Source organism: Lepus europaeus, chromosome 13, assembly GCF_033115175.1.
Source record: "Lepus europaeus isolate LE1 chromosome 13, mLepTim1.pri, whole genome shotgun sequence".
NCBI classification, from domain to species: Eukaryota; Metazoa; Chordata; class Mammalia; order Lagomorpha; family Leporidae; genus Lepus; species Lepus europaeus.
In genome coordinates this window covers 76,891,126-77,035,304 of record NC_084839.1, presented here as the reverse complement: position 1 = coordinate 77,035,304, position 144,179 = coordinate 76,891,126, and the positions used below count along the sequence as shown (strand labels likewise).

Here is a 144,179-nt window from a genome sequence, read left to right as displayed (position 1 = left end):
TCCTGTGTATCCACATATGAAAACTGCACAAAAACTTATTGAAAATAATTTCACATGCAAACCAAAAGGTAGAAAATAGCATGAAAGAGAGAAAATTTGCAGTCAACCCTAATCTCTATTTTAGAAGCAAATAATCTAGAATAAGAACCCAATGTTACAAAAAATTCAAATAATTATAAGTAACGGCCTCCAGCTTTTCAAAAAGGGAAAACAATTTAGCAATATCCATTTGATATATTATTAAAATGAAAAGGCAAGAAACTTGGTGTACATTTGGTACAGCCTATTTTATATGTCTATCCTAGTTCTGAATTACAACAAAATTATAAAAATTTTAAAGCATTATTTCTGCTCTATAGATACTATATTTTTTGACAGTCTAGGCCTATGAAAGAAAAGAAAAGTATTGAGAAAAGAAGCTAGAAAATGCACCATTATTTTTAAAGTATTTTCTTTCCATTACCACCTGCTAATAGCCTTATGCATTTTAAACCATCTCAAATTTTTCTCTGATACTTTAGTTAAAAGCAAAATGCATGGTCCAGTAGAAAATATCAATTTCATTTTTAAAATATAAATACTTATAGAAATAGGGTTGCATATAATGGCCTCCTTAGTGAATATTTCTAAAGGATACCTTAACTTACAGAGTTATGAATAAAACTGGCATGATTCCTTCTTAAGTCTGGAAAAGCTGAAATTTAAGAACATCCTGGGGAGTATAAGGTAAATGTGGTCTTCATTGTCATCTAAACATATCAAGGGCCAAAATATAATATTCCCCACCTATAAATATCAGTTGCCCCACAGTTGAGATATACTCTGCCTCCTTGATTTGGAGGTAGACTTGTACAAAGGTCCTATGTAGATGTAGCTATAAACTGGTGAACCTGTACATGTAGCAGGCTGTATGTACCCTCAGATCACATCAATTTCCTAGCGCATGCAAGGAAAGACACATTAAAGAGAGTACCCTTCTTCTTTCCCTTACTTCAGACGCACAGCGTGGACACAGAGACCTTCCATGTGGGAGAAGATGGATGTGAGCACCAGACTTCACCTGAATCCCTGGCACTAGAACCCTCTCAGTAAAACCCAGTGTTTGGCAGGCCTCCACAGTCCAGACTGGACTAGCACCTGTGGACCATGACTCCAGACTCCAGGCTTGTCCTGGTGGCAGGCTGGACCCACAGATCAAGACATCAGACCTGCACTGTGGACTTGGTCTCCTGGCTGCCCACCACCAGATTGAACTCAACAGTCCCAGGCTCTGAACTGGCCCCGGTCTGTGCCTGCTCAAGCTGCCCCAGTGTGCAGGTCATTTCCACAGACTCAGGCGGCAAGGATATCTCACACCCAGGAAATCCAACTGCCCTGGGCCTGTAGACCATCATGGAAATCAGACCGGTGTGATGGGGAGGATGGGAGTGCCTAAGGTCATTTTCTGCATTTAGTGAATGAGAATGAATGCAGCTCAGGAAGATCTCTGCACACTGAGCTCTGAACCAGAGCATAGCTTCTTTTCATGCACTTTATTTGCAGTTATAATCTTATAATTGGTACTTCTAGGTCATAAATCTATGAAGCTGAAAGATAAGATAGGGATGTTTATTTATGTTCAGCAGATAAAGAAAATAAGGCTCAGAGGACTCAAGGAGCAAACTTAAAATTGTACAAAATGAGAACAGTGGAAAAACCATTGTAACTTCCAGGGCTTCCAGGCCTAGAGCTTTATCATTTGTCCTATCATGCCAATCTCCCGTGATACATCATACATATCTCTACATAACATCGTTTCAATGAGTTTTTTTTTAATTTTATTTGTTTATTTGAGAGATAGAGTCAGACAGTGAGAGAGAGAGACAAAGTTCTTCCTTCCGTTGGATCACCCCACAAATGGCTGCTTCGGCTGGAGCTACACTAGTAGCTATGCTGATCCAAAGCCAGGAGCCAGGTGCTTCCTCCTGGTCTCCCATGTGGGTGCAGGGCCCAAGCACCTGGGCCATCCTCCACTGCCCTCCCCGGCCACAGCAAAGAGCTGGACTGGAAGAGGAGCAACCAGGACTAGAACCCAGCGCCTATATGGGATGCTAGTGCCGCAGGCGGAGGATTGACCAAGTGAGCCACGGTGCCAGTCCCCGTTTCAATGAGTTTCAATGTTTCTATTTACCTTTCTCCCTGATTTAAGCCTGTTACGGTTTGAAGGTTTATTTATTTACTTTCATCTCTATGAAAGAGTGAGAGAAAGGATGGGGACAGGGTGTGGAGGACTGGATATAGGGCTTCCATCCACTGGCTCACCCCTCTGATGTCCTCGACAGTCTGGGGTCAGGTCACGTCCAAGAGAACTCCATCTGCATCTCCCACATGGGTTTCTGAGCCCCAAGCACTTGATCCATTACCTGCTGCCTCCCCAAATGTATTTGCAGAAACTTGGATTGGAAGTAGAGGAGCTTAGACTCAAACCAGCTCTCTGATACGGGATGTGGGATCCCAATCTGCTTGCCACAAAACCTCCCCTGAATAAGATTTTATTGCTAAACTCATGCAGACAGTAAAACCTTAAAAACATAAGTTTATAGGACTGAGAAGATAGAAACATAACTCAGTTATGGTGTTCAGGAGTTGGACCTCTTACGTCATCAATGACATACCCTTGAAAAGTAGAGGCTTTCTTTCAAAGGTGAGCTGTGACCAATCACTTCCTGGCTTGCCAGGAGATACTCTGAATTCACAGCTGTTGCCATCTGCCACCCGCACAGAGCCCAAACCAAAGGGTCAAATCTTGATCCACGACCCTCCAGAACTGTGAGCCACAATAAACTTCTTTGCTTCATAAATAGTTTTTCTAAGGTATTGTGTTGTGGCAATGCAAAGCTGACTAATCCAAAGCCAAAATACCATCTGTTAAAAAAAAAGTCACAAAATTCTATAACAAATCTAGTAATGAAAGGACTCATTCCTTGTGCTCAGGTAGACACACTGAGAAACATATTTAGTGAATACATAATGACCATTATGTTGGTGGAACATCAGGGGAATGTAGAAACTCAGAAAAGGACTGTTTGGTCTCTAGCTGAGAAGAGATGACACATGTAATTGCTCTCACAAGTGAAGTCAGTTTTCTATAGGAAGAGAATGCAGAGACTTTGAGTAAAGATGGAATGACTAAGATACAAAATCCTCACATGTGTGGCATATATATAAAGCAACAAATGTTACAGTTTGTCAGGAAAGAGTGCAGGAGTTTAAAGGGATTGTTTGAAAAATATGAAAGTAGGATGCCACTAGGATGTGATGATGTTGTTTTATTGGAGAAACTGAATGATTTGCTTTTTCTTTTATCGACACCTGAGTTATAGAATACATAAGCCTCTTTCAGGTGAGAAAATCCTCCAGTGTGCTTCAAAGTTATATTGAATTTTTATCAAAATCTTTATATACTACATATTGAAATTTGATAAAAATAGCAATTTTGAAGAAGGTTGGAAAATATAAAGGCAGCTATCAATGTGGAGATTTTCACATTTTATAATTTCAAAAGATTTGTGTTCAGTTATGTAATTGGTAAACATAACCCAAGAGATAGTTTTGAAAATAATCAGATTGGCAAAATATTCTATACATCATAAATAACTTCACTACAGTGTTGTATTTTATATGCATTTACTTGTTAACCAATCCTTTAAGAAAAATGATCAAATGGACTATCGAGAAAAGAGAGAATAAAAGGGAATGAGGGAGAAAAAAAATGTGGCTTTATTGGAAGAAAAAAATTGGAAACAACAAAATTGTCAAGTAGGCATGGCCTGTGCACTGTGCAGAACTAATATGAAATATTGGCATGCAATACAACATGTATTTTCCATATCTGGTTAAAGTGTTGCCTATAACAAACTGAAAAGGGACATCAATTTCTATTGCAAAAATGGAAAGTGACAACAAAATTACAAATAGAAACATTAGCCATTTAAATGAATTTTCCCTTTTGAAAAGGATCGATACTATGAAACAATAAAATAGCAGACTTTTTAAAGTCTCATTCCAACTACTACCACTACAGTGCCTCCTACTGCAGGTATTACCTGTTTCCAGGGAATTATGTGTATGTGTGTTTCTATTGCCTCTAGTTAGCAGTACTATTTAAATTCAGAAGTATGATATATTACTTAATAATTTACAGTCAATGTGGAAGACTGCATCATATATTATTTATGGTGGCAAATGCTTAGGGACACAATACAGAATATACTCATATTTCTCAAGCTCCCATTATTGCCTTTTAGGTTACTTCAGAGTAAAAACTATTTGAGTTCCTATTTAAGGAGTTCATACCAGACATCAAAAGAAACATTACTGATTCATTGTAATCTCTGGAATAAAGCAAAGAGCAAAAGTAGTGGGGTATGGGGCAGAGTGAAGACAGCCATTGATCTCATTAGCACTACTCTTGAGTCACTCAGATCTAAAAATACTTTTCAAGCATGGCTGAACATGAGGCATTATAAACATAAACCATCCATCTAGATGCCAAGAAGCCAAACTTCCCCCTCCATGAAAAAAACAAAAATAAAAACAAAACAAAACTCATTCACTAATGCTGTGAGGGAAGGTTCTACAAGCAGGTCTTCATTTGTTGGTTTATATATGTTGTGGGATGTTGTGAAGTACTGTAGAGATGCCACTCCCCACTTTAGAACTGAGATGCTCTTTCTCCAAGCATCTGCAAGTGTTGGCAACATAAAAATATCAACAAAGTCTTTGCTCAAATTGCCTTCTGCAGAAGAGAACTTGCCCAAAGTTTTGCCCCTTTTATGACATGCAGACTACATCTCCCGAAAGAACAATACAGGGTTGAAGGGCTTTGTCCCTTGCTTTAAGTGAATGATCAGGAAGCGTTCTACTCCAGAATTCCCATGGAAGTGGCTGAAGTCCTGGTGGTGATTGCATCCTAGTTCAACAATGCCTCTGTCCCTCCTTCAACCTTCTACTTTTGTTGATCCCAGAGGGGCTCCTCATTTACACTTCTGTCCTCAAATCTCAGCATCAGATCTCTATTGAGGACGTTGGCTTAGACAGTCTATGTTAACAATGGTTGGAGGAGCCTACTTGAAAGTGAAAATTTAAAGCTGGATCACACACCAGCCAGGTGACTATAACCACTGCGTGAATGGTAGAAGGAAGAGCATTGTCCTGCATGTTCTAGCAGTGCAATCATTGAGATCTTTATCATCGTAAATCAGAATTGGGTACATGTACTAGGGAGGGCATACAGCCGAAGTTCAAGGAGTTCTGTGGAAGTAATAATTACTAAGACTGTAAGATTTAATGATTCTTACTAGGAGTTATGATGAAAAGGACAAAGAAAATGAAAATATATGTATAATCCCTGACTGAAAATTGAGAGTGAAATCTCTAAGTTCCTGTTGGTAGCATACAGTGCTGTCTTCTTTCTGGAGCTACAGGGCAGAAAAACAGCATCAAGCATGTGATATCACTAAGAAGAATAGTAGTAGTGGCAAAACTACTGAGAACATTGAACTCTTAAACTAGAGTATCTGTTGTACTAAGGCCAGTGCCCTGATTAGGAGGAGTATGACTAAGTGGTGTGTAATAGTGGATGAATGTAATGTGAGTATTAAATGCTGAAATACTCCTTAAGGATCTGTGTCTTTATAAATGGACCACTACTTACTGTTAATTGCTAGAGTGCCTCCCTTGCTTGATATCACTTCAGGGTAACTGCTTTACAAGCTAACATGAAATCCAATCAGCATTTATCCACACCACACCAGAAACCAGAAGATATGGGGGTACTTTCCAATAATATAGGATTTCTCATCTTGGCAAACTGCTGGGGAAAACGATGCTGACATACTGCAAAGACAGGCTTCTGAAGCTTGGGAAAGGTGGTGGCCCACACTGAGTGACAGAAAAATGCCAAAATGGATATGACGAAAATGGAAACACTGCATGTAGCCATGCTGGCATGGATAAACAACATGACTGAAACTCACAAGCTGAGTACCTTCCAACGGAGGAACTAGAGAAGACTCACTTTACCCAAATGCTGGTGACAGGATACAACCACTGCTAAGAAATCAGTGGTCATCTTCTGCATACCAGTGCTTCTGTTAAAGATGTTGTTAAAGTATTTGGATTGGAGCTAACAATAAAGATAATTGCATGAGAATAGGAAACCAGTGACGTATAGAAGACACAGTGATTCTAATTGTATATATGCTGCCTGAAACCATTTAGAGTTACTATCTTCTCTGGATTTGGACACATGTCTCAATAAAAACATGTTTCAAAAAGGGAAAATAAACATGAAAAATAAAAATAATTATCTCTATTTGGCATCAACAGAACAACAAGTTTTGCCTCTCATTATTTATACTTTTTTGGATTTTGGATACCATCATGTCATAACAGCCTTACAGGTTGTTAAGAACTGTGGGGCCTGCACTGTGGTGCAGCGGGTTAAACCCTGGCCTGAAGCACCAGCATTCCATATGGGCGCAGGTTCTAGTCCTGGCTACTCCTCTTCAATCCAGCTCTCAACTATAGCCCGGGAAAGCAGTACAAGATGGCCCAAGTCCTTAGGCCCCTGCACCCATGTGGAGGACCCAGAAGAACCTCCTGGCTCTTGCCTTTGGATCAGCGCAGCTCCGGCTGTTGCAGCCAGTTGTGGAGTGAACCAGCGGATGGAAGGCCTCTCTCTCTCTCTCTCTCTCTCTCTCTCTCTGCCTCTGCCTCTCTGTAACTCTGTCTTTCAAATACATAAAATAAATCTTAAAAAAAAAAAAAGAACTGTGAGGTGCTGAGGATATGAACATACAAGCACACAAACTTATACATATCCTACTGTAAGGTTAAAAATTCAGAATTTAGGACCTGACATTATGGGGTAGCAAGTAAAATTGTCACCTGCCATGCAGACAATCCCATAAGGGCACTAGTTCATGTCCCGCATGCTTTACTTCCAGTTCAGCTCTCTGCTAATGGATTGGGAAAAGCACCATCCTTCCCTATACTGTCTCACTCTCCCAGGTTCCTGATATATGGAAGTTTTCAATTTATCTTGAATTTACTGTTTATTCCTTTCATTTCATTGACTACTAAATTTACCGGAAAAGTGATCAAACATCCTGTCTAGTTTTGCTTTCCTTCTCTTACCATTCTCAACCTTCCTTAGCTAAAATCACCCAAAATCAAAATTTGAAGTATCAACAATGGTTATTGCTCCAATAATTTTTTCTAGACATTTTATGTCATTGCTTCTGACCTTGATTATTTTCTTTAATGTTTCCTTTCTTCCACCTACAATCATTTAACCCTCTTCCTCCCACTGTGCCTAAAATTAATGTATTACTGAATGTCATGCTTTCCTGCTTGACAAAGTAGATGCAAACATCTCATTCAGTAACAAGTACAGCAGTACCTCCTTTGTAGAGGCCATGAGAGTACCTAGAATACATATTACTGAAACACAAAGGGCAAATAATTGGGAACGAATAATTCAATCAATAATTTAATCAATTTTCAACAAACTAGTTCACTTTGAAGAGAACTAGAGTGTGGATGATGCAGGATTAGCTTAAACAGCTCTTTCTCAACTATTGGAAACATTGTTTCTGACAATGCTCTGTTGTTAAGACATCCTAATATAAAGAGCCTAAACAAATTTGTGAGCCACTTGATTAACAAAATGGTGACAATCTCTTTCATCTGCTACTTGGGGACTGAGAAATCTCAATATCCAGTGGTAAGTGGTATCCTCTCAGGTTCAATGACCATTCTCAGCAAAGTGGAATGGGGATGAAATTGCCTCCACACTTTGGGAGGCAAAGGTATGGATAAATTTACCCTGAAAGTAGAAATATTGGAGAGACAATAGGTGACTTTACTATACTTTGAAACAGAAGGTAAATCTGTTCTATGGGACTTCTGTTATTAGCATTTGATGTAATCAGAGGCAATAAAAAGGGGATAGGATGGTTCATGTACCAAATCTATTGTTACCATTGCAGAAGATGTTATAAAGCACATCTGGAAATAATATCAGGTAAGCCTTTTTAAAATGTTCAATTATGTATCAATGTATTGTAATGCAGGAATTAAGATTTGGGGTTCTGATATCTGAGAGCTTACATTTAAATCTTTGATCCACTACTTTTATGTAGCTTTGAGCAAGTTACTTGACCCAAACTCAGCTTTCTTTGTTACAAAATTATAATCAAGAAAGAGTATTTCATACAGAGCTGAAGTGGGGATTGCCTGAACATGTAAAATTACTGGCACACAAAAAATGTGCAATAATTTTTCAATTATCTATAATTAGTTTACTCCCTTCTCCCTTGGCTTTTCCCTGAGGAGCTTAGATTTAGTCTTTAATGTAGAAGCTGTCAATGTGTTTGTTTCTGATGCTATTATGAAAAGTGGTAACTAAGGAGATTATCTTTAACTCTGCCACCAGAATGTGTTCTCTTATGGAAGTGGAAAGAGGACTAAATATGGGATGGTACCTAACACCACAGAAGAGGGGCCAACATTTGGCTTAGTGGTTAGGATACTAGTTGAGACACTGTGTACCACATCAGAGCGGCTGGGTTCAACAGTGCCCTCCAGTTTCTGAGGCCAGTTTCTTGGTAGTGCAGACCAAGGAAGGCCGTAATTATATTTCAGGTAGTTTTATCCCTGCTGCCCACGTGAGAAACATGCCTTAGTGGTGGCTCAGGCAGCTGTAGGCATTTAGGGAGTGAACCATGCGAGCACTCCCTCTGCTTTTCTCTCTCTCTCTCTCTCTTCCTCTCTCCCTATCTCTCTATGTGACTCTGTGTCTCTATATCTCTATCTCATTAACCTAGAAAGAGAGAGAGAGAGAGAGAGATAGAGAGAGAGAAAGGAAGGGATAGAGGGAGAGGGGAGGAAGAAAGAGATAGAGAAACCTGAGTAAACATCACTAAATTGAAACACTATGAGATTTAGGGGCTTTTTCGAAATGGTAAAAAGGGTTAAGTGTAGCATCCTTTCTAACACTAGAAATGCAGAATCATGAATATTGAGCAAATGTTTTAAAAGTAATAAAGCTGCATCATGTGATAACTAAACTGTTTAAACTATAACTCAATTTTTAATGCCAATGTCTCTGATCTAAATCTTAGTTTTTGTTTTAGTTAGCTAATCTCTTAAACCCTAGCTACATATTCAATATGAAATTGGAATCTTTAAATTAAAAAAAAAATGCAAGTAACAATCAATGCATGTGAACTGTATAGAGCTCTAAAGCTTTTTGTCATTTTTTTTTCTATTTTCAAACCTAATTTTAGCCTTGGCATGCAATATTTGTGAAAATAATGCTTACATTTTTATGTTAATATACAGCTGGAAGAGAGTACATAGCAATTATGTGATGACTAAAAGGCCCAAAAGCTTAATAGTGATGTTTTGAACAATTTAATCCATTAAAAGCTCAGTTAAGCGAATAAAGAAAATATTTTTAACATATGGTTGTAGTAAAGGAAAGACTGGTAAACATTTTAGCATAATGGGATATTTTGAGTAATTTCACCTCCTAAACCGCTATGTTTAGTAAATTGAATGAAAGGTTTTCTAATCATAATTAGTATTTTAACAAAATTTCATCTATTTTACATTATATAGTTTTTAAAATTGTCAACAGTCTTGCTTCCTCTGACCTTCATATGCATATTATCTTCTACTCTCTGAAGCAAACTATAAGGGCGTTATATCTATAACTTCCATTATTATCTTTTTTAAATTTATTTATTTGACAGAGCTAGACAGTGAGAGAGAAAGAGAGAAAGGTCTTCCTTCCATTGGTTCACCCCCAAAATGTCTACTATGGCTAGAGCTGCCCAATCCGAAGCCAGGAGCCAGGTGCTTCCTCCTGGTCTCCCATGCGGGTGCAGGGGCCCAAGGACTTGGGCCATCCTCCACTGCCTTTCCCGGGCCACAGCAGAGAGTTGAACTGGAAGAGGGGCAGCCGGGACTAGAACCCGGCACCCACATGGGATCCTGGCACTGCAAGGCGGAGGATTAACCAAGTGTTCCACAGCGCCGGCTCCCCATTATTTATTTATTTATTTATTTTTTCAAGATTGCCCACTGGATGCTACTTCTCTCTTCAAATCAAGCCTTCTTTCCACTAATCCAACTCCATCCTCGCTCACTTTTAATGCATATTTATTAACTTCTCTGTTTAATATAATACCAAATATATAAATCCATGACAAAGATGTTGAGATTAATCTCCTAATAATCTCGTAGGACACTATTTTAAATGAGTAATTGAAATAAATTATATTTGGAGATACATGCCTGTTAAAATATGTGTATAAAGAAAAGAATGATACACAAATGTTCACAGCAGGTAGGGTTAGGCCAGGGCAAAGAGAGGATCCCGGAACTAAGCCCAGGTCTCTCATGTTGATGATGGTGATCCAGGCACTTGAGCCATCCTCTGCTGTTTCTTGAGGTGTGCATCAGCAGCAGCTGAATCGGAAGTAGAGCAGCCAAGCTGTGAAGCCTGCACTGCAGTGTGGGATGTCAGAATCCCATCAGGCCATTATCCACTTCTTTGTGACACATGGGCATCCCAGCCAGGTGTGTCCTGACCTACTCCCCTACCTATTCAGGGTGTTTCTCTCACTCTCACTGTGTTGTCTACTATATTACTTTTTTCTTTCTTTTTTAGTTTAAAATATACTATATATTATTTTCTCCAATTAGAAAAATAATACATGATCAGAACAAATAACTTAGAAATACAAACATCCATTAAGGAAAACACAAACAAAATCCCCTGAATTACACCTCTAAAGGAGAACCTCTATTGATCTTCAGGCTCTGAAGACACTATAAGTCAAATTGCCAAAGACTTCCTGAGATGTTGAGTGAAGTTGCAAATGAGGAACATACAACAGTCATATACATCCTTACCATGGTTTTGGAGGATAAAGCCTTATTCATGTCCTTCAAAATCAAAAAGCTATTTTTCTCTTCCTTGGGGGAGCTCTTGGGATGGACTAAATGAGAGGTAGGAAAATGCCCATCATTGCAGCTCAAACAGCAATTCTTGTTTCTTTCTCAACCACCAACTTCAGCAGAGTGGCACAATTCACCAAGATGTTTGAAAATGCTTTTGAAAGCTACAGCCGATTTGTGATAATTCCCTTAATAATTTCAGTCATTATTTTCAGATTTGCTGTCTTGAGGTGAAAGAGTAAGGAGAAACAGGCTGTGGGAACTTCAGGGCACCTTGGGGACAAACGCCCATCAGAAGGGGCACTAGCACATGCCCTCGCTGTATCCACCTCAGTCACACAGGACTGATGGGACAATCTGCTGCACTTTTCTGCATCTCCTTGCACACAGATATGTATGATGCCTTTGAAGTACTGACAGAACACAAAAGAGCCCAGCACAGAAGGAAGATTGCAGTGTCTCAAACGAAAGGCTCCAAGAGATTTTGAACTTAAAAAATGACAACACTAAATTTTGCTGCATTTTTTTCTTCCTTAAATATGTTTAATGCTACAAAGCTCATGTCCTACTTGAGGACAATGTGAGGGATATGTCCGGATTCCCTTGGGATCCCACTGGCCTCTGCCTGAACTCAGATGCTCAGCAAAACTGGCTACAGTGTGCCCCATGCAATTTCGAATGCGGGCAGGGATTCCCAATTCCGTAGGTGCCCACCTGCTCAATTCAGAGGAGGCATTGCTTTGTGGTGTTGAGAGACATGGGCTTTGGAGCAGAAGTCTTAGCTCTGCTGCTGGATGCCTTTGGACCAGGCAATTCCTATGGGCCCCAGTTTCCCCATCTGTAAATGGGAAAAATATTTACCATCTGGGCTATGCAGGAGATTAAATAAAGCACAGGAAGCACATAAGGCAGAACCCAATGCACAATAAGGCTCACAAATGTCAAAGTATGCGACAGGAGGTTAGTGTGGCGGTCAATATACTGATTAAGGAGACTGCATGGCATACTAGAGTACCTGGATTAAAACAAGAACCCGACCCCTGGCCACACATACCATGGGACGCAGGGTGATGGCTCAAGTAGCTGGATTCCTGATACCCATCTGGAGACCTAGAGTGAGTTTCCAGCTCCTCCTTCAGCCTGCCCTGCCCTGGCCATTGTGGGCATTTGGGGAGTAAATCAACAGGTGGGGGTTCTCTATTTCTTTGCTTCTCAAATAAGAACCTAAAAATATATGTTAAAAATTCTGGCATGCCTTTTCATCAACCTATTTCATACAAACTCTTTTCTCTCATAAAAAATGCAATAAAAACTATCCTTCTGAACCTGGGCTGAGGTGGGGGACTGATCTCACCCAGAGGTTACCTCAGCCACAGTCTCAGGCCTGCATAGCCAGAGAAGATCAACAGATACCATATTCTGCACCTGGAGTGTAACCTGGTGAGGGCTATGGTGAGGACTCAGGTGACAAAGCTGACAAGGCTCAAACAACTGGCTGGCTGTGTGTGTAGCAACCCTATGGAGGGCACTAAGGTTATACAGTTAGCAAAGCTCAGGAGAAAGAAAACCCTTACACTGGCCACACTGGAATCATCCTTAAAAAGCAATGACAACCACAGCACTGTTTTGCCTTTAATCACATTTTAAAATGCTCGACACAGAGGCAGACAATGTCCTTTTATATTTCATCTTTACTCATCTGCTAGTCTCAAAATGAAAGTGCAGAACTTTCTGTACCAACTTTAAAGTCTGGTTGAACACTGGGTAGTGAGCAAAGCTGTTCAAACTCTCCTTTAATTTTTTTCTAAAACTTCATAGAAAGTATCATAAACATGGTCATTGTTAAGGAATTTCCAAATCAATGATGCTGAGACCTTTATCTTTTTGCTGTATTTCTCAGTAGCACAACTGTATAGGAATCATTTCCAAGCTAAAGGAAAACCCTGGGAGCAGTCAATCTCAGATCAAGTCTTGGATCCATATAACATAGCATACTGCCTTCCTTTTTTGGAAAAAAATCATTTTATTTATTTGAAAGGCAGGGTTACAGAGAGAGAGGGGGAGAGAGAGAGAGAGATCCTGGCCCACTCCCCAAGTGGTCACAACGGCCAGGGCTGGGAAAGGCCAAAGGCATGAGCCAGGAGCTTCTTCTGGGTCTCCCAGGTGGATGCAAGGTTCGAAGCACCTGAGCCATCATCCTCCACTGCTTCTCCCAGGCCATTAGCAGGGAGCTGGATTGGAAGTGGAACATCCGGGACTCGAACTGGCACCCACATGGGACACCAGCATTGTTGGCAGAGGCTTAACCAACTATGCCACAACACTGGCCTCAGCTTTCCTTTAATTATACTTAAATTGCTGCTTCTTCATGGTTGTCCTGATATTCTTCCTCAGGAAAGTTCACACCTGCCATCACAATGGCATTGTTAAACTGAAACTCTTAGAAACAAAAGAACTCTTAATAAAGAGTTTTATTGAGCCATTATAGATGCTAGCCAGAAAGAGAAAGGATGAGATCTTGAGACAAACTCTGCAACTAACAGAAGCAGACCTAGGTAACAGGTGCAAAATATTCACGAAACTAGAGTTAACACCAATTTTTATGAACTTTGGGGAAGGAAAGTACTGTGATATATGTTGGCCACAGGTCAGAGGTGAGGGATACCTCAAAGCAGGCAAAGGATTTGGGGTAAGGAAATAGTTTATAAGAAGCAGATGTTGCTTTGGATTGGCTGAAGCTCTGCTTTGATGGCTGCACTTCAGGAGTTTTGAGTTAAGGATTTTATCATACACTTAGGAAGGTGGAACAATTTCTTGTTATTAGTTAGCTTCTTTTTTATTGTAGGATTGGTCCAAAATTATTAACTGAATAACTTCTCTTATCTCTTTTCTCCTCCATCTTCTGGCATTGTAACTGAATTTAGATCAGCTCGGAATTTTTCTCTTACCAACATTGAAGATTTCCTGACTGCCAATCATGGGGCTACCCAGCCTGCCCCTGTCCCTTGGGGTTCATGCCACCCTGCAGACCCTCAGATATCATCCTGACCATGTACTCTTTTTATTCTCTAAGACAATGAAGTTATGTTATACAGTATTTGATTAGTCAAAAAGCCAACTTAAGACATCTAATGTAGATCCTGAATGATTCCACATCACTCATTTTTACTGATTTACTAACGCTGATCAAGTCTTTTTCTTACTATGCAGGTTTGGTGGGGGCAGTGCTGTGGCATAGTAGGATAAGCCTCTGCCTGCAACACAGGGATCCCTTTCACGTCCCAGCTGCTCCTCTTCCCATTCAGCTCTCTGCTCATGGACTTGGAAAACAGTGGAATATATAAGATACTTATATATTGATAAAAAATGTGAGTTTTGAGAATATAGATTTTTCTAACTTATTTTTAAGAAGTCAGGAGCAGCCCTATTATATTAGAAATTTAGTGTATGTTAAGGTAACTATCATTTCCAAATTTGAAGTATATTAACAGACTTTCTTAAAGTGTACTCATATTTTATTAAATTAATATTATACTAAATTACTTTTTATCTTTTCTGTATGATTTTATGTTTTAAATCATTGTTCAATAATTTTGTCAACTGTTTTTAATATTTGTCATTTTTCAAGATTTTTATTTAACTGAGAGAATCAGAGGGAGAGAAAGAATGAGATAAACAGAGAGAGAAAGGGAGAGCTCTTACCTACTCTTCCACTTTCCAAATGCCTCCAATGGTCAGAGCTACCCAGGCCAAGGCCAGGAGTCGGGGACTAAATTAAATTGTCCTATGTGAATGGACAAGGAGTTATTTCATTCACCACGACCGCCTTCCAGGTTTGTGATGCTGTGAGACTGGATTCAGGGGTCAGAGTCAAGAGCTGAAGCCAGGCATGCTGACTGAGTGCCAGTGCCTCACTGCGCATCATAACGGCTAGACCAAACCATATATATATATATATATATATATATATATATATATATATACATATACATATACATATATATATCTCCAAACGTAATATCAGATTAAAAATAGAAAAGTCCTGCCTCAGAAGGTAAATAGAGTATAAATTTTTGGTGTCTTAAAATTAATTTCAAGACTTACTTGGAGAAATGTCTGATTTTAGGAGTAGATCATGTACTATATCAGATGAGCCTGGAGAAAACTCTTAATGCCAGAAAGAAAGTAAATGCTTGAAAACTGAAGCAGGGGGGATGCTTTTAGAGGTGAAGGAACTTGGATCCATTGTTTATTACTATACTTCAGACTTAGGGGCAGGAGTCTGGTCAAGTTGTTCAGACAGCCACATACCAGACTGAAGGCCCTGGATCTGGGCTCAGCTTCCTCTCCTGACTCAGCTTCATGCTTACTTGTACCCGGGAGGCAGTGGTGATGGTTCAGGTGGTTGGATCTCTGCAGCCAGGTGAGAGACACCTGTATCTGAGTTCCTGGTTCCCAGCTTTGATCCTGGCCAGCAGCCATTACAGGCATCAGAGGAAGAATCAGCAGAGGGTAGCTTGCTCTCTCTCTCTCTCTCAAATAAATAATTTTTAAAAATTAGACTTAGTGAATTGAGGTCATCGAACTTGGCCTTTGATATGTTTACATTTAAAATGATATTGTTGGCTGGCGCCGCAGCTCAATAGGCTAATCCTCCGCCTTGCGGCGCCAGCACACCGGGTTCTAGTCCCGGTCGGGGCGCCGGATTCTATCCCGGTTGCCCCTCTTCCAGGCCAGCTCTCTGCTGTGGCCAGGGAGTGCAGTGGAGGATGGCCCAAGTCCTTGGGCCCTGCACCCCATGGGAGACCAGGATAAGTACCTGGCTCCTGGCTTCGGATCAGCGCGGTGCACCGGCCGCAGCATGCCAGCCGCGGCAGCCATTGGAGTGTGAACCAATGGCAAAATAAGACCTTTCTCTCTGTCTCTCTCTCTCACTGTCCACTCTGCCTGTCAAAAAAAAAAAAAAAAGATATTGTTCCCTTTGAGAATTCTTTATTTTCTGTAAATACTCAACTGTTTCATATTATATAATACTCTGTATTGAAGTTTTCTTAGAAGTCAAAGTTATACTTCTTAATTAGTTCACTGATACTTTGAAAGATGAAGCTTTTGAAACATTACAAAACAACCTGATATTTCAGTACTTTTGCAAAAATTTCTAGCTGAAGGAAATTAACAGTAAGTCCCTTTCCTTCTGGATATACATATTCACCACTGGTTTTATGCTTATTTTCCATATTAACTGTTTTCTCAGAGGTTTTTTTTCTCTTAATTGACTATAAAGGTAATGCTATTTGTAGGGTAATAAGTCCAAAATCACCATCCGCAGAGAATAAGCAGGGCCAGTTAACTTTCAGATTTCAAGAGATGTAGGGATAGCTGGTGGGCAGAAAATATATGAAAGGTCTTCAAGCAGGCCATGGAAATGCATATTATAAAAAACTATGCAAAGATTTCAAAATGTTTTCACACCATGGTAAACCTAGCTTTTATTTAATTTATCCACAAAATTTTTGTAGTCTTCTTACATATATGGAGTGATACAAGAATGTTACTCTCTTATTATGAGACCAAGTCTGAGCAGGCCAGGAGGTGACAGCTGAGCAAATTCATAATGGTTGTCATTACTTCAAACTGCTTCCATTTTTCTGTGTATTCCTGGGTGTCCTGGAAGGTCCCAGGGCTATAAATGATACTTCAAAGAGAATATAACTTCAGTTTGCTTAAAGTAGAATGCCTCTGCTTTTATAACTTTTGCAATTAACATACTTGGTATTATGAAATAAAGAGATCTTTGCGTCTACTCTCTGATAGTTTGGTAATTAGTTGCCTGAAAGAAATAGTTCAATAACAGAAAAGTCATACAAATTTATGAACTTGCAAGCTCATGGGAGTTACACAAATTATTAATCTCAAAGGACAGTGTAATGGTTGAAACTTAAATAACTTCTTCCTAGAGAAAAAGAAAGTGGAGTACTTAGGAAATTATAGATGAACAGTGTTTTTGGGGGAGATTAATGGTCCCAAAGAACAATCAAGAGCCTGAAACAAAGATTTTTCTAGGTTCTGGATGTGATGTTAATTCTGGATTTCTTTTTTTGCTAGTTCATCTTCCCTTCTTGATAGAATTATGATTGAGGGTGTTTCCAAGACAATTACATTCCTTCTGGGGGATCTTCCTTTGGTCAGATAATGGGACTTTAGAAATATACTCTCCTTGTACTTTAGGAGAGTATCTCGGGGCCAGCGCTGTGGCATAGTGGGTAAAGCTACAACCAGCAGTGCCAGCTTCCCATATGGGCACTAGTTCAAGTCTTGGCTGCTCCACTTTGATCCAGCTCTGTGCTATGGCCTGGAAAACCAGTAGAAGATGGCTGAAATGCTTGGACCCCTGGGGGAAAAGCAGAACAATCTCCTAGCTCCTGGCTTTAGATGAGCCCAGCTCTGGCTGCTGTGGCCATCTATGGAGTGAGCTAGCAGATGGAAGACCAATTCTCTCTCTCACTCTCTCTCTTCCAAAAAAAAAAAAAAAATCTATAAAAACAGATAGGGAGAGAAAAAAGAGTGTATCCATAGACAGATGCTTGAAGGAAGGTCAGCTGATTCTTTAAATATTCATCATGTCAAGTGCCATACTTTGAGGATTCATCTTCTGAGCCCCAACATCGCACTCTAAATGTGATATTGGAAATCGTAAGATCAATCTTACAGGTCTGGAAGGGCATTTGCATTTGTGTGTGGTATACATACATACATACCTGGGTGTTCTGGTAACAATTAATTCCATGTGGATCTTTATTTAGTTTTTTTTTTTCCATGTGCACATTCAAAAGGAGACCTGCCTACCTGCTCTCCTACATAAATTACTAAACTTTCACCTTACATTGTAATAGGTTTTAAAAGAAAAAAAAAGAGAAAATGGGAATATCAGCATATACAGGTTCTATCATTCTTGTTACTCTATTTTTTAAGCATACTTTTCTTTAGATGTTTATTATTTTATTTTGCCTCTATTGCTCAAAGTTAATCTTGAACTTTAGCAAGACTGGATTCTTCTCTTTGCCAACAAACTAATACAGAATCATCGCTAACATCTACTTAGTAGTCCTAATCCTTAAATGTAGAAAAAACAAACATAAGCTTGTATTAGTGAATTCCAAATCAAAATGAAATACTACAGAAATTTAACTTCACCCTAAGGGTTTGGCATCTCTTGTTCACAATAAAAATCTGAGAAGGAAGTCCCAAAGATAAACTTTTGAGCTTTTAAGTCATAGGCAAGGGATTGTCAAAACAGGAAAAGTAAACTATAAGGAAGAATTTGGGTATGGAGTCAGACTGAAAGCTAGAAGTCAGATGTGAGAAATATTTACAAAAGGAATATAGGACTTAGAGACTCAGCAGTTTCTAAAGTAACAATAGAGGCTGTCCAAAGATTGTTCATGACCTTAGAAGTGAATGGAAAGGCAACATTAGTTCATATAATAAAGTGAATCCTGTCTTTTTTCATAGCTGCTGAAAACTAAAACTGTATAGCCACATTAAACTTCTTTGTAAAACATTACTCAACTCGATCATAAATTCTGTAAAATAATGTGCAGTAAAGAGACAAAGACTTACAACTTTCAAGAACTCATCTGAAGAATAAAGCACCTTGGAGATTTCTTCCTGACTGCTCACCAGCAAAAATAAATACCTATAAAAAAGAAGATGCAGTGAGTCTCAAAGAAACTCCAATATAAGGCTTCAGAATATGGTCATAATTGTTTTCATTGAAATGCTGACTCAGGAAAATACGAACATAAATCTACATAATTTATAGAATGTGTGAAAATGATTCCCAGCGTTCAGTTGGCAAGCACTCACTTCCACAAACACTCTATTACCCCAGTCTTGGGAATACTACCTTCTAAATGTTTTTCCCCATTGCTATCACCATTACAGTCCAAATCACCACCATTTCTCCCAAGATTTTTGCAATACTCTCTAACTTGTCTTTTCGAGTCCTCGTTTGTTCCAGATACATCTTAAGAGTGAAGTCAGAATATAATAAATGTGACACCTTACTAACCTACTGAAACCTCTTCAATTACTTCGTGTTTTATTATCATGAAGTTTAATTTCTTGGATGTGCATGAGAAGGCTCTCCTTTATCTATCCCTAGTGTATATTTCTTGTGCCATTGTTAATTTCATCCATCCATTCTGCTTTTAGATCTTTGCTTATTTTTATTGAGTCCATTATTGTCTGCCAATAATTAATACAAGACTGATTTCTAAATAATTTATAGACAAGTGAAAGTAGCTTATATTCTGTTTGATGCATAGATACTTCATATTGATACTAACTATACTGATCGAGGTGAAAATTTTTCTTTTGTTTTTATTTGAAAGGTAAGGAGCAGAGAGAGTTCCTCTATCCTCTGGTACACTACCCAAATGCCAACAGGAGTCAGGACCGGGCCAAGCAAAAACCAGGAGCCAAGAACCTAATCCATATCAACCATACGTGCGCCAGGGAACATCCACAGTGGGAATTAACACAGGGATCTAGAATGGGAAATAGCACAGGGATTCGAACATAGGCACTCTAATACGGGATGCAGGCAGCTCAAGTATCATCTTAATTTCTGTGCTAAATGTCTGCCTTAAGATGAGAAGTTTTACTTAAGAGGCAAGTAGGATATCTGCAGGCAGACTTTTGTGAATTATTTGTGACTTGAGATCCAGAGATGGAAGCCTATGGCAAAAGAAAAGTGACTACATGCCACTCTTTGAAAATAATCTTGATGTTCAAGTAGGACTTGAAGGATAAAAGCTTTTCAGTACACATAACTCAAAACGTTATGAAAAGACACGCTCTGATGAGAAAGTATAAGACATTGGCTGTAGTTCAACAACTATGACAGGAGTCACGGTGGAGAGTAATTTGAAGAAAGGTTGCAGCCGTGCCATCAGAGATCCTGACTGGACAGTGATTACTGGAGTCTGGGGCAGGTAGATGAAGGTTGGATAGAGTCTGGGGGCTAGAGGAAGGTTGGATAACTGACACCAAAATATAGAAGAAGGGACAAGCTGTAGTGCTCCTTAGCACAATGGAGTGAATGTAAATCACAGTATCCTATTAAGTATTTTATAAATAAATAGAAGAGCCCAAACACTACAAACATAAAGTAATGACGAGCTGGAAATTTAATTATCCTGAGTGGATCAGTACATATTGAAATATCACACTGTATCCTATAAACACATGCAATTCTTATTTTAATCAAAAAATTTTTAAATGGTCAGAGATGAGTAGGCAACCAATTAGAGCTAAAGAAAGATAATGACTGATATGAAAGAATAGATTAGATTGCAATAGGATTATAATGTCTTAGAACTGATAAACAGTCTTACAGGGCTTTCTTATCAGCAGGTGTTAGCCACTGTAGTTCTCAGCACTCACCAGATAGCCACTCTTTCAGACCCCTCAACATATCTTGAGAAATCAACTTGCATGGTTTACTGCCAATGACAGTAGTCACATACTTACACATATTGAACAGAAAATCCATTTTATCAAAAAAATTGATAAAGACACATTAACCTGTTTCTAAATATATATATTTCTCATTTTAGATTGCAGCCACCAAGTTTATAATTTGATATAACATTAACATTTGTAGTGGAAGTCATTATTTTGAAGTTTAAACCTTTCTCAAAAAAAAAAAAAAACGCAGTGTTTGTCTCACTAAGTAGGATTCTTTTACAACTCTAACTCATTATAATCTGAAGTTTATGTAAATGTATAATCCTATACTTGAAGCATAACTAATAATAACAACAACTAACATTTACCATTCTAAGGGTTTTAAGTATGCTAATATATTTAGTCCTTGAAATAATCTTATAAGGGAGATTCTATTCTGATACTCACATCAAAGTTAAGAAAACTGAATCAGACAGGGGTGAGTAACCAGCTCAAAATGCACAGCTGCGGAGCCAGTGTGTGCATAGCAGACTAAGCCATCCCCTGTGATACCAGCTGCACCACTTCTAATCTAGCTCCCTGTTAATCAGCCTGGGAAAGCAGCAAAAGATGACGCAAGCACTTGGGTCCCTACACCCACATGGGATACCCTGATGAAGTTCCTGGCTCCTGGCTTCGGCCTGACCCAGCACTGGCCATTACAGCCATTTGGGAAGTGAACCAGCAGATAGAAGATAGTCTCTCTCGCTATTGCTCTCGCTCTCCCCTTCCCCCTCTCCCTCTCCCTCTTTTCCTCCCTCCTCTTTCTGTAACTCTTTCATATAAATAAATAGACCTTAAAAAAAAAAAACCCACAAAACTTCACACCTGGTGAATTGAAACCTTAAAAGTAAGGTTCCACAACTGAGACTCTTAAAGCTGTATGATTTTTTTTTTTTTTTTTGGACAGGCAGAATGGACAGTGAGAGAGAGAGAGAGACAGAGAGAAAGGTCTTCCTTTTCCGTTGGTTTACCCCCTCAATGGCCGCTGAGGCCGGTGCGCTGCGGCCAATGCACCGCACAGATCCGAAGCCAGGAGCCAGGTGCTTCCTCCTGGTCTCCCATGCGGGTGCAGGGCCCAAGGACTTGGGCCATCCTCCACTGCACTCCTGGGCCACAGCAGAGAGCTGGACAGGAAGAGGAGCAACCAGGACAGAATCTGGCGCCCCGACCAGGACTAAAAATCAGGGTGCCGATGCCACAGGCGGAGGATTAGCCTAAGGAGCCACAGCGCCAGCCGCTATATGACATTTTAGTCTTGTTATCTGCCTTTGCAACAAAGAAATTTCAAAGTTTTCATGTGGCTATTACTTACCCAAACATACAATTCATATATTGAAAAGATCTTAAAAATTCAGGACTTATGACACTGGGCTAGGGCTTTAGTTTATTTCTTTAGGTTCTTGTTGGTTATTTTTCCTTTTTTTTTTTTTTAAATTACCTAGTACCTTATTGCATCATAAGTTAAAATAAACTAGAGAGAAAAGCTGGGAGGTCAGAGCAGGTTGTTTATTCTCCATAAATTAATCAGCTGGTACCTCCTAATAAGCTGTACAAAGAATAAATAAGACAAACTTGACCTCTGCCTTGTGGAGCTTTACACCCAGGAGCAGTGTCAAATGACTGTATATGCAAAGTGTAGGCTAATGCCTTGCCATCTCCCTTCTCTTGGTCAGGAACTAGTTTTCTCCATTTGAGACTAGGCTGGTGAGAGAGGCTCAGTGACTCTCTTTCAAACAATAAAATTATGAAGTATAAATAGCAATCCCTCAAAATCTCAGCCTGGTAATCCCTACATTAGCCAAGAAATGCAGGGTATCATGAGCAGTCACAAACCCTAATACTCCATGCCTCCCAGTGCAGGGTGACAGGAGGGGACTTCACTTCAGTGGCAGTCTTCCCTCAAATCACCCTCACATCCAGTTTAACCATGAGAAAACACGAAGGCAAAAAAGCCAAATGACATGTAAAATTTGATCAGTTCTCCGAGAAATATCAAGGTTATGAAAAATAAAGACTGAGAAAAAAAATCACAAATTGGGGGAGACAAAGCAGCTATGATAACCAAATCCAATGTTTTGTTCTAGATTGGATCCTGGAACTGAGAAAAAGAAGTCAGAGGCAAACTACTCCATAGTGGATTGCAAATAAACTTTATAGTCTAGGAATCAATGCATTGCAGTGGGTTAAACTGCCACCTGTAGACATTAGCATCCCATATCAGAGCTCTGGTTCAAGTTCCTGGCTGCTCTCCTGATCCAACCCCCCACTAATGTACTTGGGGAAGCAGCAGAAGATGGCCCAAGTACTTGGGCTCCTGCCACCCACCTTGGAGACTGATATGGAGTTCCAGGCTCCTGGCTATGGACTGACCCAGCCCCAGCTATTTTGGGCATTTGGGGAATGAACCAATATATACTGTGCTCTCTTTTTCTCTCTCCCTCTTTCTCTCTCTCTGCTTCCTTCCCTCTCTCTATCCCTCTCTCCCTGTCTCTGCCTCTCTATCACTCTGCCCTTCAATATATAAAATGAATCTCTAAATAATTTTATAGTATAATTATTAATGTTGTGCCAATTTGAATTTCTTAGTCTTAATAAAGTATATAGAAGATGTTAACATAAGGAAAAAATAGTAGCATTTGCACTATCTTTACAACTCTTATGTAATATAAAATCACCGAAAACAGAAGGTTTTAAAAAATTCCAATGTTAATATGTACTTTTTTAGGGAAAGGGCAAGCTGCTCTTGAGAACACATTATGAAGTAGTGTTAATGGCACCTCAAACTATAGTCAAATCCTGCCCTGGCCAGATTTTGAATGTGTGAAAGTTAAGAATGCTTTTGGGACTTTTAAAGAGTTTTAGAAAAATAAAACAAAATGAAGATCATGTAACAGAAACCTGGCCTTCTACCGAAAAATACTGCTGCCCCCTCACTGGGGAGATCCGAAAACAGCACCTGAAAGGGACAACTATTAATCTACAAACTGAAGAGTGGGAAAAAGTCAGACAAGGGAAGTAGGGAAGAGGCAGAGAAGAAGGGAAAAAAAATGCTAAAGACAGGGAAACCTTCCAGTTCAGTAATGAAGGATGTGCAAAGGGTGGAAGGAATTTGAGATTCCAATTGGCTTAAAACTGGAAAAGGAGGTAATGGCCATGTGATTGCAGTGTATGGTGCACATGGGGGCAGTAGATGCTGGAGACTTACACAAGGGCTGTCATCTGCATGACAAAGAAGTGTATCATGAGTTTATTTAAAGTAACTAAATGACCCTAAACTTGTAGATGATATTAACCACCTTGTATTTTTTTTTCAAGATGTATTTATTTATTTGAAAGGCAGACTTACAGAGAGACAGAGGCAGAGACAGAGAGAGAGAAGTCTTCCATCTGCTGGTTCAGTCTCCAAATGGCCACAATGGCCAGAGTTGGGCCAATCTGAAGCCAGGAGCCAGGAACCTCTTCCAGGTCTCCCACATGGGTGCAGAGGCCCAAGAACTTGGGTCATCTTCTACTGCTTTCCCAGGCCATAGTAGAGAGCTGGATTGGAAATTTAGCAGCCAGGACATGAACCAGCACCCATATGGGACACTGGCCCTGCAGGCGGTTTTACCCGCTACCCACAGCACCAGTGCCACACCTCGTATTTCTTAACTGCAGAGAAAGGAAGAAAGAAAAAGACTGGAGACAGATCACTTAGGTGTTTGTAGGATTCCATTAAAAAAAACAAGACTATTTGTCCTGAGATAGTGACCATGAGCTGAAGCCAATTGAAAGAAATTCAATTTATGAGGTGGAATTGACAACGTTGGGTATCTACAGAAAAAGAGAGTTGACAAAAAAGGAGCACATGTTGCTCTCCTTCACCAGGAATATGAATATATGTGGGTGAGCACCTTTTGGAGAAAGAGGAGGAACAGGATTCAAAGACATTCGGTGCTGATAACCACTGGTGTCGTGAAGTTTAGGTTTTCAGTTGTATGGGCATTGAAACTTCAATGGGAAAACTGGCCCACGGTGCCCAAACTCCTCAAGTCACAAAAGCTGAGAGCAACTTGTAAATGTAAAAATTATCCAGTTAGATCTCAAGTCTACCAAAGAACCGTCCTCAAAATCTTAAATAACTCCCACCCTTACTCCAAATAAACAGAGTCCCCTGACTTCAAAATGAAAGTGCAACATGGTGGGAAGTTTAATCAGCAAAGGGTTCCTAATGGCTCTGTTACTTACAGCTCTGCTGCCCCAAGAATTATTGAAAGTAGGCTGCCTGCAGGCTCTGCCCCCAGCCTCACCCTGCAGTGTGGCTCCTTGCTGTGAGAATGATGACCAGCAACTGCCACGGGAGGCACACTCCTGGGTTATTGTGCTTTTCCCTGCCTCAAAATGCTCCTCCTAGACACAGGTCATAGCTATTACCCAGGACATCTATTTCAAAACATTGCATCCCTAACTCTGGACAACTTTTCACCTCCAAGCCCAAACTGCAATTCAAGAGCTTACTGGGAAGCAGAGGAGAGATGTTAGTTTAGTTCAACCATTCAACCTCATACTTCATTAAATTACACTGTTGGTTACTTTTCAGCGACATTATTTTTAGTACCTCATACAGGGGTATCTGAAGTATTGTTTCATATAAGAATACCCTATAGTTCCAACTAAAATAAAATATTCATGCAAGTATGTAACTTAAATTTTTCTTTTCTTTTGGACTTCATTCCTAATCTACCTCGTGAAAAAGCATGGTATATTTAACTCAGCTAATCAACTGCAAGAGGCCTCACTTTGCATTAAAAAGGCATAAACAAGTTGCTACCACTCACCTGATGACTTTTACTTTAAGCATCACGCTAACGACATGAGGACTCAATAGGCAGCATGAAACAGTCTCCGCGACTGGTGAGAGCTTGCCTTTCCACCTCATACTTAAAAACAAAAGCCAACACTAAAACTCGTAGCATGTGAAATGATTTGCACATGAAGTCATGCTTTTAAAATAAGTGGAAAATGTGAAAGGTTAAATAATTTACCTTGGTAATTTAGTCTATAAAGACAGTTCACTATAATTGGTCCAGTTTCCATTTTTTATTTACCTCAAAAGCAGATTTCATGTAACGTTATGTATAATGTATACATACATTTATATATACACATAGTTGAATCTTACATGTATGTTGTTAGCATATATTATAATAATACTAATATAATAATAATTATGAGATGATGAAATAGCCAACAAAATGAATTCTCTCGGCCATCAAGGGGTGACCAGAAAATAAGAAAATCAGACTTTATTATAGGAAATTTTTCTAATCCCATCAGAGGCAAATTAGAGACAGTTCTGTTATGAATCTCACCTACCAAACTTGAATCCAGCAAGATCTCTGTGTTAGCATTCTGAACACAAACTGTGAACACCCATTTACTGTAGAGTTAAGACGTAGCAAAAAGTTTTGAGAGATATTATTCTTAATAGGTCAAAATATTTTGTCTGAATTCACTAATTCACTGCCTTATTTTATTTATTTTTATCTATTTGAAAGGCAGAGCAAGATAGACAGAGAGAAAGACCCAATGGCTCCTAACCAAGTGCCCACAACAACCAGAGATGGGAAAAGCCAAAGCCAGGAGACAGGAACTGCATCCAGGTCTCCCCCTGGGAAGCAGTAGCCCAAGCACATTTTTGAGCCATCATCTGCTGCTTCCCAGAATACGTTAGGCGGAAGCTGGATTGGAAGCTGAAATGCCTGGACTCAAACCAGCATTCCAAATGTGGGGTATGCTACAATGCTGCACCAATATTCTTTAATGTGAGTTACTTTCAATCCAATGCTAATAAGCATTTATCAAGCATTACTATTCTGTAAAGGATTTATTGTTACAGAGAAAATATTATGTAGTTTGATAAATATCATTGACCCAGGTAGTTTCAATAGTATTTTTTGCTTACATGAGAATTTTTGATATATTTCATCTCTTGAAATTTGAGGTCTAAAATAAAGCTCCAAGACTAATACATTCATGATCTAGATATGACTGCACTCTTTTGAAGTTTATGGTGATAAAGGAACAGGAGGTTCAGCTATGTTTGATAAACTTTTGGAAAACATATTTTTTTCATATAATGTGTAGCTGAAATTCAATTACCAAAAATTTTCAGATAGGAATACAATGCACAATTAGTTGGCACACAAAGTCACAACACATGACCACAATGATCTAAAAAAAAAAAAATTAAATTACAGTCACTTAAAATGCATAGTAAGCAAGCCTAAAGATTCTGAATTTTGATACTTCCCTTTCCCTCCGTCTTTCCCTTCATCTCTCTCTTTCTCTCAGAGAGGCATAAAGACAAAGAGAGAAAGACTCTCCCATTCACTGATTCACTCCCTGAGTACCCCCAGTGATTCATACTGGGGCAAGACAGAGCCAGGAGCTGGGAACTCAACCCAGGTCTCCTACATCAGTGGTATGATTCAGTTACTGAGTTGTCAGCATTGCCTCCCAGAATTCACATTTGCAGGTGGCTGGAATTAGAAACCAGATCTAGTAAATGAACACGTGTACTCTGAGGTAGGACATGGACATCTTACATGTTACGTCAAACACCCACCTCTCTTTTTCTTTTTAAGAATAAGACGTTAGAAGATATATAAAAGGGAACCTTGCTTCTCTATAAGGCACATCTTCCAGGACCCCAAGCAGCTGCCTGAATTCTTGTACAGCACAGAATCCAATATATACTATGTTTTTCCTATACATATGTACCTTGTAAAGTTTAATATATATTAGGCACATTAAGAGCTTAATAACTAATAATAAAATGTAACAATATTATACTATAATAAAAGTTAGATACAGTCTTTCTCTCAAAATTTGCGACTGTGTTATACTCACCCTTGTTTTGATGATGTGAGATAAAATGCCTACGCAATGGGAAAAAATGAGATGAATGGCATAAGCATTGTAACCTCAGTACACTAATTTCTTTCTCTAGGCTGATAATAGGTACATTTTCACTAAAAAAAGGAATTTTACAGCTTCTCTTTGGCACATCCAAATTGCCAGCATCAGTACTCTTTCATTTTGGGATATAACTAAGTGAAATCAGGGTTAGTTGAATGTGTTCACACAATGGATCTGAATAATTCATATGGCTACTAAATGGCTAACACAATACAGGGTCTCTGGCATCAATAGATAGACAAAAGGAAAGCTCACATCCAGTGATGGATTATATGAGACAGCATAAGACTATATACTATTAAGAATGGTATCAGGTCAGCGCAGCTGCTCACTAGGCTAATCTTCCACCTGCAGCACCGGCACCCTGGTTCTAGTCCCGGTTGGGTGGCTGGTTCTGTCCCGGTTGTTCCTCTTCCAGTCCAGCTCTCTGCTGTGGCCCAGGAAGGCAGTGGAAGATGGCCCAAGTGCTTGGGCCCTGCACCTGCATGGGAGACCAGGAGGAAGCACCTGGCTCCTGGCTTCGGATAAGCACAGTGCACTGGCCGTGGAAGCCATTTGAGGGGTGAACCAACAGAAGGAAGACCTTTCTCTCTGTCTCTCTCTCTAACTCTGCCTGTCAAAAAAAAAAATAAAAAAGAATGGTATCCTATTTAAAATACATGTGTTGTTTATTTCTGGAAGTTCCCATTTAATATTTTTGGGCTGTGGTTGACTGCTAGTAACTGAAATCACAGGAAGGTGAAACAGAGTCCCTACCCTTAATGTCTTTGATATAAAATTCATTAGGCTTCAGTATCTCTCCTGCAGCTTGGCATTCCTCTGTATTCCTCTGAACAAATTCCTTGCTAAAGATGAAATAAAGAAGAAATTAGGAAACTAAAAAACAGTATTAGAGATTTATGGGATAGTATCAAACCACTCAACATACAGGTTTTGTGAGTTTCTGAAGGTGTATAATGAGAGAATGGATTTGAAGGCATTTTGAGGAAATAATAACAGAAAAGTTCCGGAATTTGTAGAAAGAAAAGGACGTCTGGTAGAGGAAGCACATAGAACTCCTAATAGATATAATCAGATCTTCACCATGACACATTGTAGTCAAGCTTTCTAAAGTAAAACAAAAAGAAGATTCTAAAATGTACAGGAAACACCAGATTACTTTCAGAGAATCTCTAATTAGACTAACAGCTGACTTCTCATCAGAAACTCTACAGGCTAAGAGAAAATGATGAGATATATTACAAGTCTTAAGAGAAAAAAAACTGTCAATCCAGAATACTGTACTCTGCAAAACTCTCATTTATGAATAAAGGTGAAATAAAGACCTTTCATAACAAACAGAAATTAAAAGAATTTGTCAGCGCCCGTCCAGTCTTAAAACAAGATGCTTCAGGATGTGCTACACACAGAAACACAGAAACATGGTCATCACTAAGAAAGAAAGTGAAAGCAGAAAATCTCCCAGTAAAAGTACAATGGAAATCCAAAGTAAACAATAGGAATATTTATGGAAAATTGGCAGGGCCAAGTCATTACTTATCAATAGTCACCTTGAATGTAAATGGCCTCAAGTATCCAGTTAAAATATACAGATTGGCTGAATGGATTAAAAAACAAAACCCATTTATTTGCTGCCTACGAGAAACATCTCACAATAAAGATATACACAGACTGAAAGTTTAAGCATGGAAAAAGATATTCCATGCTAACAGAAACCATAAAAGGGCTGGTGTGGTCTTCCTAACATTAGGTAAAATAGACTTTAACAAAAAAATTATTAAAAGAGACAAAAATGGCACTATGCAATGATTAAGGGATCAATTCAACAGAAAGATGTTTCAATAACAAATGTATATGTACCCAATTCCAGGGTTCCTGGCTATTTAAAAGAAATCTTACTGTATCTAAAGGGAGACATAGACTCCCATACAATAATAATGGGAGATTTTAATACCACACTTTCAGCAATGGACCTATCAACCAGACCGAAAATCAGCAAAAAGACAACAGCTAATCAACACTATAGTTAATCAATAAATGACCTAATGGATAGCAACAGAACTTTTTATCCTACACATTCTTCTCATCAGTCCATAGAACTTTTCTCTAGGATAGACCACAAGCCAGGCCATGAAGGAAGTCTCAGCAAATTCAAAAAAATTGAAATCATACCATGCATCTTCTTGGATCACAATGGAATGAAGCTGGAAATCAACAACTCAAAAATCTCTAGAACATATGCAAACACACGGAGACTGAACAACATGCTCCTGAATGAACAGTGGGTCATAGAAGAAATCAAAAGAGAAATCAAAAAAACTGTTCAGAAACAGTTTTTTTTATTTATTCTATTTGTTGAACTCTACTTAGTATACAGTTAATCTTCTCCGTATAAAGTTAACCAAAAATATATTTTAGTAAAAAATAAGAATGTGAATAGGAGAGGAAGGAGGAAGAAGGGTAGAGTGGGATAGTGGGTACAGTGAGAAGAATCACTCTCACTATGTTCATAAAATTGTATTTATGAAATGCATGGAGTTTGTATGCCTTAAATAAAAGGTTTCTTGGGAAAAAAGATGTCCCCAGCCATCAGACTTAAATCATAAAGAGTCACAATTATCCCCTCTATAGTTAATATCCTAATGCTAGACAATATTATGAGTGTTGCAAGATCTCTTAGGCCCTTATCAAACAGCCTGATACCAAATCAACATGTAGACTCCAGACAAACAGGAGCCCCACTTTGTCATTATAACAGAAACACACTGGCCTCCCTTACTGACCAAAGGCAACCATCAGAACTGTGGCCAAACCAGGGACCTGCACGTGAGATGATCAGGTACTGCTCAATTTCAAGTTTTGTTTTGCTTTGTATTTTTTTAAAGATTTGGTTATTTAAATGGTAAAATTGCCAAGAGAAAGGTAAAGAAAGAGAGAAAGAGGTCTTCTGTCTTCTGGTTCATTCCCCAAGTAGCCGCAACAGCCAGGGGTTTTGCCAGACTGAAGCCATCTGAGCCTCCCACATGAATAGAGAGGCCCAAGTATATGGGTCATGTTTCACTATTTTCTTAGGCATATTAGAAAGGACTACATCACCCATGGAGCAGCCAGGGCTCAAATCAGCGCTCCTATGAGATGTCAGCATTGTAAGCAGTGACTTAACAGGCTGAACCACAACACTGGTCCCAACTTCCAGTTTAAACTATAAGATGGACCACTCTTCATCTCTCAGAGATCTTGGATATTGAGTGAGGGATAGCTGCCTTCCTCTTTGCTGCATACACAAAAAAATAAACTATATACATTCCCGCCACTCCAGTGTCCATGACTGGCTTGCTACACCTTGGGCAAATGGATTCAGGTGTTGCGGGGCCTAGGACAAATTCTTCCAAAGATGATGTTCTATCACAACATGAAGCATCAAGTAAGGCAAGTGTACTTTACAGACTAAGAAGAATAAGAAAGAGTGACCCAACTGTAGAAGAATATTGTATGGATGACATGCACAAAGAATAGGCTGTGGTTCATAGGGTATTACATGTTAGGAAAGTGCTTCTCAAGCAATGTTTTCAGTGGGAAGATAAATGGTAAAGAAGATCAACTGCTCGAGGCACACAATATTATTTTACAGAAGTCAAAGAGAAATAAGCCTACCCCATAATAATTTTTCTTCTATTACTACCAGCAAGCAGAAAGCTTCTCCTTAATCTTAAGAGCAGGATAAAAAAATATAAAGGAATTAAATGCTTAAAACAGGTATTACAAACTTTAATGCCTTTAGGCACTAGACAGATAACATATATTAGAAATGCAGTTGAGATATAAAAAATAATGGGGAGAGTGTAGAATGAAGAAAATAAAAAGCACATCCTTAACTGAAAAAATTTATATTCCTTTAAAAATAATAGTTTCTTATGTGGAAAAAATGCTATTTAGCTACCTCTTCCTTTTCTGCTATTTGTTACACCAAAATACCTAAAATGTTTGTCTAGACTTTCACATTTTAAAAAATGCAAGATTCATATACTTGTTTGAAAGATAGAATTACAGAGAGAGGGAGAGACAGAGCAAGAGAGATTTTCTATTCACTGGTTCAGTCACCAAATGGCTGCAACGGCCAGGGCTATGCCTGGCCAATCCTAGGAGCTTCTTGTGGATCTTCCACATGGGTAGCAGGGGCCCAAGCACTAGGGCCATCTTTCAATGCCTTCCCAGGTGCATTAGCAGGGAGCTGGATCGGATGTGAAGCCAGGACTTGAACAGGCTCCCAAGAGGGATACTGATGCTGCAAACAGAGGTGTAACCCACTGTACCACAGTGTAGGCATCCTGCCTATTCTTTCAATTCTGGTATCAGAGCATACAAACTACTGCAGCAGAAGATCTTCTAAATATGCAATATCTATGAATTCTGAATGTATTAAGTCAATATCTGATTTTGTTGGCTGGTTAGTTATGGTTTATTGATTAGGATTGGCTTGGTTTTATATTAAATTGCTCCTCACTGCTCAAGAAAATAAGGGAAATCTCATTGTCACAGGTGAAAAAGGGAGAAACCTGAGAGAGGGGCTGGCATCGTGGCATAGCAGTGTAAGCTGCAACTTCCAATACTGGCGTCCGATCACAGAGCACCTCTTCAAGTTTTAGCAGCTCCGCTTCTAGTCCAGTTCCCCTGGCAAAGCAGCAGAATATGTCCCAGGTAGTTGGTCCCCTGCCAGTCATGTGGAGAAGGGGATAGACCTCTGGGCTTCTGGCTTTGGCTTGACCTAGAGCTGGCTATTGTGGACTTTTGGTGAGTGAACCAGCGAATGGAAGATCTCTCTTGCTCTGTCTCTCCCTTTCTTTGTGTCACTCTACTTTTCAAATAAGTAAGTAAATCTTTTTTAAATAAGAAAACTAGAGAAATGAACCAGTGTGGATTTTAAGAACTCTGGAATCCATGTTGATGCTTAGAAATTAATATTATTTAAGTGGCTGTTGGGGCATCAGGAAGTGTGGCTGTGTGTCCTGCAAAGGGAGAGTTGGGTGGGATACATACCTGAAACTGGAACCCATAATATGAAATCGTCAGGGAAAGAATAGGTGGGGAAGCCATTGTGTAGTCTAAGGAGACAATATTATTTTTTCTAAAATGAGTTTGATTTGCAAAAATTATCTTTTGAGAATTAAGAAGCACTTATCCATATTCAAATACAATTGAAGGTGTTCTTATCCTCTTTGTGTAGTCACAGATGATCCCAGTCAAATGCTAACTTGATGGAAACAACAAAAAGAACATGAAGATCACTAAAAGCTTGAATTGAAGTAACACAATAAAGATATTAGAAATAGACTCACATGATTTCCTCTGACATTAGGGACCATTGTAAGACTGATGAACTATGTAATAAATGTTGCTGGAACAATAACAAAATACATTCCACCACACATCCTAAAGAGATTTAATTACTGGTAAATGAATTATAATATATGGCAAAGAAATTTGAAATGTTGGAATAAAATATGAAGTAATATAGTCACAAATTCTGGAAAGAAAAGAATTTGTTGACATAAAATGCTGAAATTATAATTGGAATTATACTAATTATGTCAACAAATTCTTTTCTTTCCAGAATTTGTGACTATATTACTTCATATTGTATTCCAACATTTCAAATTTCCTTGCCATATATTATAATTCATTTACCAGTAATTAAGTTGGTTATATTTGAAATAAAAAATTTTAAATGGCAATACACTTAAAATACAACTACATGTTAAAAAAAGATACTATGTACTTAACCATCTTCTATTACTATAGACTGGATTGTTTTTACATGTATAGAAAAATTAAAAACCAGCAACACAGAGCCAAAAAACATAAGAAATATGTGCAAAATAACAATATACAAGACTTGAATTGCTAATAAACATCAGAAAAATTGATCAGTTTCATTGTTAAACAGGAGGTTGTCAATTATAGCACATAAAAAGGTAATCATCCATATCCTGCTAAAAGATTTTTTTTAAGTTCTAAAAATAACTGGGATTGTCAAAGTATGCAGGAAAACAACTACTGTACATTGCTAGGAGAAATGTTATTCAGTACAATCTATTTTATAATGAAAAATGTCTACAAAATGTGCGCATTTGTAAATCCTAGGACTCAACATTCCTAGATATATACCCTAGAGATAAATCTCATACATTTGCACATCTCTCTAGAAAACTTCTTTTATGATATTAAAACATTAGGAACAACAAACATATTAGTCAACAAGAGAATTGATAAGAATGTGGTAATTTATGTAGTGACATTTGTAAACTAGAGCTACAAATATCAACATTGGTACATTTCATGCTGATATATGATTTGAAAAATCCATCAGAAATATATAATATAAACTGTGAAAAGTCTAAAAGTATGCATAAAGAATCTCTTCCTAAAATTATGAGATGGATAGAGAATATTATATACCAATATACAGGAGTGGTTAATAAGTTAGGGTAGGAATTATACCTAGTGTGCAAAGAGGGACAAAAAGCAAGCAAGGAAGCATATTTAAAGGGCTATTCTTTCAAAATAACAAAAAATGTTGAAGATGAGCAGCAATATAATTGTTATATCCAGTTATTGGAAATGTAGATTCATATGCTGTGAAAACTGGTTACTTTATAGCTCTTTGCTAGCTGTTTTTCTCCAGATGGAGTCAGTCCCAGGCACGTACAACTCAATATTTAAAGGAAAAATCCAGCCAACCCCAAGTAGATTTCTGAAGACCTGACAATCTGCTTTGTAAAACTGATCCACTTCAACCTTTCTCAACTCTAATATCTGTCTCTTCCGTTTAGCAATTTCTCTTTTAAAAAAAAATATTTAATTATTTATTTGAGAGGTAGGGTTACAGACAGAGAGAGGGAGAGAAAGAGAAAGATCTTCCATTCGCTAGTTCACTCCCCAAATGGCTGCAATGGTCAGAGCTGCGCCGATCTGAAGCCATGAGCCAGGAGCTTCCTCCAGGTCTTCCACATGGGTGCAGGGGCCCAAGGACTTGCACCATCTTCCACTGCTTTCCCAGGCCATAAGCAGAGAGCAAGATCGGAAGAGGAGCAGGCAGGACGTGAACTGGCAGCCATATGGGATGTCAGACCACAGGCTTAGGCTGCTACATCACAGCGCTGGCCTGGGAAATTTCTCTGTACTTGCTTTTCCATGGCCTTCAAAGTAATGCCTAGTCAGTAACCAGTGTGATGACAGGGCTAACCCAATTTATTCACTTGCTCTCAGGAGACACAGTCTGTGCTGCCTGTTACCCAGAGACTAAATAATGATCTCATATGCTTTGAGGAACTACTGAGTTGTTTAGAATAGTGGGGCAAGTCCTGTAACTAGTATTCCAACATCATTTAAACACCTTTTTAATGAAAGGATGCTGTCCAAACAAAATAGACATTCAGAAATGGCTTAGTAATTAATGCAAATTACAGCTCTATTACCAATTGCATGAAAAGCATAGAGTAAAGCAAGAATAACTTTTCCAAAAGGAATGTTTAGGTAATTAGAAAGGATTAAATATTAATAAAGTATATTGTGTTGCTATATAATATGAAAATAGATACACTCTAAATCATAAGTATCAATGTATTTGTTGACCAAGCTTTTCTTAATTAAAAAGGGTTTGCGCCAGTGCCGTGGCTCAATAGGCTAATCCTCCGCCTTGCGGCACTGGCACACCGGGTTCTAGTCCTGGTCGGGGCATCGGATTCTGTCTCGGTTGCCCCTCTTCCAGGCCAGCTCTCTGCTATGGCCCAGGAGTGCAGCGGAGGATGGCCCAAGTCCTTGGGTCCTGCACCTGTACCTGCACTCCTGGGAGACCAGGAGAAGCACCTGGCTCCTGGGTTTGGATCAGCGCAATGCACCGGCTGCAGTGTGCCTGTCACGGCAGCCATTGGAGGGTGAACCAATGGCAAACGAAGACCTTTCTCTCTGTCTCTCTCTCTCTCTCTCACTGTCCACTCTGTAAAAAAAATGGGGGGGGGGGGGGTTGCTGCTTCTGAATCAAATAACTTTGTAAACCTCTTGAGCAAGGTTTTCATTTCATTTCACTCTGATTTGGATGGTTCTCAAATGAAAGGTACTGATACCATTGAGAAACCCCATATGACTTCAGCAAGTAATATGCACTATGAAGCTTACTTTTGAATTTTCATTGATAGTTTAAAGAATATTTAATTTTCTAAATTATTATTCAAAAATCTCATCACTAGGACTTGTTTTTTATCGTAAGACTTTGATATTATGAATTTAACTGGATAATACCAGAAGACCGGTGGTGAATAAGACAGTACAGATTCAGGTTCCAGCAGTGTGACACAGTTGGTTAAGCCACCCCCTTTGATGTTGGCATCCCCTATCAGAACTCCTGTTCAAGCCCTGGCTGCTGTGCTTCCATGCTGCTTCCTGCTAATGTGCCTGGGAAAGGAGCGGAAGGTGACCCAAGTACTTAGCCCCCTGCTACCCATGTGGGAGACCTGAATGAAGTTCTGGGCTCCTAGCTTCATCCTGGATATGTCTTGGCCACTGCAGCCATTTAGCGTAGTGAACCAGCAGATGGAAGTGCATGCTTTCTCTCTCTCTCTCACTCTCACTCTGCGTTTCAAATGAATAGAGAGTTAAATATCAAAAAGAAGAAAGTATATACTCAAATTTGAACAAGGCTATAAATGCACTTCTCTTTAATGATGATAATCACAACTAATGTTTATTATATCCCTGGATATGCCAGGAACTCTTCTCAGTCATTCACATGTTTGTGCTTTAATCCTTAAAACTTACCTTTGAAGCAGTGCCTATTTACAGATGTATTTTATTCATGATGGAAAGAGAAAGATGAATGATTTTTCCCAAATAGGTGAAAAATCAGGATTGAAACCCGATAAGTTTCAAATGAAATGTTTTTAATAAACTGATTATCATCCCTCAACCACCACAATAGGAAGTTTTTATGAAATTTACCTTGGTATCCTCTGCTTACATTTCCTATCAGTAAATGAAGCCTAGAGTAAACAGGGATGTCTACTCTTTTAGAAGCAAATGCACAATCCAGTGATCACATTTGGACTTCTTTTGTTTGGTTTCAAAGTGAAGTCTTACTGTATGACATGGATGACAATTTAGGAATTTGCACTAGTTGCCCAGTATACTTAGATTGTTTTTTGTGTACCTTAGAGGAAAAGGATATAATAAAGTCTTCAACTGTGGTGGCAGTAGATTATAGAAATTTAAATGCGTGTACTTTACTCATGCAAACAATTTGACAAAGTTTTTTTTTTTTTCTTTATTTGAAAGACAGAATGACAGAGAGAGGGAAAGAGACATACAGACAGAGACAAGAGAGAGGATCTTCCATCCACTGGTTCAATTATTTCCAAATGGCTCCAACAGTCAAGGGGCTGTGCCAAGCAGAAGCCAGGAGCAAGGAACTCCATCTGAGTGGCAGGGATCTATGTTCTTGGGCCATCTTCTGCTGCTTTCCCTTTTGTATTAGCAGGGAACTGACTCCCAACAAGCATTCCAAGACAATATGGGGGCTGCAGCTTAACTTGCTGTATCATAACATCAGCCCCTAAAGTGTTAAGAATTGATAATCTTTCCATTTGTAAGTATACTTTAAAGAGGGTATACAAAAATAAAATAAAATCATTCAAGATAAAAACATTTAACCATGATAGTGAGCATCTAGATGAGTGAAATGATAACTATCAAATAATATTATTTGTGTATTTGGCAAATATATGAGATCTTTTATCATTCTAAAATCATCCATGCTTATTCTGCTCATTACTGGAGGTTCTATCATCCTTAAACACATATTTTTGAAGGTAATATTCTTATATTTATATTCTTATATAAATATATAAATATTCTTATATATAAATATGTATATATAATTATATATAACTATATAAATATCTCATACAAATATTCTTATATTTATATTTAGTACACTAGCATCTTAACATTTAGTATATTAGCATTTTTTAATTGATTGATAAAAACAATCTGGCTCTAGAATACTCATTCTGGGAAGATATTTTTTATTTATTTATTTATTTATTTATTTATTTTTTTTTTTTTTTGACAGGCAGAGTGGACAGTGAGAGAGAGACAGAGAGAAAGGTCTTCCTTTTGCCGTTGGTTCACCCTCCAATGGCCGCCGCGGTTGGCGCGCTGCGGCCGGCGCACCGCGCTGATCCGATGGCAGGAGCCAGGTGCTTCTCCTGGTCTCCCATGGGGTGCAGGACCCAAGCACTTGGGCCATCCTCCACTGCACTCCCTAGCCACAGCAGAGAGCTGGCCTGGAAGAGGGGCAACCGGGACAGGATCGGTGCCCCGACCGGGACTAGAACCCGGTGTGCCGGCGCTGCAAGGTGGAGGATTAGCCTAGTGAGCCACAGCGCCGGCCTCTGGGAAGATATTTTATGACAACTTTTTGTTCTTCAATACATATAAAGTGTTCTCTTGCTCCCTCTCTTCCAGACAAGTCTGGTTAGAGTCTTACCAATATTTGCAAAGTACAAACCTTTGTCTGGTTAGCTTTTCTTTATCATTTGTATTTTATTAATTCATAGTCTGTTCTTCATTATTTAACTTCTCCTTATAATTTTATATTTAATTTCCTCCTTTTAAATTTATGCCAGTGGAAATTTAGGTCATAAGTTTGAGATTTTCTATGTTTATTCCAAAATAAGTTTTACAGCCATAGATTTTCCTCAAAGCACTGCTTTCCTTCCATGAATTTTTATATGTCTAGCCTTATTTGTACCTTATTTACAGTTATTTCTAGTTCTCTTTTAAAATCTTATTATTAGAAGCATGCTGTTTAGTTTCTAAATAGTTTGAATTTTTTAATACCTATTATTAATCTGTAATTTAATTTCAACCCCATATGATAATACTTAGGATATGATTTAATTCTTTTGAAGTTGTTGAGGATTACTTTACAGTTTAATTTAGTGGTTTTCATGTCTTCTTCAGTATAGTTACTAATATTCTCTCTACTTATATCAATTATTGATAATAAAATATAAGAAGCTTGGATAAAATTGTGGATTTGTGCATTTCCTCATTTACTTCCCTCAATCAACAAAATTTTTCTTTCATTTTTTTAAAAGATTTATTTAGTTATTTTGAAAGTCAAAGTTACAGAGAGAGAGAGAGAGAGAGAGAATGAGAGATCATAAATCTGCTGATTCACTCCTCAGTTGGCCATAACAGCCAGTGCTGGGCCAGGTTGAAACCAGGAGCCAGGAGATTCCTGAGGGTCTCCCACATGGGAAGCAGGGGCCCAAGCACTTAGGCCATCTTCCACTGCTTTTACCAGGCCAAAGCAGGGAACAAGAAGTAGAGCAGCTGGGTAATGCACGAACCCGCATTAGAGGAGGCAGGTTTATCCTCTACACTACAACACTAGCCCCATGCTTTACATATTTTTAAGTGATGATAGTGTATAAATAAACTTTTGGGATTACTATATCTTTTCAATGCTATGATTCTATTAATCAATTAGGAATATTCCTCAACCCCAGGTTTGCTTCAATAGTTCATGTAAAGTTAAATTAAAATAATTGTATTTGGCTGGCGCCATGGCTCACTAGGCTAATCCTCTGCCTGCGGCGCCGGCACCCTGGGTTCTAGTCCCGGATGGGGCGCCGGATTCTGTCCTGGTTGCTCCTTTTCAAATCCAGCTTTCTGCTGTGGCCTGGGAAGGCAGTGGAGGATGGCCCAAGTGCTTGGGCCCTGCACCCACATGGGAGACCAGGAGGAAGCACCTGGCTCCTGGCTTCAGATCGACGCAGCGCTCCCATCCTAGCTGCCATTTGGGGGGTGAATCAATGAAGGAAGACCTTTCTCTCTGTCTCTCTCTCTCTCTCTCTCTCTCTAACTCTGCCTGTCAAAAAAAAAAAAAAAAAAGAATTGTATTTTGGGCTTGGTGCTATGGTGCAGCAGGTTAAAGCCCTGCCCTGCATTGCCTGCATCACATATAAGCACCAGTTTGAGTGCCAGCTGCTCCACTTCTGATCCAGCTCCCTGCTAATGTGCCTGGGAAAGCAGCAGAGTATGGCCCCAAGTGCTTGGGACCCTGCACCTGCATGGAAGACTAGGAAGCAGCTCCTGACTCCTGGCTTCGGATCAGCTCACCTCTGGCCATTGCAGACATTTGGGAATGAACCAACAGACAGAAGACCTCTTTCTCTCTCTACTTCTCTATGTAACTTTGTCTTTCAAATAAATAACATAAATCCAAAAAAACCTGTATTTTGAGGCCAAAAATTCAAATCCATGCATGGGATTCCACATCATAGAAAATGTGCATTATGGCATAACTATCTATAGATTTCAAACTATAGTTTGCTATGAAAATATAATTGTCTGACATATTTTAAGGCACTCTGTCTACCTTTTTATTCGTATTTGTATGACATATATTTTTCCACCTATTTCTGTTCTAATTGTGATATTATAACTAAGTAGACTGAATTTAAAAAGAATCTTGCATTTTATTTAGTCTAGTTATGATTTTATCTGAGTGTTTGAAGACATCTATTGATATGAAGGGACTTCAAAACATTCAAGAAAAAAGAATTAGAAGATAAGGATTTAAAAATTATGAACTTAATTTCTCAACATAAGCTCTCTGAACTTCAACATACTTTTGGAAATATTGATACCGAACACTAGTTTACCTCTAAAGAACTGAGGGCACGGGGAATTTTGCAATGTGAATATAGTCTCTATTAAAGTATTAGCTGAAGAAAAATGAGTGCCTTTTAAATATTTTTTAATTTTTTTTAATTTTTAAATATTTTTTAAGTTTAGGAAACAAAATGAAGTCAGAAGGAGCCAAATGACTATCACAAAGTGAATGTCTAATATTTTCCCATCAAAACCCTTGCAAAGGTGCCCATGTTTGATGAGGGGAATGGAAAGGACCATGGGCATAGTGGAGAAAGTCTTTCTGGTGCAGGTTTACCAGGTTCTTTTTCAGTTCAAGCTTTGTCTCATTTTCTCAAGCACTCTCACCAGATCAGATGCTATTGTTCTTTGATCCTCCAGAAAACAAACAAGCAGAATGCCTTGAGCATCACCAAAAGCTTTTGTCATGAGCTTTGCTTTTGCTTTGACTGACACACTTCTATCTCCTGGTATTCATGGTTTTGATTGTGCTGTGTCCTCCAGATAGCACAGGTAAAGTCATGCTTCCGCTCTTGTCATAATTTTTCCAATAATGCTTGAGGTTTGGGATCCTACTTATTTAAAATTTCTATTGAAAGCTCTGAGGTTGGGGCCAGCGCTGTGGCACAGTGGGTAATGCCTTGGCCTGAAGCGCCGGCATCCCATATGGGCCCAGGTTCAAGACCCGGCTTTTCCACTTCCAATGCAGCTCTCTGCTATGACTTGGGAAAGCAGTAGAAGATGGCCAAAGTCCTTGGACCCCTGCACCTGCATGGAAGACCCAGAAGAAGCTCCTGGCTCCTGGCTTCGGATCGCCACAGCTCCCGCCATTGAGGCCAACTGGGGAGTGAACCATCGGATGGAAGACCTCTCTCTCTCTCTGCCTCTCCTCTCTGTAACTCTAACTTTGAAATAAATAAATAAATCTTTCAAAAATTAAAAAAAGAAAGTTCTGAGGTTGATCTGAGTTCAATAGTTTTATCATCCATCAAACAGAGAGTTTTCTCCACTGGCTATTATATTTTAGTCAGAATCATTTAAATTGAAACAGTTGAGATAAATGTGATGTTGCCTATTATTTTTGATGTTGTCAATTCTCCTCAATTAAAAAATGAAGAGTTTTTTTTTTCTTACAAGTTTATGTAGATGGCTTGCTGCAGCAGGTTACATCCTTAACATCATCTCATCTCTTGTTAAAATAGGGCTTTGTCCCCATAAACTTTTCATAGTGCATTAATTATTCTGCTATGCTTCCACTCAAGCTTCACTGTAAGTCTGATGTCCATTCTTTTTTTTTTTTTAAGATTTATTTTATTTATTTGAAAAAGAGCTACAGAAAGAGGTAGAGCCAGAGAGAAAGAAGTCTTCCATCCGCTGGTTTACTCCCCAAATGCTGCAAATGCAAGGCCAGAGTTGGGCTGATCTGAAGCCAGGAACCAGGAGCTTCTTCTACGTCTTCCACACAGGTGCAGGGGCTCAAGCACTTGGGCCATCTTCTACTGCTTTCCCAGGTGCATTAGTTGGGAGCTGGATTGGAAATGGAGCAGCTGGGACTAGAAACAGTACCCATATAGGATACTGGTACTGCAGGCTGGGGCTTTAACTCACTGCACCACACTGCCAGCTCCTGATGTCATTGTTGCTCAGTTTTAGCAAAAGTCATGTTGCTGTGCTAAGGACTCTTTCAAAATAATATGTTATGTTATCCTTCTTAGTGCTTCAAATTAGATACTACTTGAGCAGCCAGGACTCAAACCATCATTCATATGGGATGCTGGCATTGAAGGCACTGGCTTAACCCACTGCTCTACAACACCAACCCCTTTTTCAAGAATAATGACATACTATTGACATCTATTGGTTTCTTATGTTATTGCCTATTTTTTTTCTTTCTGCCATCAATAACTATATTTTATTTCCTTAGGAAATTTATAGCTGTAACTCATTTTATTAAATGGATACTTTACAATGTTTAGAATACACCTCTATGTTATCAGAGTCTACTTTTAAGTAATGATATACTATTTCATGAGCAATATAATCTCCCAGCATCAGTGCAATTCTCCTTTCTATCCCTTCATTTACTGTTGTTATGCACTTTATTGAAATTTACAATGCATTGTTACTTTTCTTGTTTTAAATAGTAATTTTAAAGACATTCGCAAACCAAGATCTAAGATATTTTATTTTGCGGGGGCTGTGGCTCACTTGGTTAGTCCTCCGCCTGCAGCACCGGCATCCCATATAGGTGTCAGGTTCTAGTTCCAGTTGCTCCTTTTCCAGTCCAGCTCTCTGCTGTGGCCCGGGAGGGCAGTGGAGGATGGCCCAAGTCCTTGGGCCCCTGCACCCGCATGGGAGACCAGGAGGAAGCACCTGGCTCCTGGCTTCTGATCAGTGCAGCGCCGGCCGTAGCGGCCATTTGGGGGGTGAACCAATGGTAGGGAGACCTTTCTCTCTGTCTCTCTCTCTCTCACTATCTGTCAAATAAAAAATTTTAAAAAGTTACTACATTTTATTTAGCACATCTTTAGCAGTTTTTTTGGGGGGGTACTCTAAACTTGTTCAGTTAGATGCAAATTTCCATTGGTTATATTTTTATTTTACTTGAAAGAGTTACTTTAGTATGTTTTTATTTAATTTGAGAAATTGAGAGAGAGAGAGAGAGAGAGAGAGACAGAGACAGAGACAGAAGAAGCAGATATACACACAGAGAGAGGGACAGAGAAAAAGAGGGACAGAGACAGTGAGACATGCACCAAACTTAGATCTTGTGGTTCAGTTTCCAAGGGTGAAAATACCGGCTAGTGTAACAGGTCGAAACCAGGATCCAGGAACTCAATTCAGGTCTCAGACATGGGTGTCAGGTATGCTATCACTTGAACTGTCATCTGCTGACTCCCGGGGTCAGAATCTGGTGGGAATCTGGAGTCAAAAGTGGAGCAAAACTTGAACAGAGGCATTCCAATGTGAGACACAGGAATTTCAAGTAGTGCCTTTACTGCAAGATCAAACACCTACTCCAGCTTTAAGTTTTTCGTACTACAGATTTGCTGGAGCCAAATTCTTTCAGCTTTATCATGTATAGAAAAGTCTTTATTGTGTTTGTTAGCTATGTCACTGTGGTAGACATTTTTGCCAAGTTGCCTTTCTTATATTTCATATTAAAAAGCTAGTGCTTCATTGTCTTCCAAGTGGTATTGTTTCTAACAGAACTCTGTGTCATTCTTATAGTTATTCTGTTGTATTTAAAACATACCTTTTGGCATTGTTTTTGGCATATTCTAAGTTATATTCTTTCAGGTTTTAAACAACTCAATATCATGTCCCTTCTTTGAGATTTTGTTTACAAGGCTAGTGAGAGGAAGAGACAGAGAGAAAGGTCTTCCGTCCGCTGGTTCACTCCCCAAATGCCCAAATGGCCGCAGTGACCATGGGGACAGGAACTGCTTTTTGTATTCAGATGGGCACTATATCCAGATCTTCAAATATCTAGGCCCTCCCATTGAGATTTTTAAATAGTTTTATTAATGTATTTGAGATGAGATAGAAATAGAAATAGAGATGGAGATGGCGGGGGGGGGGGGGGTGGGGAAGAGAGAGAATGAATATGATGCAATGATGCTCTGATCACTGAATCTCCTGACTCCAGCTTTCTAATCATGAAGACTTGGGAGGCAGCAGTGAGCTGGTGTGGGAGACTTAGAGTGTATTCCAAGTTCCCAGTTTTGGCCTCAGCCTAGCCTTAGCCATTGCAGGCATTTGGGGACTGGACCAGTGGGCACTAAGTAAGTACACTATGTTAGTTAGTACTATGTTAGTATACTATAAATCACTATTTTTACCTTGTAGGCTTTTGTGTCCTTTTTTAATTTACAAAACTTAATGATTTATCTTTGTTTAAAATTCATCTATTAGAACTAAGTATGTTTTCTTTTTCATCCACTACTATATGAGATTTTTTTTTTTTTTGACAGGCTGAGTTAGACAGAGAGAGAGAGAGAGAGAGAGAGAGAGAGAGAAAGGTCTTCCTTCTGTTGGCTCACCCCCAAAATGGCCACTATGGCCAGTGCTCTGCGCTGATCCAACACCAGGAGCCAGGCACTTCCTCCTGGTCTCCCATGCGGGTGCAGGGCCCAAGCATTGGGCCATCCTCCACTGCCTTCCTGAGCCACAGCAGAGAGCTGGACTGGAAGAGGAGCAACCGGGACAGAATCCGGTGCCCCATCCAGGACTAGAACCCAGGGTGCTGGCATCGCAGGCGGAGGATTAGCCTAGTGAGCCGCGGCACTGGCCTACTACATGAGATTTTGATGGTGAGGAAGAGAGAATAAAAATTGGCTGGCTGTTAGAGTCAGTAGACTTTATTTTTCTATTCTTTCCTTGTTTTACTCTTTATTCTTATTGTTGTCTATATAGCATTTACTTGAAGACTGCTTATGTAGATTGAGGACTTTTTTTTTTTTAATATTGAACAGGAGAATATGTAAAGTATAAGAAAACTCACTATTCTGAAATTTGTTAATATGCCTGACATGTTACAAAGATGGGTTAAAAGAATATGCAGAGAGATGTGAGCAGTTTCATAAAATGACTTTTGAAACAAAAAGTGGTTCTTTTGATAAACATTAAGTAGAGAGAGGAAGGAGAGAATAATTTAGGCACAGTGAAATCAGCAAAAGAAGTGAGATGGGAATAGGAAAGGATGTAAATGTGTGACAACAAACTCAGGTTGCTACAGTGGAGTACCCATACTCAGCACATGCAACTTGATGGAAAGGCAGAAAACCAAACACCATGAAATCAGATTATTCAGATTGCAAGTCCTTAAGGATCTGAAACCAGCTTAATTAGTGCATTTAAAGCAATAATAGCATTTTTATCCCAAGTGAGAAACAAAGCTAATGATGTTATTTTCTGTCTCTTGTTAGCAAGTCGGGTTTCATATCTTCAAACTGTCTATGAATATTACATGATTTTTTTAAAAAAAAGTCAGGGTAATTATAAAATAATTGGGCAAAGATAAATCTCTGAGAAAACAAATAATATGATGAAAAATTTGTTCAGGAACAAAAAGAATAGTAAAAAAAAACACTAACTGGAGCTAAACAAGATCAAATAAAATCTGCAATTGTGATGTACTCCACTTTATGTAGACTCTGTCCTGACGGTTAATTAACTGCATATGAACTGTCAATGTAATTATCTGCACTGCTTCATAAACAGACTTGGAATACTTACAGTTAATGTTTCATGTGCATAAGTACACACACACTTGAATATAAATTGCATGACCTAAAAGTAATTGTGTGCTTGTGATATGAAAAAGACTTTATACTTCCAATATGATAGTTCACATATCCATCTATTCAACATGCCACATTATGAACTATAAAAGATAAGGTTTTATTTAATATAAAAGCAAACACATTTATGATTGATTCAAGCCTCTACTGAGTGGATCCTTCTCTTTCTTTCTTCTTTTTTTCTTAAGATTCATTTATTTATCTGAAAGTCAGAGAGAGAGAGTTCTCCATCTGCTGGTTTACATCCTAAGTGGCCATAACGGTCAGGACAGAGCCAGGATAAAGCCAGGAGCCAGGAGTTTAATTTGGATCTTCCAAATGTGTAACAGGGGCCCAAGCACTTTGGCCATCTTTTTGCTACTTTTCCCAGGCTTTTAGCAGCCATCAGGATCAGAAATAGAATAGCGGGGCTCAAGCCAGCACTCATATAGAATGTCAGCATCACCGGTTGCAGCTTTACCACAACATCGACTGCTAATCCTTTTCATGATTTTCTATGAAACCTCAAATGTAAGAAATACTTAAATTCCATCATTCAATGCATGTGATAAAATGCAACTTGATTTCCCACAAATTCTAAATGGGTATTTTCTTTTTTTTTTTTTTTTTTTTTTTTTTGACAGGCAGAGTGGACAGTAGAGGGAAACAGAGAGAAAGGTCTTCCTTTTGCCGTTGGTTCACCCTCCAATGGCCGCCGCGGTAGGTGCGCTGCGGCCGGCGCACCGCGCTGTTCCGATGGCAGGAGCCAGGTGCTTCTCCTGGTCTCCCATGGGGTGCAGGGCCCAAGCACTTGGGCCATCCTCCACTGCACTCCCTGGCCACAGCAGAGAGCTGGCCTGGAAGAGGGGCAACCGGGACAGGATCGGTGCCCCGACCGGGACTAGAATCCGGTGTGCCGGCGACGCAAGGCAGAGGATTAGCCTACTGAGCCGCGGCGCTGGCCTTAAATGGGTATTTTCTCCAATATAAGCCAATCTATACCTTTTATCCTTGTTGCCTGTCTCGCAATGTGTTCAAAATTAAAACAACATCCATCTTTAATAGTTCAGCTTAAAGACTGCCTCTCTGCAGGAAGACCCAAACCACTCACATATACCCATCTCTTCTCTACCTACACTGCAAGGTTAGAGCACACAGTAAATCATTTACTAGCTATTTATTTCCATTACCTTTCTATTTAAGTTTTTAACCCCCAAGTAATTTGTAATTTTTTTGGAAACAACCATCATAGTTACTCTCTATTTTTCAAAGTGTGCAACAAAGGAACAAGCAAAGAGTAAATTTTCAAAATTTACTTGCTTTTTGATTGATGGATAATGTCAGCCCCTAAACAAAAGGCTGTCAGAAATTTTCTCTGTTTTTGTCCTCTATTTGTATGTTGAGGAGTTCTAAGCACCACTGGCCCACTCCATTCAGAGCCTCAGTGTAACTGAATACTCTAAGCATTTGATCCTTCCAAGGAACCAGCAGTTGTATTTTTAACCTTTGACCTTCTTTCCAGAGCATACTTGCCTGACAGTGAAGTTGTTCATTTTAACACCTTTTGCAATCTTGATAGACCAAATAGCAATTTTTCAAATCATCATGTCCTACTTCCTTTTTCCTTACTGATTTTTTTCCTTTATCTCTTGTAATCAACCATTTTAGTACAAGTAGGAAGCAAAATCCTTCTAACCTCTTTGGAAATCTCATCAGCTAATTATTGAAGTCCACTGTTTTAAGTTGTGCTTTCCATGTATTTGTAGGGGACAAATGAACTAAGTTTCTGTCTTTATTTTACAAGTATCTTTTTTTTTCTCCATATTGAATACATATGCTTCACTCTCCTTTTTAATGTCCATAAGACTAAAATTCTCTTTTAGTTGACTTACATGTTCTCTAGGCCAATGTAGATGTTCATATTGTGCTCCTCACTTTTTTATATCTTCACCAGCAGAACAATTAACATTCTTATTAATACTAATTATGTGCAAGAGGAACAAAGCAGCTCCAAGTGTACTCCTCACAATTCTTGCAGACTATTCTTGGTCCAGTCCCAATGCTTTGACTTTTGAGATATTTCAGAACAGAAGAACCCCATGTTCAATCACTAAAAATCCATGAATCTCCTAGAGTGGCTATAACAAATTAACCACAACACTAGAGGTGTAAAACAGTAAAGTTTTACTATCTTAAAATTTTGAAGGTTAGAAGTCCAAAATGTGTTGGAAAGATTGTGATTCTTCTGGGAGCTTAGGAAATAATGTTTCCTTGCCTCACATAACTTTGAGAGGGTGTTGCCTTCTTTGGTTTATGTTCCTGTGTTCCTTTACATCTGTTTCTGTATTCATATGGTCACATTAGCTTCTCTGCCTCTGACCTCACTCTCTCCCTTCTTGTGATTAAATTGATCCTATGCAAATGATTCAGGATAAATTCCCATTTGCAAGATCTTTAACCTAATAACATCTGCAAAGACCCCTTTGCCCTGAAAGGAAACATATTTACAATTTTGGGGAATTTAGACATGCATATGGGGGGCACTATTATTCAGTCTAACACCAAGTACTAGAAAATACTTAATCTAATATGGGTAGAGTTATTTAAGGAAGTAAAATTATGTTAACAATATGAGCTACTTAAAGAACACCTGGCCATTTTAGGTGCCTAATAAATAAAATCTGTTTATCTAAGTAATGATTAGTATAAAAATGGATTTGGGATGAAAGACACAGACTTGAATCTCAGCTCCGACACTTCGAATTAGATTATTTTGCCTCTTTGACTCATGATTTCCTGTCATTAAAGTCAAGGGGGTAACATTAAGTATCTCAAGAAGTTTTGTGAATATAATACAAGATAATTCATGTAAAGTGAATTGGCACAGTGTTTGCCAAATAGTAAGGGCTCAAGAAAGTTGAGGTATAATCATCAACATCACCACAAAATGAATCTTGTGTTTCCTTCTTCCAATTGAAATAAACACAGCATACCTTAAATGTTAAGATTCATCCAAAAGAGATCCAAAATAGTTGAATAGGGTATAATGACACTAACTGAAGCTGTCCTGGGATATGAAAAGAACAAAGGAAAGGCTACATTTCCAGGGGTCTGACTGATGGAAATTTTGGTGAAGAAAAGAAAAAAAAATGAAGATTTCATGGGACAAGAGGAGAGAAGATGGAGACACCACTGCAGCTAGCTGCTGGATGGGAGATACCATCTTACCACCTTGGGTAGGAAGAAATTGCTGTGTGCCCTATTACTGTAGTGTTAGCTGAGAAAGAATTCCTCAGCACTCATTGACTTTTACTTCAGCCTAGAGAGTGGACTGGGGTCTGAGCCACTCCTGGGCTCAGAGCAGAGAAGCCATGTTGCTTTTCTTTCCTCCCATCACCGACCCTCCCAGAGCACCATAGTTGGCAGCAGAAAGCCATGCATCATGCCTCTAAAAATCTGCTCCTACCATCATCGTAGTCAGAGCCTGGGCAACGTGTGGGGCCAAGGACAGATCCTCTGCATCCTGCAACTGTGGACGTTTTTGGGCATTGGCTCCAGAGCTACATTCACAAGTCAATGTGAGCAAGGAGGATTCACCCAACTTATTGGGTGCTAACACCAGAAGAGCCCATAAAAAACCACTCCCACCCTGGGAGACCTAGGCAGTGACCCCACTATACCCTGCAACACGAGGACTGTAACAATTCAGTCTAATACCTGGTGCCACTGGAATCTACCTGGTGGACGTGGAGAAGAACCTACCTGCATTCCACCTCCACAGTAAAATCTTCTGTATACTTTGTAATCACCCTGTAGGACCACTCTCCTAGCAGAACCTTAGGAAAAGCCCATCTGTATCACATAGTGCCAGAGCCACAGCAATTGATGTCATAAGCCCTAGTGTCACTCAGGCTTGCTAGCAGGACAAGGATGCAGCCAACCTTGTATCCCTTAGCACCAAGAACAAGACCCTGGCTATCATATTCACCATGGAGATTATGCTGAACTCTATAGGCCAAAGATACACACACAAGGACACTCTTACTTATCTCAAAGCCCTACACTGCTATCCCTATGAACTGCAGCAGACTAGTCCACTATGTCACTTAAAGACACAGTGGACATTAAGACAAAAGAAATTACTCAGAGACTGCATGCCTGGGCTCACCTTTAACCAAAGCCAAAACAACAATCCAAGTGATACCCTGCATTCCAGCTACACCATAAACTCTTTCCCAATAAAACCTACTCTATAAAGAAGAAAGGATGATGAGCCAGTGTTGTGGCATAGCAGGTCAAGCCTCCACCTGTGATGCTGGCATCCCATAGGAGTACCAGGTTTGAGACCAGGCAGCTCCACTTCCAATCCAGTTCCCTGCAAATACCCCTGCAAAATCAATGGAAGATGGCCCAAGTGCTTGGGCCTTGCACAGATGTAGGGTAAGTAGAATTCTTGGCTTCTGGCTTTGGCCTCGACCAGCCTGTATCATTATAGCCATTTGGGAATAAAATCTAGGTGTATATTTTTTAATGAATGTATTGATTTTATTTTTTGAAATGCAGAGAGAGCAGGAGAGACAGAAATATCCCCCATCTGCTGGACTGCGTGCCAAATGCCTGTAACAGCTAGGGCTTGTCTAGACTCAAGTCAGAAGTCTGGATCTCAATCCAGGTTCCCACATGGATGGTGAGGACCCAGCTACTTGAGCCATCACCTCCTGCCTCCCAGGGTGGACAGTCCCAAGAAACGTCAATCAGAAGTGGAGCCTGGACTCAAACACAGGCACTCACTGTAATATACAATGCAGTTGTTCCAAGTAAAGTCTTAACTGCTATTCCAAAGTCTAGGCGTCCCAATCAATTGGGACAGGAAAACTAATGCTTTAAATATGCCAAAAATTATGGTCTATAAATCCCTATATGTTTTATTCACTTCCCTCAAACATATCTTACTCTTACTCTTTGTTCGCTTCAATATAGAAAATATTATATTCCTTTAGATGTGGTGTAAAGGGTGTGGGCTTCTAGCTGGTGCTAAAAAAATGTTCCTTTTGTTCTTGACAATTTTTTTATAATCATTAGTATCCTCATCATAATTCATTGTATTTTTTCTTCATTCGAAATGTGGTTTGTTTTGTTTAAGGAATATTTCACATTTAAAGAGCCCTAAAAAGAGTGAAGAGCCCTAAAGACAACTGAAGTTTTACATTGAAAATGTTTCTCTGAACACCTGTGAATTGTTGAGTTTAATTGGGCTACAGCTGGAACAAGCTGTGGAGAGCAGGGAGCAGCCTGCCATTTCTAAACAGGCATACATTAGCATCATCCTCGCTCTCTTCTATCAGGCTCCAGGGCACGGTGGTCATGCATGCAGCACGCCACATGAGGCACACAGACTCTGGCATCCATGCTTTGATCTACATCTGTTTTCAAGATAGGGTCACTGAAATGTTTAAATGATTGGCCAGAGTGAATAGGTTACCTCTCTCAGCGGTGTGATCACTTTACTAGAGACACTGCCCTTATTTGAATTCATGAGAAAGAAATTGTGGAATTCCAGCAGGCTGTCTAGAGTTAGAAAGGCAGCATACCACAGAAAGCATACTCAGTACAGATGCCGGGCACATGTTAAGTGCTCACTAATTATGTGCCAGGACTCCGTGCGACTGGACTTTTTAAGACTGAGGTGTTTTATACAGTGTTACTGAAAATTGCTTCCATGGAGATTTCTGTGTCATAATTTGATGAGGAGGAAGAATGAGCAATAGACTAAAAAGAGAAATTTTTCAGAGAAAGAACCTTCCAGAACAAATCTTAGAATATGATCTGTGGACACAAATAAAGTTTTTGTTTTTAAAGAAAGGAGAGCAGTCAAGAGTCCTTTCCCCAGGATTCAGCTCTCACAGGCCAAACTCTTGGTTTTATACTCCTCATTTGAAAACTGGTAATAAAGAACTCTTCCATACTCTACTTCTTAACAGAGTTATAAGTATTAAATCAGATTTCGGAACTAACATCACAATATAATATCAGTTATAATGTGCAGGTTCTAGAGTTGTCGAAGTGGTAGTGTTGAACTCAGGGGATCCAAGGTGATCTCGGGACTAGTTCAGCCCCTCAGGGAATCACAAAAGTACTGACATTTTTTTTCACAGAAAGATGTTCTGACTTACTAAAAATAATTTACAATTTTTATGTCAGTTTATTTTATATGAAATATTTGCTCCAGCTGGGCTGGTCTTTCTGTACATCCTAAAAACTGCTTTGCTTCTTCCTTTTTCAGTTCATTTACCCTATTTTTCTTTTCCTAAATTATTTGTGTTCTTTATAATATGCTAAGCATTGGACTCAGAAAGAGCACTTATGTATTTGTTCATATAAATAAACAGGGAGGGAGAGAAGGAAAGATGAAAAGAGAGAGAAAGGGAGAGAGAGAGAGAGAAACTCCCATACTCTGATTCACTTTGAAGGCCCATAATGGCTTGGAACTGGGCTCAGTTAAAGGCAGGACCTGGGAGCTCAACCTAGCTTTCCAATAAGAATGGTAGGAACCCATTGACAAGAGCCATCACTGCTACCTCTCAGGGGCTGCGGTGGCAGAATGATGGAGTCAGGGGCCCGAGCCAGATGTTGGAACAAGGCACTCTGATATTGGATGTGGGTGTTTTAAGTGACATCTAAACTACTAGGCTAAATACCTGCCCCATGTTGTTTTTTTTTTTTTTAAATATGGATTAGTGCCTCGTTTTAAAATACATTTGAATATTTACTACCCTATATTATGTATATGAGTATTTTGTGTTTTAAGGTGCTAACTTTAGAGCAACTTGTCAAAATATTCCTTACCTAAATAAACCAGGATGCCAGTATAGAAGTGGTATGAAAACATGAAAGTCACCTCTGATACATTCTGAGAGACGATAGTGCCCTTACTGCTAACAGTTAGGCAGAATTCCCTGTGTTTTACCTAGGTTAAATAACCACAGCCATCATTACTTGTGAGCTACTTACTGCTGAGAACATCACCCCAGGTATGTTTCGCAATCTTAACCATTGAATAAATAGATTCCAGTGGAAACAAGAGGAGGTATTCCTGTAGTGGAGCAATAGATGGCAGACGGAATTATGCCAGATGTGCAATGCATATTCAGGGAAGTGGCATGAGGGCATTGACCTCATCACCAGAAAGGCAACAAGATTTTATTTTTACTTGGTGAAGGCATGGAGCTGGGAGCTTCATAACTTAGGAGTCACTTCAGTGAAACTACGTAAAGGATTCAGGAGCAATAGTGCTGAAATCTTCAGCTGTTTAGTGAAAACACGACAGACATTTCCACTAGGTAATCACGCCAGAGTGTTAACATCTCGGTACAAAGAACATCTGTCTTCATCTGTTTTATGTTGTTTCACAGACTCCCTGGGATAGGATAATTTATAAAGAACAGGAAGGAGTGAACTTATTCCCATTAAACCCAGTTCTGAGGAGAATTAATCCATTAAGCTCCTCCTCCAAACACTATTGCATTGGGAATTAAGTGTCCATGACAGGAATTTTGGAGGACAAAAGCATTCAGATCATAGAATCAACTGAAAAACTGTATGCATATGAATGGACAATTATGACAAAGGTATAATCATGAGAAAGGACAGAGATTATACATGTAAAATTCATAAGTAATATAATTACAGAAATGCTATTTTTAAAAGAAATATGCTAAATTATTCAATACTGTAAGCATTGCATCTGAAATAATGTCACTGAAAGGGTTGGAGAGAAAAGATTCTCACACAAGCGATTTTTGAAATTAGTTTGGAAAATAAGATTAAAGGCAAAACAGATTGTACATAAGCACTGAACTATAGTTAGAAAAGGCATTTTCCAGGGTAGGGCTTAACAAACTTGAACTTCAGTACCTAGAATTCAATAGATACTTAGCAGCAAGTGAGGTACATGTCAACACAATAAAAATATAATTAAAATTCCCTGAAATAAAGAAGAAACAAATTTGTGGGAATGATTATGGATGAAAATAATTCAGAAATATCTCCAATGGTACCTATTTTAAGATACTGATCTCAAAATTTGAGAAACTGCAACCGCATATAAAGAAATACACAAATTATATATTATATAATTTCAACTGTCCTTACTCTAGACTTCAGACTAGATATGAAATAACCTCACTGAACAAAGCAGGAATAAACTTTCTCATCTAAGAAATGTGTAAGCAAGATCGGACAGTAAGAATGAAGGCAAAAGGGCCTGTATCTAGGCAGTGTGCTACAGTTGGCAATGGTGTTTTCCAGCTCAGGGGTTAATAAATATGAAAACATTACGCAAGTAACTCATGTATAGAATTCAGTACTGAGTAAGTAGAATTGGTGGAGTGAGGGGAGGGGTTAGAACCTAATTTCTCTGTGTTGGAGTGAAAGTTTACAACCAAATATGATAGGAAGTCTAGAGTGATTTGTATGATACTAGAATGTTGGACACATCAGTATTGTCAGCAGCATGAGGATGTGGCCTGATATAGTACTGGTTTTGAAGAAAGGAATTTCTCTGATATTTCCCTCCTAATTAGCCTATAATAATGTGTTTCCAAAACTGTCATTTGCAATTCCCAAACACATATACTCCAATACTCCAATATCAATAGATATTTTGTGACAAATGAAACACATGATACACCATAAAAATCAAGTTTTAATTCCCTGTAAAAAGAAGGAAAGAAATCCTGGAGAGATTACAGATAAAAATAATAGAGAAAATTTTCAGTGAAAAAGGTGTGGGCGCGCGCACACACACACACACATGTAGGGTCTTCCAAAATTCATGGAGAGTGGAATTATTAAAAAAAAAAACTGCACATGAATGTCAAAAATTTTTGTGCCAAAATAAATATATCTTAACTTATGGAAACACAGAGACAGAGAGAGGTAGCTAGACACACCAATACACAAGGAGTGACACAAAGCTCCTTTCTGCTGGTTTACTCCCCAGATGCCTGCAACAGGCAGGGCTTGGCCAGAACAACATCTGGATAGAAAACTAACTCTATGGCATGTTCAATGAGGTGCTGGAAATGGGGAACGGTGCTGACTGACCTCACTTCCATGTTAAAAGCACATCGTCTATCGTTTCTCCTCTACTAGTCCTTCTTTGAAGGTTATTTCTTCTTATCCTGATGGAAAGAGAGTAAGTGCTTGACTGAAAATACCTAGTCCTCTTGTGGTCCACCGGGAATGAAGTCTCCTGATTCTATATTGTGCATTTCCGTGGATCACTGTATCTAGGGGTTGGAAGTAAACTTATGTGTTATTCTCTGCCATCAATGTCTTTTGTCTCAGGACTCTCTGGGGAGAGGTAAAAAGGCCAGATATATGACAAATAATGGAAGGTCAGAGGAATGCAGAATCAAAACCCAAAGAAAACAAAAGTATGTGATTTCAAAGAGAGGGCATAGTGCAGAATTTGTCTTACAATACGTTTGGGGCACAAAACATCATTCAGTCCAGAACCCTGAGAACCTCATCAACCAAGTGAGATTATATAGAAGGAATCCAGTGGTTGGAGCAGTGAATCGTTGTGGCCAAGATAAAACTTTCCACTTTCAAAACTGAAAATGCTCACTCCCTTCTCAATTTCCTCATGAAAGAAATATGAAGGCACTGTTTTTTTTTTTTTTTTTTGATGCAGTGGATTAAGCCACCACGTGCAACAGCGGGATCCCATATTGGAAAGCTGGTTCAGATCCAGCTGCTCTGATCCATGATCATGTAACTGGGAAAGCTTGGTAAAATGATGCTAGTGTTTGGGCCCTTGCGCACTCATGTGGAAGACCTGGATGGAATTCCAGGCTCCTGACTTTGGCTCATCCCAGGTCTAGCCATTGTGAAAATTCAGAGTGAACAAGCAGAAGATGGAACATCTCTCTCTCTCTCTCTCTGTCTCTCTCTCTCTCTCTCTCTCACACACACACACACAATCCTCTCTGTCACTACCTTTCAAATAAATTAAATGTAACTAAATAAAAGAAATATTAGGAAAAACCTAAGAGAATAAGTATGGAAGGAAGGAGGAAAGAAGGGGGAGAATACGCTATTCATTAAGAGGAGAAAGTCCCCAGATTCCTAAGAGGACAGCACATAGGACTGTCATGATGCAAAAGCAACCAACATCACCAACACTGAGAAGATATTCTGACGGGAAACAAGTTGAAAAGAGGTAAATTAGATAGAAACAAACTTGCAAAGCAATAGCTATGTTGATGTCACCAAATCAAACCCATAATCATTTCCTTGTATAAACCCATTATACGGATGAGATCTCTACACAAAAGCAGCTTGTGGCTCACTGTTGAAAGACAAATGGCTCATTGGGCATTCAACACAGCAGTTAAGATGCTACTAGGGACACCCATCTTCCTAACTCTGTTCAGGATTCTGTTTTCCTGCTGATGCATAGTCAGGGGAGCAGTAGGTGATGTTTCAAATAGTTGGGACCTTTTCAACCACATGGCAGACTTGCATAAAGTTGAGGGTTCCTGTCTTCTCCCTTATCCGTAGCTTCTGTTGTAGGTATTTGGGAAGAGGATGAGCAGATAAGTGATTCTCATTCTCTCTCTCTCTTTTAAAGACTTAACTATTATTGATACGCTCTAAAATGTGAACCAGATTTACTTACACTTAACATTTGTTTCCTCATTAGCACAGCTTCAATCTAATAGAAACCTTCAAGCTAGTCCTGTGCTTAAATGCAACAAGTCATGTTCTATGACAAATTATTTGAGGAACAGCAAGAGGCCTTGTTAAATAACTAATGACCAGAACCTGTGTTGTGGTACAGCAGGCTAAGCCACTGCTTGAAATTCTGGCATTCCATACCCATCTAATGGTTCAAGTCCTGGCTCCTTCAACCCCAATCCAACTTTCTGCTAATGTGCCTGGGAAAGCAGCCAATGATGGTACAATGATGGCACAATGATGGCACTCACATGGGAGACCTAAATAAAGTTCTAGGCTCCTTGCTTCAGCCTGGCCCACCCCTGGATATTGTAGTCATTTTGGGACTGAGTCAACAGATGGAAGAGACTTTTCTTTTTCTGCCTCTCCCTCTCTGCTGTTCTGCCTTTCAAATAAATAAATAAATTTTCTAAGAATAGCTGATTATTGCTAAAAATTTGAGGGCACTATTAACATTCCACATATATTGCCATTTTTAAGCTTTTAAAATTAAATAATACTATCTTCATTTTACAAAAAATGTAATTGAGGCAGATATATTAACTGTTATCCATGCCCCTATAGTAGTTAAGGCAGAACTGGGAGTTAAAAGGCATCTGACTCTAGAATTCATGGTATTCAAGTGACCTGGGCTAAAGCCAGACACTTCTATACAATGCTGGTTCCTTTCACTTTGCAAAAAACAAATATATTGATTGATTTACTTTTTCCCTGATTGTTTCACCATGCCAAGGATTCTGTGAACATTAAACTAATTCAGAGCACCTACTCTGAGCCAAGTTCTGAGTGACATGTGTGAAAACGTGGCAATGACACTGTTCCTCCTACCAAGGTGTCTACGCTCATCAGCACAAATCTCAGTGGTGTCCTGCGAGAAAAAGAGACAGATTGGAAGGTCTAAGTGATCTGTAACTAAAATGACATAATTTAGCAAAAAAAATTGCCAAGTCTCAGCTAGTAGTTGCAGTCTCAGTGCAGAATTTTAACTTCTCTTCTCTCAACTATTAATGAGATTGTTTCTCACCCCATAAAATATTTGTTTTCTATATGTTTAAGTTATTTACCTGAAAATCTGATTACAAAATAAAATATGAAAGCATAAATCTTTTCTTCTCACAGAGAAATGCTTACCTTTCATAAAAGAATGTTTCATGGCCCAAAGTTAAGAGCAAATAATGCAGAACCAAATAAGGCAAGATGAAGCAAATCAGGACAAGTTTAATAATAAAGAAATATCTCTAAAGCCTTATGAACCAGAACAGTTTTTAATTTACTCAGTGCTTATTACGTACAGCTGGTCATCTTTTATTGAGTATTTATTATGTTCCCTCGAGTGTGGCTAAGGTCAGTGGAATGTACAAAAAGAAGGTACTTCCTTCAAGGAATTTATGATATGTAAGCATATACTCATACATAAGAAACAAGCATAAAATATTCACTGGAAGAGTGAGGATCTGCATTAATAAAAAAGTAATGCAATCATAAACTTCTAAAACTCTTTTATCTGAAATTCTACTGAGATCAGTTTATATTAGAGCCTCTCTAAGGGCATGCCAGCTCTAGCAATACAACAGCAATCTGATCATGAATGCAAGTGGTAAGGAGTGAAGAAGAAAAGGGAAAGATTAGCTTTTTGCAGTGCTCACTCATTTCTTTCCTCCATCCTTCTCCTTAGAGACCAAAGCCTATGGATCTCCCCCAATGATCTGTAAAGCCTTGGCATCTTAGAAAGTGTCGTTTTTCCCTCTTGCCTAAAAATGGAACCTGAAGAAAAGGGATACTCATCTCTCCACATTTTAGATGAAGGCAATTACCAGCAAGGAGAGAAATCTTTTGCACGGTTTGGTGTTTACCAATTGTTGCCATGTCACCCCATTATTCCTCAGTTTACATAAAAATGTTATTGAGAAAGAAGCCAAATATTTTTGCACAGGTGTGTGGATTCCCAAAGCATATTCCCTCTAAAATGTCTCCATTTGCAAATAAAATGGCAGGGTTCTTCCTCCTCAACAGGAAGGCAGAATCACTGGCTCTGTGTGTTTAGGGTAACAAATCAGGGATTTTTCAGAGTTCTTCTCTGAACACCATCATCACTGCTGTAGCCCTGTGTCTTCACATGCCTGAGGCTCCCAAGGCACAGAGAGAGAGAAGAGGTGACAAAGTGTACACTAGTGGGGGAAGTGCAATTGCTCTTTAAAGAGCTTTAAATATGGTTTCAATATGGATTTTCCCCATAGACAACTGTACACTGTTGGAAGTAGACAGACTTGAGTTACCTTCTTCTAATTTACAAAGAAAACTACACGTTGAATGAAAGAGACAAATGAAAAGAAGTTGAGCTATGTCTTCTTTGCTCACTTCTGTAGACACCCTTTGATTCTTTGCTCTGTGAAATGACATGCTTCCTTGTACAGGCTCTCTTCTCCTCTGGGGTCCAGTTGCATTCCCCTCAGGAGAAACATCTACAGGTCATATGAAATTGGGATGAGAAAAAAAAAGGGTTGTTTATTCCCCCAGTGCCATGTCTGCCACACCTGAATTGGCATTGATCTTGATCCCCTACCTATGTCACAGTTACTCTTCAGGAGCCTCTGCCCAACAACTAAATCACAGCCCCTCCAGACAATCCCACCTCTCAGTACCTCTGTTTCCTCATCTTGTTCTTCAACATTAGAGTGGTAATGGTTTTCAGACATTACTATTCCCTGGTTAGGTCATCAACCTTTGTTGGTTCACTGACCCAACACACAACTGTGCAAATAATGTGCTCATTACATTTCTATAGTATTTCCTTAGAGCCTGTATACTCTATTCTGGGAACTGAATTGGTACAGATGTTTGCCTTTGTGGATTGGATTTATATTTAGTGCATGGGCCAAGAAAAACAAGAGGAGAATGAAATAGCCAAACAGATAGAATCATAAGGCCCTTGAAACAATCACCAAGTACCCTTCCTTTATACAGTATATTTATATAGTTCTTTTAAGACATGGAAAGCATGTGAATAGTATTTAGAATTCTTTTTCACTATATCTTCTTTGTTGCTAATAGCTGAGAAGCAGCAAGTAAATAGACTAGGTCAAGGCAGTCTTGCCCAACTTGACCGCATATTAGACTGAAAGCTGCTAAAGCCACATAGGTCTAGCCTGTGGAATCTAAGGAAGGGAGGAGGGGTGTTTTACATGTGAACTGCAAATGGACAGGATTGTATCACTGGATCTTTTTGTGAAGAATTATTTATTTATTTGAAAGGCAGAGTCATAGAAAGAAAGGGGGGAGGGAGAGGGAGAGGGAGAGGGAGAGGGAGGAGAGAGAGAGAGAGAGAGAGAGAGAGAGAGAGTGAGTGAGTTAGTTCATCTATTTGCTGGTTCATTCTCCAAATGGACACAACAGCTGGAACTGGACCTGTCTGAAGCCAGGAACCAGGAGTTTCATCTGGGTCTCAAGCTCTTTGGCCATCTTCCACTGCTTTCCTAGGCCATTAGATGAGAGCTGGATCAAAAGTGGAACAGCCGGAACACAAACCAGTACCCATATGCGATGCCAGTGCCAAGGCCTCAGCTTTACCCACAACACCACAATGCCAGCCCAAGTGCCTGTAATGGCTAGGACTGGGCCAATCTGAAGTTGGAAGTGTGGACTTCAATCCAGGTTTCCCATGGGTGTGGTAGAAATTTGGTCATTTCAGCCATGATTGTTGCTTCCCAGGTTCTGCATTAGCGGAAAACCCAAGTCAGCAACCAGAGCTGGAAATCTAAACCACATACTCCAATGTGGAAGCCAGGTGTCCTCACTGACATCTTAACAGCTAGACCAAACACTGGCACCAAAAATAGTTTTAATACATTAAGTTTAGTCATGTACGTTTGGGATTCTCTCTGAATTTTATAGATATTTAAACTCTTTCTCCCTCTTCTGTGTATATGTGACTGCTATGTTCATGCATTCTTCAGAAAAATATTCTAATATATTGTTGCACTTTTCTTGGGATGAGCAGATTCATATTTATACAGGATAGTTGTTTAAAGCTTGTCCCAAGTTCCAGGTGAGGAGCAGGATAAGCCCAATCCAAATCTCCAAATTTTTACCATTTTCTATTCTAAATCTTAATATGGCAAAGAGGATTCACAGGCACAAATTCTTGAATCTCCTTTGAATATTTTTCTGAATCTCAGCAGGAAACTGTATTTGCATGGTGTGGTGACTGAAGAATTTGACTTTGAAGGTTGAAGGGAGAACCCTCAGCGCCACACTCTCCCATACCAACTAATTGTATAAACAAGAAAACCTTCAGTGTCTTTGCTCCTACAAACTAATGAGTTTCACATTTCACATGAGCTTTACTGAACATGGGTATTTTTCTATTTTTATTTTTGATCAATACGTATTAGTTAGACAAATTTATGGGGTACAATCTGATGTTTTGATACATGTATATATTGTATAATGATCAAATTGAAAAATTAGCATATCCATCACCTTAAACATTTATTATTTCTTTGTGATAGCAACATTCAAAATCCTCTTTTCTAGCTGTTTGGAGATATATAGTGCGTTATTGTTAACTACATACACCCGCTGTGTAACAGACACCAGAACTTCTTCCTCCAATCTAACTGTATTGATTGTACATCTGTGGGGGGGGGGGGCAGAGAGGCATTGTGGAACTGTGTGCACTCCCTCCTTTGATATTTTTCTCATGTACCTTTTGTTTTCTGTGTTTTCTGCCAAGGGATTGGGAATAGTTTTCGAAACTCAGATTTAGCCTTTTATGGCTACTTGCCATGCTAAAAATTAATCTAACCCAAATCTCTAGGTAAGAAGATGTTATAAACTCAGGTTGTTGAATCCAGTGTACCTTGATTATCACCTGGCAGTGTGGCAGGTAGCTACAGGAATAACAGAAACCCTCAGCTGGAGTGGGAGAAGGGCAAATGTCAATTGATCCAAATAACCAGTTTGACTGAATTGATTAGCCATTGATGAATAGTAAAGTAAGTTTACAAATAAGTTTGTGGTTGAATTGACCTGTGATCAAACTGGTCAGATGAGTCTGATCTGCAGGGAATATGGGTGGAGGTGGTGCATGTGCATATGTGTGTGTGTGTGTGTGTGAATGAAAGAGAAAGAGAGCGAGAAAGAGAGAGAATGTGAGTGTGTGTTAGGGAAAAGCAAATCAGTGGAATGTCCAGGTCAGAATAGAGAAGAAGCATGCACATTTTTCTGTGAACTTTGATGCATTTTATGTTGCTTAATGCTTGTCTCACTATACACTGTCCATAAAATTAAAATAAATAGTCATGTTTTTCTCTCTGCTCAAGTGCTAGAGTATGCTTAATATTTTTGCATATTTGAGCTACAGACTAGACCAAGAAAAGATAGACACTGGGTATTTTTTCATCTTTGTAGCCTTGGTTCCATTATAAAATATCCAATCCCTGATATGAATTCAATCTAAGTTTTTTAAAAGGAAACATGGATTAAATTCATTCATATTAGGACTGTTGGTGTTTTAGAGACCATCCAAATTCATAATAATTACAAAGTAAATTGCTTAATGTTAAGCCAATGGCATGTATGAAAAAAAGTCAACTCATATGGCTCTTAACTCCTTTCATGATCAAGACTCTTTTGAAGTATAGCCAACACCTTGCTCACCTCCTACTCTCTCACTTTCAGTAGAGATGAAAGGTAAAGAAAATAGTTACAGCAATTCTTCAGGTGCAAGGTAAAAAGGCAGCAGGTCTGCAGCCAAGAAGGCAGTGACTGCCTAATGATTACCAAGGAATTGAGTGTAAGACAAGGGGGCTTTGAAGATAAAAATGTCACTGGGCAGGGGAAAATAGCAGATGATGGTAGTCAGAATTTAGAAATAAACCAGTCCAATAAGAGAGAACTGGAAGTACCTGCTCAACAGAAATTACTGGGGACAAAAAGACCTAAAGTTATGTTTTTTTTCTCAGTTAGTTGTAATTTGATATTTTAGCAATATCTTGAAAGTGTTAGCCCTGAGGGGTAAAGGTGAGGTTGAAAACCACATCCTTCCACTAAAAACCTTATTTTAAACAATCTGTTTAGCATTTGTGGTGGTAGAGGACCAGAGATTTCCCAAGAAAACAGTGTAAGCTGGCCATAGGACAGGACAAATGTGTGATGTAGAGGAAATCATCTCCTCTCTCGTCCTTATTTGCATTGATTTTAAAATGGAGAGAATTGTGTGTAATGATCTGGGACCTTCTTTTGGTTCTCAAATTGGATCCTAGTTTTTCTCTCTCCTGTTGTATCAGTACATTCATCCAGTTTAGAATCGCCACATACTGGGGCCGGCACCGTGGTGCAGTACGTTAATCCTCCACCTATGGCTCCAGCATCCCATATGGGTGCTGGATCTAGTCTGCTACTCCTCTTTCAGTCCAGCTCTCTGTTGTGGCCTGGGAAAGCAGTGGAAGATGGCCCAAGTCCTTGGGCCCCTACAACCACATGGGAGACCCAGAAGAAGCTCCTGGCTCCTGGCTTTGGATTGCACTTCCGGCTCTTGCAGCCATTGGAGAGTGAACCAAGGGAAGGAAGACCTTTCTCTCTGTCTCTCCCTCTCACTGTCTGTAACTCTACCTGTCAAATAAATAAATAAAATCTTTTTTAAAAAAGAGTTGCCACATACTGATGACAATAGTAAACTCACAACAATTAAGAAATAATTATCATTTTATTTCAAAATAAGATTCCACCGAAGATAGCAAAAAAATAGAAAATGCTGGTGGTTTGATTTCTCAAACTACAGCAAAGAAGTTTTATTTATATGTGAATGCATTGTGAATGCATGTACTTGGAGGAGTCTTTCCTTACATCCGTCAAACTGTACGATATAGACAGCTCCAACCAGGTACATTTGAAGACCTCATCAAGAAGCAAATGGTATCCAAGTATTGTTTAGTTCCACAGAGAATGAAATCAGTTTTCCTATTGTGAAATGCTTAAGCAATCTATTTTCTGAGGAGTTGTAAGGGGCTATATATAAATACCAGTAGCATCAGAAATAAAATATATTCAGCTATGGCAAATGGGGAAAACAAACATCAGTAAAGAATAAAATAATTCCCATATTTTCAAACTAAGTATACAATCAATTGAGAATAGAGATACAGGAGCCTTTATTATTTGCTTTATGTCAGTTTGTTTTACAGTTTTTCATAGCTAACTAGAGTGACACACAGCACAGAGGAGGATCATGCAAGAAAAATTAAAGATTTCAAGAATCAAGGGTTTAAAGACTAGGTGATAACTATGGAACAAAAGGATGGAAATAAAACAGAGATGGCAGAAAGATAAAGAGAAACAATCCACTATAACAAGGTCTTTCCTGGGGAGGGAGGTGGAGGAGTGTGAATTAGGACCCTCTAGACATTTTATAGCCCATATTTCCCAGCTGTGGCCATGGCCTCTTAGCAGTACCAATAAGCAATGGCTGTTTGTACCCATTGATCAAGATCATGATATTAGCTGGTGTGATTTTCATATATATAAATGGTGTTATTTGCATATATGTAAATCCCACAGCCAAACTGGTGTGAGAAGCAGAACCACTAGGTACACTGTTTTCACATAAGACCAACATAATTGAGTTTTCTAAATGTAAAGTCCTGGAACTGTCACAATTCTTTGACATAATTCTCCTACTGAAGTGATACACCCAAAATCCCCTAATGCTCTGGCAGGAGGGTCTGGATCTTGTTCTGAAGAGAGTTCAAGTGCTGGATGTAATCTGCAGATTAGATTAGAAGTCCTCATCTACTCCCTGGGAGTGAGCATCCCTGTCTACAGCACCTTCATCGACGCCACCTAGTGGTGAAAATACTATGTCCTCCTTCCTGAACCTCAAATTAACCTATGATTTAGAGGAAGACATATTAGAGATTAGGTCATTTTATATGGGATTGTGTTTTATTACAGCATGTAATTAGGAAGTAAATAAACAATTGGTTAAAACTACCTGTTATGTTACACTTTACAAAATGTAACATAACAGGTTTATGTAATTGTAGCTTTCATATACATATTTCATATTGAATAATTGAATAATGAGAGCCTCTGCACATGTCCATCATTCCTCAATAAGTACAAGGTGACTAAATGAAGGTTACTCACAAGGAACCGCAGCCAGTGTGTGTGTGTGTGTGTGTGTGTGTGTGTGAGAGAGAGAGAGAGAGAGGTGAGTAGAGAGATTTTGATTTTTCACACTGCAATAAGCTGGAAAGTTAGTCTATTTTGCCCAATGAACTTCCTTCCCACAACTTTTAGACAAAGATCAAATTTTAAAATCAATTACAAAGCTATAATGATTAAAACCGAGTGATATTGGCATATTAACAGAAAGAAAGACCAAAAGAACAGAAGTAAACCACATAAATAGGTCAAAAGTACTAAAAATTCATGTTGGAAAAAGACAGCCTTTTCAATATATAGTACAAGTAAAATTGGATATTTTTATGCAAAAGAATGAAACTAGACTCTTATCTCTCACCAAATACAAGATCAACTCAGAATGAGTTAAAATCTAAATGTAAAATCTGAAACTTTGACACTAGAAGAAATAAAAACTTCAGGAATTGGAATGGAGAAGAATTCTTGGGAGAGACCCCAAAGGCACAAGAAATAAAAACAAATATGGACAAAGAATTTCATCAAACTAGAGAGCTTCTGCACAGCAAAGGAGAATATTAAGAGGGAAGAGGAAACTTACAGAAATGGAGAGAATATTTAAATACTGAGAAACTATTACTAAATAAAATGTATAAGGAATTCAAGTAATATAATAGCAAATAAGTCAAATAACCCAATTTAAAATGAGCAATAGGCAGACATTTTCCACAGGAAGACATATAATGGCCGACAGGTACATGAAGAGATGTTCAACACTAACAGTCATCAGGGAAAGGAAAATCAAAACCACCATTAGATATTACCTTACTGCAGTTACATTGGCTATTATCAAAAGGACAAACTAAAAAAGAATGTGACAAGGATGCTGAGAAAAGGGACCTGCTGCACACTGTCAGTGGAAAAGTAAATTAACACAGCCACTGTGATAAACAGTGTGAGTGTTCCTCCAAAAGTTAAAACAAAATAATTACCAAGCAATCTCACTACTGAGCATATATCCAGAAAAATGAAACACGCTGTGAAAGAGCCATCTAGACATGTAGGTTTATTGCAGCAGTATTTATAAGCCAAGAAACTGAAAACTATAAATGTCCCTCTATTGAAGAACAAATGTTGCACATATACACAACACTATATTGGCTAGGCATAACAAGGAGGAAATATTGTTATTTGTAACAATGTGGATGAAGATGATTATGAAGTGAAATTAGCCAGTCACAGGAAGACAAATACTGCATGGTTTTACTCTCATTTAGAATCTAAAAAAGTTCATCTCTTACAGAAGTTAGGAGTATAATGGTGGTGATTGGTTACTGGGAAGTGCAGAAGGAAAGGAGGGGACTAAGTGATAGATCCAACTATGAAGTTCAGGTGTTCTATTGCAGAGTAGGATGACTATAGATAATGATAATTCACTCTATATTTCTCAAAAAAAAAACAGCCAGAAGAAAGAATTTTGAATGTTTTCACTATAAGAATCTTAAATATTTGAGTAGATATGCTTAGCTCAGTTAGACATTATGTAATGTACACATGTGTTGAAATATTACATGGGATCCCATGAATATGTACAAGTTTTATGTGTCAGTTAAAAATAAAAATTTAAAAAATGGATCTTAAATATATTAATCAATGTTAGCATAATTTAGTGATCCTGAAGATTTGTCTATAAGCAAATTTACCCAAATAATTGATTCTAAAATAAGTTTTTACTTATCAAGAAATGTTCTCCGCGACGTATACCTAAATGGTGTTTAAGTCCCTCTCAGCTGCTATCACAAAATGTGATAGAGTGAGTGATGTATATATAACAAATATTTATTTCTTAAAATTTGGAGGCTGGGAATCCAAGATCAAGCTGCTGCCAGATCCAGTGTTTGGCAAGTGCCAGTTCCTCACAGACAGTACCTCGTATTTTCTTGCAGCAAACACACATGGTGTCTAGAGCAATGCCTCTCTAATCAGGCACTTTTCTCTTCATGAGAGCTCTGTCTTCATGGCCTGATCTCTTCCCACTTATTCACTTTTTAATATTAACACGTTAGAAATTAGGTTTCAACATATGAGTTTTATGTGGATATAAACATAGCAAAAGGAAAACATAAGAGATAAGTTTTAGGAGAAAGTAGAAGTTAAATTAATAATATACTCTAATTCTTAGACCATAGTTAAAATTATAATTTATATTTAACCTCAACTGGTTTGAGAAAATAACAGCTGTATCTGTGACACTCCTACATAGTAGTGAACACACAGAGACTCGCAGTCACCCAGAATCACTAGTGAGGTATATTTCCCCTGCTTTTTACCACAGGAATTTATATTACCCTCCACTCCATGGGTATAAATAACAAGTGGAAATAGGAACCTCTGGGTACCCAAGAGTTCCACAGAGAGGAAATAGATCCTTTGCGAGGTAATCATTGATGTGACACCCTAAAGTCCTTTACAAATCATTTACCACAAACAGAGAATCATGATTTATCTGAGTTGTGTCAATTTTGTAGTATTTAATTAAATATTTCCTGGAATGAACTATTATCCTGAATGTGATGAATATTTTTTGAGTCTAACACAGGGGATATAGAACAGGACTTAGCTGATTAGAATTAAAACCACACTTCATAGAATGGAAGATGCCCTAAACAGCACTCTAGCCTCAGAATCAGCCCTTAAGGCATTCGGATGCAGCTAAAGAGCCCATGAGAGTTCCTCAGGAAAGCTAAGGCTCTGTGGCAAAAAAAAAAAAAAAGACCTAAATGAAAGATCTCTGTGAGTGAGATCCCAGCAGAAAGAACCAGCCATCAAAGAAGGAGGTACCTTTCTCTGAAGGGAGGTGATAACTTCCACTTTGATTATGGTCTTGTCTAAATAAGGTCGGAGTTGGTGAACTCAAGAGGCTTCCATAGCCTTGGCAGCTCATAGCAAGAGCCTCGGGTGATTGCTGGCATCATAAATAAGAGTGTCAATTGTCAAATCAACAACAGAAGTCACTGTGTACTTACTCCCCATGTAAGATCTCTGTCCTTAATGTGCTGTACTATGTGAATTAATGGTAAAACTAGTATTCAAATAGTGCTTTATACTTTGTGTGTCTGTGTGGGTGCAAACTGTTGAAATCTTAACTTAGTATAACACTAAGTTGATCTTATGTATATAAAGATAGTTTAAAATGAATCTTAATGAGAAATGGGATGAAAGAAGTAGTTGGAGGTGGGATGGTTTGCTGTAGGAGGGTGGTTATGGGGGAAGAACTGCTATAATCCAAAAGTTGTACTTTCAAATTTATATTTATTTAAAAAATTTTGAAAAACACACTTCTAGGGCCTGGTGTTGTGACATAGCAGGCAAAACTGCCACCTGCATTGCCAGCATCCCATATAGATGACAGTTTGAGTCCCCACTGCTCCACTTCTGATCCAACTCTCTGCTATGGCTTGGGAAAGCTGTGGAAGATAGCAAACTCCTGGGGCCCCTGCAACCACATGGGAGACCTCGAGGAAGCTCCCAGTTCCTGGCTTTGGATAGGCTCAGCTATCCGTTTGGGGACATTTGGGAAGTGGACCAATGGATGGAAGACCTCTCCCTATGCCTCTGCCGCTTTGTAACTCTTCCTTTCAAATAAAATAAATAAATATTTAAAGCCACACTTCCACTGCCTGCCAGTCAATGTTGGTGAGTTCCTTAGGCACTCTAAAGCTCAGTTTCCCCATCTATAAATGGGATTATAGCATATACTTAATAGGACATTGCAAATTTTTAGCTAATGTTAATTACTGTTATCTTTTTTAGGCTCCGTACTTAGATTTTAACACAAAAAATCCATCAAGCACATGATAAGGTGAGGGTGATATAAAATTATAAAAGACATTGACTTAACATGTTTTTGAGTCATGATCAACCCGATCATCTAAATCTATTTTCTAGACCAGCCTTATACAACAGAAATATACTGTGATCCACATGCATACTTAAATTTTTTCTAAAGTTGAAATTTTCTAAGTATATAAGATATAATTCACTTTAAAATTGTTGCCAAAATATTTTAAATGACTTTGTTACTTATTTAAATATTTGTTTGCAAAGTAGAATTACACAGATACACACACACACGCCATCTTGCATCTGCCATCTCACATCCCAATTGCCAACAGTAGCCAGGGTTGAGCTAGGCTGAAGTCAGGAGCCAGGAGCTATGTTTTTGTCTCCCTCAGGCGTGACAGGAACCCAAGCACCTGGGCCATCATCACTACATTCTGGCTGCATAATTAGGAGGCTGGATCAGAAGCACGGAATAGCCAGGGCTTCACCCAGGCACTCTGATACAGGATGCGGGTGCCCCAGGAAGGGCCAGAACCCTCTATGTCACAATGCCCTCCAGGCAATTCCTTCTCTTTCACCAGAGACTACATCTCAGTTGTTTCTGCTGTGCCTCTCCTTGACCCCAGTCTCCTCAATGTAGCACCCAGCAGTCATTACCTGTTTTTGAGAGTAAGAAAGTTATTTGTGAACTTGAACAAAAGTTACAATATACAAATGTCATAATATCTAACCTGATGCTGAAAACTTTTCTTTGATCAAAGTTTTTTCCAATGGTTGCAATAGAGAATTATTAACCCTATAAACTATTATGTATCAGTAGCTTCAGCAAAAGTAGATAAGGCTAGAATGCTAGTTTATGGAAAACCTCAAAGAAATAATATTTCAGTTTATGTGCAGCAAGGTATGCTTGTTTATGAACATTTATTTGATCCTATTAGTACTGAAGGCTCAATATAATCTGAGTATTTTCTGCACAAGCATGTTGAAACCCAGATTAGAAAACCTTCAATTGATTACCTGATAAAGGAGAGATTGTTTTCAGTTTTTTTCTGTATCTTCTACTTTCATTCCTGTCTCTCACAGACATATATTAAAGATAAACCAGTAACCCTTAGAACGTCCTGCATGCACAAAAACATGAAGAAATAATTTCTCCATCATGTACCTGGTTCCTGTACATCATAGGTAAATTTATAGCACTAATCAGAACCTGCCCAATTTTGAAGATGCCATTTAGTAGCACATTCTTCATGACTGTCAGGGTAGCTTCTGCAACACAGGGGAAGATCTAATCTCACGACCATGTGAACTTCTCTCTAAAGAACGGTAAATTTAGAAAAATTCAGGAAGAGAACACACAGTTGCTGATGCGGTCAAATCTGCTTTTCACACACTTGTCTGATGTTGACCCTTTCACTGTATAAAAACGACATATTCTTGGTGCTTCTTTCTGCTCTGGCGATTTCTTCTAAGATATTTTTTTAAATCAGGAGAAGGCATTGTCCTTGTGGAAGAATGCCTTTACTCAAACTGAGCAACTCATTATCTGAGAAGCTTGCAGGTGGGTGTGCTCCGGGGCACCAACAGATGGTTTAATTGGGTACAAAATTCCAGAAGGCAATGTGCAAATTGACAGCATCTTTGTCCAAACACCAGGATGATGCTAACCTTATGTGGGGAAGTAAAGTACTACCTGAATTGAATATGTGATTTCAGAGAAAGTGGCCACAACCTCTATAACCCCAATTCTTCCTTCACTTGCTCAACAATGCTTCAGCTTGTAACACTATAGATAGGTTTCTTTGACTTTGTTGAAATGCAGTTTTCCCTGGAATTGTTAACAAATTAAATATGAATAATTATTTAGGTCCTTTCCAATTAGTTAAAGGTGTAGCAGTTCATCCATTGACACCAGATAGTTTCTTTACTTAAACATTCTAACAACAAAAGACACGAAAAATGTAATAAAGAAGTATTCTAAAATTAAATATCAGCTCTTTTCTCAACCACTAGTTCAGGACAGATTTCTTGTTGCATATTCAATTTGGTAATGGTGGTCTAGGACTCCCAACCCAAGGTTTTCCTGTTTATGACTATACCGTGGAAGTGGACAGGAAGGGAGCTTGCACTGGGAGACAGAAATCAGTGCTCTTATTTGTTCAAAACTGTTTGTAGAGTGGAACACATACACACAAATTGACTAGAACATTTTGTTCTTGTAGAGGTATTGACCTTTGAAAAAGGATTCATATATTCTACCTTGGCTTAAGTTTTACAGAGAATATTCAGGTAGTTTCCAATTCTGACACCTTCAGTTCAAGGTCTCAGAGCCAAAGTAGATTTGAAGTACTATTTATCCCTTTATAATTTATTATTCCTGAGTACCTTCTAATGGGCTTCATTGATTTGTTCATTGTGCTTTTTACAAGGCAGGCAGGCTATCTGTTTTTGTGTGTTGACATTCACATTGATTTTGAATAGCCTTCAATGTCTTTCTCCATTTGGTCTGGGTTGGTGAGCACATTTCCAAATAAGTAATTGAAAAGAGGATTCTTTCTATTTGTAACTAGTAATTTCAACACCAAACATGCACACACAATGATAGAGACAGGCAGCTGCTACTGAGGTAGAGATGTCTCAGGAAATATTATACGCAGGTGGATCACAATGACAATTATTGACACTTTTGTAGTGCTATGAGGTGCTATGCATTGTTCTATGGTTTGTAAGTATATGCTAAATTTACTATTTAAAATAACACTAAGAAGAAAATGCCACTATCATTCCTATTTTCCCAGAGAGCCAAAACAACTTGAAGTTCACATTCTGAGTTTTCAGTTATAAACTGAAGGACTCAGAAACACAAAATCGGTAGGTAATGAAGAACAATGAAAACTCATCTCCCATGCAGCTCATCTTCTGTAGAAACACTGTGAGGGAAACCTAGCAGTGCATGATCTGACATTGGGACTTTCATTGAAAACCAGGGAGTTTGTGAAGCTTCTGATTGGTTGAGGATGATGGAATTGGTGCCAGGAAGGAGAAAAGCACAAACAGGCCCAGGAGACTGCATGATGTAGTTCTTGCTCTACTAATCACAGCACAAATTCTATAACATGGATCCTGAAACATACCCGTGTGTACTTGGGATGAATGTATGAAAAAATCACCTCAATTACTTTAGATGAACACATGGACTCAAGTTTTGCTGAGTAATAACATAAGTTTTGCTTAGCATAACTCAAGTTATGCTAAGATATTTCCAACACACTAAAATGTAAAAACAAAATTTACTATCTCCGATACCCTGCCCTTAAATCACCTATTAAACTGAACAGATATGATAGGCATTGATAACTCAGATTTACCATTTGTGAGAACTGTAAGACCTTTGTAAAGTGCTTTCACGTAGATCATCTCATCATTGCTATCACAAGTTAAGGCGGCTAATATCTTCCTGATTTTGTAGGCTAATGGGAGGATTTGGAAGAGTTATTAATCTAATGCTAACCCTGCCAGTAATTAAAGAGGCATTTTTCAAGCTCCTGTACCACACAACAAATATGTTAAGGGTGGAAAATTATTCAAGGACATTGAGCCCCAGAATTTCCATCTTTAGCACACAATAGCTGATGACACAATATCTCGTCTGATCAGGGAATTTAAATTGATTCTAGCTTATACTCATGTTGCCTTCTTAGACAATTTTACACCTTATAAGGTAGAACAAAATTGGGCTACTTCAGTCTTCTAAGAGTTGTGTTGGTGTAGCAATCACATTGAAAATATTAATATAATCAAATCCTTGGAAGTTCCAAATCACTAAGGCAGGTATCAATTGAAACTAACATTTCTAATCCCCAGTTGTGGTTTTGCTATTTTTCCATTTCTAAATGTATTTATTTGTATATGGGGGTGGGAGAGGGAGAGAGAGAAAGAAAGAGAGAGAGAGAGAGAGAGAGAGAGAGAGAGAGAGAGAGAGAATGAGAATGAATGAATGAATGAATGAATGTTATATTTCATCCACTGGGCCAACGCTGGGAACCAGTAACTCAATCCAGGTAGCCAACATGGGTGGCAGGGACTCAATCACTAGGACTATCAATTGCTTAAATATATGCTTAAGATTTAGCTAGTTTATTTGTAAACTGGCCAAGATTTGTGTCTTACTCATTTTTTAAAATTCCTTATGTAACATCACTAAACGTTGCAGATTATTATTTCAACACCACTTAGGTAGGTGTTAGTGATTACTATTTGGTATCTGGCACCACATTTGACATTTGGCTCTCACAGTGCACTAGAGAGTGTTTGTCAGCATCCTCATGTGCGCTAGGAAGTTCAGAGGGATCAAATGCTATCTTATAGTACAGTCTTCAATCACAACAAATATTAGAGGTATAACATGAATCTGAATTAAAGTGCTCCTACCACTATATCAGACAGCATTTTCACTGACTATTCTATGAAGGTCAGTTTTGTTCAGCAACTTACACTAGACTGCATCCTGTTTTCATAACTGGTTTCAAAATACAGAATAATCTAAGACTTTGTGTTACAGAATATTTGGTATCATTTGTTTTTAACACAGTAATAGCATGAGGAGCATTTTCTTTTACTGCATGAATTATGCATTATGTTATCTTGTGGTTTTGTTGGAATAAGTTCCCCAAAATTCATGTGTGAGAAACTTAATACCAGTGGAACAATGTTGAAATGTGGTACCCTTTAGAAGTGATAAGATCATGGCTACTGAAGCCGCATAGATTAATGCCATCATCACAGGAATAAGTTCATTATTGATAGTGAGGTTTTTTTTAAAAGCAACTTTGATGCTCTACTGCTCACATAAGTCTGCCACCCTTCCACCTTCCATCAAGAGGTATTGCAGCATGAAGGCCCTAAACTGCTGATGCCTTGAGCTTGGACTTCCTACACTTGTGAATTATATAAAAAAAAAATCTCGGTTCTTTATAAATTTCTCAGTCTCAGGTATGTTGCTACAGCAACATGCACACACACACATACACAGAAACACACACACAATGTTGGAAATCCTTTATTTGTTTGATGAAAGTATTTAATTCAACTCTGACCTTCTGGCCAAATCATCACTCTAGAAATTATAGCATCCCTAGACCCTAATATCAGAAATTAGATCTGGGTGCCACTAGGACCAACATTGTGCACCTTAGGCCTCAGTCCATCAGTCTCCTATTTAATTGGATTTCTCACTCTTCGACTGCTGTTCTTTTTCAACCTAGTGGCTGCACACTATACTGCGGAAGCAGTTGTTTACGAAACATTTCAAGCCTTTGGCAAATCCCTCTGGTCTATTCTGCACGTTTCCTAGACAATTTTATAACCTTTATATCACTCGTAACCCCTAGAAATCTTGTAATCAGGGCAAACCATTCATTGCATAATAAATAACAAACCACAAGTTAATGAATAGCCCAACATGTTATTTTAACTTGATTCTAAATCATTCTTTTTGAGCAAATGGTAGACTTTTTTTGAGTCATTAAGCCCATCTGTGGCTCAATTTCCATTTCTATAAATTGCAGGAGTTGGAGCAAATGATATACATTCTAGTGCTGTGTGATATTCTGCGATAGTAAATCTTTAAAGCAAAAAACACTGGGAAAACAGTGAACATGTTAACAGAGGGTATATAATTATCTTGATAACACTGAACAAGTTCTAGTTGTAGTGATTTAGATGCCACTTGGGAAGCTTGCACCCCATTTCAGAACGCCTGGCGTTTGAGTCCTGGCTCTGTTCCCCATTCTAGCTTCATGCTGATGTGCACAGCAGAAGTCAGAAGGTGATGGCTCACATACCATAGTCTCTGCCTCTCACATGGGACATCTGCATTGGGTTCCAGTTCCTGGCTTCCACCTGGGTGTTTTGGACATTTGGGGAGGCAACCAGCACACATGAGTGATATCTCTCATCGCTCTCATATCTCTCTCTCTCTCTCTCCCTCTCTCTCTCTCCTTCCCTCCTTCCCCGCCTTCCTCTGTCTCTCTCTCCCTTTCTCAGAAGAAAAAGAAAACTTATCCTACACCACTATTTTTGTTATAAGATATATAAAATAATATTTCTCTTTTAACAATTCTTAAGTACAAAATTTGTTGGCACAAATTATATTCACACTGTGGTACAATCATCACCTGTATCTTTTTCTAAAACTTTTATCACTCCATAAAGAAACTTTGAAACCATTAAATAATAACTCCCTACTTCCATTCCTCTTAATTCCTGATAAACCTCTGATATTTATTCTGTCTCTATGATTTCTCTATGACTTGCCTATCCTGGATATTTCATGTAAGTGGGATCTAGCAGTGTTTCTTTTTTGTATGTGTTTGGCATTGTATATAGCATAATGTTGTTCAGTTTCATCCCTATTATAACATATGTATCAGAAGTTCACTACTCTCTCAATGAATAATAGTCCATTATATGTTTATACTATGCTTCTTTATTCATTCATCTGCTGATATATAATTGATTTGTTTCTGCTTTTGGCTATTACAGAAGATACTACTGTGAACATTGATATATAACTATCTGTTTGAGTCCATCATTTTAGTCCTTTCTGGATATATACCTAGTCGAAGAGAACCATGAAGCTGTATTCCATGGCTTCTTCTCTATTTTACACTGCCACCTGCAAAGCATGAGGGTTTCGTTTTTTTCACACTCCCATTATACTTACATTTTCCATAATTAAAAACATTACTGTACCCATCTTGGCTGGTATTAAGTGATATCATACTAGGATTTTGGTTGTGGTTCCCTAATATAATCGGGCCTCTATTCTATTATTTTTTGCACATCTATATATCTTATTTTTAAAGATTTATTTATTTGAAAGTCAAAGTCACACAGAGAGAGGAGAGGAGAGAGAGGGGAGCAGGGAGAGAGGGGAGGGGATTGAGGGGAGGGGAGGGAGGAGAGGGAGGGGGAGAGGGGAGGGAGGGGAGGAAGGGGGAGAGGGGAGAGAGGGGAAGGGAGGGGGAGAGAGGGAGAGAGAGGAGAGGAGGGAGAGGGGAGAGGGGAGAGAGGAGAAGGGAGAGGGGAGAGAGGGGGGAGAGGGAGGAGGTGGGAGAGGGGAGAGGGGAGACAGAGGGGAGAGAGGGGGGAGAGGGGAGAGGGAGGGAGGAGAGGGAGGGGGAGAGGGGAGGGGAGTGAGGGGAGGGGAGGGAGGAGAGGGAGGGGGAGAGGGGAGGGAGGGGAGGAAGGGGGAGAGGGGAGAGAGGGGAAGGGAGGGGGGAGAGAGGGAGAGAGAGGAGGTGGGAGAGGGGAGAGGGGAGACAGAGGGGAGAGAGGGGGGAGAGGGGAGAGGGAGGGAGGGGAGAGAGGGGAGAGGGGGGGAGGGGGGAGAGGGGAGAGGAAAGAGAGGGGAGAGAGGGGAGAGAGGGGACAGAGGGGAGAGAGGGGAGAGAGGGGAGAGGAGAGAGTCTTCCATTTGGTGGTTCACTCCCCAAATGGCTGCAACGGCTGGAGCTGCACCACTCCAAAGCCAGGAGACAGGAGCTTCCTCCGGGTCTCCCACGTGAGTGCAGGGCCCCAAGGACTTGGGCCATCTCCTACTGCTTTCCCAGGCCACAGCAGAGAGCTGGATTGGAAGTGGAGCAGCCGGGTCTCCAATCGGTGCCCATATGGGATGCCGGCGCTTCAGGCCAGGGCAATAACTTGCTGCACCATAGCACTAGCCACCATCTATATGTCTAGATTGGAAACACATTTATTTACATAATTTATCTACTTATAAAAATAATTTGTCTTTATTTATTAAATTGTTAAGAAGCTATAATGAGGGGCCGGCGCTGTGGTGCAGCGGGTTAAAGCCCTGGCCTGAAGCACCAGCATCTCGTTTGGGCACCGGTTCTAGTCCGGGCTGCTCCTCTTCCAATCCAGCTCTCTGCTATGGCCCAGGATAGCAGTAGAAGATGACCCAAGTCCTCTGACCCCTGCTCCTATGTGAGAGACCTGGAAGAAGCTCCTGGCTTCAGATCAGTGTAGCTCTGGCCATTGGGGCCATCTGGGGAGTGAACCAGCAGATGGAAGACCTCTCTGTCTCTACCTCTCTCTGTAACCCTTGTCTTTCAAATAAATAAAATAAATATTAAAAAAAAATATGATGAAGTGTGCTGTCTGCCTCACCCTATCCCCACCAGCCAAATGCATGTTGAAGCCCTAACTTCAATGGTATTGTAGGGCTCTTGAAAAGACATAGTTTAATTGGGGTGACAGCGTGAGACTGTATTCCAATGTGACTAAATTCCTTCTGAGAAAAGGAAGAAGATGGATGCACATACACAAAGTACAGACCATATGAAGACACTGCGAGAAGATAGCCAACTTACAAGCCCGAAAGTATACCTCAGGTTAAACAGAAACCTACTGACTCCTTGATCTTAGCTATCCAGGCTCCAAGCTATTTGGTAATAAAACTCTGTTTAGGCACCCAGCAGACCCTGGAAAGTAATACAGATTTGTTGATGGTGTATATTGAATAAATGGGATACAGGATTGTCAAATAATTCTCTCTTGTGTCCATTCTCTACATTTTCTTCATAATTTGCTTGGACGCATGAAAGTTCTGAATTTTGATGCAGTCAATTTATTTTTTTTCTTTTTTTACTCATGCTTTGGGGATCGTATCTAAAATATAACTATACCTCAAGAAGTTCAATAAAAATATAATTTAAAGATAAGTTTATTTTGGTGCAAGACAATTTTGAATTCCATGAAGTATTTTTCAAAACACACATTTTCCTTGAACTTTTTAAAGATCTCCTGTACATTATCAAGTCCATTGTCATGAAAATATACTCGTGTTCTCCTAAGGGTTTCGTAGCTATAGCTTTCATATTTAGGTCATTCATTCATTTTGTGCTCGTGTTTGTATAGGGTGTGAGGTTCAACTTCATTCTTTGCATGTGGAAATCCAACTGTACTGGAGTATTTGTTGCTGAGACTATTATTTCCTATTAAAAATATTTGGCAATCTTGTCAAAAATAATTGATTACAGTCATATAAGTTTATTTCTGGACTGTCAATTGTATTTTACTTATTTACATGTTTATTCTTTTTCCAGTTCCATACTCTTTTGGTTACTACAGCATTGTAGTAAATATTGAAATTGGTAAGTATGAGTCTGATTCTTTTTATTTTTCTAGATTGTTTTGTCTATTTGGCATCCTTTCCAGTTTCATATGGATTTGGGGATTGGTATTTCTGTTTCTGGAAAAAAAGCATTGGAAGTTTCATAGCAATTTGTATTAGACCTGTAAATTAATTAGATAGCATTGACTTTTTAACAATAGTTAAGCTCTCTAATACATGAATGTGGGATCTTCTCATTCATTTGGTTCTTTAGCTTTTTGGTAACATTCATAGTTTTCAATATCCATATCTCTCAGCTCCTGTTTAAATTGATTCTTCTGTGTTTTATGTTTTTATGTTCTACCATAAATACAATGTTTTTCCTTAATTTCCTTTTTAGATTTTCATTGCAGGTAAACATCATTGATTGTTGTTGTTAATCTTGTACCATGTGTTTTACTGAATTCTTTTATTTGATCTAGTAATTTTCTTGTGTATTCTTAAGTTTTTCTACTTAAGAAACATAATCTAGGAGTAAGGTAACTTCAATTCTTTATTTCCAGTTGGGATGCCTTTTAGTCCTTTTGTTGTTTAATTGTTTTCAACAGAATATCTAGAACAATGTTTAATAACAATGGAGCAGTGGTAATACCAGTTATCATCGTGCTAAGAACATAAGACAGAAGCTTTCATTATTATACAACAGTTGAGTACTGAGTATGATCTTAACTGATTTTTCATAAATATCTGAACCAATTGCTTATATTAGTTTTTATATTTTTTATTAAAAGGTGTTAATATTTTCAATGTTTTTTTTTTTTTGGACAGGCAGAGTGGATAGTGAGAGAGAGAGACAGAGAGAAAGGTCTTCCTTTGTCGTTGGTTCACCCTTCAATGGCCGCTGCAGCTGGTGCATTGCGCTGATCCGAAGCCAGGAGCCAGGTGCTTCTCCTGGTCTCCCATGCGGGTGCAGGGCCCAAGCACTTGGGTCATCCTCCACTGCCTTCCCCGGGCCATAGCAGAGAGCTGGCCTGGAAGAGGGGCAACCGGGATAGAATCCGGCGCCCCAACCGGGACTAGAACCCGGTGTGCCGGCGCTGCAAGGTGGAGGATTAGCCTGTTAAGCCACGGCGCCGGCCATCATTTTTTTCTATGAATCCAATGGATTACTCCAATGTACTGTATTATGCAGAACTGCTCTAGCATTCCTCAGATAAATGTCACTTGTATGGCATATAATCCTTTAATATAACATTGGATTGCTCACTGTGACTTTGTTCAAGATTTTTGAATGTGCATTTGTAAGATAGAATGATCTATAGTTTTATTCTATTGTGATGTTAATATTCAACTTTCATATAAGAGTAATCCTGACCTCATAAGATGAAATAGAAAGTGTTCCCTTCTTTTCCATATTTTGGAAGAATTTTATGAGAATCTATTATTCTTTTTTAAAAAAATATTTTTCTATTTATTTGGAAGTTACCATAAGAGGAGGACAGATAGAGAATCTTCCGTCCACTGATTCTCTCTCCAGATGGCCACAATGGCCAGGCCTGGGCCAGGCCAACGCCAGGAATCAGAAGTTTTATCTGGGTCTCTCACATGGGTGCAAGGGGACCAGTATTTGGGCCATTTTCTGCCACTTTTCCAAGGCCATTAGCAGGAAGCTGGATCAGATATTCTAAGTTTTCCCTGATCTATGGTAAATCGTAGAGTACCAAAAATGTAATGTATAGGAATGAAATTCCTATTTGGAGCTTTAATGACTGCTTACAGCCATTGTCTCCATAGTTGAAGAACAGTATTTTTTTCTTCTTAGTGTTTGTTGAACTCTTTACTTAGTGTAGGGTTAATCTTATGAGTATAAAGTAAACTGAAAGTAGATCACTGTAAACATTATGAGTGGGAATAGGAGAGGGAGGAGGAGCAAGTGTAGGAGCATGGGCAGGAAGGAGGGTGGGGTGGGAAGTATCCATATGTTCCTAAATCTGTATGTATAATATGCATGAAATTTGTATACCTTAAATAAAATTAAAAAAAAAAAAAGTGGAGCAGCCAGGATTTGAACAGGTGCCCTTAAGGGATGTAGGTGTCACAGGCTGTAACTTAACTCACTAGGGCATAATGCCAGCACCAATATTTATTATTCTTTAAATACAGGAGAATTCAGAACACAAGAAATATAGTCTTGGAATTTTCTTTTCTGGGATATTTAGTTTACCGAGCCAATATCGTTACTCATTGTTGGTATGCTGAAATTTTTTTTTGAGTTAGCTTTGATCATTTACATGTTTTTGGTATTAGTTATTTTGTCTACACAATCCAAACCGTTGGTACACAATTATCCACGGTGTCATTCTATAATCTTACTTTTCTTTAAGACCAGTATTGATATCTTCAGCTTTATTTCTGATTTTAATTATTTATATTTTCTCTTTTTTCTCACATTTTCACTCTAGCTAAATCATTTTTCCCATTTAGATGACTTTTTTCAAGAAACTATTTTTGATTCATTTATTCCAATGTTTTTTTATACTATACTCAGTTTCGCTACCCCCTAACCTTTATAATCTTCTTGTTCTGCTGGTTATAGATTAAACTTGTGTTAAATTTTATGCTTACATGTAAAGTTATTAATATGATTAACAGCTATAAATTACTGAGTACTTCTTTCACATCATTATGTACCATATGTTTTGATACATGATGTTTTCAATTCCATTTGTCTCCAAGTATTTTTAAATTATCTTGTGATTTAACTTGGACTTATTGGTTATTTAATTGGCACATCTCATTGGTTTTTAGCTTCATTCCATTGTGAGCACATAAACAGCTTTTATAATTTAAATCTTTTAAATTATTGAGACTGGTTTGTGGCTTAACACATAATTTCTCAGGGAAAGATTCTATGTTCACTGGAGAAGAATATATGTTCTGATGTTGGAGGAAATGTTCTACGTAATTCAGTTTAGTTGGGTTACATTCTGTTACAATTTCTATATTTCCTTATTGATCTTCTGCCAACACAGATGGTACTCAAGTTATAACGGGTTTACATCCAGATAAATCTAAGACAAGTTGAAAAACATTACAAGTCAAAAATGAATTTAATATCCACTGTAGAGGATAATTTTTTTAAGCATATAATGGCCTGGCTGACTGGAGTCATGGCTCACTGCTACTACCCAGCATGACAAGGTACTGTACCACACCTTGCTAACCTGAGAAGAGATCAAAATTCAAAGAATTGCTTCTACTGAGTGCATATTACTTTCACACCATTGCAGTGTTGAAAATTGCATTTTTAAAAGGTTTTTATTCATTTATTTGGGAGATAGAATTACAGAGAGTGAGTGGGAGAGACAGAAAGAAAGGTCTTCCATCCACTGGCTAACTCCCCAAATGGTTGCAATGGCCGGAGCTGTGCCAACCCAAAGCCAGGAGCCAGGAGCCTCCTTCTGGTCTCCCATGCAAATGCAGGGGCCCAAGAACTTGGGCCATCTTCCACTGCTTTCTCAGACCATAGCAGAGAGCTGGATTGGAAGTGGAGCAGCTGGAACAAGAACTGGTGCCCATATGGGATGCCAGTACCACAGGTGGAGGATTAACCTCCTGCGCCACAGCACCGGCTCCAAAAATTGCAATCTATACCATTATACAACTTAATTTCATCAGCATGTTTTATCCATTATTAAAAGTGGTTTCTTGATATCTTTAGCTTTTATCATGGAAATATATTATATTTCTTCAATTTTATCAATTTTAACATTTTTTGGCTATGTTTGGTGCATATAAGTTTGTAATTGATTTCTCAATGCACTGACCCTTATTTTCCTTTGTGTGTCTTCCAATAATTTAAAGTGTTTTATTCTGATATGAGAAAGCCAACCCAGACCTCTTTTGTTAATAATTCCAAGGATTTTCTCTTTTCATATATTCATTCAAAAATTAAAAAAAAATAAATGCTTGTGAGGATTTTACAAAAAGTGTACCCTAATACACTGTTGTGGGAATGTAAACTAGTACACCCATTATGGGACATAGCATAGAGAGTCCTCAGAAATCTGAAAATAGAATTATCCAATATCATATGATCCAGTCATCCCACTCTCAGGAATTTTCCCAAGGGAATTGAAATCAGCATATGAAAGCATTTTTATACCCCCATTGTTTATAGTTCACAGTAGTTAAGATATGGCATCAACTGAAATGTCCATCAACTGATGACTGGATAAAGAAAATGGGCTGGGGCTGGCATACTGGGTAAAGCTGCCTGCAGTGCTGGCATGTCATTTGGGCACTGTTTCATGTCTCAGCTTCTCCACTTCTGATTCAACTCCCTGATAATGGCCTTGGACAAGCAGTGGAACATGGCACAAGTAATTGGGCCCCTCTCATGTGGGAGACCTGGAAGATGTACTTGGAACCTGGCTTCAGCCTGGCCCAGCATTGTCTGTTGTACCCTCTGAGGAATAAACAATGGATGGAAAATCTCTCTCTCTCCATTTCTCTCTCTGTAACTCTGAATTTCAAAATAAATTACTTGACTTAAAAGGAGGGGGACAGGTGGTGTACATACATGATGGAATACTACTCAGTCACAAAAAAAGAATGAAATCCTCACTTTTGTAATAAAATAGAATCAACTGGAATTCATTATACTTAAATAAGTCAGTCTCAAAAAGACAAATATCATGACCTCTCTGATATATAGTAATGAATATAGGATAAAAAAAGTATAAGAATAATGGCCGGCACCGCGGCTCAATAGGCTAATCCTCTGCCTGCGGCGCCAGCACACCAGGTTCTAGTCCCGGTCGGGGCACCGGATTCTGTCCCGGTTGTCCCTCTTCCAGGCCAGCTCTTTGCTGTGGCCAGGGAGTGCAGTGGAGGATGGCCCAAGTCCTTGGGCCCTGCACCCCATGGGAGACCAGGAGAAGCACCTGGCTCCTGGCTTTGGATCAGCACGGTGCGCCGGCCACAGTGCATCGGATGCAGCGGCTATTGGAAGGTGAACCAATGGCAAAAGGAAGACCTTTCTCTCTGTTCTCTCTCACTGTCCACTCTGCCTGTCAAAAAAAAAAAAAAAGTACAAGAATAAAACTATGTTTTGATTATTTTTATAACCCTTGTCTATATTCTTGTGGAACAGGGATTTTTTTTCTACTTTTTTACTTGTTGAACATTATGATTAGTGGTTCATTAAGTCTTTGATTATAAAGTAAATTGAAATTATGTTATGGCAAAAATTAAAGGGGGAGAAAAGGAATATAGGAGAGGGTATTGGGGGAGAGGGAAGTATAATTATTGTCTTAGAACTGTGTCCATAAAACACATGAAATCTGCTCTCTTTAAGCTGATAAAATAATAATATAATTCATGTCATTAGATTTCGAGTGTGATTCTTGTTGATATAGCATAGGGTATTTCTCTTCTGTTTTATTCTTTTTTGTTAGCTTTTCTTTTAAATCCATTACGCCAATCCCTGACTTTTGATTAAAGTTTAACACACCCACATAAAAAATAAATACTGATAAAATATCTTAGTGCTATTTGCTTTCTGCATGTCTTACATAGTTTTTGCCTCTCACTTAAAAAATTAACGCCACCTTTGTGATCAGATGATTTAAAATAGCAAAGTATTAATACAATTTCATATTCCTTTCTCATTTTCTTTTCTGTATATTTTTAAGATATGTTCCATTTTCTCACCATGGAGATTACATTTAACATTCTGAATTTACAATTTAATTAATTGGTACCAATTTAACTTCACTATCATATAAAAATATCTGTGACTGAATCTCAAAATATCATGGAAAAATTGGATTAAAAATAAGCTTATTGTGGTGTAAAAAATGAAATTCATGCTTAAATTTTCAAAAAATGCACTATCTATGATACTTTTGAAGTCCCTGAGGCTGCATCAGAGCCTTCTCCCACTCTGTGTTGTCACAAATTACAAATGCATACACTATGTTCCAAATCACATTGATTTTTAGATATATATATTTATACATTTATCTTTTAAATCCTGCAAGGGACCTTAAACAGTGTAGTTATAAACCAAAAATACAGTAACTCGGGCTTTTATATTAGCCCATGTAATTAGTTTTTATGGGAGATTTTATATCTCATATGACTTTAAGTTACTGTTTAATGTACTTTAATTTTGACTTGAAGCACTCCATTTATAAATTTTTGTTGGATAGTCATAGTGCTAATGAACTACCTAAGCTATTGTTTATCTGGGGAAGTTTAAATTTATCCCTCATATTTGAAGAAAATTTGGTTGGATATTGAATTTTTGGTTAACAGTCTTTTTTTTTCAGTACTTAAAACATATCATCCTACTACATCTGGCAATCATAGTTTCCAATGAGAAATTTGCAGGTGCTTTTATTGAACCTCCCATGTATATACGCATTTTCTCCCTGGGGCTTTCAAAATTCTTTCCCTGCAGGCAGTGCTGCGGTTTGGCAGCAAAAGCTGCCATTTATAACACTGGCATCTCATACTGGAGTGTCAGCTCAAGTCCAACCAACACGCTTATTTTGGTACTTCAAAAAGGTTATGAAAGGGGAGCACATTGTGACATAAATCCATGACCTGCAATGCTGGCATCCCATATGTGTGCTGATTTGTATCCTGGCTGTAGAAGTGGCCCAAAGATTGTGCCCCTGCCACTCATGTGGGAGGCCCAGATGGAGCTGCTGGTTCCTGGCTGCAGCCTGGTCTACCACTTGCCATTGAAGCCATATGGAGAGGGAACCAATGGATGACAGATATCTTTCTCTGTCTCTCCCTCAAACTCTTCTAAAACAATTAAATAATTTTTAATAGTCCCTAAAATGCATATTATAAAAAAACTATGCATTGGTTTAAAACATTTTGCATGAAATAACCATCATTTAATTAATTCCATTTTCTCACAGACTTTTGGAATCACCCTCATATTGCAGATACTAATCAATGCTAATATCATAAATGAAACCAAAAAACACTCAATATAATACACACAGATAAGAATATTGAATAGCTTAATGTGTTTCATGTATTTTTATTCCTTACTTGTCTATATGTACAACAAATTTGGGATCCAATGATTGATTATAGATTCCTATAGTTTATCATGTAAGGATATGCACCCTGGCAAAAATTATGATAAAAATGGTTTGAAAGGACTACAGAGTTTTCTATCATACAATTGTACAATTATTTGCTGTTTTGTTCTTTTTATTGTGATAAGTATATTTTTCATAAACAGTTTGATATAATCACATAAATCATATAAATTATTGTTAATGTAATTATTTGGTCAAAGGAAATACTCAATATTTCAAAGTTTTTACAAATGTGTTTCCTTAATAATATGTGTGCCTATAAGCTAATTTTTTTATATTAGTAGCAACTTGCAATTGGAAAGTATTTGAAATTTAAAAATTATAATTATGTATTCAATCTTTCAAACATGCCTAGGGTAGGCATAAAATATCATTATCCTAATTTTATAAGTAAGGAAATTTAAATTCAGAAGTATACATTACAAAGTAGTAACTTTAATAGTCAAATTAAAGCCTTCCAAATTTATTTTAAATATTTCATGACGTATGTCTGAATCACACGGCCAGAAAAGTTCTGAATGACTCAAAACTGGGGAGGATGCACATGAATAGCTGAGAAAGAGGATGACACAGCTATAAACTCCAATTTCATGGAATGAAAATACAAGAAAAGTGCTGGTTCTCTTTGAGACAAGTTAGTCACTGAATATAAAATACTGAGGTTTCCAAATATTCTCTCTTAAAATAATTATAATTGATACAAAATTATTCCTAAAGTCATATAACTGTTAAGAATTTTGAAATTTTTTGAATGGGTTACATGGAGTAACCACACTTATGACACACAGAACATTATATTAATGTTCCAATAAGATTTACTAAAGCTTCAGTGTGGAGAGAGTGGGTTTTGTGACACTGCTCTGAAACAATTGTCCATTATATTATCATTAGTGGCAAAATTACTGTTCAGAGTACTCTTTTTCCTAAGAGAACTCCATTTTTACAGAGAAGTAACAATGTAAATGTGGCAAAACGAATAATGTCTCCCATCCCAAAATTTCTAAATCTTAATCCCTGTAAGGTGTGAAGATACCAGTTTACAGGGTAAAAGGAACTCTGAAAATGGAATTAATTGAAGGATATTAATGTGGAAAGATCATTCTCGATTATGTGGGTGGGCCCAACCTAGTAACAAGAGTCCCTACAGGGGAGAAGAAAAATAATCTAAGAGAAAATGAGAGAGAGGGAGAGAGAAAGGATTATGATGATAGAAAAGATAAGAAGAAAGCAAAGATCAGAAGAAGATAAGAAGCTATGTTACTGGCTTTGATGATGGAGGAAGGGGCCAAGAGATAAGAAATGTAAAACATGGAAACAAGAAAATGGATTAATCAGCTTCCAGTTTAGCCTGGTGAAAGTGAGTTTGGGCTTTTGACCTCTAGAATTGAGTTAATAAGCTCAAGTTTTTGTTTTAGTTTTGTTTGCTTGTTTGAAAGGTAGAGTGGCAGAGAGAGGGAGAGAAAGAGGAAAAAAGAATTTCCATGTGTTGGTTCACTCCTCAAGTGATTACAATAGCACAGGTTGGTCCAGGCCTAAGTTTTTGAGTGAAGTTGTAAGTCAGCAAGTTATGGGTAATTTGTTACAGCAGCAATAGAGAACTAATGCTTTTTTATTTCTTAAAAAAATCATTGTTTTGGCCGGCGCCACGGCTCACTAGGCTAATCCTCTGCCTTGCGGCGCCGGCACGCCGGGTTCTAGTCCTGGTCGGGGCACCGGATTCTGTCCCGGTTGCCCCTCTTCCAGGCCAGCTCTCTGCCGTGGTCCGGGAGTGCAGTGGAGGATGGCCCAAGTGCTTGGGTCCTGCACCCCATGGGAGACCAGGAGAAGCACCTGGCTCCTGGGTTTGGATCAGCGTGGTGCGCCGGCCACAGCGCGCTGGCCGCGACGGCCACTGGAGGGGGAACCAACGGCAAAGGAAGACCTTTCTCTCTGTCTCTGTCTCTCTCTCTCACTATCCACTCTGCCTGTCAAAAAATAAAAATTAAAAAAAAAATCATTGTTTTTCTTAATAAAATTTTAGGAGCACAGCAAAATTAAGAGGAAGACATGGAGATAACACATATGTTCCCTTATGCTATGCACAGATAACTTCTCTTATTATCAACATCCCTTACAAAGTGGTCTATTTGTAACAATTGATTAATCTATATTGAAACAGTCTTATCTCCAGAAGCCATGATTTACAGGTTTGCTCAGTGTAGCATGTCCTCTGTGTTCCAATAAGTATACAAAGACATATACTCACTTTAAAGTTTTATTATTCTAAAAACCATATATGCTCTCTTATTGGTTTTTCCTACTTCCTAAAGCCTAGAAAACATTGATCTTTCAACTATTTCTTCGATTTGCTTTTTCTAGTATGTTACAAAATTAAATCCTGTGGTAAGTAAACTTTTCAAACTGATATCCTTTATTTACTAACATGCATGTCATTCTATTCCAGGTCTTTTCATATCCTGGTAACACTTTTATTTTTAGTGCTAAATAACAGTCCATTGTATAGATGTACTACAGCTTATCTATTATTTGTTGGAAAGTATGTTGATTGCATCCAAGTTTCGTCAATCATAAATAAATATGCTGTAAATCTCTGTGTGCAAGTTTCATGTGGACATATATTTTCTAATTCTTTGGATAAATAACCAGAAGCACAATTACTAGATTTTGTAATGTGGGTTTATTTTTGTAAAATGCTGCTAGACTGTTTTCTAAAATGTATGGGATAAGATTACATTCCCACTAGCAATGAATAAGAGTTCCTTTCCAAAATTTGGTGCTGTCAGTTGTTTGGGATTTCATCATTCTCATAAGTATGTAGCAGTACTTCATATGTTTAAATTTACATTCTCTTGATATGTGATGTTGAACATTTTTTCATATGTTTACTTGTCACCTGCATAAGATTATAATTGAGCTGAAAAAGTCATACCATCTAGTGATATTGTAGCCATAGTTATATTACTGTGCATTCCTCATGGTGGTATAAACAAAACCTACTTCACTATCAGTTGTAAAAATATAGCAACACACAATTGTGTATAGTACATGAAAATTCATAATGATAATAAACTACTATATTTATGGTTTATGTGGTTTAAGTATATACTATGCTCTATTTTTATTATTATTTTAGAGTGTACTTCTACTTATAAAAATAAACTTTGATGTAAAACAGTATGCTATACTACACAGGCAGCAGCCTCAAACACCTTGCATTTACAGATTCTCTTTAATGCATCATTTTTTTTTGAGCTTTATTTTAATCTCATGTTGTTTTGTTCATTAACACATCAATAGGCTACCCCATATAAACACACCAAGTAGCTGAGTAATATAGTAAGATAAAGCATTTGCTCTCCATAATTATACTATAAGATGTTCACACAGAACAAAATTCTCCTAACAATGCACTTCTCAGAATATATCCCTGTTAATAAGTGGAACATTAATATAGTTGACTACAATCTACTATACTTGTTACTATTTTTATTTGTTATCCCTCATTTTTGTTTCTAATTTGGTCTTCCACTTGTTTGTCTTATCTTATTTTTTAAAAATTAGTTTTATGTGATTCCATTTTCTCTCTTTTTAGTATAAAATTATATATATGTGTGTGTATATGTATATATAAATATATATATGCATATGTATATAGAAATATATAAAACCTATTTAGTGGTTACCCTAGAATTTGCAAAGTATTTTTAGCACTAATCCAACCTATTTTCAAATAACACTGTACCATTTCACCAATAATTTGAGTACCTTATATTAACAAAATAATTCCAATTCCTCATTCCCATGCTGCACTATTGCTATCATTAATTTACCTTATATATAAGTTAAATAAACATATGCTAGATATTCATATATTGTATATATACACATAAGACATAGACATAATTTATCATTGCAAATTATCTGTTAGTCAATCAAAAAAAAAAAGAAAAAAAACTTTAAAAAAATTAGCTCCACATATTCCTTGTTATTCTTCCTTACTTAACATAGAACCAAGTTTCTGTCCTATATTGTTTTGCTTCTAAAGAACTTCTAACATTTCTTGAAAAACAGGTCTACCAGAAAAAAATTTTACTCAATGTTTATTTGTCTGTAAAAGTCTATTTTTCCTTCATTTTTGTAAGATAATTTCACAAGATACCGAATTCTAGCTGGTTAGACTTTTTGTTTCTCTCAGCACTTAAACATTTCATTTCACTTCTTTCTGCTAGCTTGCTTTCTGAGAAGTTGGATGTGATTCTTCTATTTTCTCCTCTGTATGTAAAATGTTTCTTTTCCTCTGACTTAAGATTTTTTCAATTTCAACTTCTCATAGCTTAAAAACGATATTCTCCAGTGTCTTTTTTATTATTTTGCATTTTCTATTTGACATTTTCTGAGATTCCTTTAACTGTCCCTTGATATTTGACATTATTTTGAGGGGAATTTGATCATTATTGTTTCACGTATGTATTTTGTTTCTTTCTCTTTTTTTCTCATGTTATCTCTGTTATACATATGTTTCCCCTCTTATTATACAATCCTTAGATATTTTGTTCTGCTTTTCTTTTTCAGTCTTTATTCTTAGGTACCTTTCAATTTTGGAGATTTCTATGTATATAACTTCAAGTTCAAAGATTTATTCTCCAGTCATGTCCAACCTACTAATGAGGCAATCAAAGGCATTCTTCATTTCTGTTGCAATTTTTTTAATCACTAGAATATCCTTTTTATTCTTCCTTAGGCTTCTTATATCATTTTTTTTGTTGGTGTATCATATCTATTTCATCCACTAGGACTCTTAGTATATTAATTATAGTGGTTTTAAAATTCCTGTTTGATAATTTTACATGCCTGACATGTATGGTTCTGGTACTTCTTCAGTCTTCTCAAATTTTGTTTTGTTTTTTACCTGTTAGTATACCTTGTAATTTTTGTTGATAGCTGGATATGACATTTGGGGGTATAAAAGAACTGCTCTAAGAAGACTTTTTACAATGTCTTGTTTAGGTGCCAGAGGCCAGGGAAACATTCTATAATTGTATGATTACGTTTGATTTGTTTAATGTATTTCTGAATGGATGTTGAACTTCAAAGCGTTCCTCAGTTTTTTCTCCCATCTTGGTGTAACTAGGTGGGTGCAATAAGATGGAATTGGACATTTCTACTCTTCAACATGGAAGGATAGCTGGGAGTTGGTATTTCCCTCCTCCTCTCTCTCTCTCTCTCTCTCTCTCTCTCTAACTCTTCCTGTCAAAAAATAAAATAAAATTTAAAAAAAAAAGAAAATGTACAAACAAAAGTACTAAATGTACAAAACAATAGTACTATCGTTTGAACTCTGTAATTAACACACATTTATTCTTAGGTGTTGAAATTTTAACAGAAAAGTGATCCCTGTTAAATATAAGAGTGGGAATAAGAGAGGGAGGAGATGTACAATTTGGGACATGCTCAATTGGACTTGCCGCAAATGGTGGAGTTAGAAACATGCCAGGGTATTCCAATACAATCCCATCAAGGTGGCATGTACCAATGCCATCTCACTAGTCCAAGTGATCCACTTCAGTTCACAATTGATCACACTGATAGGCCTAAGAGACAAAGGGATCACACAAACAAGACTAGTGTCTGTGAATACTAACTGATAGAATCAAAAAGGGAGAGAACGATCCAACATGGGAAGCGGGATACACAGCAGACTCATAGAAAGGCAGATGTCCTAAACAACACTCTGGCCTCAGAATCAGCCCTTAAGGCATTCGGATATGGCTGAAGAGCCCATGAGAGTATTTTAGGAATGGAAAGCCAAGACACTCTGGAAAAAAAAAAAAAAGAAGAAGAAGAAGACCTAAATGAAAGATCTCTGTGAGTGAGATCCCAGTGGAAAGATGGGGCTATCAAAGAAGGAGGTACCTTTTTCTGAAGGGAGGAGAGAACTTCCACTTTGACTATGACCCTGTCGGAATAAGATTGAAGTCAGCGAACCCTAAAGGCTTCCATAGCCTTGGCAACTCATGACTAGAGCCTAGGGAGATTACTGACACCATAAACAAGAGTGTCAAATTGTTAAGTCAGCAACAGAAATCACTGTGTACTTACGTCTCATGTGGGATCTGTCCTTAATGTGTTGTCCAAAGTGAAGTAATGCTATAACAAGTACTGAAACAGTATTTTTATACTTTGTGTTTCTGTGTGGGTGCAAACTGATGAAATCTTTACTTAGTATATACTGAATCGATCTTCTGTATATAAAGATAGTTGAAAATAAAAAAAAACAACTTGGTTTTAAATTGGACATTGCATAGAAAATTAATCAAGTTTTTTAAAAAAAATATCATGTAGGATCTCTGTCCTTAATGTGCTGTACATTGTGATTTAATGCTATAACTAGTACTCCAACAGTATTTTTCACTTTGTGTTGCTATGTGGGTACAAACTGTTGCAATCTTTACTTAATATATACTAAACTGATCTTCTGTATATAAGGAGAATTGAAAATGAATCCTGATGTGAATGGAAGGGGAGAGGGAGTGGGAAAGGGGAGGGTTGCGGGTGGGAGGGAAGTTATGGGGGGGGGGAAGCCATTGTAATCCATAAGCTGTACTTTGGAAATTTATATTCATTAAATAAAAGTTTAAAAAAAAAGAAAATGAATCTTGATGAAGAATGGGATGGGAGAGAGAGTGGGAGATGGGATGGTTGTGGGTGGGAGGATGGTTATGGGGGGAAAAAGCCAGTATAATCCAAAAGTTGTACTTTGGAAATTTTTATGAAATCAAAAAACAAATTTATTGAGATAAAATATAACATAAAATCTGTACATCTGATGAGTTTTGACAAAGGCTTAAAACTGCATAACTATCAACATTATTGAGATTATATTAAGTATTTCTCTGAATTCAAATATATTTCCCTCTTGTACCTTCCAGTCAACATCATTCTATCCATGGCTCAAGAGAATTCTTGAAGTGCTTTCTCTTACTAAATATTAGATTGTCTTTTATTGGCTTTTTCTCAGTATAAAATAGTGTTCCCTTGGGGCTGCCACTGTGGTATAGAAAGTTAAGTCTGCCTGTGGCACCAGCATATCAAATGGGCAGCCATTCATGTCTTAGCTGCTCCGCCTCCAATCCAGTTTTCTGCTTATGGCCTGGGAAACCTGTTGAAGATGATCTAAGTGTTTGTGTCCCTGCATCCACATGGGAGACTCAGAAGAAGCTCCTGGCTCCTGATTTCGGATTGGCCCAGCTCTGGTTGTTGTGGCTATTTGGGGAGTGAATCAGCAGGTGGAATGCCTTTCTGACTGTAACTCTACCTTTCAAATAAACAAATAAAATCTTTAAAATAAAGTGTTTTATCTTTAATATATAATTTTTCTTACTCAGAAAAGGAGTACTGAGATTCATTTATGTGCCTTGTCTATCACTGTATCATTTAGTTTTATTACTGAGTACAAGCTTATAGGGATATACAAAAATTTGTTTATCCTTTCAACTATGTTACATCTGGAATTTTTATAGTAAATTTATATAAATATGCTATGAACATTAATGCCCAATCTCTGTGAGAGCATATTGCTTTTTTATCTAATTTAAATCCATAAGAATAGAATTGCTAGATCATATAAGTGATGTTTAATTTCACAACAGACTGCAAAAATATTATCTAACATGATTTTATCTTCTATAACATTATGTGAAATTGTTAGTCTTTCACTTTATTCATTCTACTGTGAATATTCTCAAAACTCATATAGATTAATTTCTACTTCTTGAATAAACTACATTTGAACAAGCATGGTTGTCATTTGTACTGCTAGATTTCATTTTCTAATGTTTTGTTAATTGTTTTAAAATGTGCATTTATAAGTATTATCTTGAGTTTTGTTTGTTCTAGTTGTGGATTTGCTTGATTTTCCTTATATTTTACTTTTTTCAAAAAACATTGTATTGAATACAATATACATACCAAGAAATGCACATTAGTAGACAAATAAGTTTTTTGTCATCCGATAACACTCAACCAACACTGAATTAAGAACAAAACATTACTAGTATACCAGAAGTCCTTGCTATCTCCTGTACCTCGATTTCATTTTGGGTTAACTTGGAAAAGAAGAGTATACTGTCATTTACATGGTATGATCAATGAAGCGATATTTACAACTATATCTCAAGTTATATGACAAGCACACTATTTTTATCTCTCTCTACATTAACTACTATAAATAAGAGAAAACATGTATTCATCTTGTTGGCTCTGGGCTTATTTCACCTACATAATGATCTAAGTTGCATCTACTTTGTTGCAAATGTCAGGATTTCACTCTTTTTGTGACTATGTATGGTTATATCATGTATGTATATGTGTGTGTGTGTATATATATATATATATATATATAATGATATAAATATACCTTTGTATATCACATTTTCTTGATCCAGTCACCAGTTAATGGGCATCTAGTTTAGTGGGATAGCTGCTTCATATGTATCTATTTTAGTTTTCTGAGGAAACTTCATATTATCTATAATTGTTATACTACTTTGAATTTCCACCAACAGTGTATTAGGGTATGTTTTTCTCCACATCTTCATCAGCAAGTGTTAATTTTGGATTTTTGGATAACAGCATTTCTAATGAGTTGAGGTACAACTTCACTGTGGTTTTTATTTACATTTCCCTGATGATTAGTGATCCTCAGCATTTTTTCATGCATTTGTTGGCCATTTGTTTTACCCTTTGAAAAATGTTTATATCTTGTGCCCATTGCTTAACTGGATTTTTGTTGTGTTGTTATTGAGTTACTATAGTCTGTTATATATTCTTGATACTAATCCTTTATCAAATGTATAGCTTTTAAACATTTAGTCCTATTCTCTGGGTTGCCACTTCACTTTGTTACTTATTTCCTTTGCTGCACAGAAGTTTCTTAGCATGAGGTAATCATTTCTCTATTTTTGCTTTTCTTGCCAATGTTTCTGGTGTCTTATACAAAAAAAGTCTTTGCATTTACCAATGCCTGGAATTTCCCCTATGTTTTCCTTTGGTAATTAGATGTTTTCACATCTGAGGTTTAGACAGTGGTTTTCAAGTTGCCCAGGTGATATGGACTTATCAAAATTGTGACCATATTACTCTTCATAATATTCCTTTAAACATAGTATTTGCAAGACACTTAGCCTCTTTCATTTCTATTGTTAGTGAGTTTCAGTTTCTCTTTTCTTTACTTGATCAGTCTAGCATGAGGTTTATTAATTGCACTGATCTTTTCTAAAAATTAGTTTTTGAGCCACTGGTTCCTGTTATTGTATTATTTTTACTGAGTTATGTTTTTATCATTATTAATTCCTTAATTGTATTTACTTTGGTTTTAATTTGACTTTATGTTCAAGAATCTTAAGGTAGGAGCACAGACCATTCTATGTAATTCTTTCTTTTTAAAAAGAGTATTTAAAGTTATAAATTTCATTCTCATTAGTGCTTTGTCATCACTGCAGATTATATTTTCTTTGATTTTCATTTTGCTTCTGTTATGTGTATTTTAAAATTTGATATGTTGACAAACATAAAATTTCTTAAAGAATTCTGCCCATGATCCTGATCTTTTTCATTTTGTATATAGTATTCTATAAATATCAATTAATTTTAACTGGTGGATCTTTTGATACAAGTCTACTTTCCTTCTTAAAATTAATTGTACCAATTGTAATTAAATTTAATTATAATTGAAATCAGGTAATTAAAATTGTTCATGTAAATTGTATATTCAAATATCATTAATTTGCTTAATTATAATGCTAACTACTTGGAAATGTTGAAATTTAAAAATATAATTGTTAATGTTCTTCATTCCCATTTCTGATATGTTAGTATATGTTTCTTGGGTTTGGAACTGATCTGATCTACAACTTTATGTATACAGATTTGGATTTTTAATTTTCAAAAATTATTTTTTTCATTAAAATATATTTCTTGGAGGTGGCACAACAGGTTAAGCTGCTGACTGCAATGCTGGCATCCCAAAATTGTACCCATTCAAGTCCTGGCTGCTCCTCTTTTAATTCAGCTCACTGCTAAAGCACATGGGTAAGCAGCAGAAAATGGCCAAAGTTTTTAGGCTGCTACACCCAGATGAGAGACTCAGAGTTCAGACTCCTAGCTTGGACATAACCCAGCCCTACCCACTGTAACCATTGGGAAATGAACCAGTAGATAGAAAATGCATCTCTCTCCCTACCTCCCATCTCTCTCTCCCTCTCCCTTCCTCCCTCTCCTTCTGTACCTCTGCCTTTCAAATAAAAAAACCTCCAAAAAAATCTTTCTTTTACAAGTTATTCTTTCTTTCCCTGAATTCTAATGCATAATATTAAATATCAGCCTTACCTTCTTTATAATGAACACTGCATGGTATATATTTTTATATTCATTTATTTTATACATGTGCTAGGCTAAATAATGCCCCCTGAAAATATATCCAACATATGGAACCAAATATTTGGAATCTGTAAATATGGCATTTTGCCTGATAAAAGGGACTTTGTATATGTGACTGTATTAAGAACACAAAATTTGGGAAATCATCCTGAATTAAACCAATGTGATTTCAAAACTCTGTAAGAGAGACATAAAACTAAATTCAGAAAAATGTTTCATTATTAAATCACATATTGAATTGATGTGCTTCACTGAGGAATTAAAAGATGATGAAAAAGTAATAGAAAAAAGACACAGAAAATTGGAAACATCTTCCATGTTTACAGATTGGAATACTTAATGTCATCAAAGCATACATACTACCCAAAGCAATTTACAGATTCAGTGCAATACCAGTCAAAATACCAATGACATTCTTTGCAGATCTAGAAAAGAAATACTAAAATTCATATGGAAAAACAAGATACCATGAATAGCTAAAGCAATCTCATACAACAAAAACAAAGCTGGAAGCATCACAATATCAGATTTCAAGTCATACTGCAAGGTAGTTATAATCAAAACAGACTAGTACTGACAAAACAGGAAGGAAAGAAGGGAGGGAGGGAGGGGGAGAGGGGAGGGGAAGAAGAGGAAGAGGATGAGGAAGAGGAAGAGAAAGAAAAGCAGAGGTGTAGACCAATGGAACAGAATTAAGAACTCCAGAAACCAATCCACACAATAACCACCAACTTATCTTTAATAAAGGAGCTAAAATCAATCCCTGGAACAAGAATAGTCTCTTTAACAAATAGTCCTTGGAAAACAATCTATATATGCAGAAGTGTGAAGCAGGACCCCTACCTTGTACTTTACACAAAAATCCACTCAAAATGGATCAAGTATATAAGTCTATGACCTGTTAGTAACAAATTATTAGAAAACATTGGGAAAATACTGCAAGACATTGGTATAGCAAAGACTTCTTGGAAAAGACTCCAGGAGCACAGGCAGTCAAAGCCAAAATTAGCAATTGGATTAAATAAAGATGAGAAGATTCTGCACTGCAAAGGAAATATCAAAGTCAAGAGGCAACCAAAAGAATGAGAAAAAATATCTGCAAACTATGCCACTGATAATATTCAGGATCTATAAAGAGCTCAAAAGCTCAACAACAACAAAACAATCCACTTAAAAAATGGGCAAAGGACTTGAACATGTATTTTTTTGAGAGAAGAAAATGAAATGTCCAGCAGACACATGAAAAAATGTTCAGGATGACTAGCAACCAGGGAAATGCAAACCAAAACCACAATGATATTTCATTTAACCCCAGTTAGTATGGCTCTCATATAGAAATCAATAGACAATAAATACTGGAGAGGATGTTGGGGGAAAGGTACCGAAATCAACTGCTAATCAAGTAGAACCATAATCAAGTACAGCCATGGTGGAAGAGAGAATTGGGATAACTCAGAAATCTGAAAACAGATCTACCACACAACCCAGCAATCCCACTCCTGGGAATTTACCCAAGGGAAATGAAATCAGTAGCTGAAAAGTTTTCTATACCCCATGGTCACTGTAGCTCAATTCATAACAGTTAAGATATGGAATCAACCCAGATGTTCATCAACTAATAACTGCATAAAGAAATTATATACATACACACACACACACACACGCGTTATAGAATAGTACTCAGTCACAAAGAAGAATTAAATCCTATTTTTTACAACAAAAAGGATACAGCTAGCAATTACTATACTAAGTGAAATAAGCCAGTCCAAAAAAGATAGATACAGGGTGGTGCTGTGGCATAGCAGGCTGGAGCGCTGACATCCCATATGGGTACTGGTTCAAGTCCTGGATGCTTCACTTCTGACTCAGTTCTCTGCAAATGGCCTGGGAAAACAGTGGAAGATGGCCCAAGTGATTGGGCCCCTGTACCTGTGTGGGAGACCTGGAGGAAGCTCCTGGCTCCTGACTTTGGATCAGCCCAGCTCCAGCCATTGCAGCCATTTGGGGAGTGAACCAATGACAGAAGACCTTTCTCTCTGTCTCTTCCTCCCTCTCTCTGTAGCTCTACCTCTCAAATAAATAAATCTTCAAGAAAGATAGATGCCTATGTTTTCCCTGATATGTGGTAATTAATAGAGTACTTAAAATGTAATGAATTGGAGTGAAACTGATATTTTCAGATTCAATGACTATTTAGAGCCCTTCTCTCTACTTCTGAGGAACTATTTTTTTTTTCCTTCATACTATTTGTTGAACTCTTTACTTAGCATAAGATTAGATTAATGAGTATAAAGTAAATGGAAAATAGATCATTGCAAAAATTAAGAGTGAGAATAGGAGAGAAAAGACTCAGGAGGATGGGAGCACAGGTGGGAGGGACAGTGGGGTGGAAAGTACCACTATTTTCCTAAATATTTATATATGAAATACAAAAAAATTTGTATACCTTAAACTTTTTTAAAAAGGTAACTAATAATTTTTTTTAAAAATCACAATAACTCCAGTTTAAAGCTTTAAAATTATTTTTTCTTAATTTAAGGGGATGTTTTAAGTACTAATCTCTCTGTGACAAAGAAATATTTATCTGAACATAATCCAAAAAAGAGAAAGGAATAGAGGTGGACTTTAGTAGTTTGATACAACAAATGCCAAAAAATTTCTTAAATGAAACTCAAAAAAATAAATTGGTAATTATATTTGGAAATACTTACATAATTGAAAATAGCTAAGAGAAAGAATTGAATGTTCTCATCACAAAGAAATGATAAATGTTTGACACAATATATAAATGCATCAAATCATCCTATGTACTATAAAATGTTTAATAATAATTAAAGAAATTTGATGGCATTAGCATTAATTACTTTCATTCAATGGTTTGATAGTGTTAGTTCAAATTAAATTCTTTCATTCCATACAGTGAGCATATTAAAAGAAGTTCCAGAAAATATGTTTATACTTATTTTGTTTTAAAATTTATTTATTTATTTGAAACATTGAAATAGAGAATGAAGGGGGGGGGGAGAGAGAGAGAGAGAGAGAGAGAAAGAATATCTTTCTTTTGTAGTTGACTCCCGAAATGGCCACAACAGCCAAGGCTGTGCCAAGCAGAAGCCAGGAGCTAGGAACACCAATCAGGTCTCTCCCATGTGGCAGGGGCCCAAGGACTTGGGCCATGTTATTGTGCCTTTCTGAGCACATTAGTGGGGAGTTAGGTTAGAAGCAGAGCAGCAAGGAATTGGATAGGTACTCTGATATGGGATGCTGGTGTCACATTCAGTGGCTTAACCCACTGGTCCGTACTACCAGTCCAGATTTGCATTTCTTAGTCTGGCATATAGAAAACATCTAAAAATATAAAGATCTTCAAATGAAAAAGAAAAATGAAAGAATATCAAAAGACGATATCAAACAGAAGGTAAAACCTTAAGATATATGAAAAGTAACAAGGTTAAAGGGCATCTGAAAATGAGCACAGAATCAGGGTCAGGGGATGCTTCCATTACCAAGGCCTATTTTTCCTAATAAGGTCGTGTACTTTAGAAATTTGGTGTAGTCAAAAGGTGGCAGGGATATGTACAGTAGAGAGCATAGGCAGTTTAGAATGTTTGTAAGTGTCACCATTCTGGAGAGCAACCTGGTACTAATTAGTCAAACATTTTGTGTCTGCATCTGCTTGCCAAAAAATTTCTCATAAGGCTCCAAAAGTGAATGTATGCAAGGACAGATACCAAGTTGGATTCTGCTCTGAAGGTGAGGGAATTTTGAATGCAACATAATGTGCAATTTGGATGCACATCATGCAATTTTAGTCAATGATTAGAATACTGGACTGCATTACACACAGAAAAGCAGATTGAAATCACAAGAACAATCTCCAATGTGAAAGTAAAACACAGAATACAGCACAAAAATCATTGAAATAAAATACATGCCAGTGCTGCAATGTGGTGTGTAAATCCTCCATCTGCAGTACCAGCATGTCGGTTCAAGTCCCGGCTTCTCTACTTCTAACCCAGCCCCCTGCAAATGAGCCTAGGGAAACAGTGCAGGAAGATGGCTTTAGTACTTGGGTCCCTTCGGAGACCTGGAAGAAAATCCTGGCTCCTGGTTTCAGATTGACCTAACTCCGGCTATTATGACCATTTGAGGAATAAAGCAGCAGATTGAAGATTCTCTCTCTCTCTCTCTCTTCTAATAAATAAATTTTTAAATATATATATATATATAGTTAATAACATTGTATGCTTATAAGCTATACAAAAATGTATATAAATTTAAAAACATTATAATAGTTGCCTTTACAATGAGATGAAGAAGGGAATGTGAATCAAATGCTACTATAAAGCAACATGTCTCCACAGCCTTTGTATCGAAGTTGATCACTTATCCTACTTCTAACCAGTGAGGTCACTGGAAGAGCTTCTGAAAAGGAGGTAGAGTAAACTAATACTTACTGTCGTCAATCTCACTGACCAGAATGCAGATAAAATTCTTGGAGTTTAACAGCAATATTTTTTTTGTCTTTACTTGAAAAATTATGAAGAAAATTGCAAAACCATGTATTATCTTTGGGCAGCTGAACTAAAAGAAACAACTACCAACCTCCAAAAATCCTGTTGCTTTTTGACTATAGCAAACACAATCCTTTCTGGAAATAATACTGAACCAGGATATGCTGAGGTCCTTGTTATGGAGCATAAGCCCAGGATAACGATATAGGAAGAACCAGAATTGGTGATTTCTATTATTTCATTTCATCAAATGATTGTGCACTGTGGTGAAAAGCATATAACTTTTGATACATAAATTATAATGTTAAGTCTCTTCCGTCTTAATTACTAGTTATGTAGCCCACTGATATGAACATTTTTTACTTCAATGTCTCTATCTGTAATACTGGAAAAAAGTTATAGACTAAAATATTTAATAGAGATAATGCATATAAATATCCAGCATTTATTTTTGTATTAAATTTTACTTTCTCTCCTTTTGGACAAATAACTTTAGTTGTATCAGGGACAATTAAAAAGCAAAAGTAACCATTTTCCTCTGCACCTGAAAAGGTGGCTCAGGTCAGGTATCTAAGTTAGGATTAGGGCTGATAGTGATGCACTGATCCTTTTCAAATCACACTATAGATGTTAAATCACCATATGTCATCACAGATGGCAGACTAGCAGGAGGGAGCTATGATATTTCAGAGGACAAAACAGAGTCAAAAATGCTTTAAAAGGTTAACAAGAGGGCCGTAAGATGCAATCCAACATGATTACATATAAAACATTTTGATTTGTGTTTTTAAAAGAAATCATACAGCACTGCAAAAAAGAAATTTATTTCAAAAGTTTTGACAGAAAAGGACATTTTTTTACTAAGCTCAACATTACTTTTTTAAAAGATTTATTTATTGATTTGAAAGTCAGAGTTACACAGAGAGAAATAGAGCATAGAGAGAGAGAGAGGTCTTTCACCCACTGGTTCACTCCCCAATTGGCCACAATGGTCGGAGCTGCACCAATCTGAAGCCAGGAGTCAGGAGCTTCTTCCTGGTCTCCCATGTGGGTGCAGGGCCCCAAGGCCTGGGGCCATCTTCTACTGCTTTCCCATGCCACAGTAGAGAGCTGGATCAGAAGTGGAGCAGCCAGGAACGGAACCAGTGCCCATATGGGATGCCAGCTCTGCAGGTGGCAGCTTTACCTGCTATGCCACAGCGCCGGCCCCTCAACATTACTTTAAAACAATAAAACCATGCAGAAGGTGACAATGAGTGCAAAGTGCTTAATACAACTTATATGTCTGTCTTTTTCTTGGCTCCAGTGGTCTTATAAAATAACAATAAATTAAATGCATAAATATAAATGATGCAAGAGTAAGATTATGTGTGAATGAGAACTTTCTACCAATTTATGGACAAAGTAGGTCCAGGAAGCCAGAGCTTCATCTCCATAGGTGACAACCATTTTAGATGGTTCAGCCTCTCTGGATTTGCCTAGCAGAATAAAAAAAAAATGTTGCACAAGGGGAAGGGGGCAGAAGGGCAGCCATAAACATGGGTTTGTTTGAGAGGCTGAATATTGAGTTACCCTGCCAGTTCCATCCCTATATTCTTACCTTACTGCCACCAATTTCCTTCTCATTCCTCAAGTGATAAGAGACCAACAACATTTTAAAAATTATTTACTTATTTGATAGAATTACAGAGAGGGAGGTGAGAGAGAGAGAGAGAGAGAGAGAGAGAGAGAGAGAGAGAGAGAGAGAGACCGAGACCTTCTATCTGCCATTTTGTTCCTCCAGGTGGTCTCAATGTCCAGAGAGGGTCTAGGCCAAAGTCAGGAGCCAGGAGCTTCATCCAAGTATCTCACGTGGTGCAGGGGCCCAATCACTTGGCCATCTTTGGCTGATTTTACCAGAACATTATCAGGGAGCAGGATCAGAAGTGGAGCAACTGGGACGCTAATAGATAACCACGTGCAATGACAGTGTTGCAGACAATGGATTTATGCTTTGCATAATACCTTGCAATGCCACAATGCCAGCCCCATAGCACACAACATTTTAATATCATACATGAGAAATTAAGGGCTAGTATTTGAGGACAGTAACATATGCTGAAAATAAATAGAACTGGTCTGATGGTTTTCTGAGACCTGAGAGTTAGGGCAGTGTTTGCATCCAGGGGCTGCTCTGGGTGGCTCTAAGGCAGTCACCATGCCACAAAATGAACATATTGCGTTACACAGTGTGTGTAATTGTATTGTTTGGATTACCATGAGAAAGAGAAAAGGAGAGTCTGGAGGCTCATAAATGTTCAAAGAAAGCAGAGAAGATGGTTGGTGTGAAGGCTAAACTTTACCATAAGCAGTGCCATGCTGAGAAAAATACACATGGATAAGGCTATCAAGCTGCAAGAGGTGAGAAGCACCAAACAATGATGAAAAGATTCCCAAAGTAGCAATACCTGCCTACATGCTGGACAGAGAGGGACGTCCCCAAGATAAATTACTTTTCAAGAAGGTTAAACAAAAACGAAAAGAGAAAGCTGGAAAATGGTGAAGTCTGTCTACCTAAAATGCAAGTCCAGGGAGAAACAGAAAGTATTAAAAGTTGTTTAAAACAGAATAAAAAACACAAGGGTGGTTTAAAAAGTCTCCTTCATTGGAAATGGCTTTAGAAGAAAACTACTTAAGGATAAATGATTCATTAGGCCAATGACCTTACATTTAAAAAGGTTCATATGTAGGGTCCTGCACTGTGGTGTAGTGGCAAACCCACAACCTACACTGTCGGCATCTCATATGGACACTGGTTCGTATCCCAGCTGCTCCACTTTAGATCCAGCACTAGGTGGATCTACTGAGGTGCCTGGGAAAGCAATGGAATCCTTGGGCTCCTGCACCCATGTGAGAGACCCAAAAGAAGCTCCTGGCTTTGACTTGGCCCATCTCCGGCCACTGAAGCCATTTGAGGAGCGAAACAGTGGAAGACAGACCTCTCTCTCTCTCTCTCTCTCTCTCTCTCTCTCTCTCTCTCTCTCCCTCCCTCCCTCCCTCCCTCCCTCCCTCTCTCCCTCCCTCCATGTCTCTGTCTCTGTCTCTGGCTCTCCTTCTCTGTAACTTTGAATTTCAAATAAATGACTGCTTTTTTTAAAAAAATATTTATTTATTTACTTGAAAGGCAGAGTTACAGAGTGGCAGAGACAGAGGCAGAGAGAGAGAGAGGTCTTCCGTCTGCTGGTTCACTCCCCAGATGGCCGCAATGGCCAGAGCTGTACCATTCCAAAGCCAGGAGCCAGGAACCAGGAGCTTCTTCTGGGTCTCCCATGTGGGTGCAGGGGTCCAAGGACTTGAGCCATCTTGTACTGCTTTCCCAGGCAGCAGCAGAGAGCTGGATCAGGAGAAGAACAGCCAGGATTGAAACTTGGGCCCATATGTGATGCTGGCAATCCAGGCAGTGGCTTTACTTGCTATGCCACAGCGCCAACCCCCCACCCCCAATAAATAACTCTTTAAAAATAATAAAAGTAAAAAAGGCCCATGTAGCACATCCATAAATGAAAGCCCCTTTTTATCTGCCAATAATTGGTATATAAAAGAATCTATCACCCCATTATACAGAATTTCAGGTGTTTGACCAGAGGTACTGTCATGAATTGAATGTGAGTTCAGTTAAACCTTGTGACACAAGGAAGCAAGGTTCTATGGGGGAAATATGCCAAGGCTACTAACAACTCTGACAATGATAAATGCATTTGTGTCTATTAGCAATTTCTATAAGTAACTTCTAATCATTATTAAAGACTACAAACTAAATGTGAAAAATTATATTACTGTGATATTTCTGAATATTACCAATAGTGTTACATATCTCAAGTCTTCAAGAGAACTATTTATTAATTTTTAAAATAATATTAAAATGGCTGACTTTTACAGAAAAAAATAAAGGAGAGCTGCTGTAGAGAGTTTTGTACTCCTAGACAAAGATAGCCCCATGATAGAATTTTACAGTTCTCAGCTTAAAGATGAAAACTCTGCTTTTGACTTTGAAATGAATATTTCTAGCTTCAAACCTGATATAATCCAAGAAAATATGGTAAAATTCCCCAGTGATGGAAGTGTTTTGAAAAAATATATTATTTTATGGAAAATATAATATAAACATGTAGTTATCCTATAATTAAGTCATGCCATATTAAAATTATATATTTTGTTAAAAATCTGATGATTTATAAATTATGAAATTTATAATTCATAAATTATGAAATTTAGAAAATATTTATATGTTCTAAAAGTTACAATAATGAAGAAAAACTTACAAATCCCATGCCCATGATTAAAACAAACAAAAAATACCAAGAAAACAGTACTAGAGTTCTGTCTCCAGTAATGGTAGACTAACTAAAACCACCTTAGTATTTCTACAAATAAAATTTATAAAACCATGCAAAACATTAAAGTTAGCACTTCAGCCGGCGCCGCGGCTCACTAGGCTAATCCTCCGCCTTGCGGCGCCGGAACACCGGGTTCTAGTCCCGGTCGGGGCACCGGATTCTGTCCTGGTTGCCCCTCTTCCAGGCCAGCTCTCTGCTGTGGCCCGGGAGTGCAGTGGAGGATGGCCCAAGTGCTTGGGCCCTGCACCCCATGGGAGACCAGGAGAAGCACCTGGCTCCTGCCACCGGATCAGCGCAGTGCGCAGGTCGCAGCGCGCCAGCCGCGGCGGCCATTGGAGGGTGAACCAACGACAAAAGGAACACCTTTCTCTCTGTCTCTCTCTCTCTCACTGTCCACTCTGCCTGTCAAAAATAAAAATAAAAATAAATAAATAAATAAATAAAATTAGCATTTCAAGGTATTGGAAACTTGTTAAAAGGGGGCAAAAACTGGAAGGCACTTGATACCTACTTGAGGGTAAACAATGACTGTGGATTGTGTTCTGTGATTTTTCTCCCAGAGCTACTCCAATCTACGTGGTTTGGGTGGCAAGAAATCAGTTATGTGTTTGCTGTCTACCTGCTCAATGAAATAGAGGCCAGTGCTGGAGCATCCAGATGACTTGGAAAGCAAAAAAATTGTATTTCAGACAACAAAATGGTAAAGAATATTTAGTCTCAAGATCTGTGTCTAAACTTTGCTGAAAAACCTATACACTCATGGAAAAGACCCCCAATTTTTGAGAAACATGAAAACTAAAAAACTGTAAATACAAGTACTCCAGAGTACAGAGAGAAATATTTCTAGATTAATTTCACCCATGTTTAAAATAGCAAAATCAAAAATTTCCAAAACTTAACATTCCTAATGTGACGTGCACAATAAAAAACATTAGGAATACATACAGACAAAAACTTGTGACCTATATTTAACAAAACAGTCAAAAGCCATTGACACAGGAATGACCGAGATATAATAGCAAAAATGTTAATGTTGGTGTCATTAATATTTTCCTAGAACTCAGAAAAGTTTTGAAATCTAGAATGAAGAAAATATTTTTTGAAAGCATCTGAAGGAAGGTAAGCACATTATATCCAGGGGAACAAAAATGAAAACATCAGCTGATTTAAAAAAAAAAAACATATAAAAGACAGAATCACATGATCTACTCATAATTAGTCTAAAATACAGGTTTTTTTTCATAGAAGTTTAAAACATATTGGTAGTTACCAAAGACTAGGGAGAAAAGTTTTAAGGGAAGATTGGGGAAAGGTTGATTGATGGGTAGTATTAGGTTATAATCAGATAGGAGAAAGCTGTTCTATATTTCCACTGCACAGCATGGTGACTATACATAAAGTTAATGCAATGTATAGTTTCCTACCAAAATAAAACACCCTAGAAGATAGGACACTAGATGTTTTTACCAAAATGAAATGTTAAATGCTTGAAAGGATAAATGAATTTATCTGATTGAACATGATGCATAAATGCAATGAAACATCATATACTATATCACAGATATGTACAATTTAAATAAATAAACAGAATAAAAATATTACCTTATAACCAAGAGAATGAAAATTCTTTATAGACTAGAGAGGAAAAACAAAACAATTTTAACTCAAAATTCCAAATCAAACAACACTATCTTTCATTTGAGGAAGAAATAAAGCATTCTTATTGACAAGCAAAATTAGTAAATTGTGCAACCAGAGGAACTGCACAGCAAATCAGAGTAAACTGATGATTAAAGCTAAAGAGAAATAATAGCAGAACAAAATTTTTATATATGAATTGAAGAGGAGCACAATGAAAAACACATATAATACAGTGTTCTTGGTTTCTAATGCATGTAAATTTTACACATGAAAATACTTGTATAAAAAACAAAGACAACTGATTCAATCTATATCTTTTAAATATTTATTTTATTTATTTGAAAGACAAAGTTACAGAGAGAGGTAAAGACAGAGAGAGAGTTCTTCCATCTGCTGGTTCACTCCCCAGGTGACCACAATGGCCAGAGCTGCACCGATCCGAAGCCAGGAGCCAGGAGCTTCTTCCGGGTCTCCTACATGGGTGCAGGGGCCCAAGGACTTAGGCCATCTTCTACTGCTTTCTCAGGCCATAGCAGAGAGCTGGATTGGAAGAGGAGCAGCCAGGACTAGAACCGGCGCCCATATGGAACGCTGGCACTGCAGACCAGGGCTTTAACCCGCTGTGCCACAGCACCGGCCCCCTGAATCTATCTATATCACGGATCCTGTACTTTCTGGAATAGGTTATAAGTAATATGGTAAAAATTCATTTTAGATATCTAAAAATACAATGCATTTAAAAAAAAAAACCCTGAAACAAACAATAGAAGATATATACTGGAACAGTCAAAACAAGAGAAAATTAAAATCAAAATAGTCCCTTTTAGGTACTAGTTCATGTACCAGCTACTCCTCTTCTGATCCAGCTCTCTGCTGTGGTCTTGAAAAGCAGTCAACTATGGCCCAAGAGCTTGGGCCCTGCAGCCACATAGGAGACCCAGAAGAAGCTCCTGGCTTCTGGCTTTGGATCAGCCCAGCTCTAGCCATTGAGACCATTTGGGGAGTGAGCCAGAAGATGGAAGAAAATTTCTGTCTTTCCCTCTCTGTGTCTCTCAACCTCTCAAAAAAAAGTAATCTTTTTTAAAAAATTAGAAATTATAATTTTCTAGAGAATTTACCTAATAGCATGTCAAAGGACATAAAACAAAACTCAGAACTAAATAATATTAGAGGTAAATCCAAAAATACACTTGAATATTTCAAAACACCTCACCAGAATCAACAATTAGATAATATGTAGTAAAAATATAAAAGACATAAACACTCTCAACATTACTCAATATTGTTGTATAGAATATTACATTTAACCATTCCATAATATATTGTATTCTCAAGTGCTTGTATGGTATTAAGCAGAACAGATCATATACATGGAAAATGACTCAATAATATCAAAGATAGAAATATTACAAAGCATTCGCTTTGAAAATAATGATAATTAGTAATCATAACAATATTGTGAAACATTTTACTTGAAAGTTTAATATCAAAAGCAAATAACTCATACCAAAAGCAATTATGTGAATCAATATTTTTAATCAAGTGATAACTTTATAGCATGTTTCTGTGAAATTCAGTAATGAGGGAAATTTAAGGATATAATGGTTACATAAGAAGAGAAATAAGGAACACTATTCTACCATAAGAAACAGAGATAGATCAAGAAAATTATGTCCAGCCTATTTAGAATTAAGCAGAAAATTTAAAGAGATGCTGCAAAAAACTAAAGATAAATGGAACAATAAAATGTAACAAAAAATTGACTTTTTGGGAAGACATACTAGCCTATTGAGAGTACCAGAGAAAACTAGCCATGCTATCAGTCATGAAAATTAAAGGGAAATATCAATAGTGATCCTGGGACAGACAATAGGTAATGGATATTACAAAGGATTCTATAGTAGGGCAGGTACTATGACACTGTAAGTGAAGCTACTGCCTCAGAAGCCCACATCCAATATTAGAGGCCTGGATGGAGTGCTGGCAACTCTGTTTCCAATCCAAGTCCTTGCTAATGTGCCTGGGAGGCAGTGATGATGATCCAAGTATTTGGGTTCCTGAAGCTCACACAGGAGATCCAGATGGAGTTTCTGGCTCCTGATTTGGGCCTGACCAAATCTTGGCTGCTCTGGACACTTGGAAAGTAAACCAGCTAAGGGAAGATCTCTCTGTCTTTCCTTTTCACTGTCACTCCATTTTTAATAAATAAATAAATCATTTTTAAAGAAGGATTTCTAAAAAACGTGAAAATATACTTGAATAAATACAAGTTAATAAAGCTAACAGAAAAATAGTCCTGTATCAATTGAAGAAATCAATTCTAGAAGCAGGCACTTAACCTAGTAGTTAACATACTCATATCACTGTCCCTCAGTTTGATTCCCCGTTTCAGCTTTTGATTCTAGCTTCCTGCCAAAGCAGGTCCTGTGAGGAAGAACTGGTGGCTCAGGTAATTTGTTTCCTACCTCATTGATCAGAGACCTGGATTGCATACTCCACTCCTGCTTCTGGCCCTGGCCCACTCTGGCTGTTTTGGGCTTTTAGAATGAATTGAACCAACCAGTGAGCGGGGGGGAGGGGGGGAGTGTCAGTCTTTCCCCCCTCCCTCTTGGTAAATATCACAAATATTACCTCATACACACATACACTCACATAAATGGTCAAGGTCTGTGTGGTATCACTGTCAAGTTCTTTCATTCATGAAAGATATACTATCAATCTTATACCATATCTTTCAGAACATAGAGAAGACTTTTCTATGCATTTTATGAAAACAACGTAACTATGATACGAACTCAGAGCAATATATTTAAAGCAAACAAAAAGTCATGAATGTAGATTCAAAGATCTGAAGCCATAGCAAAATAAACCTGTGATATATACAAATAACATAGCTTACTAAAAGTGCAGTTTGTTCCAAAGTACAGAATTTATATTATTAAATCAAATAGAATGCATCATCAAATCAATATAAAAGTGAAAAATTATATGATCATTTCTATCCATTTGGGATTAAAAATTAAGTAGGGAAATTTCTGGATATGATAAAAGACATCTATATAGGGAAAGCAACTGGTGTAACTGTTAAGACACCACCTGGGATACTTGTAGCTTATGTTGGAGTGTCAGGTCTCTTTCCAATTTCAGGCTCCTGCTAATATGCAACTTGTGAGACAACCATGATAATTTGAGAACTTGAGTCCCCGACATCCACATGAGACACTCAGAATTCCAGACTCTTGCCTTTGTCCTGGCTCAGCAATGACTTTTGTGGGAAGATATTTCTCTCTCTCTCTCTCCCTTACAAATAAAATGAACTATGATATTTTTTATTTTTTGAACTCTTTATTTAGTGGCACATAAGTCTTTGACATCATATAAAATAAAAATATGGTATCCTAAAAATTAAGAAAGGACAGAAGAAAGAATAAAAGAAACAAAGAAAAAGAAGGGGGAAGGCAAGAAGAAAAGTATCATAATCTTGGAATTGTATCTATGAACTACACTGAATTTGTTCTCTTTGTATTAATATCACATTAATGTGAAAATTGTTATGTAAACGTATTTGCTATGAATCTGAGAATCTTATGCATTGACAAATTTGTTTAAAAATAAAACCAAATTCATAATATTAATAAGTAAAAATTATATATGTACATAAAACTTGTAGCTACTGTAATAAATAATATATTAAACAGCTTCTCACACGTTCAAAGCTTAAGTTCCTTTTTTCACTTCTTTGTAGCTTTTTACTGAGTATTCCAGTCACAGGGAAAATATAAATACCTAAATACACAAATAAATAAAATGCATGAAGCTGGGAAAAGAAGGTAATCCATCTCCATACACAGAGGATATGGCTTTCTTACAAAGAAGTCCTTAACAAATTAACAAATAATAAGAATTAAGAAATCAGCTTACAAGAATGCAGGATAGCTGGCCAGAAATTTGATGATGTACATCATCAAGAAGTCAGTTTTCTACTACTTGATCTAAAGACCTAATGTTATCCAAATCATAGTCTCAGTTGGCTACATGTACCTTATGATGAGGTGATTATAAACTAATATGGAAATGAAAGTATAAAGGAGCCAGAAGAAAAGAAAATAATGTATGCGGCTCTGTGTGTTCTGGACATATGCGAGTCTTCAAAACATTTATGGAAAATTCATATTTTTTATTTTGAAAATGTATGAGTGGATATCAAAATTTTTTACAAACATTTCTTTACTTATCAATTTAATTTTCTCCAGGATATTTGAGGCACCATCATATGTACAAACGTACACATAGACTTACTGAGAACTAGCAGAAAATAATTTGGCACAAAATGTTCTCAGCTGCAGTAGTAGGTAAAGGGCATACAAAAATTTCATGTGTTATTCTCGCAACTATTTCTAAGTTTAAGGTTATTTAAAAATAAAAATTATCAAAAGAGAAATAAATTCTGACTCTGCCTCAAGATGCTCTTCTTTCTACCAAATCTGGTTAACACAGTTTTGATTTTTATAGACCAATTTTATAACGTGTCTTAATAACAAACCCATGTTAATTTAGTGGTGATTACTTCTGTGCTTAATGAAAGTGATTTTGTATTGCACATTTATCATCTAGCAATCACATTAACATAATTATTAGTTTTTGGAAATAAAATTATTTCCTCCAAATAAATTTTTTTTTAGAAAGTCTACCTATTTATGTTGACATTGTGCCTTATTTTCTTCATTTTGAAATGTGAAAAAATCATATTTGCATTTGTTCTTCTCCTCTTAATCAACATTAGTTTTCCCATTCTTAGGATATTATAAGCAACGCTGCTATGTACTATCTTACATTTAATATTGTACCAATACAAGAAATTCTCCAGATAGTAACTTTAGGAGAATATCTGTATCTCCCTCTCTCTCTAACTCTGCCTTTTAAATAAATGAAATAGGCTGGCGCCGCTGCTCACTAGGCTAATCCTCCACCTGCAGCGCCGGCACCCCAGGTTCTAGTCCTTGTTAGGGATCCGGTTCTGTCCCAGTTGCCCCTCTTCCAGGCCAGCTCTCTGCTGTGGCCCAGGAGTGCAGTGGAGGATGGCCCAGGTCCTGGGGCCCTGCACCCACATGGGAGACCAGGAGGAAGCACCTGGCTCCTGGGTTCAGAACAGCACAGCATGCTGGCCGCAACGCGCCGACGGTAGCGGCCATTTGGGGGATGAACCAATGGAAGGAAGACCTTTGTCTCTCTCTCTCTCTCTCACTGTCTAACTCTGCCTGTCAAATAAATAGATAAATAAATAAATCTCTTTTTTAAAAGGGGAGTGTGGCACAGCAGGTTATGCTGCTTAGTTCAAGACTCAGCATGTCAGGGGGATTCCAGCATGGCTGAATAGGGAAAAGATATGCTAATTCTGAAAAGGGGACATAGCAGAAAAAAAAGTAGATGAAGTGTATTCCAAGGGGAGAGTTGGAGAGAAGCTTGCAGTGGACATTCTACACAAAGAAGAGGAATGCTATGCAGTAGCGTGGAAAGTGTGGACGTGCAGCAGTGAGGTCCCCATCCATGCATGACTCCCATAGTTCAAGGATGGAGGAGAAACCAGATTCTGAGAGTGAGGTGAGGGCAGAATGTGGCACTCAACACCACTGGGGATATTGCCTAAGGGAGAGCCTCACACACCACACTGTCTTTGAGTCCTATCTAGAACCCGGGGTGGAGAAGAGTATCCCGTAATCTAGTGAAAGAAAAGCACACTTCTTTCTCTCTAACCCCTCCAGAGGGCACCCAGCTTCTCCAGGGGAGAAAGCTCCATCTTGACACAAGTAGAGGTTGCAGTGGCTCTTGCAAAGGCAACCAGAGGATTTCAGTAGAGGAAAACAATTGTGTTGCCCATTGCCATTGAGTCTGGCTGGGAGGAATGACAGGAGGCTGGGTACCCAGTTAGGAATGTGAAATGTACCCATCTTCTCAACCTATCACAGACTCCAGAGTTCAAACTGCCAAGTCAGAGCACCCACAGGCAGCTGGCTCTTGAAACAACTCTACTGTCCCCATGGACAGGACAGGCTCACAGGCAGAGAGGATGCTCTGCACCCTGTTACTTTACGAGCATTGCACATTGTCACTGTGGAAATACTGTAACTACATGATAGGCCTTGGGGTTTGGCTGGGTTTCTGGGAAATCACTTTATCTGGTGTCATAGGCTCAGAGCTACATGACTGCTTGGGGTGGGTCATTACGGAATGTTCGGTGCTTACACTGAGGACTGCACAGATCCTTTATATGTTTCATGTGCCAGCAAGGGTGAGGTTTGTACCCACTGTGGGATAACCCAAGGCATTGATCAACTTGGAAAAAAGAAGCTGAGGGTGTGTTTATACCAACAGATGTGATCATACCCTCCAATCTGCTGACAACAGAGATCTACCATGCCCAACTAGGGTGACCCCCTGGATTCTTTCCTCACCCTTCAGTACTGACAGAGTTCCTACCCAATACATATCTCTAGGTATTCACTGAAGAAGATACCGCACTAAGTCACAGATATATAGTTCAAAGATAAAACACATAGTAGAGAAAATCAACAAATGCATTTTTCAAAAGATGAAATTCAAATGGCCAATAGACACATAAAGAAATGCTCGGGATCACTAGCTATTAGAGAAATACAAAACAAAACCACAATGAGGTTTTACCTTACTCTAGTTCAAATGGCTCTCATACAGAGATCAACAAACAACAACTGCTGTCAAGGATGTGGGGGAAATGGTACCCTAATCCACTGTAGGTGGGAATGTAAACTAGTGCAATCATTTTGGAAGAAAGTTTGGAGATACTTCAGAAAGCTGAAAATATATGAATCAGAAGTCCCATTTTCCCATTGGAAAATGAAACAAGCATATTAAAGAGTGATCTGTTCCCCATGTTTATTGCAGCTCAATTCACAATAACTAAAACATGGAATCAACCAAGATGCTCATCAACCAATGAGAGGATTAAGAAAATATAGTACACACACATTATGGAATATTATTCATCCATAAAAAAGAATGAAAATCTGTCTTTTGCAACAAAGTGGATGAAACTGGAAACCATTATACTTACTGAAATAAGCCATCCCCCAAAGACAAATATCATATATTTTCTCTGATTTGGGATAACTAGTAGTGTACAAAATTGTAATACATAAGTATGCGCATTGTAGTTTGCATAAAATTAATCCTGTGCATAAATTGTTGAGACCAAATGGCTTAATGTCTAAATTAATTATAATCTTTTAAGCACACGGAAAATATTTAGATGTTACATTGTAATTGGTTGTACTTCATGGAAAAAAAACATGAAAGACCAATTGACCGAAAAAAAAAAAAATCTGTGTATGGATGAAATGGTTATTGATGCATCTAATTTTTTGTTTATAGCTGTCATTTTTTTTTTTGAAAGGCAGAGTTAGACAGCGAGAGAGAGAGAGAGAAAGGTCTTCCTTCCATTGGTTCACCTCAAAATGGCCACCGATGATCCAAAGCCAGGAGCTAGGTGCTTCCTCCTGGTCTCCCATGCGGGTGCAGGGCCCAAGCACTTGGGCCATCCTCCACTGCCTTCCCGGGACACAACAGAGAACTGGACTGGAAGAGGAGCAACCGGGACAGAATCCACTGCCCCAACCTGGACTAGAACCCAGGGTGCAGGCGCCGCAGGCAGAAGATTAGCCTAGTGAACTGCGGCGCCGGCCATTATAGTTGTTGTCTATATTCCCACTAAACTTGAATCTTTTTTTTAAATTTTTACTGGCCAAACTCATTATTCAGTGAAGTATTAAGCTGTTTTACTGTAATGTAAATTCAAAATATGTCATCTCAAAATTAAAAAGAAAGAAAATATAAAGAATGGTAGAAGGAAGGAAGATGGGAGGTGGGGGAAATATCATTATGTTCTAGACTTGTATCTAGAAATGCAATTGAATCTGTTAAAATTAATTAAAATTTAAATAAAAATGAAAAATCTGTCATTTCTCCTGGGTCCTTAATTTATTTTCTTACAAAGTAGAATTAGAAACTAAGATCTAGGTGTTCTCAATGAGGTGTTCTCAATGCCATGAAAATACTGTTCCTTTTGAGCCTTTTCATAAGATTGTGTAAAAGTGTGCATGTGTGTGTGCAGTGTACTAATATAGTATAGACATAAATCTGCAAATATTAACATATATACCCATCTGTACATGTGGCAAACTAAATGAATTCATGCTGCTGTCTTCCACTCTCTTTACTATGTGTGTGTGTATGTGTGTGTGTGTGTTTCCAGCCACCACCCATTTCCAATATATTTGTATGAGTATCAGAACTGTTAACTTATATTCCTGTGGGTATGAACTATAAACTAGTGTATATTGTTTATGTGCAGTTCCTCCTTCAGTATTATTAAACCCAGTTGTTACCAGTGCTCCTGTCAGTACTTTTTCTGCTTTTTTCTCTTCAGTTAGAAGTTTGTTGTCCCAGTTGTTTATAACAATCTTAGACTGCTTCATCATATTTTCCATTTTATCCCAGGATTTGTCATCATTTTAAATTACTGCTTAAATATTTACTATTTTATCTGAAAGGCATAGTGTCAGGGAGAGAGAGGGAGAGGGATAGAGAGATCTTCCAATTATTGATTCACCCCACAACACATGCCCACAATAGCCCTGAACTCCCCAGGCCAAAGCTAGGAGCCAGGAATTCTATCTGCAACTCCTAATTGGGTGACTGGGGCCCACTATCTGTTGTCTTTTGAGACACAGTAGCAGGAAGATGAAACATAATTGGGGCGCTGCTCAGACTCAACTGGCATTCTCTTATAGAGTGTAAGAGATATACACATTTCCAAGTGGTTTCTTAACAACATCATCCTATGTTAAATGCTTTTTTTAGTTATGTATAACATGAAGCAACGAATGTATTGTATAGCTCTATTGGTTTGGAAAAATGAATAACAATATATTCACTGCTGCAATAGCATACAGAATAGTTTTTTTTTTCCCCTGTTCTCCATTTATTCAACCTATTTGTTTGGTGTTATAGTTTGTCTCTTTTTTTAAAAAAGATAATTATTTTATTTTAAAGGCAGAGTTGCAGAGAGAGAATGAGTGAGAGAGTGAGAGAGTGAGAGAGAGAGAGAGAGAGAGAGAGAGAGAGAGAGATCTTCCAATCCTCTGGTTCACTCCCCAGTTGGTCGCAACGGCCAGAGTTGTGCTGACCTGAAGCCAGGAGCTTTTTCCAGGTCTCCCACTCAGATGCAGGGGCCCAAGGACTTGGGTCATCCTCTACTGCTTTCCCAGACCATATCAGGGAGCTGGATCGGAAGTAGAGCAGCCGATACTTGAACCAGTACCCATATGGGATGCCGGCACTGCAGGAGGCGGCTTTACCCACTACACCATGGCTACAGCCCCAGTTTGTCTCTTTCAAAATATCCTAAGCTGGTACCACGGCTCACGAGGCTAATCCTCCGCCTGGGGCGCCTGCACCCTGAGTTCTAGTCCCGGTCGGGGCACAGGATTCTGTCCCGGTTGCTCCTCTTCCAGTCCAGTTTTCTGCTTTGGCCTGGGAAGGCAGTGGAGGATGGCGAAGCGCTAGGGCCCTGCACCCGCATGGGAGACCAGGAGAAAGCACCTGGCGCACCAGCCACAGCGACCATTTTGGGGGTGAACCAATGGAAGGAAGACCTTTCTGTCTCTCTAACTCTGCCTGTCAAAAAATATCCTAGAATTGGGGTTTAATAGTATACAGATTTTCTAGACTGGTTTCTTTCCATTAGCAAATATATTTAAGATTTCTCCATGTCTCTTCATGGCTTGATTGCCCATTTCTTCTTACTGCTTAGTAATACTCATTCATATTTGTGTACGGACATTTTTTTAACCCATTATCTAATTAGAGGATTTCTTGTTTGCATCTAGTTCTTTATTGATTACGTATAAGGCTGCTCTAAACATTTGTATGCATGTGCAAGTTCTTTTTGTATTTTCTGGACTTAACATTTTAAAATCAGTTGAGTAAGTACCTAGTAGCAAAATTGCTGAATTTTATGGAAAGACTAATATAATGTTTTAAGAAACTTCCAAATCATATTTGTTTGCACCATTTCGCATTCCCCGAAGCATTCCTTGCAGCAATTAATGAGAGTTCTGATTACTGACATGCTTACCAGCAAGAGATAGTGTCGGATTTTTGGAACTTTTAATGCATTTATGGTATCACCTCATTTTAATTTACATTTTCTCAATCTCAAATTACATAGCAAGAATTTATGATAAGCTTATTTTTCTTCAGCATTTCTTCTGCTGATTTTCCTGGTAGACTATTGATTGTTTAAAGAATTGTTTCTGTATTTTGGATAGAGTCCTTTATTGGGTATGTTTTTCCATTCTGTGTTCTTTTTTTTTTTTAAGATGTATTTGTTTATTTGAAAGGCAGAGTTACAGAAGTCCAGAGACAGTGGCAGACAGAGAGGTCTTCCATTCGGTGGTTCAGTCCCCAAATGGCTGCAACAGCTGCAGCTGCACCAAAACGAAGCCAGGGGCCAGGAGCTTCTTCCAGGTCTCCCATGATGGTTCAGAGACCCTAGTACTGGGGCCATCTTCTACTGTTTTCTCAGGCCCTGACAGAGATCTGAGCCAGAAGTGGAGCAGCTGGGACAGGAAGCAGCACCCACATGGATGCTGGCACTGCAGGCAGCAGCTTTACCCACTATGCCACAGTGTTGGCCCCTGTGTTTTGTCTTTTCGTTCATAAAATTATTCCACAGCACAGTTGTTTAAATTTAATAATTAAGCTTGATTTATCAATTTTATGTTTCATAGATCATGCTTTTTGTATTGTTTACAGGACTTAATCATCATTATATAGAATTTCTCATATACTTTGTATTGATACGTATATATGTGTATAAAAATGTTGGTTTTTGTTTGGAATTTTTGTTATTTGTTTCAAGGGTTTTGTTGGTTTTTTTCTTTTTCTTTTTTTTGTTGTAGCCATATGTAATTTTTTCAGCATCATTTGTTGAAGAAATTATAATTTCTACATTGTGTTATATTTGGTGGTTAGTCAAAAAACATTTATTTTTATATTACTGTATATATCTTTCTGGACTCTCTGTTTTGTTCCATTAATCTACTGCTATATTATCCCACCAACACCAGATAGTCTTATAGTTTAGTAATAAGTCCTGAAGTTGGTTACTGTCAGCTACCTGATTTTGTTTGTCTTCTCTAATATTATATTGGCTATTCTGGATATCTTTTTTTTTCCATATAAACTTTAGAACAGGTTTGTTGATGTTTAGGAGGTAATTTTCTATGATGTTTGTCTGAGACTGCATTGACCCTATTGGTCAAATTGGGAAGAACTGATACCTTAACAACACTGAATCTTCCTATTGATGAACATGGAGAACCTCTTCATTTGTTCAAATACTACTTGATGTTCAAGTGTCTCATAGTTTTCCTCACATAGATCTTGCACATTTTTTCAGATTTATATGTAAATATTTCAGTTTTTTTATAACATAGTTTAATTTGCTCCTTCACAATCTGTTTCCTTTGCTTGTCTCCGCATGAGCGTGAACTTAAAGTACACCATTGAATGGGGTATAAGGGAAGGCATTTATACCTTGATCCCCATCTTTCTGTAAAAAACTTCTAGTTTCTAACAGTTAAATATAATGTTAGCTAACGATATTTTGTAGATCATCTTTTGCATGTCTAAGAGGTACAATATTTCTCATTTACTGAGTTTGTTAATACTGAATTATTCATCTAAAAAAGATTTATTTATATTTAATTGAAAGGCAGAGTTAGACACACACCCAGAGAGAGAGAGAGAGGGAGATCTTCCATCTACTGGTATACTCTCCCTAAAGCTGCAATGTCTAGGGCTGTGCAAAGCTGAAGCTTGGAACCTGGAGCTTCAATTGGGTCTCACTCATGGGAGCAGGGGCCCAAGAACTTTGACTATCTTCCACTGCTTTCCAAAGAGCATTAGCAGATCAGAGGTGGAGCAGCTGGTCTTAAATAGATGCCCAGATGGGATGTCTGTATTACAGGTTGCTTCTTACCCCCTATTCTACAACACTGGCCCCATGAATTGTTCTAAACATTGTTCATTTTTTATATCAGTGCATATAATTAAGTAATTTTTCTTCATTAGCTGTTGGTATGTTGAATTAATATTTTTTTTTATTTTAGAATATAGAACCAATCTTCCCTAACAAATAAATTCCACACTGCTAAGGGGTATAATTGTATTCATTTGTAATATTTTCTTGAGGATATCTGCATGTATTCAAAGAGATTTTCATCTGTATCTTCCCTCTTTTGGAGTATCCTGATCATGTGCTCATATTTAGGATAATGTTGATGTTACAGAATGAATTAAATGTTTTTGTCCTTCTATTTTCTTTAAGTTGTTTTTGAGAACTGATGTCATTTCTTCCTTCACTCCATTTTATAAATAGATATTTCATATTACTTATAGATAAATCTAGTATTTTCATACTTTGACATTTTTCTCCTATTCACTTGTTGTACGTTTTTTGGGGGCAGGGCAGTTATGATATTTTTATTGTGAGTATTTATTTCATGGAAATATATTGAAAATTGAAAGCTGAAATTTCCTCTTTATAATGATACTTTCTCCTGTTTCAATGGGTAAGCTTCCAGAAGAGAATGTCCTTAACTTCCTCTGTAGTAATAATGGCCTTGGTATAGTGTAAATGTTAACACATTTGGGGGCCGGTGCAGTGGCTCCATTGGTTAATCCTCCGCCTGTGGCACCAGTATCCTATGTGGGCACTGGGTTTTAGTCCCAGTTGTTCCTCTTCCAGTCCAGCTCTCTGCTGTGGCCCAGGAGGGCAGTGGAGGATGGCCCAAGTGCTTGGGCCCTTGCGCCCACATGGGAGACCAGGAAGAAGCACCTGGCTCCTGGCTTTGGATCGGTGAAGTGCCAGCCGTGGCAGCCTTTTGGGGAGTGAACCAATGGAAGGAAGACCTTTGTCTCTCTCTCTCTTACTGTCTATAACTTTACCTGTCAAATAAATAAAATAAATAAATAAATAAATAAGTGCAGTTTTACGACTGCATTCTTGGAAGTAACTTATCAATAATTCTAAAATGGTTATAATAATAATATAATAACAATGATATTAATAATATTACTTGATACCTAATCTCAGAAGTCTCTATTGTTGATAACTATAAAATGATAACAGTAATGTAATTATAACAATGATATTAACAATGTTATTTGCTCCCCAAACTATTCAGACACACAGATTTCCTACTAAGTGGATTCTTTGTGCAAGTGTCCCTTCAAGTCTTGTAAAGTACTGAAACTTGGCTTTACCTTCACTAAAGATACAAGATTCCTTGGCAACAAGATTAAATTTAAATAGGAAAGAAATGTACTAGACCAATGAGCAACAGCTTTAATGCCCAAAAGGCATTTAAGAAGCTACCAAAGTTATGTGTTCCTAACAACAAGGAGGCATTCTAAGAAATTAGTTTTTAGGCAATTAGTCTCATTGTGTAAACATCTGAGAATGTACGTAGTCGAATCTCAATGCTATAGGTAAATCAGGAAACACGGTAAACATGATATGCTTGTGGCTGCCATCAGCCTAACCCAACATAACATTTTACAGGAAGCATTTCTTTATAAGTAGTACAATTCACAGTAAAAATAAAAATACACTAAACCAATAAATCAGTAAGACAGCCATTTATAATCTTTATCCAGTGTTATGTGTTATATGTAACTATATATGTATCCTTTTTATGTAACTTGAAATACAATAGGTTTCTTTAGAAGAGAATTACCACAAGTACATGAGTGATGCATTGATGATAATGTTACTATGTCTAGGTCTTAACAAGATGAAAAGAAGGACTGGTGCTGTGGCGCAGCCGGTTAAAGCCCCGGCCTAAAGCATCGGCATACCATATTGGCACCCTTTCTAGTCCTGGCTGCTCCTCTTCTGATCAACCTCTCTGCTCTGGCCTGGGAAAGCAGTAGAAGATGGCCCAAGTCCTTGGGCCCCTGCATCCACATGGGATACCCAGAAGAAGCTCTTGTCTCCTGACTATAAATTGGTGCAGCTCCGGCCATTGTGGCCATCTGGGGAGTGAACCTGCTGAAGGAAGACCTTTCCCTCTGTCTCTACCTCACTCTGTACTTATGTCTTTCAAATAAATAAATAAATAAATAAATACATCTTTTGGGGCCAGCACCGTGGCACATCGGGTTAATCCTCCATCTGCTGCACTGGCATCCCATATGGGTGCCGGTTGTAGTCCTGGCTGCTCCTTTTCCTATTCAGCTCTTTGCTATGACCTGGGAAAGCAGTAGAAGATGTCCCAAGTCCTTGGGCTCCTGCACCCGCATGGGAGACCCGGAAGAAGCTCCTGGCTTCAGGTCGGCATAACTCCAGCCGTTGTGGCCATTTGGAGAGTGAACCAACGGAAGGAAGACCTTTCTCTCTGTTTCTCCCTCTCACTGTCTGTAACTCTACCTCTCAAATAAATAAATCAAATATTTAAAAAAAAAGATGAAAAGAATTGTTTGGCTCTGTTACAATCAAATAAGACAAATATCCTAAATGTGCTCTGTGATTCACTGAAATATTATGTAGCACATGACTAATTAAAGTAAAACACTTATATATCAGTAAGAATCAGTAAGAATAATATTGAAAATTTACTAAATATCATCAAATATCTCCATATATATAAAAACATTCATAAATATATATGTGTGCATACATACAATATATTATATGTAAATATGTATAAACATACAATACATACATTCATAAATATACACATACACAGAAATTCATGCACGTATTCACTGGCTTTTCATTTGTGGAGAATTGTTGTGAAATAATTCATAATTTTGGAAAATTGCAAATAAGGAGAAAATATCAAACATCTATCCTTTATTTATTACCAGTTTCCCTAGTGTAACTAAATAATAAATGTATTTTCAATAGTTATAATCTGATAGGTAAGTAAAGTATGTAAAAATTTTAATAATACCCTCTTTAACTACTAACAATGTAAAGGATTTAAGAAATAATTATGCATTGCTTTATAATTGCTTCAGCAATTCTGCAGAACTCTTAAATAATTTAGAAGACTCACAGTAGCCTGACATGGTATACTTAATGAAGACTTTAACATAGACAACAGAATCAGTATAACAGGAGGGAGAAAATCCAAGTACAATAGGCAGGTTTAGGTTTCAAATTCCTTTCAAAGCCATACCAGGTGTACTCCTCCTTAGATCATGAGTCACCAAAGATATACGTGAGATACATTGGTCTCAGGGATGTTGGGTCATATGTTTACTTAGGAATATTGTGATAAAAAGCATTTAAGAGAGGAGAATGACTCTTACACAAGTAGTGTTGAGAAAATTGGATCACTGCCTACAGAAGTATGAAATAAGACCCCTACATTACACCAAATACAAAAATCAATTCACAATGCATCAGACTTCTAAACCTCAGCATGAAAACATCAAATTTCTATGGAAAAGATAAGGGAAAACACTGAAGGGGAAAATACTACAACACAAAGGCATAAGGAAAGCCTTCTTGGATAAGACACAAGAAGCAAAGGCAATAAAAAATAGACAAACTGTATTACATCAAGCTAAGAAACTTCTGTACATCTAAGTAAACATTCAATAAAGTGAAGAGGCAACTGGTAGAATTGAAGAAATATTTGTAAACTATACATCAGATAGAGGATTTTTAAATTGTATGTAAAGGGAATAATTTCATGGATTTTATAAATACAGTATTAAGAGCATAATGATGCTCCCTACCCTGCCTTCCATTCCTCTATCTTCATTCATTTCTTATTTTTCTTTTAATTTTTACAATGACATATTTGGGTTTTATTTTATAATAAAAATCTTAACCCTCCACTAAATAAATAATTCAACAACTAGTAAATAGAAAAATCACTGTTCCTCAGGAGTATAGATAAGGGCTGTAAATAATAATCTAATCTCAAATTGTCAATTTCACTCCTATACCTCACATTTTTTGCTCTGTATATTAGTTACATAATTATCTTTTAGGGTCTGGCTTATTTCACTATGTATAAGGTCTCATATTGCATACATTTAATGTGAAAGACATGATTTCATTCTTTTTTATGGCTGATTGGTATTCTGTGTTGTAAATGATACCACAATCTCTTTATCCAATCATCAGTTGACGGACATCAAGGTTGATTTCATATTTTTGCTATTGTAAATTAAGCTGCTATAAACATGGAAGAACAGATAATTCTGTTATATGCTGATTTAATTTCCTCTGGAAATATTCCCAGCAGTAGGATAGCTTGGTTTCATGGTAGATCTATTTTTAGATTTCTGAAGAATCTCCATATTCTCAAATATTCAGGGGATATTGATAACTGACTACCTAAATGCCCAAGAACAATATGTCTCTTTATTTTGAGAGTGTTCAGAGAAAAGTAGCCAGAGATTTGACAGGAAATTTTTAGGCAAAATTTACCAGAGACTCCTTTTTCACAATGACAATGTTGCTGCTCATTCCCCTCATCAAACAAGAACAATTTTGTGAGTTTCAGATAGAATCCATTATGCATCCATGTTACAATCTTCATTTGTCTCCTTCTGCATTGTTTCTTAATTAAAAAAAAAACTTTAAAGGGCACCCTTTTTTTAGTTAACAATGTAAGAACAATCACATTACCATGGTTAAATTCCCAGGATGCTCAGTTCTGTACTGATGGACTAAATGGTTGGCCTCATCACTTACAAAAATGTCTTGAAGGTGATGGAGCATGTGTTGAGAAATAAAGTGCTTTTTGCTTTCTTCCTTTAATTTCATTTCTCTATGAACTGTTTAAAGTCCCCTCAGACATGCAAATGCCATGAATCATCATGACCAGTTTATGCAAGTGTTGAAAAATAAAGTGCTTTTTGCTTTCTTCCTTTAATTTCATTTCTCTATGAACTGTTTAAAGTCCCCTCAGACATGCAAATGCCATGAATCATCATGACCAGTTTATGCAAGTGTTGAAAAATAGAGAACAATTAATTTAATGATCCTGTGCTCTTTGCCAATATTGGTTGATTGAACTGTAGAAGAGTTTTATAAAAATTTGCTATTTTGTTAGGCACAAGTCAAGATTCTCTTAAAACAAGAAATGCTTGCCAAATAGTCAATAATCAGAGACAAACTATGGGGGTGTGATTTGTCTTCTCACCAACATATCATTGCACATGAATCAGTCAAATCTGAAGTTATAAGTAAAGAAAAAACTTATTTGTGATTTAGCTAGAGAGGAATGAGAATTTAAGTTGAAATAAACTATTTTCATAATCAAAATCAAAGATAACATGAATCAATTATAAAAGATTTAATTGCAATTTATACTATTATTTAATTGCAATTGATAGTATTATATAAATTGGCTATAAAAACTGGACGAAATATTTGAAGGACAGTTTGCTGATATTGAAAAGTTAAATTTCATGCCAATCAACTAAGCTGACTAAAGAGTTAGTGAATTTACCTAACTTGGAAAAAACTTGTTTTGAAATTAGTACACTTTTTCTCCAAAGTCAAATCAATTCTTTTTAAGAATAGATTAATTATTTTGGCCAATGTGAGTATGAATATTGAAAGAGAGCTACTTTTATTGCACTTCTTTTGTTGGAAAAATTTTAAGTGGGTTTGGAACACCTTGATTATGGGAATCTATTTTATTAAATAGGTTAAATACCCAGTATTTCTGATGAAAAGTTTGTTTTTAAATTGAGACTTGGTGTAAGAGTAAAATACATACTGGAGTTTGAAGATATAATACAAAAAAAGATTACATAAAATCTTACTAATGACTTTTTATGTTGATTGTCCATTGAAATATTTTTGATATAATAAAATATATCATTAAAATGAAATATCATTTCTTTTATGTATTTAACGTGGTTTCTAAACCATTTAAAATTACACATGTGGCTCTCATTATCCTTTTTCTTTTATGCTTCTAAGACATTAGTGCATGATACTTTTCCAAGAAAGCTGGCATTGCCTTGGTTTTTTAATTTTCTTTCTCCTCTGATGAATCCATTGTGTCAGGCATGTGCTTAGCTCAATAAATGTTTGCTGAATGACTGAAAAAAATTAAAAAGAAAAAATTGAGGGAGATGCCCAGATAGTGGAATAGGGAATGGGTGGACTGCTTTAGAGTAGTAGAAAATTGCAAAAAACAAAATAAGTTGGAGACAGTGCTTTCTCAAGGGAGAGTTGGAGAGAAAACTGGTGGAGATTCTGCAGAAGGAGGAGAGAGGTCATGGATCTGTGTGGAAGGTTCAGACATGCAGCAACAAGCATGCATACAACACAAAATCCCAGCAGCCCAGAGCTGGAGAAATCATCAGCTTTGGAAAGTAAGGTGAGATCAGGTTGCAGTAGACTGGCCACTGGTGATATAGCCAGAGGAAAACCCCAGTGGACTACACTGTGTTTGAGTTCAGCCCAGAGTCCAGGGGAACAGGGTACTTACCAACTTAGCAAAAAATAAGGGTACATTTTTCTCTATCACCTAACAATGGCATGAGAAAGGGCCAGCACCATTTTCAACATAAGTAGGTAGCAGCTGTGGTAGCTCTTGTGTGCGTGCCCAGAAACTGGCATGGACAAGAAGCTATCTTGTCAGCAAAGGCTACCACAGAAGCTCAGGTGGATGCACCTGGTAATGTGTGAGGATACGGAGTCATTCCAACATCAGTAGCAACTGCAGAGACTCTTGTACACTACTGGCAACTGGCAGAAAGAAGGTGAGATTGTGAAATGTCTAGTGCTGCAGTCAAGGAATATTGTGCCTGAGTATGATGCAGGGCTTTTGCAGGAGAAAAAAAAATCCATGTTCACCATTGATGTGCGTCTGGCTGGGAATGAGCACCCAGGTATGACTATCAGGTTTCACCAGCATCTCAATATATTACAGGCTCCAGGGTTCAAATCATGTGGGTGGGGTACCCACAAGCAGTTAGCTCTGGAACTATATTAGCCTCTCAGAGAATGGAAAAGGCTCGAGTGGTAGAGTGGTTCCTCTGCATCCCATGTCTGTGGGAGCAATATGTACTGAGACTGTGGGAACTCTGTGACTGCAAGAGAGGGCACAGTATACACTTGGATCTCAGGGCAATCACTGTGTTAGGTTCCACATACTCAACAGAGCAACACTTAAATATACAGAATGTGAAGATGAAGAGATTGATTAAATACCTGAAACATAATTAAAAAGATTAATCATAAGATTACTCCAAAGCAATGACAGCAAACTCATGAATTAAAGAAATCCATATGACATGAAATAAAAATTTTCTCATGAAATTGAGATTATGAAAGACATGAAAATGAAATATTATAAATGAAGAATTAAATGCATAAAATAAAAAAAAAACCAGAGGAGAGCCTTAACCACAGACTTGATGAGGTACAAGAAAGAATACATGAGCTAGAAGACAAAACTGGAAATCAGGCTGGCACCATGGCTCACTAGGCTAATCCTCTGTCTGTGGTACCAGCACTCCAGGTTCTAGTCTGGGTTGGGGTGCCCTGTTCTGTCCTGGTTGCCCCTCTTCCAGTTCAGCTCTCTGCTGTGGCCCGGGAAAGCAGTGGAGGATGGCCCAAGTGCTTGGGCCCTGCGCCTGCATGGGAGACCAGGAGGAAGCACCTGGCTCCTGGTTTCAGCCAGCCGTAGCAGCAATTTGGGGGGGGGTGAATCAATGGAAGGAAGACCTTTCTCTCTGTCTCTCCCTGTCTAACTCTAGCTGTCAAAAAAGAAAACTGGAAATTTTTCAGTCAGACAAAAAAAAGAAGGAATTAGAAAAACTTAAAAGAGTGTTTGATATCTGTGGGATTCTGAAGGCATGGAAAGAGATAATGGATTAGAAGAGCAGGTAAACGAAATAATTTCAGAAAACTTACCCAGTTTAGAAAAAGAAAGGATGTCCAAGTACATAAGCACATTGAACTCGTGGTAGACATGAATAGAAAAGATCTTCACCATGATCTTCACGCTGTAGTCAAACTTTTAACAATAAAACACAAAGGATTCTAAAATGTGCATGAGAAAAATGCCACATTAATTTCACAGGATCTCCAATAAGACTTACAGCTGACTCATTATTATAAACTCTATAGGTGAGGAGACAATGGAGATACATAGTCCAAGTATTAAGAAAAAAAATGCAACCCATAATACTGTACACTGTAAAGTTCTAATTGATGAATTCAGAGGAAATAAAGAGCTTCAATCACAAAACAAAAAATTGAAAGGATATATCAACACACATCCAGCCTTAGAAAAGATACTTAAGGATGTGCTACACACAGAAACACTGAAAAACAGTCATCATTATGAAATAATGTGAAAGCTTATGGGATATCTTTAAAAAATAAGACCTATCTATTTGCTGACTACAAGAAACACATCTCACCAAGAAAGATATACAAAGACTGAAAGTGAAAGTATAGGAAAGATGTTCCAGGGTAACAAAAAGCAAAAAAGAGCATATGTAGCCATCCTAAAATCACACATAGATTTTAACACAAAAATTGTTAAAAGAGGCAAAGAAAGGCATTATGTAATGATTAAGGGATCAATGCAACAGGAAGATGTGACTATGATAAATTTATATGCAACCAATTCCAGGGCTCCTGGCTATATAAAAAAATGTTAATGGAACTAAGGAAATCCTAGACTCCAATACAATAGTAATGGGGTAGAACAATATCCCACTTTCATCAATGGACAGATCAACCAGACAGAAACATCAACAAAGAAACATTAGAGCTAATCTACACCATGGCCCAAATGGACCTAACGTATCTACAGAACATTTCATCACACAGTTGCAGAATACACATTCTTCTCATAAGTGCATGAAACTTTCTCTAACGTTGACCATATGCTAGACCAAAAAAAAAAATATATATATATATATATATCAGCAAATTTAAAAGAATCAAAATGATACCAGGCAACTTCCCTGACCATAAAAGAATAAAACTGGAAATTAGCATATGTAAAAATATGGAGACTTAACAACATGCTCCTGAATGAACAATGGATCATAGATGAAATCAAAGGAGAAAATACAAAAATTTTGAAAAGGAATGAAGTTGACAACATGACCTATCAAAGCACATGGGAAAAACCAAACAGTCTTAAGAGGGAAGTTTAAAGCATTTGGTGCCTACATCAAGAAATTGGAAAGGTACCAAATAAATGAGATATCAATGTGTTGAAGAACCTAGAAAATTAATAACAAATGAAACCTGAAATTAGTAGGGGAAAGAAATAATTAAAATTAGAGAATAAATAAAGTTGAAGCAAAAAATACAAAATATCAGTGAAAGGAAGATCTAGTATTTTGAAAAAATAAACAAAACTGATACACAATTGGCCTAACTATGAAAATGAGAAGATACAAATGAATAAAATCAGAAATGAAAAAAAGGAAATGTTACAATAAGATACCACAGAAATAAAAAAGATTAATCAATAGTTACTACAAAGAGCTCAGTGCCAACAAAATGGAAAACCTAAAAGAAATGGATAGATTTCCGGACACATACATTCTATGAAAATTGAGTCATGAAGACATAGAACACCAAAACAAAATAATAACCAAGACAGAGATTGAATCAATAATAAAAACTCTCCCAACAAAGAAAATCCCAGGACTGGACAGCTTCACTGATGAATTCTATCAGACAATTAAAGAACTAATTCCACTTCTCTCCAAGCTATTCAAAACAATTGAAAGGGAGGGAACCCTCCCAAACTCCTCCTATGAAACCCGAAACACCTTAATTCCTAAAGCAGAAAAGATACAACAGATAAAGACGACGATAGACCAAAATCCCTGATGAATATAGATGCAACATTCTTCAACAAAATACAAGCTAATTGAATCCAATAACACATCAGAAACATCATGCATTCAGACCAAGTGGGATTTATGCTTGGTATGCAAGGATGATTTAACATTCACAAATTAATTAATGTGATACATCACATCAAGAAACTTAAGGAAAAAGGATATGATATCTCAATAGATAAAGAGAAAGAATTTGATAAAACACAACACCCTTTCATGATTAAAACCTTAAGCAAATTGTGTGTAGAAGAACATTCCTCAAAACAACCAAGGCAACTTGTGCCAAACACAGAGCCAGCATCTTACTGAAAGGGGAAATGTCAGGAGCATTGCCACCAACATCCAGAAGCAGATGAGGACACCCATTCTTACCATCGCTATTCAATATAGACCTGGAAGTTTTAGGCAAACCCAGTAGGCAAGTAACAGAAACCAAAGGGATACAAATTTGAAAGGAGAAAGTCAAACTATCTTTATTTTGAGATTGCATGATTCTATATATAGGAGAACCAAAAAATTCTACTAAGAGTCTAATGGAATTCTCCATAAAAGAGTTTGATAAAATAAAAACATATAAAATTAACATACAAAAATCAATAGACTTTGTATACACAGACAATGCCATGACTGAGAAAGAACTTCTAAGGTCAATCCCACTCCCAATAGAGATAAAACTTAAATATGCTGAAATAAATTTAACCAAGGATGAAAGAGATCTCTAGAGTGAAAATCACAAATGTTTAAAGAAATAAATAAGATATAAAAATAGAAAAATCTTCTATGTTGGTGGATTAGAAGAATTAACAGCACCAAAATGTCCACCCTACCAAAAAGAATTTACAAATTCAATGTGATCCCAATCAAAATACCAATGACATTCTCAGATCTATAAAAAAAATGCTAAAATTAATATGTAAAATGAGACTTCAAATAGCTAAAGCAATCTTAAACAACAATAAAAAAATGAAAGGCAAAATCAGAGGCAATATAATACCAGATGTCAAAACATACTGCAAGGTAGTTATAATCAAAACAGCCCAGTATTGACCAAAAAAAATAAATAAATAAATATATAGACCAATGGAACAGAATAGATATTCCAGAAATCAATCCACACATCTACAGCCAATTCATCTTTAACAAAGGAGCAAATATCAATCCCTGAAGCCAGGATAGTCTTTTCACCAAATGGTGCTGGGAAAATGATCTCCACATGCAGAAATATGAAACTAGACCCCTATGTTATACCTTACACAAAAATTAACTCAAACTGCATCAAAGACCTAAATTTATAGTCTGACACTATCAAATCATAAGAAAATATTGAGGAAATTCTAAAAGACATTGGCATAGGCAAACACTTCTTAGAAAAGACCCCAGAAGCACAGGCAATCATAACCAAAATTGACAAGTGGGGTTAATTCAAGCTGAGAAGCTTCTGCACTACAATGGAAATGCTCAGCAAAGTGAAAAGGCAACCGATAGAATGGAAGAAAATCTCTGCAAACTATGCAACTGATAAAGGAGTATTATCCAGAATCTATAAAGAGCTCAAAAGACTCAAAAGCAACAAAACAAACAATTTAGTTAAGAAGTGGGCAAAGAGTTTGAACATGCATTTTTCAAGAAAGCAAATTCAAATATGCAACAAACACATGACAAAATGGTCAGGATCACTTGCCGACAGGTAAATGCAAATCGGAACCACAATGAGGCTCCACCTCACTCCAGTCAGAATGGTTTTCATACAGAAATCAACAAACAATAAATCCTGGCATGGACATGGGGGAAAAGTTACCCTAATCCATTGTGGGTGGGAATGTAAACTGGTACAGCCATGGTGGAAGACAGTAAAGACATACCTCAGAAACCTGAATATTGACTTACCATATGATCCAGCCAGCACAATCCTGGTAATCTATGCAGACAAACTGAAATCAGTTTATGAAAGAGGGATTTGTAATCCTATGTTTATATTCAATTCACAATAGCTAACATATAGAATCAACTCAGAAGTCCATCAATTGAGGACTGGATAAAGAATACATATATACACACACACACACATATATACATACTATGGAATACTACACAGTGGTAAAAAATGAAATCCTGTCATTTGCAACACAATGGATATAACTTGAAACTGTTTTTACTTAGTAAAACAAGCCATTTCCAAAAAAAGAAAATACCATAAGTTTTTCCTTATCTATGGTAATTATCATAAGGTAATCTATAGGAGTAAAACTGACATTTTGAGAATTGGTGACTGTTTACAGCACTTGTCTCAACTGTTAAAGAACAGTATTTTTTCTTCATATTATATGCTGAATTCTACTTACTATAGGGCTAATCTCATGAGAATAAATTAAACTGAAAATAGATCTTTGTAAAAATTAAAAATGGGAATAGGAGAGAGAGTAGAAAGAAGGGGTGGGAGCTTGGGTGATAGGGAGAGTAGGGTGGAAACTTCACTATATTTCTGAATCTATATGTAAGAAACATGTGAAATTTGTGTACCTTAAATAAAAGGAGAATTCAATGTGATTAAAAGAAAGAGGAAAGGAGGAGAGGCAAGGGGAATGGAGGAAAGGTGAAGGGAACAGAAGAGGCCAAATCTAATGAAAGCTCTGAATATAAGCACCAGTTTACATGAAATACAGAGAGAACATGGATACCATCAACACTATCTAGAATGCGAGATAGTCTAGAGACCAAATTGTCCAAAGTTTTTAAACAAAATTAAAAGAAAAAAGTAGGTAGAGAAACACTAATTAAAATCTCTTAAGGAAGATATAACCAGTTGCAATACATAAGATGTATATTGACCCTGGATCAAATAAGCAAAGTATAAAAATATGAAACATTTGGGATAATTTTGACATTACTGGTTATGTATTATAGTAAGGAATTTTTACTTGTTTTTATATTAATGGCATGCTTGGTATTTTTGAATTTCTTTTAAAATAGACATAAAACATCATATTTGGGATTAAAAAGCAATAATACAGTGGCATTCTCAGAACACAGGGAAGCTTTTCTGCACTGAGGTCCACATACTTTGTAATCTGATCTAGAACATTTTTTATAGAGTAATGAGGAACTTTAGGAGTGTTTGGGGCAAATGTCCTTGACAAAATTGGAAGTATGATGGCCCTTGTGTTACACCCACATGGCAGGACATAAACATAGCATCTTACATGTTACAGAATGAATTGATATTGTCTAGTCTGGATTTATTTACATCATCTGTGACTGGGGCAAAAAAGAAGTTACATCTGAGAGAATATGAGAAACGATCTGATGATGACTGCTTTCAAGAGGCCAATTAAGAAAAAGACATGTATTATTTTATACTGATATTATGATCATCATTCAATGTATTCATCTGTGCTTAGAAACAAATCTGTGCTCTGTGACTACCTCATTAAGTTTCATACTATTCTCCTGGAAAGTCATTATTGCTTAGAAATGTCATTTATTAGTTCATTTAGTATACTGACTCCCTTTAGGAATCTAATCAAATTTTTAACATTTTGTTATGTAATCATCCTGGAATAAGAAATCCTACTGGATTCCTTTTGGGAATTGCAAAGTAAAATAAATGATTTTTTAAATAATGATATCTTGTAGGATATACACTCCAGCAGAGAGAATATTTGAAGCTCCTTTTCAGGTCTTTGATGAGAAGGCCAGGTAGCTAAGAAAAGCATCCAGATTGGATAGGGCTGCTCCATGTAAATGTACACTCATTGCTGTTGCCCATATTATTCATTTTGTTGCATTATGTCTACAGTCATACCAAAATTCTACGTGATCATTGTTATGTGAATGAAATGCCTTAAATTTACTAATGTAAATGTAATCTAAAGAGTTACTAAAAACTTTAGGCCCCTTTATATTTTAATGAATACTATCATATTCACTATACTGCTAAAGTGTTCCTCATCATTCAATCCAGTATTTTCCATTTCAAAAAATTCAAAATTAAATTTGTTTTATAAGCAATAATGCACTGCAATTATGACAATGTGTTCAAAGATATCAAAATATCTTTTTATAATAACTTTAATTTCTATCTATTACATTTATGGGGATGGCTCATCCCCAGCTATTTTTGTTTTAGTCATTTGGAGAGTGTACAAAAGATAGAGGATCTCACTCTCTTTTTAAAGATTTATTTTATTTATTTGAAAGAGTTAAAGAGAGGCAGAGGCAGAGGGGGTGGGGAAGGAGGGAAGTCTTCCATCCAATGGTTCACTCCTCAGGAGGCTGCAACAGCTGGAATTGTGCCCATCCGAAGCCAGGAGCCCAGAGCTTCTTCTAGGTCCCCCACGCAGCTGCAGTGGCCCAAGGACTTGGGCAATCTTATGCTTTCCCAGGCTACTCCAGGGAGATGGATCAAAAGCGGAGCAGCCAGGTCTTGAATCACGCCCATAAGGGGTGCCGGCACTGCAGGTGGCAGCCTGACCTGCTATACCGCAGCGCTGGCCCCAGGATCCCTTTATTATACTGTCTCATTCTCTCTCTGTAACTCTGCCTTTGAAATAAATAAATACGTCTTTGGAAATGAATTTATAAAAAAAGCAAATTGTTAACCTATAAATATTGTACCATAATCAACACCAGTTTTATCACTGAAATAATGTGAATTTCTTTTAAATACCTATCAATTTCAATAGTTAATAAAATGTTGGTTTAAATTTTTATATGCAATTTTAATAATCTCTGATATCTGCTTATTATAATGATCAGATAGAGGAAGCCTGGGTCACTTTCTGGGTGGACTTCTAAGGGCACATTTCTGTACATATGATTCTAAAAATCCCAGAAATTTTCATTGCATGTTGAATCATCAGGCATTGTTCCCCAGTGTTAGACATATCAAAAGTAACTTCCTTACAAAGTTTTCCTTTTCCTAAGGCTTATGACTTTGAATAATTCAAAGTTCACAGGTGTGGGTGAGATCTGTTATTTTGTCAAAGGCGATGAGACATCACTCTTGTGATTATGTTGTCTTATATAAAACTCTATCTTATTCATCAGAGTCTCCGTGATTACAAACTATAGTGTCCACACTGGGAAAATTCTACATGGTACAAAACATTCAGAAACTTCTACAAGGTGAGGACATATTTTAGCCAATAGCCAGAAAGAAGCCATGACCTGAGTCATACAGTCACAAGAAAATAAATTTTATCAACAACCAGGGTGAACTTAGAAGTGGATTTTTCATGAACTGAATGACCAGTTAGGAACATAAACTACAGGACCTGGGAGATATGTACAGGTTGTTTTAATCTTTTAAATTTTTGGTAATATTTTTGCTCAGCAATAGATAAATTCATGTATAATACCAGATCATCTTGAATACTAAGAAAGTGAAGAAACTTGATAATTAAAACACTGACTTTTTGACTTTTAACATTAGAAGTAAATTTGCAGATATTTTAAAAGAATCTTTGCATACAAAGTAAATAACTTCCTTATACAATAGGTATGATAGCAAAATTCTAAGATCGACTCCAGTGAGCCATGCAAGTATTAAATTTTGGGCTTTAATTTATTTGAAAGGAAAAAAAGAGTAAGATAGAGAGTACTGTAATAACCAGGAAAATATAAGGCTGTTTCAACCATATTGAAACTTACTTTAGTGTTACCACTTTCATCAGTGATCTTAAGATTTTCTGAATAGATTGATCCATTTTCTCCACCATCACTTGCTGCTTCAACTTGGCATTTATGGTTTTTTTTAGATGGCCCCTTTTACTGAAACCTCATGAACCAACATGCCTTCCTAAGTCTATTTGTATGTTCTTATTTAAAGTGAGAGATATAAGGGCAGGTATTTGCCACAGAACTTAGCTTGCTGTGTATCCCATATCAGAGTGCCTGGTTTTAGTCCCAGCCTCTCCATTTCCAATCCAGCATGCTGCTAAAATACCCTCTTGTATGAAGCAGATAACAGCTCAAGTAGTTGGGTTCTAGTGACCCACACAGGAGACTGGGATAGAATTCTAGGCTCCTTGTTTTCTTTTGGTCCAACCTCGGCTATTGTAGACATTTGGGGAGTGAACCATGTGATAGAAGACCTCTCTCTCTTTCTACCTTTCAAATAAAATGAAAATAATTTTTAATAAAGTAAAGAACAAAGTGAACCTTGTGGAACTCTTCGTTTTACTTGAACACTTAGAGGCCAGTGTAGGATCAACTGTTAAGTGACCTAATTTCAATATTCTTGTATCTCAGGGAATAGAGAATCCCACAGAGGAAAAGAAAAAAGGTACTGCCCAATAAATGGAGCAGTATGAATACATACTATTTATCAATTAAGTTCACCACCTTATAAAGGTATGGCTTATGACACATCAAAACATTTATAATAGTAACATCAGAGATAACTAATCATAGGTCGTTATGATACTTATATATATAAAAGAATGTAAAAATATTATGAGACATACCAAAATGTGACACAGACATACAAACTAAACATATACTGTAATATTTGCTGAATGTAGGGTTGCCACAGGCCTCTAATTTATAAAAAACATAGCACATTGTTAATCATCAGGAGATATTCCATAATAGAAATATGGCAAGAGTCAAGTAGGCCTGAAGGAAAAATCAGGATGCTACCTTGGGGCCAGTATGGGTTAGATATGCCCATATTTTAAATAGAAAAATAAAAATTAATTTAATACCTCATCACTTACTGATTGGGTGAATTAGTTTATGCCAACCAACTAACTTCTTCTTTTTCCTATTTGTAAAGTGTACTAATAATCCATTCACGTTAACCTTCACAGACTTAAAATGAGAATGGCCTATAAAAATGTTTAAATGCTATGAAAACCTAACCATGCAAAATGGGAGTCTTATTTGCTTCCCAGAGGATAAGAAAGTGTATGCCTGAGTAGTATGTGTTCAAGATCGCCAAAATGCTCCCCTCTGCAAATCAACATCAAATTGATGTAATCAGCCAGCAATCACTTTTCCAGAAAATAATATATATTTCATGGAGAAATATCACATTCTCTCCTTCTCTCTCTCTCTCTCTCTCTCTCTCTCTCACACACACACACATTTACACATAAAGTTGTAGATATAAATGTTCAGAATGCTATAAAAAAAAAAGGACTAGAATGAGTCCAATCTCCCAAGATCTAGGAACATATTTCCAGCATCAGCAAAATGGTTTCAGAAAAGTGGAATGGGCAATGAAAACATATGTTGCCACATTTTCTTTATCCATTAAATCTGACTATGAACACTTTGGTTGACTGTCAAGTATGGACTCAATTCCAACATAAGATGACCAATACCATTTAATATAAAAACTATACTGTTTTCCGTGTTCATTGTCAGCACCTTTTTAAAAGATCTTGTTTGTGTTATGTGTATTAATTTCTGATCTTTCTGTTCTATGGATGTTCAGGATTTTATACCAGTATCATGGTGTTTTAATGACTATCATTTTATAGTATACTTTGAAATCAGGTATTGGGATGCCTCCAGCTTGATCACAAAACCTGATCACTTGGGCTATTCTGGGTCTTCTGTGATACCAAATTAATTTTACTGATGTTTTTTCCTATTTCTGTAAAGATCGTCATTGGTAGCTTGATAAGGATCGCATTGAATTATAGATTCTTTTAGGCAGTATAGACATTTCACAGTGATAGTAATTCTTCCAACCTATTAGCAAAAAATAGATTTCCATTTTTTTGTGTTCTTGATGATTTTTCCCATCAGGGTTTTAGAATATTTATTGTAGAGGTCTTTTACTTCTTTGGTTAAATATTTTATTTTTTAGCTATTATGAATGGTATTGCAAATTTTGAAAAAGGGAAATATGGTAGGAATGAATTCAGTTATTTTAGTAGTGAGTGATACATAAAATATTTGAAAAAGATTTAACAATATTTATTATTTATTTGAAAGGCAGAATGTTAGAGAAGAAGACATACACATACACACACACACACATATATGGGGTGGGGAAGTAGGAAGGGGGTGGAGAAAGAGAAAGAGAGAGACCTTCCATCCACTGGCTTACTCTCCAAATGTCTATGACATCCAGGAGACCATCCTGGTCTCCGACATGGGTTTCAGGAGCTGATATACATGAGTCATCTTCTGCTGCCTTCCCAGGTGCGTTAGCAAGGAGCTGGGTCACAAACAGAGCAGCTGGGACTCAGACCTGCTCTCCAATATGGGATGGCAGCATTGTGGTGCCACAACACTGGTCCTATAATTTGAAATTTTTAAATCAGAGAAGCTGTAAAAATTAAATAGAGTACCATGTTGAACTGTTCTCGATTATTTTAATTCAAATCACAAGTACTCGACAGCGATCTAGAATTCATGCCCTCAAATTTCATAACAGACTTAGAATGCATTTAACCTAGTTTGTTATAACAAATATGTTCATTACCTGAACATAATTGATTCATGTCTGAAATCATTGCAAGATTCATTTTTCTTATCTTTCCCTTTCTAATGACTATTAAACGTTAGATAATGTTGACTACAAACTTAATTTTATGATAGTTTACTTTAGAACTTGTAAAATTCAGGAAAATTTATGCCCTTGACTCTTATACTGAGTATTTCCACCCAAGACATGCTGAAAACTACAGCACTCTGTCTAAATCATTTTACAGACTTTTCAGCAGATAATAATCTTTGTTTCATCATTTTCCTAAAAACTTCCCGATTTTTCAGATCTAATAGAGTAGAACTGAAGTTTTGAAACACAATCTGTCAATGACATGGTAAAATTAACATAATGATGATACTGGTAGACTGATTCAATGTGACTTTAGGAAAAGAAAAGTTAAAAGAAGAAAAAAAAAAAAGCTTAAAAGTGCACTGGCTCTTGAAGGCACGATTTCCCACAAATTGAGCGAATCTTGTTTGACATCAAGGTCAGATCAATCTGTAAAACTGATTTAATTCAAATTGATTTGATTTGAATCTAAAAGTTCAGCTGGGCTCTACCTGATAGAGACTTCTAGTTTTAATGATATTTAGCCAAATATACTACATGGAATATGAATGTGGAAACTATCATGCATTAATTCAAGAAATATACTAAAATGAAAAATTCTACTGTACAGGTCAAACACAGTAAGCAGGTCTTTCCATTATTAGTATTGTCTGATCGGATTCTCATGTATAAAACTGCAATCTATTGCTTCTCTGATTCATGATTTTCTAAAACACATATCTGTTTACACACATGAAGGAGGAAGAAAGATTTGAATGACAATGATTAGTATATGATTTTCAAATCATTTATTAGTGTGTGACACAGTTACAAACAGATGCTTCCAACTGCAGACCCTAACTGCCTGAATGGTCTAAGAGGTAGTTTCACCTGTAAGTAAGCATCAGGATCTGGAGCAAGCATTTTGCATAGCATAATGGCATTTGATATTCCTCTTGTGATGTCTGCACCTAATATTTAAGTTCCTAGGTTTGAGGAACTTAGCATTCATTGTGTTATCTATATAAATATATCTTTCTGTCTTTCAACAAAATCAACATTTCAAAAGAACTTTTAAGGTAAATCATCTGGATCCCTTTACAATGAATTCATGTGAGAGATTAATTATGAGGTGTGCCAGTGCGCACAACGAAGTAGAATAAGAAAAATTCCTCCCTGGTTGCAAAGAAAAAGTAGATTAGTGCTTACAGCTCTGGGGGGCAACTAAAAACATTGGGATGAAGAAATATTGGACTTTAGCTGAGAAATGTATTAAATTTTATCAAACCATATTAGAAATTGATGAGCAATCACATATGATTAGCATTTTAATATGTATGATCTTGTATACCAGAGTATAATTACAAGAATGAAAGATTCAGTATTCTTCAATTGGCACTTAAAATTTACTAAGAATTTTATCTTCATCAGAAACAGAATTGACATATTGAACTACTATATATTAGAGTTATAACAGTAAGTCCTTACTTACCCATAATTGCTTTAAGTATAAATAGATTAAGCTATCTAATCAAAAGAGTCAATTAATGAATTAAAAATAAAACAAGATCCACATACATGCTTCCTACAAGAGACAACTTAACTTTACGCACTTATATAGACTTAAAGGAAAGGGATAGAAAAAAGTATGTAGGCAGTGTTTGTGGAAAAGGAGTATGTCTTTCACAGGACTTGGGTTTTTAACATATAGATAGTGCCAAAAATTTCTTCATATTAATTATATTATCTTTACTCCTTATCAGCAGCATATGAATGTTTTAAGTGTTCCAAATTCTTGTATATGCTACATCAAACTTTAATTTTAGTTAGGCTAATGGGATATTAAAGGATATTTTATTCAGTTGGGAATTTTCATTCTTCTACTTATTGGAGGATTTGGACTTTAATTCCTGTATTTATGAGCCATTCCTACATATTTCCCTTGCAAAATTTTTGTACAAGAATTGTGTATTTTGGGGGCCAGCACTGTGGTATAGGAGGTTATGACTATGCCTATAGTGCCAGCATCATATACAGGCACCATTAAGTGTCCCAGATGCTCTACTTCCAATCCACCTATCTACAATGGACTGGGAAAGCAGTAGAAGATGGCCCAAGTGCTGGGAGACCCAGATGAAACTCCTGGCTCCTGGCTTTGGACTGGTCTACCTTCAGCAAGTGTGGCCATTTGGGGAGTGAACCAGTGGATAGAAGATCCCTCCAGTTCTCTCATTTTCATTATGTAACTCTGCCTCTCAAGTAAATATTTTAAAAATTGTGAGTTTGTCTGTTTTCAGGATGCAGAAACAGTTTACAAATGCATGATACTAATTTTTGTCACTTATTCATTTGAAAATATTTATTTTAAAGATATTTATATTTTAAATTAAAATATTTTGCTTTTAGCTTATGATTTTCAAGTATCAATTAATCCTTCTCAAAATTCACATAAAATTATTCCGTTATTTTAGAATTTTAATTTTTTTTTTGCTTTTCCAGGCGAAATTCTCCTGAAATTTCTGCCTATAGATGAATATTTTTTATAACACTCTATACCCTGATCCTTTGTCTATCTATAGAAGAGCCTTTAATTTCCCTGTTAATCTTCAATATCATCTTCATCAACAATAAATTTTTACTTTGTGTATATCTGTTACATAAAATATTTTTATTTCTTAGTCTATTTATCTAGTGAAATCTTAACCAGCAGGTCTTGTGAGTAATGGCATATCACAGGGAAATGATGAGTGTTTAAGTTAATATATTAATGTCCTTTATAATAAGTGAAAATCATCTTAACTGGTTTCCTCTTTCCCTTTAAAACTACAAATAAAACTTTCGCCTTTATGTTTATTGATAACACATTGGATCCACAAGTCTGTGTCTATAATATTAAAATATATATTAGGCTTTCGTATTAATGAATGTGTTCTATTTCTCCAATTTTCTTACGTACTTTCAATGTCTCTTCACAACATTTTATAAATAATAACAAAACTATTTCTTTGGGAGACTTTGCCTTGATTATTTTATTGATACTATAAATTATATGGTTAAATTATTGTGATTTTCTGTTTTGAAGTTAAGAAATTAACATATTTATCTTATTAATTTTTATGAAAACAAAATACTAAGTCTTTAAATTTTATGTTTTTTCACTGTTATTTAATAAATATAAATTTCCAAAGTACAGCTAATGGATTACAATGGCTTCCCATCCCCATAACTTCCCTCCCACCCGCAACCCTCCCATCTCCTGCTCCCTCTCCCATTCCATTCACATCAAGATTTATTTTCAATTCTCTTTATATACAAAAGATTGATTTAGTATATATTAAGTAAAGATTTCATCACTTTGCACCCACACTGAACATAAAGTGTAAAATACTGTTTCAGTACTAGTTATAGCATTAATTCACATTGTACAACATTAAGGACAGAGATCCTACATGAGGAGTAAGTTTACAGTGACTCCTGTTGTTGACTTAACAAATTGACACTCTTGTTTATGGCGTCAGTAATCTCCCTAGGCTCTTGTCATGAGTTGCCAAGGCTATGGAAGCCTTTTGAGTTTGCCAACTCTGATCTTATTTAGACAAGGTCATAGTCAAAGTGGAAGTTCTCTCCTCCCTTCAGAGAAAGGTACCTCCTTCTTTGATGGCCCGTTCTTTCCACTGGGATCTCACTCGCAGAGATCTTTCATTTAGGTCTTTTTTTTTTTTCCACAGTGTCTTGGCTTCCCATGCCTATAATGCTGTCATGGGCTCTTCAGCCATATCTGAATGCCTTAAGGGCTGATTCTGAGGCCAGAGTGCTGTTTAGGACATCTGCCATTCTATGAGTCTGCTGTGTATCTCGCTTCCCATGTTGGATTGTTCTCTCCCTTTTTAATTTTATAAGTTAGTATTAACAGACACTAGTCTTGTTTATATTATCCCTTTGACTCTTAGACCTATCAGTGTGATCAATTGTGAACTGGAATTGATCACTTGGACTAGTGAGATGGTATTGGTACATGCCACCTTGATGGGATTGAATTGGAATCCCAGGGCAGGTTTCTAACTCTGCAATTTGGGGCCAGTCAGCTTGAGCTTGTCCCAAATTGTACATCTTCTCCCTCTCTTATTCCCACTCTTATATTTATCAGAGATCACTTTTCAGTTAACTTTAAACACCTAAGAATATTTGTGTGTTAATTACAGAGTTCAACCAATAGTATTAAGTAGAACAAAAAAATTATGTTGTACATGCTGAGTGAAATAAGCCAGTCCCAAAGGGACAAATATATATATCATATTCTCCCTGATCGGTGACAACTGAGCACCAAAAGGAAAACCTGTTGAAGTGAAATGGACACTATGAGAAACGTTGACTTGATCAGCCCTTTTCCTGACTGTTAATGTACAACTTAAATTTTACATTTATTAATATTTAATGTTACCCCAGTTATAAAATTTTTAACATAAATTAATTACAGCCATCCTATGTAACAGATAATTATTTGCAGACGTATCTTTATGCTAGTAGGCTTTCATCACAATACGTATTGAATTGCAGTAACATATCTTCTGGAATTTCCTCAGGATATTTTGGTGGTGGCTGACTCATTCAACACGGTCTTTGTATAATAATAATGACTACTTTCACATTTGAAGTTTATTTAACTGTATGGTTTGAGACTGATCCTCACTTTACCTAATCAAGACCAAACAGTCCATTTTCACACAGTCCTCCTGCTTCCCTTTTCTGTTTTTCCAGAGAAAGTTTCTTTTCTCTCATTTTTCCTTATACCTCAGGTGTGTGCATTTCCCCGGCCTCTGATTAAGATTTTTCTGCCTCTGATGACCTGTGACTGTTGCAGGGGAAGGATTTGCTCCTTTTTATGTACTCCAAAACTTCCAAGCTTTCTTATGATGCTCTTCTCTATGTCTCTGGGCCAATTAATATGTTTGGATAAATTTCCTTAGATTTACCTCCCCATTATGTTTTTATTCTGCTGTATATAAAGCTGTTGTACAGGTGTCTATTGATCTGGTTTCTTCAGTGATTCTAATTCCATTTGCTGTGGTTCTCTTTCTTTCCCTTTTTATAATATTACTTCATATTAATCATTGATATTTGTTCATTTCCTACTACACTTAAATTATTTTATTTATTTGAGAGTCAGAGAGATAGACACAGAGAGAGACAGCTCTCACCTGTTGGTTCACTTCCCAAATACCACCAGTGGCCAACCTGGGCATGAGGTCTGAGCAGGCAAATACAGGAGCCTCGAACAAAGCCCTGGTCTCCACATAGAAGGCAGGAACATGATGGCTTGAACCATGGTGGCTGCCTCCTAGTAGGTATATGCGCAGGAGCTAGAGATAGGTGCCAAATGTGGTACCCTGAAGTAGATTGGGAGTATTCCAAGTGGCATTTTAACCATCATGCCCCTAATACATTTTAAATATACTTTTTTCAAAAAATTTTCTGCATCCTAAAGATTGACCCCAGGTTTGATAATTCTCTAAGATCATATACTGGACTCAGTATTTAGTCATAATCAAAGCTCTGATTTTTTACTGGGATAAGATTCAGATCATATCAGTAAGGGAAACAAGGTATATAGGTTGAAGCCTGGAGAAAACCAGGAGTGAGTTTTAAATCTTTTTTCCAGTTTAACATGCTTAAAACCCATAACAACAATCTATAGTAATATAGATAAAGTATTTGGAACCAGAAAAATTGTATAAGCATGAACACTCATAAAACAAAGTTGACAAGTTTAAACAAAGGAATTATGTAGTTTCATGAAACAAACTGCAAAAATGTCTACATGTATATGTGATTAAACATGAAAATATTAAATTTAGTAAGTTAGAGAAGTATTTTATATTTATAGTATATGTTTGAACAGATCTCCCAGGGGAGGTAATTAGAGATAATAGTACCCAGGGTTTTGATTAGAGGTTAATCATGTGATATTCTCTATGTAGCATTAACAAAGATTCCCAAACTCCAGGAGGAAAGCATACGTATTTCTTTCCCTGCTGGCTCTATAACACTTGGTACTCTATATTCATGGTAGTGAAAGATGCAACAGGGTAGCCTACTTTAATGATTCCACTTACCACTACTATTTCAGCTGATTCCTAGTTTTGGGGCTCTCAGGAATTTCTTTTACTTTCTTGTGATATATTTAAGGAATTGATCTTTAGCAAAAGGGTCTTGTAAAATCTGGTCCTTCTTCTTGCAGGAAACAAGAATTTTGAATTTATTTCTCAATTCCATTACTTTTTTATTTTGTTTTGTAAGTCTTAGTTATATTACTATTTTGCTTAAAATTTTCTGGGATTTGGCAGGCGCCGCGGCTCAATAGGCTAATCCTCCACCTTGCGGCGCCAGCACACCGGGTTCTAGTCCCGGTCGGGGCACCGATCCTGTCCCGGTTGCCCCTCTTCCAGGCCAGCTCTCTGCTGTGGCCAGGGAGTGCAGTGGAGGATGGCCCAAGTTCTTGGGCCCTGCACCCCATGGGAGACCAGGATAAGCACCTGGCTCCTGCCATCGGAACAGCGTGGTGCGCCGGCCGCAGCGCGCAACCGCGGCCGCCATTGGAGGGTGAACCAACGGCAAAAAGGAAGACCTTTCTCTCTGTCTCTCTCTACTGTCCACTCTGCCTGTCAAAAATAAAAAAAATAAAAATAAAAAAAAATTTTCTGGGATTTGATGTCTTTGTTCTTTAATGCAATTTATTATTCCTGGTACTAATTCATTTATTTTCATTGCTTCTTATGTAATAAGTAATGAATACATGGATATAAATTTTACTTTGAGTACTGGCTTGGAAACATTACAAAGGTTGATGTGCTGTGTAGTAGATATGCATTGACATGCACTGTATCATATTTCCCAAAGGAAAAAAAAAAGGGGGGTTTTGAAGGAAGGAAATAAGAAAGGAAAGTAGGACAAAAGGAAAAGTTTGCTGGCATACCACTGTTTATGCAAATTATGTCTAACTGCGAGTGTGTGAACTGTTTCTTTTACACTCTCATAAACACTACTAAAAATAAAGTATAACGTGTTAAAAGCCTAGACCTAAGAAACACACAACCTAGTTTAGAATTTTAACTCTACCATTAGTTAGTTTTTTGACTTGACAGCTCATTGATTTTTCTCTAAGCTGAAGCATTCCCAAATGGAAAGTTCACACTGTGGGAATGAAAATTAAATTAGATTAAATATAAAATATTTCTTAACCTAAATATCCTTATTCAGTTTTTTTAGTTACTTAAAAATTTCCACTGGCTGTTTAAAATTTTATAAAACACTTAAGAAATTATTTAATGTGATTTTATTATTAAATAAATAGATCAATAATTTCATCTGGATATACAAGTTCCAAGTACAATACTTTTAAAAAAAGACCATCTGTTCAGAAACATTGAAAATGCTAATTGTCCTACTTAAAAGATAACTTAAAATGGATTAAGATGTTCTTTAAGACTATTTTCTTTTTTCTTTTTTTTTTTATTACAGGCAGATTTAGACAGTGTGTGAGAGAGAGAGAAAGGTCTTCCTTTCCGTTGGTTCACCCCCCAAATTGCCACTATGACCGGCGCGTTGTACCAATCCAAAGCCTGGAGCCAGGTGCTTCCTCCTGGTCTCCCATGCAGGTGCAGGGTGCAAGCACTTGGGTCATCCTCCACTGCCTTCCCGGGCCACAGCAGAGAGTTGGACTGGAAGAGAAGCAACCAGGACAGAATCCGGTGCCCCAACCTGGACTAGAACCCCGGGGTGCCGGCTCCACAGGCAGAGGATTATCCTAATGAGCCATGATGCTGGCCCTTTAAGACTATTTTCAAGTAAAAATTTCAGAAGTCATCAAATGTTATACATGAAAAGAATATGAGACACTGTTCTATCCTGGTGATTGTAAATATGTTTATTAGGGACAGAGGGTTCTTTGGTAATGTCTTAAGGCTCACTAATATGCATGATCCTGAAGTTATGTTGTCAAGACTCTAAGTTTCTTGAATGTTATAAACTTAACTTTTATCTGTTTGTACATAAATAATTGGCAAAATAACATGAGGGTACTTCAACAAATTTATGGAAAATGGAAATACATTGTTTATTGCAAAAATATTTTAGTGCATAGTTTTTTATTTTTATATAATGGGGATAAATATTATGTATTTCATCTATTCTTTATATACATGCATGTATTTCATATTTCCCTCCCTACACTTCCTTTCTCACTTGCTCCTGGCCCCCTCATTCCGCTTTTATTTTTCTTCTAATTTTTACAGCATATTTTCAATATACTTTA

At 37.4% G+C, this 144,179-nt stretch overlaps 1 pseudogene; it reads left to right on the top strand.

Moving 5' to 3' along the window:
* Nucleotides 1–48,921: 48,921 nt before the first annotated feature.
* Nucleotides 48,922–103,169, top strand: LOC133772377 (ribosome biogenesis protein NSA2 homolog; annotated as a pseudogene).
* Nucleotides 103,170–144,179: the final 41,010 nt, after the last annotated feature.